Source organism: Apodemus sylvaticus, chromosome 2, assembly GCF_947179515.1.
Source record: "Apodemus sylvaticus chromosome 2, mApoSyl1.1, whole genome shotgun sequence".
Lineage (NCBI taxonomy): Eukaryota > Metazoa > Chordata > Mammalia > Rodentia > Muridae > Apodemus > Apodemus sylvaticus.
The window spans coordinates 159,344,137-159,474,900 of NC_067473.1; the positions used below are offsets into that span (position 1 = coordinate 159,344,137).

The following is a 130,764-nucleotide window of genomic DNA, read 5'->3' on the forward strand; positions in this document are numbered from 1 at the left end:
CAAATTAACAAAATTAGAAATGAAAAAGGAGATATAACAACAGAAACTGAGGAAATCCAAAAAATCATCAGATCCTACTACAAAAGCCTGTACTCAACACAACAGGAAAATCTGGAGGAAATGAACAATTTCCTTGACAGATACCAAATACCAAAATTAAATCAGGACCAACTAGACCATCTAAACAGTCCCATAACCCCTAAAGAAATAGAAGGGGTCATAGAAAGCCTCCCAACCAAAAAAAGCACAGGACCAGATGGTTTCAGTGCAGAATTCTATCAGACCTTCAAATAGACCTAACACCAATACTCTTCAAACTATTCCACAAAATAGAAACAGAAGGAACACTACCCAACTCCTTCTATGAAGCCACAATTATGCTGATACCAAAACCACACAAAGATCCAACAAAGAAAGAGAACTTCAGACCAATTTCCCTTATAAACATTAATGCAAAAATACTCAATAAAATTCTTGCCAACCGAATCCAAGAACACATCATAACGTTCATCCACCATGATCAAGTAGGCTTTATCCCAGGGATGCAGGGTTGGTTCAATATACGGAAATCCATCAATGCAATCCACTACATAAACAAATTCAAAGAAAAAAACACATGGTCATTTCATTGGATGCTGAAAAAGCATTTGACAAAATTCAGCATCCTTTCATGCTTAAAGTCTTGGAAAGAACAGGAATTCAAGGCCCATAACTAAACATACTAAAAGCAATATACAGCAAAACGGTAGCCAGCATCGAACTAAATGGAGAGAAACTTGAAGCAATCCCACTAAAATCAGAGACTAGACAGGGCTGCCCACTTTCTCCTTATCTTTTCAATATTGTACTTGAGGTGCTAGCTCAGGCAATTAGACAACATAAGGAGGTCAAAGGGATACAAATTGGAAAGGAAGAAGTCAAACTATCATTATTTGCAGATGCTATGATAGTCTACCTCAGTGACCCAAATAACTCCACTAGAGAACTCCTACAGCTGATAAACAACTTCAGCAAAGTGGCAGGTTATAAAATCAACTCAAGCAAATCAGTAGCCTTCCTATACTCAAAGGATAAGCAGGCTGAGAAAGAAATTAGGGAAATGAAACCCTTCACAATAGCCACAAACAGTACAAAGTACCTTGGGTTGACTCTTACCAAACATGTGAAAGATCTGTATGACAAGAACTTCAAGACTCTGAAGAAGGAAATGGAAGAAGACCTCAAAAAATGGAAAAACCTCCCATGCTCATGGATCGGCAGGATTAATATAGTTAAAATGGCCATTTTGCCAAAAGCAATATACAGATTCAACACAATACCCATCAAAATTCCAACTCAATTCTTCACAGAGTTAGAAAGAGCAATTCTCAAATTCATCTGGAATAATAAAAAACCCAGAATAGCTAAAGTTTTGTGATAGTTTGTGATCTTAGCCACTATGATGAGTGTGAGGTAAGAGATATTTAGGAGTAGTGATTGTTGCTTCTTGTTACTTTTTGCTGTTGTTCTTAGACATGGAATTATATTTGTGTGGCTGTCTTCTTTTGGGTTTCTTTAAATAAGATTTCTTTCATGCTTTATTTAGGGTATAGTTTCCCTTCTTGTGTTACAGTGTTCTATTCACTTCCTTTGTAAGGCTGGATTTGTGGAAAGATAATGTATATATTTGTTCTGTGACAGAGTATCTTGTTTTCCCCATCTATAGTAATTGAGAGTTTTGCTGGGTATTGTAGCCTGGGATAGCATTTGTTTCCACTTTGGGTCTGTATGACATGTGCTCAGGGTCACCTTTTTATAGTCTCTTTTTGAAATGTTTGATATAACTCTGATAGGTCTGCCTTTATATGTTACTTGACATTTTTCCCTTTCTGATTTTAATATTCTTTGTTTTGTGCACTTGATGTTTTGACCAGTATGTGATGAGAGGTATTTCTTTTCTAGTTCAGTCTATTTGTAGTTCTGTAGGATTCTATGTTTATGGGCATCTCTTTCCTTAGGTTAGGAATATTTTCTTCTATAATTTTGTTGAAGATATCTACTGGCCCTTTAAGTTGGGAAATCTTTGTTCTCTTCTATACTTATTATCCTTAGCTTTGGTCTTCACATTGTGTCCTGGATCCTGCATGTTTTGGCTTAGGATTTTTTGTATTTTGCATATTCCTTTATTGTTGTATCAGTGTTTTCTCTGGTATCTCGGGCACCTGAGATTCTCTTTTCTATCTCTTGTATTCTGTTCATCTGTGGCTCCTGATGTCTTACCTAGATTTTCAAACTCTAGAATTTTCTCACTTTGTGATTTCATTATTGTTTCTATTTCCATTTTTAGAACTTTTTTGTTTTAATTAATTCATTCACCTGTTTGGATGTGTTTTCCTATAATTATTTAAGGGATTTTTTGTGTATCTTCTTTAAGAGCTTCTACATGTCTACCTGTGTTCTCCTGTAATTTTTTTAATGGAGTATTTCTGTCCTTCTTAAACTCCTCTATCATCATTATGAGGTGTGGTTTTAAATTAGAGTCTTTCTTTTCCAGTATTTTGGGGTATCTATGATTTGTTGTGGTGGGAGAACTGGGTTCTGATGATGCAAAGTAGACTTTTTTCTGTAGCTCATGTTGTTACCCTTGCCATTGCCATCCGGTTAACTCTGGTGTTAGCTCGTCTTATGACTCTGACAGTAACTTGTCCCTCCAGTAATTCTGTGTGTCACCCTTCCTGGGAGACATGTTCTTTCTGGGAGGAATTTGGGTATGGAGATCTGGGGCACATGATCAGCTCTGGGGCACAGAAGGAAACCATATGGATCCTGACCCTGCCTGTTCTTAAAGCTTAGGAATTGATGCATAGAGGAATCAGAAAGATTGTGAAAGCTGAAGGTAAGGGATGGTTCTGAGTAAAAAAAAAAATGTGCTTTCCACTGAACTCAGGCACACAAATAAACTCACTGTGCCAACATGTACAAAACCATTATAGGTTAAAGCCAGCAAAGACCTAGCATGGAGGGGAGGAAGTGAACACTCAGTTCTACCCCATAATTGAGACGACATTTGCAATTGATGCCTGTAGGCCAAGGGAAAGTCAGTTTTTTTCAATTAAAAATCAGAAGCTACAGAGCTCAATAAGGGTACAGGTGGTGCTTCGGTATTATGTGACCTTCTGATAGGCAACACATCTAGATCTGAGGCTGACTGTGACTCCGGCTGAGTCTGCTGGCTTTGGTTCCTAGTGTCCTGTGCTTTAAAGTGGGGTGTACTGACAGGCAGATCGGTCAGTACAGCCTTCCTGGAAATCCTGCCAAGGGGCAAGCCTTCTGAATAGATAATGTCCTGTGTCTGTCTGTTCTCCTATTCTGAGATAAAAGGAGAACACAGATTCACATCACCTAACTTTTTCTGATACACTTTACTCACGATATTCCACTATAGAGCCTATAGTCCTTAGTGACCACCTATGACAAGAATAGTTAACAACCAAAACAGCTGTAGAATACGACTACAGTCTCACTTCCCACCTAACAAAGCTGTGAAAAGAGCCTGGAAAGATTCTGTGATAGGTTGGTGACTGAGAGTTTGCCTAGCTTGCCCAGGGCCTGGATCCTATCTATAGTGATGAAAACACAAAATAAAACACAAATTACTTTACTGTCTAAAAAGGCATTTAACTTCCTTTTCACCCTGCTCAGAATATTCTGTACTATACAGAACAAAAATTGCCTCTTGGTAGGTGATAAAATAAAATAAACATCCAAGGATTTGGTAAGGACACAGTTGTGCAGGGACAGAGATGGAACAGAGATGATGGTAATGGCCAACCACTGACTGCCCCAAGCTGAGACACATCTCCTGGGAAAGAACCAATCCTTGACACTATTAATGGTAGTCCTTTAGAACTGCAGACAGGAACCTAACATGACTGTCTTCTCAGAGGCTTCATCCAGCAAACACTTGAAAGAGATTCCGAAACAGCATAACATAAAGTGGATCTCTGGGAATCTTATGGAAGACTTGGGAGAAAGATAGATGAACCCAAATAGGATAGGTCTCCAGAGGAAGAACAAGAGAGTAATTAACCTGGAGCATTGGAGAGCCACCAGCCTGAGTCACCAAACAGAGGGAGCATTGGCTGGACCAAGGTTCCCTGTACATATGTAGCAGATGAGCAACTTGGTCTTCAACACCTGAAGTAGGACTGTCCCTGAGTCTGTTACCTTCCTTCCTGCCTGTGGATCCTATGCCCCTAATGTGTACTTATTTTTACCTTAATGAGAAAATATGTGCCTAGTTCCAGAGTGAAGTCAGGGGACTTCTGGGGGATGTATTGACACACAAAGGGTGACTTAACATTATCAAAGGAGAAGGACAAAATTGAAAGGGGAAAGGACTTGTGTGAGGCAGAACTGGGAGGACAAGAGGGCCTGATATTGGGATGTAAAGTGAATAAATAAATACATTTAATAAATATCATCTTAACTAGTTATATGCTTTATACATATACATACATATATACCTATATACTTATCTACTACTTAACAGAAATATCAGAATTAATTTCTGTCATTTATATAAATCTCTTAGAATCTATTAATCAACTTACAGAGATGTTATGTTCTGAGATCTTCTTGACTTCGTGCATGTGAACCCACTGAAAGAGATGATGGAGATCCGCCAGGGGGTAACGCACTGTCTTCAAGTCATTATCAACACTCAAACCAGGTCTGCACCCGTGCATGTGTGCAGTAGACCTGCATATATCAATATCTTCCTCAAATATCTTATCTTTCATATCAGTTTATCCCCAGAATACTTCCAGTCCCTCCATAAGAATGTTACCTACATTAATACTTGTTAGTGAATAAAAAATGTTTAGTATTTATCACATCTCACAATTTTCATATAGATTTCAGGTCGACATTAGGAAGGAGAGGCTAAGTATACACACACACACACACACACACACACACACACACACACACACACACCATTTTCCTTGTTTCTCACTTTGTAGCAATTATGCCCTTCCATCCTCCTCTTTAAACTTATTCAGCATCATATAGCACCATTTTACTTTTCTGGGTGTTGTAGTGACTCCAGGTTATAAACTCACAACTACAGATTCAGAGCTAATATGCACAAGGAAGAGAGAGAAATCTTGTTGCTTTGGCCTCTTGACTCTTGATTTCCTTGCTCAATATAATGTTTTTTAGTTCCATACATTTATTGGCATTTGTTTTCATTCTATTGTCTCTCAACTATGCCAATTCCTCTCTGAAGTCCAGTATTTTCTGTAGAGTTCTTTTGGTGGATATTAATTTTTCCCCTGATTCTACTGTGGAAAGTTTTTTATTTCTTTCTCCTTCAACTATGGCAGACAGTTCGTTGGGTATTTTAATCTAATTTGGCATGCATAGTTCCTTTATTCAAAAACTTTAGATATTCTCCCCCCATGCAATACTTCCTGACCACAGCTTCAGCTAACTCTATTCCTCCCAGTACCCCTCTCACCTCCCTTCTCTCCTGATATACTCCCTGCTGTGTGTCTCCTAACAGCAGGCCTTCTAGGGCATCAACTCAGTCCAACAAAAGAAGATAGAATAAGACATAAATCCTCACATCAAGTCTGGAAGAGGCAATGCAGTAGGAGAAAAAGGATCCCAAGAGCAGGCAACAGATACAGACACCCCATCTTCCATTGTCAGGAGTCTCACAAAAACAAGAAACCAACAACCATAACATATATGTAGAGGATCTAGCACAAACCCATGCATGCTCTGTGATTGCTGCTTTAGTCTTTGAAATCTCCAGTGAGCCCTGCTTAGTTGATTCTAGAGGCATGTTCTGGTGTTCTCAAATTCCAAGGGGAGAGATCCAAATGGAGACTTCTAACCTGGGCTCTCTCTCCTCCTAATGTCTGGAAGTGGATTTCTGCATCTGCTCCTGTCAACTGCTGGAAGCAGCCTGTCTAATGAAGGCTGGGCTAGGCACTGACCTATGAGTATAGCAGAACATCAGAGCATTTGAAGTATTTTGTTCCAGGCTCTTCTGGTATTTAAATTTTTCATTGAGAAATCGGCTGATGTTCTGTTGGCTTTTCTTTTACATGTTTTTTCTATGGGTATTTGTTGTTGTTGTTGGTCTTATAAGTACCCTCTCTTTGTTCGCCATGTTTGATGTTAAGATTTAATATGCTTTGTGTAAGTTCTTCTCTGGTCCTGACAGTGCCTGTGCTGCCACAGTACCAAGTTATGGGCGTAGGCCTAAGGGATTGACAGAAAACACTGACTCGGGTCCTTCAGAAAGGAGAATTCCAAAGCTTTATTGAGGGACCAGCAGTATATACTAGAGGCCAGGAAAAACAACAGGAAAAAACAATTTTAGCCATAGATCAGGCACCTGGGAAATCCATACCAATTTTCTGGGAAGCAGGGAATTAGGAATCAAATTAAGCCACAGGATGTTCTGCAGGATTTTTCCTGTGCAAACAGCACAGCTGGGGTCATTGACCTAAGCTCACCAAAGCCCAACAGGTCCTATCTGATCAGTGTTCCTCTCAGACCTGAAATTTTGCATTTCTCTATTTGGGAAAGCCTTCTTCTATTATCTTGTTAAATATCTGGTCTATGCTAGTGAATGGGGATTATTCTTCCTCTATTCCTATATTTCAAAGATTTAGTCTTTTGATGGTGTCTCAAGTTTCATATTTGTGTTTGTGTGTGTGTGTGTGTGTGTGTGTGTGTGTGTGTATTCTCAATTTTTGTCTTGAGTGGTCCCATTCTTCTACCTTACCTACAAGTCCTGATGTTCTGTCTTCATCTTTATCAATTTGACTTGTAAGGCTTTACGCCCAGTTTACTAAATGAAATGTTGTTTCCAATTCCATTTTTTGTTTAATCATGAATATTCTTCAATAAGTCTATCACTTTTCATAATTCTGTTTTCAAATCTGGAATTTAGTTTGTCATTTGATTCAGCTGCATATTGTGTGTCCTTGAATATAACAAGGCTATTACATTCCTACTGCCTTGCTTTTTGTTCATTTCTTCTTTAAGTTCCCTGCATTATTTGGTATTTGAATTTCTTTGAATTCTGCTTCCTAAATTTCAGTGACATTTTATTTCAGCGTACTTCTACAAGACTAGTGGTTTCGTGAGGGCACATATTGCCTTGGTCATTCACATTGTGTGTGTGTGTGTGTGTGTGTGTGTGTGTGTGTGTGTGTGTGTGTGTGTGTGTGTGTTTTGTGACACAACCTAAGCATGTATTTCTGTGCCTGTGTTTTTGTCTGGTGTTGTATTCTATATAGTCTCAGGCTGGACTTGTATAGGGGTTTTACAACCAGGTAAAGTTTTGTCATGTAAAGCTTGGTTCTGGCTTTGTGTGAAAGCCAAGCTTCCTGGTGCTTCAGTTGGGAGTACAGGGATGCCGTAGTGTGTTTGGGGTATTGACTATGCTAAGTCTTTGAGTTACCTTTGCTTCCATAGCTCAGCGTATTTTTATTTTTAAATATGAATACATGCATTTGTGTATGACTATGTGCACTCAAGTGTAGTTTTCAAAGGAGCCCAGAAGTGGTGGATGCCAAGAAGCTGGAGTGTAGGCAGTTGTGAGCTCCTCAGTGTGGGTGCTCAGAACTAAATTAAGATCCTTTGCAAGTGCTGTATGAATTCTTAATTTGAAGTCATTTTTCCATTTCTATTACATTATTATATATTTCTAAATATTGTACTGTACAGAACTATATGTCATATATACTTCATATGGTTATATATTTGTGAATATTTTAACTGAAGGTCACATGAATAAGACATAACTATGTTAAAAGACACAAGGGTGGTTGAATAGTTTGAATTTCTTGATTGTGGTGCTTTGACATTTTGTAGATCTAAAGCCAAATATTAATAGAATATCTTCAATCTTAACAGCTATGAATGGCTTATCTCTGAGTTTGAGTGCAGAAATTAGCATTTCAACAATCAGGTAAAATCATTTTTTTTAGATTTTTTTATTCGATATATTTTTATTTACATTTCAAAGGATTTCCCCTTTTCTAGACCCCCACTTCCTGAAAGTCCCATCAGTCCCCTTCCCTCCCCCTGTTTTCCCACCCAACCATTCCCACTTCCCTGTTCTGGTTTTGCCCTATAATGCTTCACTGAGTCTTTCCAGAACAAAAGGCCACTCCTCTGTTCTTTTTGTACCTCCTTTGATGTGTGGATTATGTTTGGGATATTCCAGTTTTCTAGGTTAATATATACTTATTAGTGAGTGCATACCATGATTCATCTTTTGAGTCTGGGTTACCTCACTTAGTATGATGTTCTCCAGCTCCATCCATTTGCCTAAGAATTTCATGAATTCATTGTTTCTAGTGGCTGAATAGTACTCCATTGTGTATATATACCACATTTTTTGGTATCCACTCTTCTGTTGAGGGATACCTGGGTTGTTTCCAGCTTCTGGCAATTATAAATAGGGCTGCTATGAACATAGCGGAACATGTATCCTTATTACATGCTGGGGAATCTTCTGGGTATATGCCCAGGAGTGGTATAGCAGGATCTTCTGGAAGTGGTGTGCCCAGTTTTCTGAGGAACGGCCAGACTGATTTCCAGAGTCATTGTACCAATTTGCAACCCAACCAGCAGTGGAGGAGTGTTCCTCTTTCTCCACATCCTGGCCAACACCTGCTGTCTCCTGAATTTTTAATCTTAGCCATTCTGACTGGTGTATGATGAATTCTCAGGGTTGTTTGGATTTGCATTTCCCTAATGACTAATGAAGTTGAGCATTTTTTAAGATGCTTCTCCGCCATCCGAAGTTCTTCAGGTGAAAATTCTTTATTTAAATCTGTACTCCATTTTTTAATAGGGTTATTCGTTTTTCTGGAGTCTAACTTCTTGAGTTCTTTATAAATATTGGATATTAGCCCTCTATCTGATGTAGGGTTGGTGAAGATCTTTTCCCAATTTGTTGGTTGCCGATTTGTCCTTTTGATGGCATCCTTTGCCTTACAGAAACTTTGTAATTTTATGAGGTCCCATTGGTCAATTGTTGATCTTAGAGCATGCTCTATTGGGGATCTGTTCAGAAACTTTCACCCTGTACCGATGTCCTCAAGGGTCTTTCCAAGTTTCTTTTCTATTAGCTTCCAAATGTCTGGCTTTATGTGGAGGTCCTTTGTCCATTTGGAGTTAAGCTTAGTACAAGGAGACAAGGATGGAAAATTCCCATTCTTCTGCATGCTGACCTCCAGTTGAATCAGCACCATTTGTTGAAAAGGCTGTTTTTTTTTCATTGGATGTTTTCAGCCCCTTTGTCGAGGATCAAATGGCCATAGGTGTGTGGGTTCATTTCTGGATCTTCAATCCTGTTCCATTGAGCTGCCTGCCTGTCACTGTACCAATACCATGCAGTTTTTAACACTATTGCTCTGTAGTATTGCTTGAGGTCAGGGATACTGATTCCCCCAGAATTTCTTTCATTGTTGAGAATAGCTTTAGCTATCCTGGGTTTTTTATTATTCTAGATGAATTTGAGAATTGCTCTTTCTAACTCTGTGAAGAATTGAGTTGGGATTTTGATGGGTATTGCGTTGAATCTGTATATTGCTTTTGGTAAAATGGCCATTTTAACTATATTAATCCTGTCAATATAAGGAAATCCATCAATGCAATCCACTACATAAACAGACTTAATGAAAAAAACCACGTGATCATTTCATTAGACGCTGAAAAAGCATTTTACAAAATTCAGCATCCTTTCATGCTAAAAGTCTTGGAAAGGACAGGAATTCAAGGCCCATACCTAAACATAGTTAAAGCACTAGAGAGCTAACCAGTAGCCAAAATAAAACTAAATGGAGAGAAACTTGAAGCAATCCCACTAAAATCAGGGACTAGACAAGGCTGCCCCCTCTCTTCATATCTTTTCAATATAACTCTTGAAGTCCTAGCTAGTGCAATTAGACAACATAAGGAGCTCAAAGGGATACAAATTGGAAAGGAAGAAGTCAAACTATCACTATTTGCAGATGATATGATAGTATAATTAAGTGACCCAAAAAACTCTACTAGAGAACGCCTACAGCTGATAAACAACTTCAGCAAAGTGGCTGGCTACAAAATCAACTCAAGCAAATCAGTAGCCTGTATATACTCAAAGGATAAGCAGACTGAGAAAGAAATTAGGGAAATGACACCATTCACAATAGCCACAAACAGCATAAAGTATCTTGGGGTGACTTTAACCAAGCAAGTGAAAGACCTATATTACAAGAACTTCAGATCTCTGAAGAAGGAAATCGAAGAAGATCTCAGAAAATGGAAAAATCTTCCATGCTCATGGATGGGCAGGATTAATATAGTTAAAATGGCTGTCTTGCCAAAGGCAATCTACAGATTCAACGCAATCCCATCAAAATCCCAACCCAGTTATTCATAGAGCTGGAAATAGCAATGCTCAAATTCATCTGGAATAACAAATAACCCAGGATAGCTAAAACTATTCTCAACAGTAAAAGAACTTCAGGGGGATTCAGTATCCCAGACCTCAAACTTTACTACAGAGCAATAGTGATAAGAACTGCATAGTATTGATACAATAACAGGCAAGTGGATCAATGGAGTAGGATTGAACACCCAGAAAGGAACCCACACACCTATGTTCACTTGATCTTTGACAAAGGAGCTGAAAGCATCCAGTGGAAAAAAGATAGTCTTTTCAACAAATGGTGCTGGTTCAATTGGAGGTCAGCATGCAGAAGAATGCGAATAGATCCATCCTTAGCTCCTTGTACTAATCTCAACTCCAAACGGATCAAGGACCTCCACATAAAACCTGACACACTGAAAGTAATGGAAAAGAAACTGGGGAAGACCCTTGAGGACATGTGCACAGGGGAAAAGTTCCTGAATAGAACACCAATAGCTTATGCTCTAAGATCAAGAATTGACAAATGGGACCTCATAAAACTACAAAGTTTCTGTAAGGCAAAGGACACTGTCAAAAGGACAAAACATCAACCAACAGATTGGGAAAGGATCTTCACCAACCCTAAATCTGACAGAGGGCTAATATCTAATATATACAAAGAAATCAAGAAGGTAGAACCCAGAGAACCAAATAACCCCATTAAAAAGTGGGGTACCGAGGTAAACAAAGAATTTTCACATGAAGAACTTCGGATGGCTGAGAAACACTTAAGAAATGTTCAACATCATTAATCATTAGGGAAATGCAAATCAAAACAACCCTGAGATTTCATCTCACAGCAGTCAGAAAGGCTAAGTTCAAAAACTCAGGAGATAGCAGGTGCTGGCGAGGATGCAGAGAAAGAGGAATACTCTTCCACTGCTGGTGGGATTATAAGATGGTGCAACCACTTTGGAAATCAGTCTGGAGGTTCTTCAGAAAACTGGGCATGGCACTTCCAGAGGACCCTGCTATACCACTCCTGGGCATATACCCAGAGGATTCCCCAGAATGTAATAAGGACACATGCTCCACTATGTTCATAGCAGCCTTATTTGTAGTGGCCAGAAGCTGGAAAGAACCCAGGTGTCCCTCAACGGAGGAATGGATACCAAAAATGTCGTATATTTACACAATGGAGTACTATTCAGCCATTAGAAACAATGAATTCATGAAATTCGTAGACAAATGGATGGACCTGGAGAACATCATACTAAGTGAGGTAACCCAGTCTCAAAAGATCAATCATGGTATGCACTCACTGATAAGTGGATATTAACCTAGAAACCTGGAATACCCAAGAAATAATCTACATATTAAATGATGTCCAAAAAGAACGGAGAAGTGGCCCCTGGTTCTGGAAAGACTCAATGCAACAGTATAGGGGAATACCCGAACAGGGAAGTGGGAAGGAGTAGATGGAGGAACAGGGGGAGGGAAGAGGGCTTATGGAGCTTGCAGGGAGTGAGGACACAGAAAAGGGGAAATTATTTGAAATATAAATAAAGAATTCATTGAATAAAAAAAATAAATAAACAAAAATCATTTCTTTTAAAAATATTTTTATGATTTTATTTTGCAACACTTTATTATTACACCAAATTGTACCTGGAGATGTTACAACTTTACTTGGAGAGATTTTACATTAATGTTCTCTATGTCAAGGAATGGAAGCATATCATAAACTGTAGCTTTCTCCAAGTCATGTTTCTCAATATTTATTTCACATCTATCTTGAGAACATCAGAGGCTTAAATCCACTTATGGCATGCTTAAAGCTGAGTCTTAGCCAAAAAAAATGTATCTTAACACATTTTGAAAATCATTTTCTTAAAAATGTTAAAAGCCCATTGTTAAGAGAAAACCATTTCTTGGGGAAGATCTTTCTAATGAAATTATTTTATTGTTTTTTTTTAAAGTTAGCTTATGCTCTTTTAAAGTTAGAAGTAAATGCTTTTATAATTATCAGGATCCACAAAGCAAAAAAACCACCCTTTAAATCTGTAGTAGGTTTGTATGTAGAAGGCAGGCCAAATTTTAATGTCTTCATAGTTTCTACATAGCCCTATTAACCTTTCACAGATCTAAGTTTGAACTGTATTTTGAACCACATCTGTATGAATCTGTTAAAAATGTTCTCTTGGCCAGAAACTCTCTAGGTGAGGCCTGCAAGAAGAAAGCTGTATCTCTCAAGCCTCTGCTAAGGCAACTCTGAGCTTTTCATTAACTCAGATGTAAGTCTTCTCATCTGAGTCTATTATCTCTAAGGCCGGACCTACACCCACTGTTCCTGCAAGGAGTAGCCTGTAACCAGACCCCAGTGTATGAAGGTCAAATAACAAAAGGAACCTGTAATATCAAAGCATAACTACAATTTTTGAAAGCAAAACCCAGTTTTAAACAATCTTTTCTCCTTAAAATTAATAGCAAACACATTACTTTCACATTGCAAAATTTGTCCAACATCTTGTATGTTTGACTGCATGACAGTCTAACTTACTGAAGAGACATTATTTTAAATCTTGTTTTTTATAAGTCTAATTTTTAGGATAAGAACAACATAAAATGTTATGCCAATTTAGAAATATCTTAGATGTCTGTTTTTCTTGGGTTATGTCATGTCATGTGTTGCTTAAGATAGCTCTTACCCGGAATTATCATTTTGAAACTGACCTTTTGTTACTACTATTGTATTTTATAAAATATGTCCAATAACTTGTGAGCCAATACTCTATAGTCAAGATATGTAAAATTTTTATACCTTTAATACCAACTAGAAATAAAGATGAAGCGATCACAAGAATCTCATAAATTTGAACCAAATACACTTTTTCCCCAAGGGAGGAAAGCATTTTGAACCCAATCTTCACCGTTGTAGAAAAAAAATTTAGGAGAAATATCTGTTAGTCCATTTATCTCAGAACTGCTGGCCCTTAAAGAAACAGTTTTTTCCTCCAGCTGTGTTTGACTCCTAGTTAAGAATGTGAGGCACCTTAAATCAGCCCCCTCTGTTTAAACTGTGACTAGCAGGACTGCTAGCAGATAACATATTTTTTTTTTTTACCATTTTTTACTTTTCAACATAAAGCATAAAAACAGCAATCATTCAGCCAATGAAAACAATAGGCAAACATGAATTGACACACATATGGACAGGTTTTGGTGCACCAAAGACAGACAACATACAGAGAGGGAACTTGATGTCCCAAAGAGATCCAAATATCTTAACCAGAACTAAGGATATCTCCAGTAGGATTCAGAGCGGAAACAGGATGTCTCCATTTTCCTCTCCTCCCTGGGAGAGTATTGAAATAGCTTTTAACCATTTTTTCTTTTTTTCTTTTTCTTTTTTTTTTTTTTTTTTTGATACCAAGTCCTACACATGGAAAAACTGATTTTCTGAAATCTGCTTTTCTCTTGTTTAAAGTTTAACTCCTTATCTTCTTTTCCTTCTGGGAATTCTGCCAGAGAAGTGAGGGGAGGCACAGTGGCATCCAATGGTAGCTACTGATTGTTACTCCCCAGCGACCTGCTTTTTTAACCACTCTTGGGTTCATAAAAAGAAAAAGGCTTATAGAATGTGAGGAAGGGGTTGCCTAGGTGGACACACACAGACATGGTATAGAATAAAGCTGGATAAATTCCTCAGGTGTGAGCCAGCCCTTGGTGGAAGATTTTAAGTGCCAAAGTGAAAGGAGCAATCTGCCCATAGGCTGTGACTGTGGACTTTAATTTTTCTAAAATTTTAAAGTCAAGGGGCTTGTTTTGGCTTTGGCTTTTTCTAGGTATTTGTCTTTGAAATAAACCCTGAAGTTAGAGTGACCATTTGTCCCTCTAAGTCTCATAGCTCCTTTAAGAGGGCTACTTGCTCCCTGAAGCTATCATTTGGTAAAGAGAAAAATTTTTTTCAGTGGCTCTCGTGCTGGCAGCTTTCTCCTCCAAGTTGACTTCCTCCCCGGGAGATAGTGTCAGCACCTGAATTATGACTAGATTTCAGAGTTTATAAAGAAGGTCTTTTTGAGAAATTAGGGAAACCGTTTTAAATTAGGGAGACCATTTTAAATGTCCCTCCTCCATAACTATCAGAGGCAGGATGGATAAGAGAGCACTGAGACAGTGTCCAGACAAGCACTTTTTCAGAGAACTAGATCCTGGAAGCAGGAAAAAATTCTGAATAATGTCATTAATCAGAGACCAGTAGTTAAAGACAGTAATTGGAACTTTTTTCCCCGGACCAAAGTTGCATAGTAATCTCTAAAACAATTACTTACTCTAGCCCATGTTTTCTTATCTATGGCTCCTTACTCTGGGAACCAGGACAATTTGTCTGACATAATACTTAAGACCCTAAGTAATTCTCAAAGAAGTACTTAAGATCTCATTTTCTTAACCCAGTCCCTCGTGTCTTGAGCCTTAAAACAGGTTGAATAAATTCTTGTCCCATGGGGTCTCACCTTCCAAGAGACATTGTTGCCATGGAACTTTTCCCCTGGCCAAGTGCATCATCAGATCAACCATGCTTCGAACAAATCTGCTCTTGAAACTGTACTCAAAGGGCCTTCTTTCCTATGGCATCCTTCTTAACTGCTCCATAGGTACCTCACTGTTGGACACCAGATTGTACCAACCCACAAGACAGTCAACAGGGTTCCTGGAACTATCTAAGAAGAAGGCGAGGGGGCAAGACACAAGGATGGCATATTTAAAGACTTTATTGAGGACTGAATTATTCAAATACAATTTAGAAATAATTTGGTAGGAGATGACAAATTAATATTTCTTACTACAACAATGATAATAAAGTAAAATTCTAGATAATCTGTATAGGTATATACCAATAGACTAATCGAGAAATAGAATACATTTTACTTGTGATGGGAAAATGATAAAAGTTCCAATTTCTATCATGAAGAGTATCTGGTGCTTTTTGAAATATTTTTATGTACAGAGATTTACTGGTCCTCTGTGGAAAAGCCTGAATATAGCTACATTATAGATGATGACATGCGTAAACTCATAAAGCTGTCTTAAGAAAAGCTGTAAATCAGAGAATACATAAAGTATCCCATATTCAGAGAATATTTACATGAACTGAAAACTGACAATTATACAATGTATAACGTAGACATGAAAATAACTGCTTAAGGCATAACAAAGGAATCAACACAAAGCTTACACTGAGGCATCCCTCTCGAGAACTGCAAGGAAGGGAACATGCTTGAAGATGGGAAAAAGTAGACTGGAATCATTATAATATTTCTTATGGAAAGTGGTGCAAAATGATTGTTTATATAATGAAAATTCTCTAAAGAATTTATGAGATTTTTAATACATTATTCCTCCATGTACTTAAAAGTCAAACTCAAGCAGTAAATTTATATTGGTTTTAAGAAATCACTGGATGATGAGTAGTCTCCATTAACCATACAGTGATTGACACAATGTAACAATTTACAACGTATTTGAATGTCTAAAGATTTAGTTAGCAACATATATTTGATGAACAGTTACATATTCTTTCAGATAACTTCAACCAGGATGTGAGATTCCTGCCATCCACTTGGAAATGCCCCTGGGCTGTGCTTGGCTTAAAACACTATGGTACATGGCTTCAAGAGAGGAAGTGGTTCTAGGAAACAGGGATTTCTTTACACTTATGGTGTCCATATGCCTGGCAGCTTTTCAGAGTGGGATGTCTTCCTCTTTAAGTGAGTAAAACCCCATGAGTTGACAGTTTCAGACACTTTGAATCCAAGTATCTATGTCCAGCAAGTAATATCTTTGGAACAAACTTTACTATACCACTATCAAACAAGATTCCCATGGGATCTTCTGTGCTGCTTTTATTGCCAAATAAAAGCAACTCAGTCTAGTATGACATAAATTTGCCTAAGTGAAAGATAAGCAATAACTGAGAGAAAAGGTAGACTTGAAAGACCCTAAATGTTTCTTGATCTTAAGATGGTAATGTATCCAACATTACAGAGTGCAAATGCACTATTGATTTAAAAACTAAGGAAGACATAAATAAGCTTTGTTCCAAAACATAATGAAAACAACATTGGCCAAGTAGTCTTTTTCTGTGCTGGTTTTTAAGGATGGTTGAGCAATAATCCCTCCCATTGTTGCAAGGTCCAACTTTAGTTTGAACTGGGCTTGGTCTGGTAACCATGTTTAAAACAAGTCCTTTGCTAGATAAAGGAAAATACCTGAAATTTACATGGTCTAGGATATAAAATTCTATGATTCTCCAAGTCCTGCTGAATACCTGGCCTTATACCTCTTGTCCATGCCCACATTTACCATAATATAGTCTCTGCTTGTGAGCAGATTCCAAAGATTGTAAATGATATCAGCTTTCACTCTGTGAAGACAATGTGAAACTCCTAACTCTGAAAAAGAAAATCGCTTCCCATGGTGACTGTTTACTCTCTCAATAGACTCTATCCACTGATCTTTTGGATGTCCTCAGGATAAAACTCTCTGTGTTTCCCCTGGGACTCCTCCTAATCTTGCATCCATGTTATTTCAACTGAGTATAGAGAAGACCACAAAAACATCCCAAGACTGTGAAACTTACATGATAAACTGTGTGCTTTGTCAGGCCCTTCAGAAGTGAGAAACAGCAACCATGAAATTTCTGTTACAGAATTCATGATTACAATGAAATTAACCGGTATTGAATATAAAGAGTAAGGTTGCATATGACTAACAGAGAAGAATCACATTTTAAAACATCTGTTACTTTTATTCCACACAAATGATGAGCTCTCATTGTTAAAATTAACATTCCCAATCCTGTTACATTGTTTAAAAAATAAAAAAAAAAATAAAAAAATAAAAAAACAACTGTGATTTAAAGAAACATCTAGTAAGCATACCTAAAGTCACGACTAGTAGGCAACTATCTAAACTTTGATGGCTGGGTTCATTCTGTCTAGTTGGCTCCAAGGATTGCTGGGATGGGTGATTAAATTGCAGATGTCTTTCTTTGATGAAATGCATTGGTTTCACACCACTCTTTTGAATATTCTGACATTATTCATTTTACACAAATCACAATAAAGTCCTTTGTCTTAAAATATTCATTTAAAGACATTCTTCCGAAAATTGTCACCTGACCTCAGTAGGATCATATAGCATTTGGGAAGAAACATACATCCTAGTAAACCAGCACTGGAGGCCAGAATTGAAAAGATTTCCACAGCTACCATGGTTTTGCCTGTGGAACTCAGGTAAGTGGGTATAAAAGAAATCCACACACTACAGAAAACCATCATGCTGAATGTGATTGTTTTAGCCTCATTGAAGGTATCAGGTAGCCTTCTAGCCAAAAAAGCAATAAGCAAGCTGAGACTGGCCAGAAAGCCCAAGTACCCCAGAACACAATAGAAAGCAAGGGTGGAACCCTCATTACACAAGAGGATAATTTGCCCATACTCTGACTGCATGTCAACATCAGGGAAGGGAGGATATGTTCCCAGCCAGACTGCACAGATGCACACTTGAATGATGGAACCACAGCAGACTATAGCATTTGAGAGTCGGGTCACCATCCACATTTGTAAGGTGCTTCCTGGTTTGATGGTTTTGAAGGCCATGACCACAATGAATGTCTTTGCCAAGATAGCAGAAACAGCAACAGAAAATACAACCCCAAAAATCATTTGTCTCAAGACACAAGTGAGTGTTCTGGGTTGCCCAATGAATGTCAATGAGCAAAAGAAACAGAACATTAAAGAAACAAGGAGGACATAACTGAGATTTCTGTTATTTGCTCTGACAATGGGTGTGTCCCGATAGCGAATGAATAATCCTAAAATCATAACTGAAAATGCAGATAAACTAATGGCCACAGAGACCAAAACCACACCCAGAGTATCTTCATGGGATAAAAATGCTATAATTTTAGGGAGACATTGATTCTTCTGCTCATTTGGATACTGATCTTCAGGACATTTGAAGCATTGATCCATATCTGAAAATGAGGCAGATTGTTTCATTACATTCAACCCATAAATTTCCAAATGTACCTATAAGACCTATATCTTGCACAGAGAATTCGTTGAATTCTCTAGAAAATGTCTGTGGATATATTCACTAAAACATGATATACAAAAACAATTAATGAATAAGTGAAGATTGATAACTTAAAAGGGACAGTAAAAATCTTCAACAAAATTAAAGAACTCTTCCCTAATCTAAAAAAGAAAAACCCATGGGCAGACAATGAGCTTACAGAACTCAAAACAAACTGCACCAGAACAGAAATAACTCCCATCACATAAAATTCAAAACCCCAAATGTACAAAACAAAGAAAGAACATTAAAAGCAGTAAGAAAAAAAATGCCAAGTAGCATATATCAGAATTACACCAGACATCTCACCAGAGACCATGAAAACCAGAAGATCCTGGGCAGATCTCACACAGAACACAAATGCCAGCCCAGACTACTCTACCCAGCAAAACCCTCAATCACTATAGATGGTTATTCCATGATATTCCATGATATAGATAGATATTCCATGATAAAACCAAATTTACACAATATCTTTCCACAAATCCAGCCCTTAAAAAGGATAATAGATTGAAAATGCCAATTCAAGGAGGGCAACTACAGCCTAGAAAAAGCAACATAGTAATCTTCTTTCAACAAAACCTAAAGAAGATAACCACACGAACATAAAAATGACATCAAAAAAAAACCAGGAAGCAACAATCACTATTACTTAATATCTATTAAAATCAATGGACTCAATTCCCCAATAAAAAGACATAGACTAAAAGACTGGATACTTAAACAGGACCCCAAATTTTGTGCCATACAGGAAACATACCATGTTCTCAAAAAACAAAAAAACAAAACAAAACAAAAAAACCAAACAAACAAAGAAAACACTACCTCAGGGTAGAAGACTGGAAAATAATTTTCCAAGACAATGGTCCAAGGAAATAAGCTTGAGTAGCCATTCTATTACAAGATAAAATCAACTTTCAACCTAAAGTCATCATAAAAGACACAGAAGGACACTTCATACTCATCAAAGGAAAAATCTAAAAGGAAGAACTCTCAATTCTGAACATATATACTCAAAAGGGCACACTCTGTCATAAAAAAAAAACCTTACTAAAGCCCAAAGCACACATTGTACCTCACACAATGATTGTGGGTGATTTGAACACTCCACTCTCCTCAATGGAACAATCATGGAACACAAACTAATCAGAGATACAGTGAAACAAATTGATGTGTTGGGCCAAATGGTAGCAGATATCTATATAACATTTCAACCTAAATCATAAGAATATATCTTCTTCTCACCACCTTATGGTATCTTCTTCAAAATTGACCCCATAATTGGTCACAAAACAGACCTCAACAGATATGAGAAGATTGAAGTAATTCCATGACTCCTATCAGATAACTACAGATTAAGACTGGTCTTCAATAGCAACAAAAATAGCAGAAAGCCCATATAAACATGGAAGATAACCAATGCTCTATTCAATTATACCTTGGTCAAAGAAGAAATAAGGTTAGATATTAAAGACTTTTCAGAATTTAATGAAAATGAAGGCACAACATTACCAATCTTATGGGACACAATGAAAGCACTGCTAAGCGGAAAACCTATAACCCTGAGTGCCTCCAAAAAGAAACTGGAGAGAGTGTACACTAGCTTCTTAATGGCTCACCTGAAAGCTCTGGAAAAAAAAGGAAGCTAATACACTGAAGAGGAGTAGAAGGCAGGAAATCATCAAACACAGGGCTGAAATCAACCAAGTTTAAACAAAAAGAACCATACAATGAATCAACAAAACTAGGAGCTGGCTCTTTGAAAAAAATCAACAATGATAGATAAACAGTAAGCCAGACTAATCAGAAGGCATAGAGACAGTATTCAAATTAACAAAGATCTTTACCAACCTTATATCCGACAGAGGGCTAATATCCAATATATACAAAGAACTTAAGATGTTAATCCAGAGAACCAAATAACACTGGTAAAAAATGGGGTAAAAAGCTAAACAAAGAATTTTCAACTGAGGAATATTGTATGGCTGAGAAGCACCTAAATAAATGTTCAACATCCTTATTCATCAGGGAAATGAAAATCAAAACAGCACTGAGATTTCACCTCACACTGGTCAGGATGGCTAAGATCAAAAACTCAGGGGACAGCAGGTGCTGAAGAGGTTGTGGAGAAAAAGGAACACTCCTCCACTGCTTGTGGGATTGCAAGGTGGTATTACCACTCTGGAAAGTAGTTTGGTGGTTACTCAAAAAACTGGGCATAATACTACTGGAGGACCCTGCTATACCACTCCTTGTCATATACTCAGAGGATTCTACACAGTGTAATAAGAACACATGCTCCACTATGTTCATAGAAATTTTATTTATAAAAGCCAGAAGCTGGAAAGAACCAAGCTGTCCCCCAACAGAGAAATGGATACAGAAAATGTGGTATATATACACAATGGAGTGCTATTCAGCCATTAAAAATGATTATTTCATGCAATTCTTAAACAAATGGATGGAACTGGAAAATATCATCCTTAGTGATATAACCCAATCACAAAAGAACACTCATGGTATGCATTCACTGATAAATGGATATTAGCCCAGAAACTTGGAATACCTAAGACACATTTCACATATCAAATCATGCCCAAGAAGGAGGAAGAACAAAGTATGGATTTCTGGGTACTTTACAGAAAGAAGAAAACATACCCACAGAAGGAGATACAGAGACAAAGGTTTTAGCAGAGTCTGAGGAAAAGACCATCCAGAGACTACCCCACCCAGGTATCCATCCTATATACAGTTACACAATCCAGGCACTATTGTGGCTGTCCACAAGTGCTGGCTGAATGAAGCAAGATATAGCTATCTCCTGGGAGGCTCTCCTAGTGCCTGACAAATACAGAAAGGGACACTCTCAGCCAGCCATTGAATTGAGCACAGTATCCACAATGGGGGAGCAAGAGAAAGGACCTGAAGGTGTTTCTAGTGCCACAGGAGGAATAACAATAGGAGTCATTCAGTACTCCCAGAGCAACCAGGGGGAAAAACATCAACCAAAGAATACAAATGGAGTTACCCACAACTCCACATGTAGGCAGCAGTGGATGGTCTTCTTAGATACCAAAGGGAGGAGAGGCCCTTGGTCCTGGAAAGACTTAATGCAGTAATGTAGAGGAATACCAGGACAGGGAAGCAGGGGAGGGTTGATTGGGGAAGGGGACATGGTTTATAGGATTTTCAGGTGAGGGGGGAAACATGAAAGGGGACAACATTTGAAATGAAAATAAAGAATATATCTAATGAAAATTATGCATTTTAAATTTCAATGAACCTATAGTGTTAAAGACAGATAAAATATGTTGCATTTTAAAGGATACATATGTAAACAATCTATACTGTAAACTTTTTATTCAAATGGAGATTTTAATTTGTTTGTACTTTAATGAACTTTTGTAAAAAAGGACTTAGTTGAAAAAAGTTTGTACTCTATTTGCCTAGAAACAGTGCAAAACACTAGGAAAGCCAATACTACATCAAAACAGGACGTAATGTTGGGTTTGTGGATAGATATTGGGTAAACTTGGTTTTGTCATGGAATATCTTAGTTTCTCCATCTACGGTGATTGAGAGTTTTGCTGGATATAGTAGTTTTGGCTGGCATTTGTGTTCTCTTAGAGTCTGCATGAGATCAGCCCAGAATCTTCTAGCCTTCATAGTCTCAGGTGAAAAGTCTGCTGTGATTCTGATAGGTCTTCCTTTATATGTTACTTGGCCTTTTTCTCTTATTGCGTTTAGTATTCTTTCTTTGTTTAGTACATTTGGTGTTTTGATTATTATGTGATGGGAAGTATTTCTGTTCTGGTCCAGTCTGTTTGGAGTTCTGTAGGCTTCTTGTATATTCATGGGCATCTCTCTCTTTAGGTTAGGGAAGTTTTCTTCCATAATTTTATTGAAGATATTTCCTGGCCCTTTAAGCTGTAAATCTTCACTCTCATCTATGCCTATAATCCTTAGGTTTGGTCTTCTCATTGTGTCCTGGATTTCCTGGATATTTTGGGTTACAAGCTTTTGGCTTTTTGCATTTTCTTTAACTGTTGAGTCCATGGTTTCTATGGTATCTTCAGCGTCTGAGATTCTTTCTTCTATCTCTTGTATTCTGTTGTTGATATTTGCATCTCTGTCCCCTGATTTCTTCCCAAGGCTTTCTATCTCCAAAGTTGTCTCCCTTTGAGTTTTCTTAGTTGTTTCTACTTCTGATTTTAGATCCTGGATTGTTTTGTTTAGCTCCTTCACTCGCTTGCTTGTGCTTTCCTGTAATTCTTTAAGAGATTTTTGTGTTTCCTCTTTCATGACCGCAGCCTGTTGACCAAAGTTCTCCTGTATTTCTTTAAGTGTTCTTTGCATTCCCTCCTTGTTGGCTTTTGTATTCTCCTGGATTTCTTTCAATGATTTTTGTGTTTCCCTTGCAAGGGCTTCTAACTTTTGATCCATTTTCTCCTGAATTTCTTTAAGTATGTCCTTCATGTGTTCCTGTACCAGCATCATGACCAGCGATTTTAAATCCAAATCTTGTTTTACTGGTGTGATGGGGTATCCAGGACATGCTGGTAAAGGAGAATTGGGTTCAGATGTTGCCATATTGCCTTGATTTCTGTTAGTGACCTTCCTGCGTCTGCCTTTTGCCATCTAGTTCTCACTGGTGTTAGTTGGTGTTGTCAATGCTGGACTCACCAGTGCAAGCTGCCCCATCCCAGGTGGCCTCTGGTGCACAGCTTACCTCCTGCACTGCCTGGAGACAGGGTGTTGTTGTCCAGGTTCAACTGGAGGTCAGCATGCAGAAGAATGAGAATAGATCCATCCTTCTCTTCTTGTACTAAGCTCAAATCCGAATGGATCAAGGACCTCCACATAAAGCCAGACACTCTGAAGCTAATAGAAAAGAAACTGGGGAAGACCCTTGAGGACATCGGTACAGGGAGAAAGTTTCTGAACAGAACACCAATAGCGTATGCTCTAAGAGTAAGAATTGACAAATGGGACCTCATAAAATTGCAAAGTTTCTGTAAGGCAAAGGACACCATCAAGAGGACAAATCGGCAACCAACAAATTGGGAAAAGATCTTCATTAATCCTACATCAGATAGAGGGCTGATATCCAATATTTATAAAGAACTCAAGAAGTTAGACTCGAGAAAACCAAGCAACCCTATTAAAAAATGGGGTACAGAGTTAAACAAAGAATTCTCACCTGAAGAACATCGGATGGCGGAGAAGCATCTTAAAAAATGCTCAACTTCATTGGTCATTAGGGAAATGCAAATCAAAACAACCCTGAGATTTCACCTTACACCAGTCAGAATGGCTAAGATTAAAAAGTCCGGAGATAGCAGGTGTTGGAGAGGGTGTGGAGAAAGAGGAACACTCCTCCACTGCTGGTGGGGCTGCAAATTGGTACAACCACTCTGGAAATCAGTCTGGTGGTTTTTCTGAAAACTGGGCACCTCACTTCCAGAAGATCCTGCTATACGACTCCTGGGCATATACCCAGAGGATTCTCCACCATGTAATAAGGATACATGCTCTACTATGTTCATAGCAGCCCTAATTATAATTGCAAGATGCTGGAAAGAACCCAGGTATCCCTCAACAGAAGAGTGGATGCAAAAAATGTGGTATATCTACACAATGGAGTACTATTCAGCCATTAGAAACAATGAATTCATGAAATTTTTAGGCAAATGGATGGAGCTAGAGAACATCATACTAAGTGAGGTAACCCAGACTCAAAAGATGAATCATGGTATGCACTCACTAATAAGTGGATACTAACCTAGAAACCTGGATTACCCAAAACATAATCTACACATCAAATGAGGTACAAGAAGAAAGGAAGTGTGGCCCCTTGTTCTGGAAAGACTCAATGAAGCAGTATTCAGCAAAACCAGAATGGGGAAGTGGGAAGAGGTGGGTGGGAGGACAGGGGGAGAGAAGGGGGCTTATGGGACTTTTTGGGAGTGGGGGGGCTAGGAAAGGGGAAATCATTTGAAATGTAAATAAAAAATATACCGAATAAAATAAAAAAAAAAAAAAAACAGGAGGTAAGAACAAGATGGGAAGTAGAAAAACAGCACAGTAGAATAACTTAGAAATTATAAGTGTACTTAATGATTAAAAAGGAACTTAGAAATTGGGAAGAATTTCTTAAAGAGGGAGTTTTTGGAATAGAGAATTATTTGTAGACGAACTTGGAAATAAATGTTAAAATCACTTTTTACAGTGTCCCGTTTTCTTCCAGAAACTTTCCTTAGCAGGCTGTAAGTCTTAGCCTCCAAGTTCTGAACAGACAAGAAGGAAAGCTACTTTACATAATCCCCAACTGTTTTATTCTGAGGTACTAAATAACAGAGGCTATAGTTTCTGGCCCCTAGAAGAACTGAGATGCAGGCCAGGTACTACTGCAAAGTAACTTAGACTTAAGTCAGGTAAGTGTTTTATTATTGAAAAGCATCCATAAATTTCTCACAAGACCAAGGCTTACTCTCCATCCACCACCACTCAACGCTTTACCACCTCTGCTACCTCCAAGAGAGAACTAGACTGTCAGAGCAGGTCTCTAACAGCAACACCTAGAAACTAAAACTCTCTAACATTTTCTGACATCTATGTTTAGGAACAGTAATATTTTCTTTTGATTCTTTCATTTTGTTTTTTTATCAAAGGATGTATCATTGTTCTAGAAATAATGCTGAAGCCAATACATTTTAGGTGAATAGTTTTTCTTAGGGTGAAAAACTCTTGTTTCTGACAAGTTCCTCAATATCCTGGAGTAAAATCAGATTAGAATTTATCACTAGAAAAAATTTTATGGTGACAATGGCATGATCTGTGGATACAGTTGAATCTAGGGCTGCATATAAAGCTTTAGGTTCTACTCCTAGCACAAAAATGTGTAAAAAATATGATGATGGTAGAAATATTATTCTCAGAAATTTTAGTAAACTAGAATCTTATCACCCAATTAAAATCCTGATTTTCAGTAAATGTAAACTTGAAAATCACCCACAGCCCTCCCTGCACATCACTCACAGCCCCACACATCATTCAGAGCCCCACACATCACTCACAGCCCCACACATCATTCATCCTCAGGGATCTCTCAGTACTTGGTTAGACTGTGACCTGATGCTGGCTGACCATACCAAGGAATGCATAATAAGAGCTCCCTCAAAAATCAAAGTATTTCAAACGGAAACTTTTAGTTCATACAGGAAATACTTATTTAATTATAAGCAAATTGTTATGTAGTTTCTACAATTCCCCATAGGAAGTAAACCCTGGGTCCCAGTGTCCCAGGGTTCCAGAAAAGGACTACAGTATCTGCCATCCTTGTCACTCTGATACAGTCCTTTTAGCAGTTCCTGTCACTTGACAAGTCCGTATTTGGTCTCAACCGACTCTAGGTTTTATGACATTAGCACTTTATATGTTTTCTCAGAAGTCTAATTTCCATGTTAAAAAAATTGCTTATATTAACGCTTATTATAAGCATGACATAAGGTCATGCTCTATAACGCATCTCATACTATAGGGTATACAGGGAGCACTAGCTGTTTATACTATACACAGAGCACTAACCTTACCCATTAATACTGCCCTAGCTGTCATAGAACCAGTAGTGAAAAGCAGGGAACCAAAGAAAACAAACTTAAACTCAAAGATGTGCAGAAGACAAAGCTGGACCAGATACAGGAGAACACTCCTTTGGCCATAGTCACCCAGGAGGCTCAGCCTGGAGGATTGCAGGTACCTAGGAGTTTGAGATCAATACAAACAGCATAGCAAATAAAACAAACAGATAAATATCAGTGACAAAAATAACTGGGTTGAGATCAATGTTTTTGTTTGTTTTTGTTTTGTTTTTCTTCTTTATTTTTTTATTCGATATATTTTTATTTATATTTCAAATGATTTTCCCTTTTCTGGTCCCCCACTCCCAGAAAGTACCACAAGCCCACTTCCCTTCCCCTGTACTTCCATCCACCCCGTCCCACTTCCCTGTTCTGGTTTTGCCCTATACTGCTACACTGAGTCTTTCCAGAACCAGGGCACTCCCCTGTTCTTCTTGTACATCATTTGATGTGTGGACTATGTTTTGGGTATTCCAATTTTCTAGGCTAATATCCACTTATTAGTGAGTGCATACCATGATTAATCTTTTGAGACTAGGTTACCTCACTTAGTATGATGTTCTCCAGCTCCATCCATTTGTCTAAGAATTTCATGAATTCATTGTTTCTAATGGCTGAATAGTACTCCATTGTGTATATATACCACATTTATTGCATCCATTCCTCCGTTGAGGGATACCTGGGTTTTTGCCAGCTTCTGGCTATTATAAATAGGGCTGCTATGAACATAGTGGAGCACATAGCCTCATTACCTGCTGAGGATTCCTCTGGGAATATGCCCTGGATTGGTATAGCAGGATCCTCCAGAAGTGACTTGCCCAGTTTTCTGAGGAACCACCAGACTGATTTCCAGAGTGGCTGCACCAATTTGCAAACCCACCAGCAGTGGAGGAGTGTTCCTCTTTCTCCACATCCTTGCCAACACCTGCTTTCTCCTGAATTTTTAATCTTAGTCATTCTGACTGGTATAGGGTGAAACCTCAGGGTTGTTTTGATTTGCATTTCCCTAATGAATAATGAAGTTAAGCATTTTTTAAGATGCTTTTCAGCCATCTGAAGTTCTTCAGGTAAAAATTCTTTGTTTAGCTTTGTAACCCATTTTTAATAGGTTTATTTGGCTTTCTGGGATCTAACTTCTTGAGTTCTTTATATATATTGGATATTAGCGCTTTATCTGATGTAGGGTTGGTGAAGAACAACCCAATTTATTGGTTGCCAATTTGTCCTTTTGATGGTGTCTTTTGCCTTACAGAAACTTTGTAATTTTATGAGGTCCCACTCAGGGCTGGAATCAATAAAGTGAAAACCAAGAGAACCATACAAAGAATCAATGAATGCAGGAGCTGGTTCATTGAGAAAATCAACAAGATAGATAAATCGTTAGCCAGACTGACCAAAAGGCACAAAGAAAGTATGCAAATTAACAAAATTAGAAATGAAAAGGGAGACATAACAATAGAAACTGAGGATATTGAAAAAAATCATCAGATCCTACTACAAAAGCCTATACTCAACACAACTGGAGAATCTGAAGGAAATGGGCAATTTCCTAGACAGATACCAAATATACAGATTCAATGCAATAACCATGAAAATCCAAACTCAGTTCTTCATAGAGTTAGAAAGAGCAAATCTCAAATTCATCTGGAATAACAAAAAACCCAGGATAACTAAAACTATTCTCAACAACAAAAGAAATTCTGGGGGAATCAGTATCCCTGACATCAAGCAAGACTACAGAACAATAGTGTTAAAAACTGCATGGTATTGGTACAGTGACAGGCAGGTGGATCAATGGAATAGGATTGAAGGTCCAGAAATGAACCCACATACCTATGGCCACTTGATCCTTGAAAAAAGAGTTGAAAACATCCAGTGGAAAAAAGATAGCCTTTTCAACAAATGATGCTGGTTCAACTGGAGGTCAGCATGCAGAAGAATGCGAATTGATCTATCCCTATCTCCTTGTACTAAGCTCAACTCCAAATTGATCAAGGACCTACACATAAAGCCAGACAATCTGAAGCTAATGGAAAAGAAACTGGGGAAGACCCCTGAAGACATCAGTACAGGGGGAACATTCCTGAACAGAACACCAATGGCTTATGCTCTAAGATCAAGAATTGTTTTGTTTTTTAAGACAGGGTTTTTCTGTTCAGCCCTGGTTGTCATGGAACTCACTCTGTAGATCAAAATTGCCTTGAACTCAGATATCCACAAACTGAGAGTTGGCATTAAGAACTTTGCCACCTCCACCAAGCATTAAGTTGTTTTTAAGTATTGAGAGTCAGCTACATAAATATAATTGTGTCATCAGGTGTTGTGTTTTCACCCATAACTAGTGGTGCATCATTTCCACATTCAGAACCATTTCTAGACATTTCCACATTGAGAACCATTTTATAAATACCTGTTTCATTTGTAATCTCTCCAGCTGCACATAAGACACAATCATAACAACAGAATGCATACAGACCGTCTTGTGTTTTCCTAAATCCAAGAGGACAACTTTGTTTGCAAAGAGAAAAAGGAATCTGTATAGGAGACATGAGAGGAGCAAAGTCACTCAGCTCATGACATTCAGTATTAGCATCGAGATGGTAAATTTCAGCAGAACATCTGTGTACTATAAGAAAAAAGTACCAGGCTCAGTCCCAGAGAGTGTGAAGCCAAACTGCCTGTTTCTCCCTATCCCTAATTCTCTTTTTGAACTGTTGCTTTATTTTATTTCATTGTTTGATTGATTTTCTTGCTTTCATTTATTTCATTTTATTTATTTCATATATTTTGATCATGTCCTTCCCTTCTCCCATCTCTGTCCATGTCCTCACCTTCTCTCAACCTGCCCAAATTTGAGTTCTTTCTCAAGAAAACATACTGAAGTCCCTAAAACTCAACTAAGCATCAAAACCTTGAAAATAAAATACAACAGCACAAAAAGATAAAGAAATAAAAACAAAACTGTAACCAAATAAAATATGTGTGTATTGTGGATTCCTTTCTTGTGTTGCCCAAGTACTCCTGGATATGAGACCTGTCTTGGGCTGATTGATGTACCCAGTGTTTCCAATTGGAAAAAACTTACGAGGTCTCCTGAGGACCATAATGTTGAACATTACTACATGTCACCTATTTTTATCACATCACAGAGATTTTCATTGTGAATAGTTCCAACAATGATATGAGTGTGCATATAATTTTACATTGAAATACAGAAATACCTGTCACATGATATTTAATCACACTGTGAACCCTGAGATTATATTATTTACTGAAAAATCTATTTCTAGTTGTGGTAAGGCTCAATCGCAGAATATATACTTAATCCCAACTAAAGAAGGTAACGTAGTTTGTAGAATAAAGCATGAACATTTGAAAGTAACTTCTAATTGAGGGGCAGGCAAAGTGAAAATCAGAGAAAGATTTGAAAGAATGAGTCAGAGATAGGAAACACACAACTCTCATTAGTCAAAACAGGAAAGAAAAGCAATTTGCTTGGGTACTAGCTTCTACAATCAGGTACTGAGGTGGGACAAAGTGACAGATGAAGGGCCCTTGAGAATACTTGTATCAATTTGGGAGCTCTTTAAAATCATGATCAGCAATTAGAAAATCATCAATTCATCAAAACAGCTTTATTACATGAAAGTATATCTTCATATTGATTCTGAATGAAATGTACCCAATAAAATGAGTAAAAACACAGGAAATTAAGCTACATAATACTGTGAGGAAAGAGGAGCAATATTTAATTCAAAGTATCTGGGTACACCCAGATACTCTCAGAATGCACCCATTACAACCACTCAAAACTGTGGACTATCTCCAGAAATTTTACTCACTTGTCATAACATATCCTAGAGGGTTCTGTTAGAAACATAAAGGAATAGTGCATGAGGGTTGGTGGGGGGAATGAGCTTTACTTGCACAACTTGTACAGAGACAGGTTGTAGAGAGTACAAGCAAGACACAGGTAATGACAGAACCAGGAGAACTTAAGAAGGAGCCAAAAGATTAGAACACATTTCCAAACTTAGTATGAAACAAAGCAGAGCAAATTCAGTCAGAAACTGAAAGAAGTCAGATTGAAACAGTTAGCTTGAAGAAGCCATTGAGCCAGAATACCAGAGTTGAACCAGCCAGCCAGAACTCAGAAAGAGGTAGAGATGGGGAGGTTCTTCAGCTTTAAGTCTCAAAGGCTGTAAATGTTCTAGAACTAGAATAGACTATAGGAGTCTAGAAGCATCCTGAAGTAGAATTAGGATAGCAGGTGGAGGCAGTAAGCCTCAGAGATGACAATTAACTTCATAAAATCAAAGTTATATTTATAAGTCCTTATTTGGGGAGACAGGTTTCATCCAAATGTGTTTAATTTATTTATTTACTGAAGGCAGTTACTTCCACTAAAGCCTTGACCACTATGATCCATCCAAATAGCTGTCCAAGATGTTGTTTCTTTTTTTCTTTTTTCTTTCTAGGTAAGCCATGGATGTATCTCATCATAGTAAGAATGAAACCATTTGAAGAATTAATCCAAAATGAATCAGTAATTCTTACAGTGATTTGTAGGCAGAAAGTTCTGGCATTCAGCATTATAAAGGACAAAATAAGGGTACTGTCAGCCTGATGGCACTCAACATTCCCTTAACCCTGTTCTCTGAGGAATTCCATTCTGAGCACAGCACACAGTGCTTGTGGGACCATGGTGTGTGTTGCTTGGTTGGGCAAGGAGATTCAACTCCATAATCCTGTGGCCATCAGTCACATGTGACATGCTCCACTCCCTAGTGTTCTGGCTGGACTCCACCTCTGCAGTCACCTGGCTATAGGCAGGCTTTCCCTGCCCCTCGGTTACCTGGCAATACCAGGAGTGGTATCCATTACTATAAATGGATACTTCCTGCCCCTCCTATTTCTCTTTTATCCTTCACCTCTCTCTCTTTCTCTCTCTCTCTCTCCCTCTCTCTCTCTCTCTCTCTCTCTCTCTCTCTCTCTCTCTCTCTCTCTCTCTCTCTCTCTCTCTCTCTCTCTCTCCTCTCATTCTCTCTTTCAAGTGGTCATGGTCATTCCTCATCTCTCTATCTTCTCTTTCTCCTTTTCTCATTTTAGTCTTTTAATAATAAAACATAAAACTATGAACTGTCTCTTTTATTAAACCTGCACTATAAAAGCACAGAGAAAGCCTCAGAATTTCCAGTGGACTTGGGAAAGGATCCATGCCAGACTCCACACAGCCTGCTGAGCCCCCTCACAGCTAAACAGCTTCACCTATAATAGGTGTGCCAATGGCCCTGCCCACTAGCCCTGCAGCTCACTTCCTGTGGGCCTTCAGTATGTTTTGTCTTGCTGGTGTACCTATCCCCTCAGGATCTGCATGCCAGAGCTCTCCTATGAAGGACCTCCTGCCACCGTCACCTGCACAGTCTCCTCCTTTTTTTTTCTCCACAAGTGCTGACTTTAAAGATACTCACCTGACTGTTGTATACACCCAAATTTATGAGTTTGTCATTTAGGGAAAGATAGTGAACGCTGTTAGATTCAAACAGAAACTCGCCAACTTTCACTTGAGCTTTGGTACCACTCTGTAGAGGATGGTAATTAAAGATGTCAAGCTTGGTTGCTGAATCTTCCTGGTTCACAATGTTCTCCTCATTGATGTTTCTTCCAAGTTTGCCCTTTTGTAAGAATGGATGGAGCTTAAAGAAAAAATAACTGTCAGAAATTGCAGTATAACTCACTGGGATGCAAATAAACCAGGTTACTATAATTGCACTCTCTTTCACAAACTGTATGTTCCTGTGGCTTTAATTTTTGTTTAATTTATCAAATATTTATCATAAGGCTAATACGTGTAGGACTATATGAAGATATTAACATAGTTATATGCTTTTCACCAAATCTATCACCACTATTCAGGTTTTATTTCCAAACTTTTCTCAGTCACTCAGTGATGAGTGGCAGATTTTGAAATTTACAATTTGAAAAATTATGAAAAATAACAATGATGTGAATGAGGTTGTTTAAAAATTTGCATAAGAGTTATTCAGAAAAGCTATAATTTTTCACCACTATACATAACTCAAGAAATATCAAATAAAATAAAATTTTCAGATTTTAAAATATGAAATTTGTAAATAAGGAAGGAGGCAAAAGAAGAACAACTGTGGTACAGAAATGTATAGGAACATGTGATGGAGACCTGCAAAGGTGGATCCAGTCAGAGAGCATAGTATAGGGTAAGTTAAAAAAACCTGAAGATTACGAAGAAGTCATATATAGCTACAACTTTAAGCTAGTTACAAAGAAAAATGCAATTAAAAAGAATTTAAACAGAGGTATTACAGTTTATTATATATAAAATATCCTTGGGGCAGATAAGAAGCCCCCAAAAGACCCCAAGACAATGCAGGTTATGATCATTGCCTTTGGTTACACATACAAACCAGATGGTGAGACCCTACTGCTGAAGACACGACACACTTTGCTGCAGGACGTGGCAGTGTGGCCAGAACTAATATGGAAATTTTCTCTCTGTTGTCTATTCTGCTTGTCTGTCGGTCTGGCACTTTTCACACTGGTAGAAGCTAAACTACAAGCTGCAGAGGAAGTAAAGTCTGCAGAGGCTTTTCCCAACTGTAGACCTTGCATTCTATAATACCCACTTTCCAGACATGATATGCATACTCGAGAAATACTGGCACAACTGTTATGGGAATAAACAACTTCTTGCTCATGGTATTTGACAATGTCCTTACAAGAGAGACTCATGCCTGCTACTACAAACATATTTTAGATCAATGTCTTGGGAGATCAGTAGTTCTATGGGTGTGCCTACTACTTCTGTTTGGCTAAGAATACATTTTATTGAATTTCCTCCTGAATATTTATATACATAGAATCCTGCTATTGTCAGATTATATCAGGGAATTTCTCTATGTCATGAATATTTATTGTTCATATTTAAATAGGACAGCCATGAAAGGATTCCCAAATCATAGAAACCATTGGGAAAGAGGGGATTAAGAGAATGAACAAATCAGATGCTGGTTAGAAGGTCCATGAAATACTTTTAGTTATGACATGGTCATGTCACTCAGAAGCTTATGGTAGCTAAGTCTGCCTGTATAGAAACAGAAGAAGATTGATCCCATAAAAATGTTTAACTTCAGATAAGGAAGGAAATTTATGGTGTTGAGCCCATCACATAAGCAATGTAAGAATTTAAAAGATTCTAAAGGAGAGGAAGTCATTGTCATTAGAAATACCAACATTTTTTAATTCCTTCTGCATCATTGGATAACTGCATATCCATGCCCATAGGGAAGGCCCTGTAGGTCATAAATCTGGTGGGTCATGAAAGAAAAAACAAATCAAAAGACATTAATATAGAATAGGGAGATAGTGGGAGACTGGAGGATCTGTGAGTATGCAGAGAACTAAGAGACTTAGAGAAATGGATGTGAAGAAAAGCATTTTCTATTTGTATGCTTGTTGTACCTGTCAAATAATAAATTATTTTAATAGACTATATACAGTATACATACAAAAAAACTATATCTGACCTTATAATTTAAACTAAAAACAAACAAAAAAACCTAATTCTTTGAAGAATTAAGTGGAAAATATCCCTTCCTTAGAGAGGAGGATATTTTACTTTTAAGGTTGAATCAGCAAAATTCTCTCCTCTTAAAGTGAAGGGAAAATGAATATGATCACATTTAAAAATACTCGGGAGTAAAAATTTATACATGTTTCCGCCTTGTAGAAAAGTTAAAAGAAACTCTCACAGAAAAGGAAAATTTTGTTATCTTGGAAATGAAACCGACATATAGTCAAGAACAGCAAAGAAGCAGAATAACACAGTTAAATTGAGCATTGTATCTTCTTTATCTTTTTGCTAGGCTATAATCTGCTCAAAAGCACAAAATGAATGCAACACCACCTGGGTATATCTTTAGATGAATGAACCACTTGACAACACTGCTACAACAGATAGAAAAAAGAGAGAATAAGAATCCCAAATATGTCAGCATTACTGATAAGCAGTACTTCCTAATGTGTCTTGAACATGTTTGAAAACCACCAGAATATTTTAAGTATAACTGATATTCTTAGAGAAAAAGTCAAATGGAACATATTCAATTGAATCTAAAGAAGTCAGATAAAAAGATAAACTAAAGGAATCAACTGCTCCATATAGAAAATTATCACATGATAGACATTATTAGAAAGATTAATAGTGGCGTTAAGGTGAATACACTAAATGCATGAATTTGAAACAGCACCTCATCTCCAGGCCTTGCAAGAGGCCAGCTGTGCACCTGGAGGCCAGCTGGGAAGAAGCAGTGTTCTCTGGTGAGTCTGGCCCTGCACAGCTGAGGATCCATTCCTGAGGCCACTGGTGGGAGCCTTCTGGTCTCTGCTTCAGGATCAGAAACAGCCTGGGCCACAGGATCCAGTCCTGAGGCCTCGGGCAGGAGCCTTCATGTCTCTGCCTTGTAACGGAACAGCCTGGGCCACAGAACCCTGTCACCAGGCCGTGCAAGAAGCCAGCTGTGCACCCAGAGGCTGACTAGGAGGAAGCAGCGTGCTCTGGTGAGTCCGGCATTGCAGAGCAGAGGAGCCAGTCCTGAAGCCTCTTGAAGTAAACTTCCTGTCTCCACCTCAGAATCTGGAACAGCCTGAGCCACAGCACCCCATCTCCAGGCATCGCAGTAGGCCAGCTTTGCACCCAGATGCCAGCTGGGAAGAAGAAGCTTGCACTGGTGAGTCCAGCATTGACAACAAGTCCAACTAACACCAGTGAGAACTAGATGGCAAAAGGCAAATATAGGAACATTGCTAACACAAATCAAGGCAATATGGCAGCATCTGGAACCAATTCTCCATTAACAGCATGTCTTGGATACCCCAACACACTAGAAAAACAAGATTTGAATTTAAAATCACTGGTCATGACGCTGTTACAGAATCACATGAAGGACAAAAATAAATCTCTTAAAGAAATTCAGGAAAAAATAGATCAAAGGTTAGAAGTCCCTAAAAGGGAAACACAAAAATCATTGAAAGAAATTCAGGAGAATACAGAAGCCAAAAAGGAGGAAATGCAAAAATCACTTAAAGAAATACAGGAGAACTTTGGTCAACAGGCTGAGGTCATGAAAGAGGAAACACAAAAATCTCTTAAAGAATAACAGGAAAACACAAACAAGCAAGTGAAGGAGCTGTGCAAAACCATCCAGGATCTAAAAACAGAAGTAGAAACAACTAAGAAATCTCAAAAGGAGAAAACCTTGGATATAGAAAACCTTGGGAAGAAATCAGGGGCCATAGACACAAATATCAACAACAGAATACAAGAGATAGAAGAAAGAATCTCGGATGCTGAAGATACCATAGAAACCATTGAATCAACAGTTAAAGAAAATGCAAAATGCAAAAATTTGGTAAGCCAAAACATCCAGGAAATCCAGGACATAATGAGAAGACAAAACCTAAAGATTATAGGCATAGAAGAGAGTAAAGATTTACAACTTAAAAGGCCAGCAAATATCTTCAACAAAATTATGGAAGAAAACTTCCCTAACCTAAAGAGAGAGATGCCCATGAATATACAAGAAGCCTACAGAACTCCAAACAGACTGGACCCAAACAGAAATACCTCCCATCACATCATAATCAAAACCCCAAATGTACTAAACAAAGAAAGAATACTAAAGACAGTTAAGAAAAAAGGTCAAGTAACATATAAAGGAAGACCTATCTGAATTACAGCAGACTAATCACCAGAGACTATGAAAGCTAGAATATCCTGGGCAGATCTCATGCAGACTCTAAGAGAACACAAATGCCAGCCAAGACTACTAAACCCAGCAAAACTCTCAATCACCATAGATTGAGAAACTAAGATATTCCATGACAAAACCAAGTTTACCCAATATCTTTCCACAAACCCACCCCTACAAAGGATAATAGGAGGAAAACACCAATACAAGGAGGGAAAACTCACCCTGGAAAAACAAGATAGTAACCTTCTTTCATCAAACACAAAAGAAGATAACCAATCAAATGTAAAAAATAACATCAAAAATGACAGGTAGTAAAAATCACTATTCCTTAATGGAACATCAATGGACTCAGTTTCCCAATAAAAAGACATAGAATAACAGAATGGATATGTAAACATGACCCTACACTTTGCTGCATACAGGAAGCACACTTCAGTGTCAAAGATAAACACTACCTTAGAGTAAAATGTTGGAAGACAATTTTACAAGCAAATGGTCTCAGGAAACAAACCAGAGTAGACATTCTAATATCAGATAAAAGTGACTTTCCACCCTAAGTCATCCAAAGAGACTCTGAGGGACTCTTCTTGCTGGTCAAAGGAAAAATACACCAAGAAGAACTCTCAATCCTGATCATCTTTGCTCCAAATGCAATGGCACCCTCCTTCATAAAAGAAACTTTACTAAAGCTCAAAGCATACATTGCACTTAACACAATAATTCTGGGTGACTTCAATACTGTCTTTTCCAATTAGGAAAACAGAAACTGGACAGGGACACAATGAAACTAATTGAAGCTTTGGACCAATTAGACTTTATATATATATAAACATTTTATCCTAAAGCAAAAAAAATATACCTTTTTCTCAGCACCTCAGGGTACCTTCTCCAAAATCGATCATATAACTGGTCACAAGACAGACCTCAACAAATATAAAAAGATCAAAATAATGCCATGCCTCCTATCAGCTCACTATAGAGCAAAAGTGGTCTTCAATAGCAATAAAAACAACAGAAAGCCCACATACAGATGGAAACTGAACAATATTCTACTCAATGATACCTTGGTGAAGGAAGAAATAAAGAAAGAAATCAAAGACTTTTTAGAATTTAATGAAAATGAAGACACAACATGCCCAAAATATGGGACACAATGAAAATAGTGCAAAGAGGAAAACGCATAGCCCTGAGTGCCTCAAAAAAAAAAAAATGGAGAGAACATACACTAGAAGCTTAAAGGCACACTGGAAAGCCCTGGAACAAAAAGAAGCTCTTTCACCCAGGAGGAGTAGAAAGCAGGAAATCATGAAATTCAGGGCTGCAATCAATCAAGTAGAAACAAAGAGAACCATACAAAGAATCAACAAAACCAAGAGCTGGTTCTTTGCGAAAATCAACAAGATAGTTAAACGCTTAGCCAGACTAACCAAAGGGCACAGAGACAGTATCCAGATCAACAAAATTAGAAATAAAAAAGGAGATATAACAACAGAAACTGAGGAAATTCAAAAAATCATCAGATCTTACTACCAAAGCCTATACTCAACACAACTGGAGAATCTGGAGGAAATGGACAGTTTCCTAGACAGATATCAGACAACAAAATTAAATCAGGATCTAATAGATATTCTAAGCAGTCCCATAACCACTAAAGAAGTGAAAGGGATCATAGAAAGTCTCCCAAACGAAAAGAAGCATGGACCACATGGCTTCAGTGCAGAATTCTATCAGACATTCATAGAAGACCTAACCCCAATACTCTTCAAACTATTCCACAAAATAGAAACAGAAGGAACCCTAAACAATTCGTTCCATGAAGTCACAATTATGCTGATACCAAAACTACACAAAGATCCAACAAAGAAAGAGAACTTCAGGCCAATTTCCCTTATGAATATCGATGCAAAAATACTTAATGAAATTGTTGCAAACTGAATGCAAGAACACATCAAAACTATCATCCACCATGATCAAGTAGGCTTCATCCCAGGGATGCAGGGATGTTTCAATATATGGAAATCCTTCAATGCAATATACTACATGTACAAACTCAAAGGAAAAAACAAAATGATCATTTCATTAGATGCTGAAAAAGCATTTGACAAAATTCAGCATCCTTTCATGCTAAAAGTCTTGGAAAGAACAGGACTTCAATCCCATAACTAAACATAGTTAAAGCAATAGACAGCAAACCGGTAGCCAACATCAAACTAAATGGAGAGAAGCTTGAGTCAATCCTACTAAAATCAGGGTGTCCTCTCTCTCCATATCTTTTCAATATAGTACTTGAAATTCTAGCTAGGGCAATTAGACAACATAAGGAGGTTAAAGGGATACAAATTGGAAAGGAAGAAGTCAAACTATCACTATTTGCAGATGATATGATAGTCTACCTAAGTGACTCAAAAAACTCCACTAGAGAACTCCTAAGCAGATAAACAACTTCAGCAAAGTGGCTGGTTACAAAATCAACTCAAGCAAATCAGTAACCTTGCTATACTCAAAGGATAAGCAGACTGAGAAAGAAATTAGGGAAATGACACCCTTTACAATAGCCACAAACAGCATAACATATCTTGGGGTCAGTCTAATCAAACAAGTTAAAAACCTATATGACAAGAACTTCAGACCTCTGAACAAGGAAATAGAAGAAGAACTCAGAAAATGGAAAAATCTTCCATGCTAGTGGACTGCCAGAATTAATATAGTTAAATTGGCCATCTTGCCAAAAGCAATCTACAGGTTCAATGCAATCCCCATCAAAATCCCAACTCATATCTTCAAAGAGCTAGAAAGAGCAATTCTCAAATTCATCTGGAATAACAAAAAACCCAGGATAACTAAAACTATTCTCAACACTAAAAGAACTTCTGGAGGAATTAGTATCCCAGACTTCAAACATAACTACAGAGCAATAATGATAAAAACTGCATGGTATTGGTACAATGTCAGGCAAGCAGAACAATGGAATAGGGTTGAAGAGCCAGAAATGAACCCACACACCTATGGTCGCTTGATCTTTGACAAAGGAGCTGAAAGCATCTAGTGGAAAAAAGATAGCCTTTTCAACAAATGGTGCTGGTTCAATTAGAGGTCATCATGCAGAAGAATGCAAAACGATCCATTCTCATCTCCTTGTATGAAGCTCAACTCCAAGTGGATCAAGGACCTCCACATAAAACATGACACACTGAAACTAAGGGAAAATAAACTGGGGAAGACCCTTGAGGACACGGGCACAGGGTAAAAGTTCCTGAACAGAACACCAATAGCTTATGCTCTAAGATCAAGAATTAACAAATGGGACCTCATAAAACTACAAAGTTTCTGTAAGGGAAAGGACACTCTCAAAAGGACAAAACATCAATCAACAGTTTGGGAAAGGGTCTTCAACAACCCTAAATCTGACAGAGGGCTAATATCTAATATATACAAAGAACTCAAAAAGGTAGAACCCAGAGAGCCAAATAACCCTATTAAAAAGTGGGGTACAGAGCTAAACAAAGAATTTTCACATGAAGAACTTCAGATGGCTGAGAAGCAACTTAACAAATGTTCAACATCATTAATTATTAGGGAAATGCAAATCAAAACAACCCTGAGATTTCACCTCACACCAGACAGAATGGCTAAGGTCAAAAACTCAGGAGACAGCAGGTGTTGGTGAAGATGTGGAGAAAGAGGAACACTCCTCCACTGCTGGTAAGATTGCAAGATGGTGCAACTACTTAAGAAATCAGTCTGGCGGCTCCTCAGAAACCTGGGCATGACACTTCCAGAGAACCCTGCTATGCCACTCCTGGGCATATACGAGAGGATTCCCCAGCATGCAATAATGACACATGCTCCACTATGTTCATAGCAGCCCTATTTGTAGTAGCCAGAAGCTGGAAAGAACCCAGGTGGAAAGAACGGAGGAACGGATACAAAAAAATGTGGTATATTTACACAATGGAGTACTATTCAGCCATTAGAAACAATGAATTCATGAAATTCTTAGACAAATGGATGGAGCTGGAGAACATCATACTAAGTGAGGTAACCCATTCTCAAAACATAAATCATGGTATGCACTCACTGATAAGTTTATGTTAGCCTAGGAACGTTGAAAACCCAAGACATAATCCTCTTATTTAATGATATCCAAGAAGAACAGAGGAGTGGCCCCTGGTTCTGGAAAGACTCAGTGCAGCAGAATAGGGGAATACCCGAATAGGGAAGTGGGACGGGGTAGAGGAGGAAACAGGGGGAGGGAAGAAGGCTTATGGGACCTTCTGGGAGTGGGGAGCCAGAAAAGGGGAAATCATTTGAAATGCAAATAAAGAATATATTGAATAAAAAAACAAAAACAAAAATAAAAAAGTTAAAATGGCCACCTTGCCGAAACCAATCTATAGATTCAACACAATCCCCATCAAAATCCCAACTCAGTTCTTCACAGAGTTAGAAAAAGCAATTCTCAAATTCATCTGGCATAACAAAAAACCCAGAATAGCTAAAACTATTCTCAAAAGTAAAAGGACTTCTGGAGGAATCAGTATCCCAGACCTCAAGAAATACTGTTAAAAACTGCATGGTATTGGCACAGTGACAGGCAAGTGAACAAATGGAATAGAATTGAAGACCCAGAAATGAATCCACACATCTATGGTCACTTGATCCATTCTTATCTCCTTGTACTAAACTCAACTCCAAGAGGATCAACGACCTTCACATAAGGCCAGACACATTGAAACTAATAGAAAAAAACTGGGAAAGCCCTTGAGGAAATGGGCACAGGGGGAAAGTTCCTGAACAGAACTCCAATAGCTTATGCTCTAAGATCAAGAATTGACAAATGGGACCTCATAAAATTACAAAGTTTCTGTAAGGTAAAGGACACTGTCCGAAGGACAAAATGGCAAACAACTGGGAAAAAATCTTCACCCACCCTACATCTGATAGAGGTGTAATATCGAATATATTCAAAGAACTCAAGAAGTTAGACCCCAGGGAATCAAATAACCCTATTAAAAATGGGGTACAGATCTAAACAAAGAATTTTCACCTGAAGAAATCTGGATGGCTGAGAAGCACCTTAAGAAATGGCCAACATCATTAGTCATTAGGGAAATGCAAATCAAAACAACCCTGAGATTTCACGTCATGCCAGTCAGCATGGCATAGGTTAAAGACTCAGGACACAGCAGGTGTTGGCGAGGATGTGGAGAAAGAGGAATACTCCTACACTGCTGGTAGGATTATAAGCTGGTACATCCACTTTGGAAATCAGTCTGGCAGTTCCTCAGAAAACTGGACATGACAGTTCTGGAGGACCCTGCTATACCTCTCCTGGGCATATTCCAAAAGGATTCCCCAGCATGTAATAAAGACACATACTCCATTATGTTCATAGCAGCCTTATGTATAATAGCCAGAAGCTGGAAAGAACCCAGATGTCCCTCAATGGAGGAATGGATACAGAAAATGTGGTATATTTACACAATGGAATACTACACAGCAATTAAAAACAATGAATTCATGAAATTTTTAGGCAATTGGTTGAAACTGGAAAATATCATCCTGAGTGAGGTAACCCAAACACAAAAGAATACACATGGAATGCAATCTCTGATAAGAGGATATTAAATAGTCCAGAAGCTTTGAATACACAAGGCACAATTATCATATCAAATGAGTCCCATGAAGAAGTAAGGAGAGGGCCCTGATCCTGGAAAGGCTTGATCTAGCATTGGAGGGGAGTAGAAGGACAGAGAATAAGGAGAGAGGTGATTGGAGAATGGGTGGAGAGAAGAAGGTTTAAGGGACATATGGGGAGGGGAGAACTGGGAAAGGGAAAATCATTTGAAATGTAAACAAAAAATATAGAAAATAAAAATATATAATAAAAAAAATCCTACAACAAATAAAAAATAAAGCAGAAACAAATTAGAGTAAAATACTACACTCAACCAGACAAACAAAAAGCTATCAAGACTTGACTGTATGCTAGAAATGAAATCCACAGAAAGAGTCAGTGTCCCTGACACAAAACATGCAGGAAATATGGGGCTAACAGAACGGATCTGAAAACAAGATCCAACCTTTCAAAGCAAATATGAAACACATCACAAAATCAGCATAGTAGTTACATCAGATTAAAGGGTTGGGGAAAGGATTTTAAGCAAATGGACCTAAAAGTCAATGTACGATAGATATTTTACCATCTGATGAAAGAAATTTAAAAGACTTTAAAAGAAATTTGCTCAAAAGAGATGGGAAAGAACATTTGTACTCTTCAAAGGACAAATCAACCAATATGACATCCCAATTCTCAACAACTATACCACAAACATCTAAACCCAAGTCTGTTAAAGGAACACCAGGAAATCTCAAATCACACATCAATCTCACATATTGGTAGTGGGAGACTATAATACCCCACCCACTATTGCCAATGCATGAGTCAACCTGATAAAAGCTCAATAAATCCTGTAGCTAAGAGATGTTTTTAAATTGGACCTTACATAGTAAGTTAGCCGAAGAAGATCAAAGGATGCAGACAAGAAAATAAAAATTCAAGACATCAAGATAATGTGATAGTATATATAAGCAAACCCCAAAATTCTACAGGGAACTTGTATGGCAGAGATCACTTTCAGCAGTGTACCTGGACACAAGATTAACTCAAAAAATAATTAGTAGCCTTCCTATATACAAATGACAGACTGAGAAATATATCAGGGAAACAACACTCTCCACAATAACCACAAAATATAAAGTACTCTGGGGTAGCCAAATCAAGGAAGCAAAAGACTAGTATGAAAAAAGTTTGAGTCTTGGAAGGAAAACAAGGTACATATAAGAAGAAAAAATGAACTCCCGCCCTCATGGATCAGGAGAATAACATAATAAACAGTAAAAGAACTTCCAGAGGTAACACCATCCCTAATTTTAAAGTGTATCACTGTGCTATAGTAATGAAATACCACAAAGTAGTCTCATAAAAACAGACATAGTGCGCAATAGAATGGAATTGTAAACCCAGAAATAAATCCACACATGTATGGACACCTTATTTTTTATAAAGGATCCATAAACACACAATAGAAAAAAGATAGAATATTCAAAAATGCTGCTGATCTAACTGGTTATCTTCCTGTTGAAGAATACTCCTAAATCCATATTAGCCCTGTATAAAAATCAAGGTGAACTGATGATCACAACATTAAAACACACTTGATGGAACACTGAACTTTATGGAAGATAAATAGGGATTAGCATTGAAAATATTTATATATTCTTATAATATTAATGGCAATTGTGTTCCCTAAAAAAACCTCTTTAAATGAGAAAATCTACATGCACATAGCTACTGGAAACCACCTTTTGATAGAAGAAAAAGTATTGAAAATGATAACTCTGGATTATCAGAGTGAGGTGGATTAGTCAAATGGACGTTAGCAAGTGCCCCAACCATTGAGCTGTTTAAAGCATATTAAACTATAAAGACTGAGTGTGTGTTTTTTCATTTGAGAACCCAGACCTTTAGGGAAGATAGTGTGGAATGTGCTGCCAAAATGTATTTAATTCTACACATCCTAGCACAGGAGAAACTTTCTAAACAGAACACAGATAGAAGAACCTCATGACAGCAAAAAGTTTCTGAGAGGCAAAGGGCATTAATAGGAAAAATGGCAGTCAACAGAATGGAAAAGGATGTTTTTTACCAACTCTAAATCTGACAGAAATAATACACAAAATATATAAAGAACTGAAAACACAAGGCATCAACAAACCACAAATCTAATTTTTACAATTAGGTATGGAGTTAAAGAGAGAATTCTTAATAGAGAAATCTCAAACGATGAGAATCATATAAAAATAATATTCAACATCCTTATCCATTAGGGAAATTCAAACCAAAACTATTTTGAGCTTCTCTTGTACACATGTCACTATGGCTAAATCAATGTTAAAAGTTACAGCTCATAATGGCAAGGAAAGGGAGCAAGGGGAACACAATTACATGGACGAAGGGAGTGCAAATTTTTACAGTGACTATAGAAATAATTATGAAGGGTCCTCAGAAAAACCTATCTACCACATGACCCATCTATACCGCTCTTGATCATATAACCAAAGGACACTACATCTTACCACAAGGACACATGCTCAATTAGTTCATAGTGTCTTTGTTTAAAATATCAGGAAACTAGAAGCAAAGTAGATGTTTCTCAATGGAAGAATGGATAAAGATAATGTGGTACATTTACGTAATTGAATACTACTGTGGAGAGTGTAAGTAACAAGGTGAGTTCTTGGGGTTGGGAGTAGAGTGGTCAAATGAATATCCCTGGGAATGCAAAAGATTTGTTGGGTAGACTAGAGGGTATGTGGAGATAGGAACAAGAATGGAAAAAAATATGAAGGACAGAACACAGGGAGAGGGAATGGTCAGAGAGACACAGAAAGAGATGGAATACTAGGGCATTTGGAGTAGATGTCATACCTAGTGAATTGGAACTTCCTGAAACCTATGAAAGTCACCTTAGTGAGAACTTAGTAATGGAGGATATAGAACCTGAACTGGCCATCTTCTATAAGCAGGCAAGGCTTCCATTGGTACATATCAGACACCAACCCATTCATCAAAACTTGGACTCACACTCTGTACTGACTATAAGATGTACTGGGACAATGGTGGCTCAGAATGTGTGGGACTGATCAACCAATGAATGACTGGTTTAATTTAAGGCTCAGGACATGAGAGAAAAGACACAGCCTGGATTACAAGGAATATGAGTTTGTGTGGTGAGGAGAACTAAGGTAGAACCAAGTAGAATAGACCACAACAACAGCAACAAGTCAAAGAAGTATGCTGGAGAACAGCCATGGATGATAATGTGTATTCTCATAAAAGCTGTCTTCTTCTAGGGTGTGTTTATCAAAACAAAACAAACATTTAGCATCAAATGTACCTAAAATCCTTAAAACATGTCACATTTATACTTGTACAAGTCTCCTCTGTTGTGTATTATCATTACTTCACAGAACATTAAAAGGAGTAATAAAAGATGTGAAAATGAAATAATTTAAATATTATTGTTTTAATTTGCTTAAACTCGGAATGTCATTTTCTCAACAGCATGCACATATTGTTTTCTGATAGAAATGTTAGCTCAACTTTAAACACTATGACATGTTTTTCTAACTATTTTTATGCTAATTTATGATCCTGAATAAACATGAATACTTTGAGAAGGAGATAGTAACATAAAGAAGCATGCTAGCATAAGAAATGTTTTTCTAACATTAACCATGCCAGATCATGAATCAAAATGCAGAAAGTAAAAGGCAGGGCCCAATACTCTAGGAAAGCATAAACATAGCTATTGTTACCTTCCATGGGAGAGGAGCCTGGAGTCCACCTTTATCAAATGAGTCTCCATTTGCTCTGAGTGACAGCTCCTCATGGAGTGCCTGGGCAATGGCATACACAGCTGCATGGACTTTGTAACTCAAGGGTGAGGTATTCATATCCCAAACATTCAGAGATCGTGTGCTCAGGCTTCCATTTTGCTCACATTGACTTAGTTTCTTGACTCCATGCTCATAGAAATGTGAACATTCAAATAAATTTGACCACACACTCTGGATAAAGATATCATGAGGGTATTTTCTAAGGTGAACACTTCTTTGAAAATCCTTGAATTCCAGAATTTCATCCTTGTGAACTGAAAATGATAATGCTCCAACAAAAGATGAATAAATTAGATTTTGTTTAAAGGGTAATGTACAAGTATACCAATTAGAAGTTGTGATCCAGATATTACGAAAAATAGCACCAGAATTGATGAGAGAGACAAGTGTCAGAAAATCATGAGTGTCACCAAATGCAATGACAACACGAGTCAATGTGAGACATGCCATTAATTGGTACCAGCCTTTGTCACCAAAAGAAGGAAATACTGGACCCTTTTCTGCAAATGCAACACAAATTCCATGGTTCATCATCTCCTCTGTGATTTCCTTAATGAAGAGTTCTCCCCTCACATCAGCTGGAACCACCAGACCAACCCAGACCCAAGTGAAGTAGAGCAGCAGTTGAATAATTCCCTGGTACAGAGCTGCAGTGTGTACAGGAAACTGATAAGGAGAATGGAGCTGGACCCTGGTCCCAAGACTTGTGTCAAAAGGAGCATAGCTGATCTGAACAGAAAGTTACTATATAAGTCGTGAAAATTAGATTTATTTTCAAATGATTTGGTTTACCTTTTCTGTTTATGCACTCTAGGAGAAATTGAACAGTTAAATAACTTTACTAAGTAATGCCAATTTGTTACCTATGTCATTTACTCTTCACTGCATATACAAAATGTACCTTTTCATTTGTCCTTTTATAGAACATATGAAAAAAAGGCCACAGAGTGTCTATCTCCTGATCTCCACTCAGGTAATACCAGTCAATCACAACCATTTGCAAATATGTCACTTCAAAACTTTATTCTTCCTGATAATAGAAGTGGAGAAACATTAACACTAAAAGCCTGTTTACTTAATGTCACAAATCCAAAACAAAAACAAAACAAAACAAAACAAACAAACAAAAACCAGAATCTATGGAGTATCATAAAAGAGAATGTGGAGTGACAGCACCTCACAGAGTCTGGAGGAAAGTGAACAGGACTGGATGAGATTGCCTCAAAGTACTGGTCAAAATGGAAGGTCACAATGGCAAGAAACTGAATAGTTATGTAAGAAGAGGTTTGGCTCAGGTAGTTTATGGAGGGAAGATTTAGTTTACTGTTTTGGTGTCTAGAAGCTAAACTCAACATCAAATTATAACTGTTGAGTCCAGTAGGTCAAAGCTATGACTAAGGAGACTGAAGAACAATGTATAATGCTATACATGCATGAAGATGTTATGACAAATACATTATATTGTATGATATTATACACACACACAGAGAGAGAGAGAGAGAGAGAGAGAGAGAGAGAGAGAGAGAGAGAGAGAATCATGACACTGAAAAGTGGATCGGCTTGCTGGGTTTGAAGTACTTGCTTTACAAGCAGAAGGGCCTGCAGTAGAATCTTCAGAATCCCCACAACAAGTCAGACATGGCTGTGTGTGCTTATACCCTAAAATAGCAGGTTGGAGCCAGGTAAATCCCTAGAGCTTTCTGGCCAATCAGCTCAAAATCTCAAGCTTCTGATTCAGTACTCTGATTTCAAACAACAGTGGAGAAAGTGATGAAGAAAGAATATCAGTTGTCCTGATATGCCTACCTACACAATACTGACATACATCATATATGAGACACGTAGCACACAAACACACATACAATCATGCACACACACACATGCACACATACACACAAACACACACACATACACACATACATGTACATGGTCAAAAACAAGCAAACACTCATGTACACATAGACAAAAACACAGGCAAAAACACTGAAAAAGAGAGACAGGGACAGAAAGGGGGAGAGGGAGACTCAGAGACAGAACAAACAACTATGGTACCTCCATCAGGTCATGATTCCTCAGTATTAGAAATCAAAGAAGATAAGAAAAATGGCATGAGTTACATATGCTGCATAGAGTAACAAATATTAACAAAAATCATAAATAATGAGCACATAAGCAGGTACATGCAAAAAGAGAATCAATTCTGAATCTAAATAGAACTTAGCAAACAGGCATTAGGTGGAGAAATTTTAAAATGTGGAGGAAAAAACTGAAAGTAAAAACAGATAACTAAATAAACCTGCTGAGAATTACTATCTGGGTAAGTCAAATGAAAACCCACCACAGAACAATCTTTGTAAATTTTTTTCAACTCAAGAATGTGCTCTGAAAATGTGAAAATTAATCAAGAAAGAAAGATGTAAGACTCAGCATACAGAGGACCTAACACACAGAACTAGTTGAGAACAGACATAGAACACTTAGGCTGGAGAAGACAAGAAATTGAAAGAAGGGATTATCCGTCACAGTAAATTGTAAAGTTGGAATGATTTATATATACTAGTGATTCATTTATGTACACTAGAGATGGGGTACTTATTCTACACTGAAAAATGCTAACAAAAAATGTCAACATGATAAAACCAAAGAAACATGAATAGAATATGGTCTACAATACAGCACTGCCAGCTCCACAGTTCATGCTTAAGAAGTGTGAGGGGATTACTAAAAGAAATGATAAAAATGTCTCAGGACATTGTGAGGATATTGAACTTGTGTTAGGCCATGTGTGTAAGTTTCAGTAGCCACAGGCACCCAGTTAGCCATAGGTGAAAGAGAGAAATTTAAATTTCAACTATTTAAAAGGAGGATAGTATGAATTTTACAAGAAGAATTATAGAACCACAAAATATCACCCTGTTGAGGTAACCCAGACACAAGAGGACATGCTCAGAAGGTATATACTCAGTGATAAGTAGATATTAGCCAAAAAGTACAGAATTCCTTTGAATTAGAATCAGCTAAAGAGACAGGGCCCCAAGTAGAGGGATGGTATCACTGAACTACCCTCAAGCTAGTACAGCTGTCCTCTGATAGGTTCTGCCAGCACCTAGAGAAGACAGAGGCAGAAAAATCACTGTGAAACATTGGATTGAACCTGGGGACCCCAGTGGAAGAGTTAGGGGATGGACTGAAGGAGCTGAAAGTGATGGCAACACCTATGAAGAACAATATCAACTAACTGGACACGTCAGAGATCCCCTGGACAGAGTTACATGCATAGGTGGTTCCATGGCTCCTACTACATATGTATCAGAGGAATGCCTTATCTGGCACCAAAGACAGGGCAGGCATTTGGTCCTGTGGAGGCTTGTTGTAAGGGAGGATGCTAGAGGAGTGAGGCCAAAGTGGGTGGGTGGTTGCAGAATTACCCTCTTAGAGTCAAAGGGGAAGGGGGAGAGGATGGATGGTTTGGGGAGGTTAGACTGAGAAAGGAGAAAACATTTAAAATGTAAATAAATAAAAAGACAAATATTTAAAAAAAACTCATAGAATCTTGTAGAATAAAAATCTAGTCAAGCATGATGGAGTATGATTAAAATCCCAGCCCTGGGCAAGCAAAGGCATGAGGATCTCCCTAATACTATCTTGGGCTGCAAAGGAAGTTCAAGACTGGGCAAATTTGCATAGTGAGAATGTGTCTAAAAGTAAACAAATAGGTAAAAATTGATAATAAAAATGAAACAGCATGGCAGCCTCATTCATTTTACTTGAAGATTTAAGTTACTTCACTGAGGATAGAAGGAAACATTAAACACTGGATCACTGTTATTTGCAAACCTTTCCAAGTTTGTAACTAATTAAGATGCAGTTGTCTTATAAATGCTACCTCTCTAGCATTGTTTATAAGAAATAATTACTGATCAACAGAAAGATTTTTAAACAAAGACAAAAGTAAACACTTTCCTATCAACAGGAGAAAATTACAAAGAGTCCAAATGTCCAGCCCGAGTAAGGCTGACCCATGCTTCTTAGTATAAATGAATATTATATGGCAATCTGAGCTGATACCACAGTAAAATAATCAGACATATGTTCATAGTAGTTACTGTGTACGTATATGCATAGAATTATTATAGACTTCATGCTTTGTGATGCTCTAAAACTGGGTACAAAAGAAAGACAGTATTAAAAATGGTAAATAGCAAAAGAAATTTTCTTGGAGTGGAAAGAATACAGGTTGTCATTACTTTTACTTATATTTTTTTCAGTTTTAAAGGTTTGAAATTAAATTGATTTTACTAACATTATTTCATGTTAAGAAATATTTATATGTCAGAATTAAAATTGATAACAAAACAGTAAATTATTAAGTAAATAATTAAGTAAATTATTATTCCATACCTCATCAAATAAGAAATAACTGGATTAATTAGTATTTATTATTATCTTACTATCTTTAACCTAGGAAGCAGGATGCTTTGTGTACCTGTGGGACATTGTAGAGACTTAGAACTCGGGAGATCTGAGTTGATATTCCTGTTGAAATGCCTCCTATTACTGCAACCAGCTTATCAGTCTTCTCAGGCCTGCAGCTGTAGTTAGGAATTGGGGGGCTTGCTCCTGAGAGCAAAGCCATAGAACTTTCCATTACCTTTGTTTCAAAAAAGTCAACATTGAAGATATAGAATCCCAGGGACATATTGAATAGAATATTTGGGTCCTTGTTGATTTTTTCTATAGCAAAAACCATTGCCAGCATGTGCTGATAATTTTTGGTGAGATTCCTGGGAGGAAAAATTGGAAAGATCATTTTTTCTTTTCTGTCAGTTTCATTAGGAGGTTTGCTAGTAGCTTGCATAGACTCTAGATAATGCCCTATACTCCTGCAGTACTGGCATGTCTAAATGAAATGAATACATTAAAATTGGAGAGAGACTGAGAGAAAGAAAGACAGACAGACACAGAGAACACATAAAGTTGAAGGCAGGAGACATTGCAAGAGAAACAGCAGAGTACAGTCAGATCAATGTGTCTTATTTATATGTATGAAATCCTGAAACTCTATTTTTTTAAAGAGAAAAGTCAAACAAACACTTACACAATAACAACTTCTGGTATAGCCATTGTATCATTAAAGCCAAATTTAATTATTTTGTCTCTAGCAGTCACTCTGAGGGAAAAGAGTTCTCCAATAACAAAATGCCCATCTTGATAGTAGCCAGGAGAAGCAGGTATACTTAAGGAGAAACAAGAAATTTGTTCCTGGACTTCAATGAACACAATCAGGAGAGAGAAAGCACTGAGTAATTCCATAACATTGATAAATAATTGATAAAACCCAGATATCTGTTCAGTTGATAATCTTTGACTATTCATCCCTGGGAGCACATCAACAAACTGGTAAAAGATGTCTGGTTGATCCATGTGGATCAAGGTTATGAAGCATTGTTTTGTCCTGGTCCAGGCCCACCAGTATCCAAACACTCCCTCAGTTCCCTGGAGTCCAATCTGCTTTATACCTTTTTAGCCCTAGATTATGTCCCCTTCACAGAGTCACTGTGAGTCTCCAAGGGCTCAGGAACCTCTCACTTGGCACCTGGGAATCCTATTTCTCAGCAGGAAAACTCACAATTAAGAAAAAGTGTGAAGTCCACTAAAACACCTGTGGGGTGTGTACAATCACTGAGCTGAGACTAACCAGTGGAAAAAAAATTCAGTCATGAAGAGTCATCTGAAGGAGGCATCAAAGGGCTCAGTGTTTGTTAGGCAAGAACTAGACTGAATTATTTAACATCAATATCATTTTAGAGTATTTCTGTAAGAAAAAGAAATAGTGTTACATTAGAATATATTATTTCTGTTTATTATATTGGGTCAAATATCAACTCCTATATTTATTGGATATTTTATGTATTTGTAAATACATAAATTCAAATGTTATCCCCTGTCCCGGATTCCTCTCTAGATCTGTCCTATCCTATCCCCTCACCTCATACTTCTATGAGTGTGCTACTCCACCCACCCACCTACCCCCACCTCACTGACCTGTCATTCTTCTACACTGTGCAACCAAGCATTCATTGGACCAAAGGCCTTTTCCCCCATTGATGCCAGACAATGCCATCATCTGCTACATATGCAGCTGGAGCAATGAGTCCCTCCGCATGTATTCTTTGCTGGATGGTTTTGTCCCTGAGAGCTCTGGTAAGTCTGCTTGGTTTTTATTGTTGTTCTTCCTAAGGGGTTGGGAACACCTTCAGCTCCTTCAGTCCTTTCTCTAACTCCTCCATTAGGGACCCCATGATCAGTTCAATGGATGGCTGTGAGTATCTACCTTGGTACATGCCAGGCTCTGGCAGAGACTATCAGGAAACAGCTATATCAGGATCCTGTCAGCATGAACTTAATGGCATCCACATAGTGTGTGCATTTGGTGACTGATTGTTAATTCTTGTTTTGATGTATGTGGTGATAGTGTGTAGGTTTCTGTATGGGGTGTGTGTTTGTGTCTGTGATGTGTGTGTTTCTGTGTGTGTGTGTGTGTGTGTGTGTGTGTGTGTGTGCACTTTCATGATTTTTTGGCTTTGCTAGCATGCAATGTTTTCTTTCCTGCATTTCTGTGCATGTAGTTAATGTCCTTGGATTAGAATTTTTGTTCTTGTATCCCGTGTAAGGATGGATTTGTGGATGGATGTTTAGTTTTAGATTTCTCATGAAATATTTTCTTTGCTCCATCTATGGTGATTTACAGTTATGCTGGGTATAGGAGTCTTAACTATCGTCTGTGGTCTCTTAGAGTCTCAATGACATTTGTCCAAGCCATTCTGTCTTTTAGAGTCTCTGTAAAGATGAAAAGTATAATTCTAATAGGTTGGAATTTACAAGTTATATGATCATTTTTCTTTGTAGCTTTTAATATTGTTTCTTCTGTATAATTAATATTTTCATTATTAAGTGATAGAGAGATTTTAATTTCTGGCTCAAACTATTTGGTGTTCTGTAAACTTATTTTAACTTTTTAGACAACTCTTTCTTTAGGTAAGCTGAATTTTCTTCCATGATTTTATTGTAAATATTTTCTGAACATTTTATCTGTGAATCTTTCCATGTTCTGTTCCTATTATTCTTAGGTTTTGTCTTTTCATTCTGTCCCAGATTTCCTGGAGGTTTTGTGTCAGAAATATTTTATGTTCAACATTTCCTTTGAAAAACGTACCAATTTTTTTTATCATATCTTCCATACTTCAGATTCTCGCTTCGGTTTGTTGAGTTCTATTGGTGATTAATGCATCTGTAATTCCTGTGTGCTTATAATATTTTCCATTTCAATGATTCTTCCACTGTGTGAGGTTTTTTAAATTGTCTTTATATCCATTTTCAGGTTTTGAAGAGTCTTAATTTCCTTCACCTATTAGTATTTTATGGATATATTAAATGTATTTAACAATTTTCTGTTTAAGGGGAATAAAAAAGACCATATCTTAGGAGGGGAGAGAGAGAGAGAGAGAGAGAGAGAGAGAGAGAGAGAGAGAGAGAGAGAGAGAGAGAGAGAGAGAGAAAGTAAAAATGATGGGAGTGGTATCTCTGAGACAAGCAAGAAATCAAGAGCAGTAGAAAATCCCAGGATTCAATGAGGGTGACCCTGACTAAGTCTCCTAGCAAGGGAGATATGAAGCTTAAATTGGACATCTCCTGTAACCATACAAGCTTTCCATAGGAGGGATTAGAACACCAACACAGTCACGTGCATTTCAAACTACAATTTATCCTGCCTAAAAGATGAGCTGGGATAATGGTGGCAGAGAAATTATATAGATAGATAAAAATTAGATAGATAGATAGATAGATAGATAGATAGATAGATAGATAGATGTACATCTAAGTTGTTATGGGAGAGGTTTTACCTTGCAACTAATGGAAACACATGCAGAGATCCACATACAATGCCTATAAGGAGCTTGGTGAATCCTGCAGAAGATGTGAAGGAAAGGTGGCAAGTTAGAGGGAACAAGTATACCATAATAAAAAACTCAAAAAATAAACTAAAATAGGCTCACAAAGACTGATCAAATAACTAAGCAACCTGCATAGAACTGACCTAGGCTCTGTGCATATGTACCATTTGTGTAGCTTCATCATCCATGGACTGCTAACATTGGGAGCAGAAGATGTCTCAGACTCTGTTCCCTACAAATAGGACCCTTTCCCCATACTGAATTGTCTTGTGTAGTCATAGGAAAAAAAAAGGAGGTATCTATTCTTACTGTACTTCATATGACATGGCTTGTTAATAACCGTGGAGGGCCTGCCATTTTCTAATAAAAAATAAAGGAGGAGAGGTGTGAGGTAGTGGTTTGAGTAAATTGGGAGGAGAAAAGAAATGAGAAATTGATGTAGAATATTTAATAAATTGATTAAACACAAAATCTACAATTTTTTGTTCCTTTTAGTGCCTTTATAACAAAAATTTTGGCATATTTATTTTGAAACAATTTTGAGAAAACTTGTTTTCCTTACTTCTCTCTCAAATATGCTTATAACTGACAAGGTACTGATATGGATTCTGACTTAAGACCTAAATGGGTTATCAGATTTTAGAGGCTTTCTTTCTTTGTTTCTTTGTTTATTTGCTAGTTTTTGTGGGTCTTTTTCATATGAGGTAAAACCATCTGCAAATAAAGATAGTTTATTTTTTCTTCCTAATGCTAGGGCTTTTCCTTTTTCTTCAGCTCTATAACTCTCATTGAAAAGCATTGCAAACTGCCACTAGATGATGAAAGACAGCCCAAAAAGCCCTATCCAGATGCAAAAAATCCAATGCAAAAGCACCAGTAAGGTGAGAATGATTTAGACAAAATTTTAGACCAGGAATTCTAAGGAATAATTATAAGTGTGCCCAAAGAAATTAATAAGGGCAACAATAGGAAGCTGAAATAAATAATTAAATGAGTACAGAACATGAAATGGAATACAATAAAGATAACTAGATGGAAAGGACATGGAATGTACCAGAATCTATAAGATACAATGAACATAATTTTGAAGAAGGTATAGTGACTGGGAATTGACCAGAGACCATCTCAGGCAAAGACTCAGGTGAATATTTCCACAATTCAAAGAGAATTTAGTGCTGATGCAGGATAGATGAGTCACGTGAGGGTACCACCACAGTATGAGGCAGAAGCCATGGCCTCAAGTAAGGAAAGGGTGCTGACCTGAGGTAAAGGGAAGAGGTGTCAGAGTTGGGGGATTCAGTAACACATGGCAGTAGTTACAAACCTAGGGAGGAGAAGCAAACTAAGCCAGAGTAAGGCATCTAGGTATGATGAGTTCGAAATTGATAGAGAAGACAATGGACCCAGAGGATAATGAGTAGTTCAAGTGTGAGTACTTCAGAGGTATGGGAAGGTCTACAATTCACACTTGAGTGCAGAAGCAGGGAGGAAAGTGAGGCTTACTCAGAGAAGTACATATAGGGCTGTGGAGTTCTATAACATAAGCATAAATTGTGGACACAAGGAGAAAAGAGAAATTGAGCCAGGTATAGGCACACAGATACATGGTGATTCACAAATGAGAGCAGAAGCTGTGGACAATGGGGAAGATGAGAGCTGAAACATCGGAGATACACAAACATGACGACACCCATAATTAATGCCACAAACTATAAACCAGGGGTGAGGGTAGAACTGACACAAGACAGTAGCTGACTTCAGAGAGAAATTAGGGATAAAGTTTGGATCCTTAAATACAATTCCCAGGGAGGAAAAGGAAATCTCAGTTTTAACTGAACTCTCTGAACTTCCTGAACATTGTAAATGCCTGACTGAAAAATAAAAATATGGTTTAAAGAATCACCAACAAAAATATACTAGAGAAACTGCTCCCAATGAGAATGATTTGAAAGAATATAAGCTAATATTTACAAGAATTATTAAAACTATGGGAGCATGTGGGACAATAAATCATGCCAGAAGTTTGGTAAGGTAAAGAGATTGGGACTGGGAGACTCAGTGGGCACGCACCTGAGACTTAGGTGACTCCCAGCCTCTGCCAGACTCCTGGCTTGTAACATGTGACATGGTTCTCACATAGAAAAAAAGTGGCCTATGGTCAGATAGGCTCAAGATAGTGCTCTCCATGCTAATGAGGTACCTAGAGGCACAGAAGGCTTAGCCAATAAGTTTCCACTACCAGATATTCCTCCCTGCAACAAGTATTTAATCTCAGGCCCAACTTGAATAGTCAGATATGGTTTTATAAATGCATTTTCCACAAGAAAATAAACTGATTAGAATCAGGAATTGTCTCTTTTCACCAACATCTGCTGTGGGAGACATGAAGACCTTTGCCTACAGATCAGCAGCCTAATCTCCATTAGAAGGCCTCTCTGCACTTCTAGCCACAAATAGCCACCAAGCCTGCCTCTGCAAAGGTAAAAACAAAGCCTTCTACTAGGAATGAGAGCTCCCTTTTCCCCCCCGACAATGGACTAGACATTTTCCCCAGCTCTCAGTCCCCAGTCCCACACCACACCATTGCACTCCCATTTTTATACTAATATAGAAAGAGGATAGCTTTGTAACACAATTAAACCATCCAATGTGTATGTTTTAGGTGCAAAGAAGGAGAACAATACCAAAACAAAAGCGTAGCAATAATTATCAATAAGGTAATAGTTGAAAATTCCCCAAATCTATAGCAGGAGATGTTCAGTTACATAGAAGAGGTTTACAGAATACAGACAGAACCAGAAAAGAAGCTTCACATGACATACTATATCTAAAATACTTGAAATATAAAATAAAGGGCATTAAAAAGCTGTAACAGTTACAAGTAAAGTCACTTATAAAGACATGTCCATCTGAAAAACAACAGAGTATACATTAAGTATACTTAAAGCAGAAGGGTCTGGAAGATGAATTCCAAATTCTGAAAGATCACAACTGCCAACCTAAGTATTTTACATAGTAAAGCTATGCCTTATATTTGAAGGAAATATACAAACATTCCATGATAAAAAATACCCAAAAATGTATGTTACCTAAATATCTCTATACAGGATTCTAGAAGTAAAGCTTAAATCTGAAGAGAATGATTAGCATGCATAATAGGCCTCCAAAGATAAATGAAAACTATCAGGAGAGTTACCAAGAAAAGGTCCAAGAATACAATATAAAATCAAAAAATGACAGAAACATAAACTACTATTGACTACTATCACTAAAAGTTAAACAGTCTCAAATGTCCAACTAAAAAAAATGAAGACTAGCAGGATGACTTAGAAAACAGAATTTATTGGGATTGCTTCAAGTTTCTTTCCATTTAGTTTGATGCTGGCTACCGGTTTGCTGTATATTGCTTTTACTATGCTTAGGTATGGGGCTTGAATTCCTCTTCTTTCAAAGACTTTAAGCATGAAAGGATGCTGAATTTTGTCAAATGCTTTTTCAGCATCCAATGAAATGACCATGTGTTTTTTTTTCTTTGAGTTTGTTTATGTAGTGGATTGTATTGATGGATTTCCACATATTGAACCAACCCTGCATCCCTGGGACAAAGCCTACTTGATCATGGTGGATGATCGTTTTGATGTGTTCTTGGATTTGGATGTCAAGAATTTTGAGTATTTTTGCATTGATGTTCATAAGGGAAATTGGTCTGAAGTTCTCTTTCTTTGTTGGATCTTTGTGTGGTTTTGGTATCAGTGTAAATGTGGCTTTGTAGAAGGAATTGGGTAGTGTTTCTTCTGTTTCTATTTTGTGGAATAGTTTGAAGAGTATTGGTGCTAGGTCTTCTTTGAAGGTCTGATAGAATTCTGCACTGAAACCATCTGGTCCTGTGCTTTTTTTGGTTGGAAGACTTTCTATGACCCCTTCTATTTCTTTAGGGGTTATGAGACTGTTTAGATGATGTACTTGGTCCTGATTTAATTTTGGTATTTGGTATCTGGCTAGGAAATTGTCCATTTTCTCCAGATTCTCCAGTTGTGTTGAGTATAGGCTTTTGTAGTAGGATCTGATGCTTTATTGAATTTCCTCAGGTTCGGTTGTTATATCCACCTTTTCATTTCTAATTTTGTTAATTTGGATACTTAATCTGTGCCCCTTGGTCAGTCTGGCTAAGGGTTTATCTATCTTGTTGATTTTTTCAAAGAACCAGCTCCTGGATTTGTTGATTCTTTGTATGGTTCTCTTTGATTCCACTGGATTGATTTCAGTCCTAAGTTTGATGATTTCCTGCTGCTAGTGTATATTCTCTCCAGTTTCTTTTTAGCAGCACTCAGGACTATGAGTATTTCTCTTTGCACTGCTTTCATTATGTCACTTAAGTTTGGGTATGTTGTTCATTTATTTTCATTAAATTCTAGAAAGTATTTCATTTCTTTCCTTATTTCTTCTTTGATCAATTGATCATTGAGTAGAGCATTGTTCAGCTTCCATGTATATGGGCTTTCTGTTATTTTTGTTGCTATTGTAGCCCAGCCTTAATCTGAAGTTATCTGGTAGAAGCTATGGAACTATTTCAATCTTCTCATATCTGTTGAGGTCTGTAATGTGCCCAATTATATGGTCAGTTTTGGAGAAGTTACCATGAGGTCCTGAGAAAAAGGCATATAATTTCGATTTACATTGAAATGTTCTGTAAATATATGTTAAATCCATTTGGTCCATAACTTCTATTAGTTTCACTGTGTCTCCGTTCATTTTGCACTCCCCTGATATGACTATTGATGAAAGTTGAGTGTTGAAAGTCCTTACAGTTATCATGTGAAGTGGAATATGCTTTGAGCTTTAGTAAAGTTTTTTTTTAATGAATGTGGGAGCCCTTGCATATGGAGCATAGCTGTTCAGATTTGAGAGTTATTCTTCGTAGATTTCTCCTTTGATTAGTATGAAGTTTACTTCCTTGTCTTTTTTGATGACATTAGATTGAAAGTCGATTTTATCCAATATTAGAATGACTACTCCAAATTGTTGCTTGCGACCATTGCTTGGAAAATTGTTTTCCAGACCTTTACTCTGAGGTAGTGTGTCCTGACACGCAGGACAGTCAACAGGGTTCCTGGAACTACCTAAGAAGTAGGCAAGGGGGCAAGAGACAGGAGACAACGGACAGCAAATCTGATTCTGATCAAGTTGTCAAATTTTTATTTCACACAAGTCAATATAAAGGACCACTTATAAGGTTTGGGAGGGGTAAAGGTGTAATAAGCTCAAGGGGTTGGAATCATGTCTAAGAAACAAATTCTCATAATTTCTGGGTAAAGCTTGTAAATGCTGCTGGAATTTTGACATGAAAAAGGGAGTCATGAGGATGTAAAGTGGAGGGGTTGCTATAGTAATCAATCCATAGATGAACTTCAAAAGTAGGGGGTTTTGAGATCTATGTAAGAATGGTTCCTGGCATAGAGATATAAGTGAGAATGACTCCTGGTATTGAGAACTCCTGGAACTGAGATCTAGGTGAAGATGGCTCCTGGTATGGAGATTTCTTGGCATTGAGTTGTAAGTAAGGATGGCTCCTGGCATCTCTTCCTTCTCTGTATAGTAGAGAGCAGAGGTCAGATAGCCATTGATGGAAAGAAGATGAGGTACAAAGATAATGGGACAGTGCCTGTCTTAGGAATCAACCCGGTCATCCATAGTCACATTCATGTTTGGACATCTCTGCCAGCCTTCAGAAATTTTTTTCTTTGGTGGGAGTGGGCCTGGGAAGGTGCCTATCATTGGCTAACTGCCCAACAAGTTAATTGTTATTGATGGCTTTAGCTGTGGGGCTCCTTCTGGAGTCCCGACTGGAATGACTGTGACAAAAATGCACTCTCTGTTAAGGCACCAGACTGTGCTGTTTGGGCTCTTTTGTCCTGGGGGTTAGGAAGCCATCTCTCAATCCTCCATAGCCAAACAATGGTGATGTACCTAAATAGGCTTGGCTGCCAAGTCATCTGCCTGCTTCTTAATTAGGGCAGTGAGGCATTTAAAAGCCTATGGTCCAAAAGAACATAACAACAACAGACCTACAAAGGGTTCTAGGATACTGGGTAAAAGTGTAATGAGCCATGGAGAGGAGGAAAACCAACTTTCATACCAACTTTCTTTCTGTTCTCTTTCCCTGTTAAGTTTTTCTAGACCTTGTCTGACTCTTTTCATGCTATCTTTTACAACTCCTGTCTTGCTAGCATAAAAACAGCACTCTTTTTTTTAAAGCTGCACAAAGTCTACCCTGTTGGATGAACAGGAGATCAAGTCCTTGCCTATTTTGGACGACAACCTCAGCTAGGGAGTCAATGGAGTCTGAGAGATCAATTATCCCCTACTGAAGGTGCTGGATGTCTTGATCGATGGTGGCACTTAGTTCTGTGCACCTAGAGTTGGAAAGAACAAGGGAAGAAATGCCTATCCCCTCTCAAACAGCTCCAAGGCCAAGTAGGACAGAGATAATAACAGCAGAGATAGGTTCTCTGTGAGGGCGGCTCAAAGAAGTGGAGTCCCCAGTGGATGTGGATTGATCCCACAAGTGAAAAAATTATTCAGAGAGATAATAAACTAAATGAGGAATCATCTTTATACGGATGCAAAACTCAGGGCTCTCCCCATTCTTTTCATTTTGAAAAACTGAGGTGGAGAGGAAAGGTGTAAGGCCATCAAGGCATGCCCACAAGGTTCCCTCTGGGGGGAGAATAGAATAAATGCCAGGAGGGGAATAATAGGTTTCGTTACACAAGTGAGTATAAACTGAGGGGACATTTGTTCCACTAGAGATCACTCCAAGTCCCAGTCCAGATATTTAAATTAATGAAAGACCTGACCAAGTGCCCTTTTGCCAATGGCAGCACAGTGGATCATCAGCATGGGGGGGGGGGGTGGGAGGAAATCACCAAGAATGGCAATTCGTTCATAAAAGCATGGTTGGGAATGATAGCACAAACAGCGATCTTCAACAAGTTCAGGTGAAGTTTCATTTAAGGTGAGAAAAGTCTGATTAAGTAAAGAAAGTATAAGATTTTTAGTGGAAGCTGACTATACAGGCTGACAGCTTAGGTGGTAGCTGGAGGGGAAATACAAAAGGTAGCAAGGTGCCTTTAAGAGAAGGAGCACAGGTGGTGCCCTGGTCAATTCCTTTAGGAGGAACAGGACGAGGTACCTACACAGAATTAGGTCCCATTGGGACTGACTGGGCATGATATAAAGGCTCTTTAATGAATTTAATAGAGAAAATAATACCTGCATCAAAGCCAAGTACATAGAGGCAAAGATCCCACTCATAGCATATTTGCCAATGTAGATTGGGAGATTTTGCATAGATCATAAACTTAATTTGTAAAGGTGTGCACCCTCCCTTTGTAGAGGGATTGGAGGCTTTGCAGTACTCATCATCTGTTAGAAAACTAGCTGGGTATATAACATTGTGTTTTATTTAGATGTGATCCCACAAGGAGAAGTCCAGAGGCTCTCCCACGGGTCCCAAACAACCAAAGTAAATCCTGTGGATGTCTTAAAGAAAACAAAAGGCAGACCACATTCTATCTGGTCTACACTTGAAATCTGTAAAATTTAAATGTATGGCCTTTTGACACCCTGAGGGGGGCAATCAGCAGTAGCCAATATCTCCCCTTTAATCTGTTTATAATTTGTCCAATTTTTAACTGAATTAAATTGCCATGCAAAGAGGGATGTTGAATCTGTAGAGATCCGTGGTGTCAGCCTTAGAAGGAGGCATCCAAAGGTGTTGAGGATTGTGCCCATTTTCAATAATTATAATCAGCATCATTCTTTGTCTCAGCATTAGCATACTCTGGCAGCTAGAATGTTCCTTTGGCATCCTGCAGAAAAAACACAATATGCCCTCTTCTCCATACCCAGAGAGTTCCCTGGCATTAAAATTTCAAATTTTTTTTTTGTGACATAGAGATGTGATTTCCCCTCTTTTATTTATAAAAATATTGTTGTAAAGTTTTATGGGCATGTTCCACAATATCGTTTTGAGAATTATGTGGAATCTCAGTAATATGACTAATATCAAATTGTTAATAAAACATCTCAAATGACTGACTATAATAATGACAATAATAATCAGTTATAATATTTGTTTTAATCTGATTTGGAACATTCAGTAATGAAAAATAACATATGTAATGACTATTTTTATTTTATTTTTTGTTTCTTATGTTAAAACAGTTATAACTAGAAAGCTTGAAAAGCTGTTAATAATTATATGCATATTTTAATTAACCTTTTAAAATTTTATTTGTATAAATAATTGTAAAATTTAAGAATTAGTAGAATTTAGAAAAGGAAAATTTTTATCCCCCAATCTAATTCTTTTTTGGACAAGGTAAAACATAGATTCCCATTTCTTTATTTCTGAATAACTTTGTATCTTATGAAACTAAATGCATTTGTGCATGCCTTTCTCTTAAATCTATTCCCCTTTTTATACATGAATTCAATTTGTCCTCAGATAATCGATTACTTCCTACATGGAAGTAATTAAATGAAAATTAGTACATCAAAGAGAAAAACACCAAACCTTCAATCAAATCAAGGCATTTTAAAATACATCAGTAGGAAAACAATGTAATCTGTTACAGCAAACGGGGAAATCCTGGGATAGGTTTCAAGTGTTTTATGATGACACTCTTAGCTTCACAGGACAGCAATATGTCCTCACAGATTCATGGGATTTATATCTAGTGGTGAAAATACAGTTTCCCTCACTGAAAACTTGAAGCATTAGATATAAAGGATTAGGAAATAAAAACTCTAAAGAATATTGCCTGGGTCCAAAAATATGAACACACACCTTGAACAGCAGCCTATATCTGGGAATTCAACTTAGTTTCTCCTGTAGTAATGTGCAAGTGTCAGGTCTTATGTTGTGGTCTCTGATCCATTTGGAATTGATTTTTGCAGATTGAAAGCTTATTTCTTCTACACATGGATATTCTGTTTTCTTCAAACCAGTTGATAGACAACTGCATTTTTGCCAGTAAGTACTGTTTATATATCTGGCAGATATATACTTATAGTTCTCTCTGCCCATATTTGGATCTTCTATTATGTTCCATTGATTTCCACACCTATTTTTATGCCAGGGTCATACTGCTTTTGGGACTACAGCTCTATAATATATCTTTTATATTAGAAAAAGTCTTTATTTATATTTCAGATGTTGTTCCCCTTCACTGTTCGCCCTCCCCCAAAATATTATCTCTTAACACATCCCCTCTCCCCTGAACAGCAATCATCCCAGACTGCTTCTCTATTCTGGTATTCTCCTATACTCTGGCGTCTAGCATTCTCAGGAACAAGGGCCTCTCCTCCCTTTGATGTTCAACAAAGCTGTACTTTGCTGCATATGCATCTGGATCAATAGGCCCCACTATATGTACTATTTTGTTGGTAGTTTAGTCCCTGGGAGCTCTGGGGGGTACAGGGTGTTTCAAATAGTTGCTCCTCCTATGGTGCTGCAAACTCCTTTCAGCTCCTTGGGTCCTTTCTCTAGCTCTTCAATTGAGGATCCTCTGCTCAGTTCAATGGTTGACTGAGAGTGTCCCCCTCTGTATTTGTCGTGCACTGGCAGAGCCTCCCAGATGATATCCATTTCAGCCTCCTGTCAGCACGCACTTGTTGGCATACACAATGGTATCTGGGCATTGTAACTGTATATGAAATGGATCCCTGTGAAGAGCAGTCTCTGGATGGTCTTTTGCTCAGGCTCTCCTCCATACTTTGTCTCTATATCTCCTCTTGAGGGTATTCTATTCCCACTTCTAGGAGGATCAGAGTATCCATACTTTCTTCTTCCTTCTTCTTGAGCTTCATTTTGGTCAGTGAATTATATCACGGGTATTCCAGGCTTCTTGAAAAATATCCACTTATCCATGAGTGCATATCAGGTGTGTTCTTTTGTGGCTGGGTTATCTCACTCAGGATGATATTTTCTAGTCCCATACATTTGCTTAAGAATTTCATGAATTTGTTGTTTTTAATAGCTCAGCAGTATTCCATTATGTATATGTATCAAAATTTCTGTATTCATTCATATGTCGAGTAACATCTGGGTTCTTTGCAGCTTCTGGCTATTATAAATAAGGCTGCTATGAGCATAGGTGAGCATGTGTCCTTATTACATGGAGAAAATTCTCAATATAAGCCCAGGACTAGTATTGCTGGGTCCTCTGATAGCATTATCCCCAATTTTCTGAGAATCTGACAAACCGATTTCCAGAATGGCGAAGGTCTGACAGAATTCTGCATTATAACCATCTGGTCCTGTGATTTTTTTTTTATTCGATATATTTTTTATTTACATTTCAAATGATTTCCCCTTTTCTAACCCCCCACTCCCAAAAGTCCCGTAAGCCCCCTTCTCTCCCCCTGCCCTCCCACCCACCCCTTCCCACTTCCCCATTCTGGTTTTGCCGAATACTGCTTCACTGAGTCATTCCAGAACAAGGGGCCACTCCTCCTTTGGTTTCTTTTTCAGTGAATGCTTCTATTTCTTTAGGAGTTATGAGAGAGTTTAGATGGTCTATGTGATCATGATTTAACTTTAGTGTTTGGTATCTCTCTAAAAAATTACCCATTTTATACAGATTTTGTTGTTGTGTTGAGTATAGACTTTTGTAGCAGGATCTGCTGATTTTTTTTTTAATTTCCTCAGTTTCTGTTGTTAATTTCACTTTTAATTTCTGATTTTGTTAATTTGGATACTGTCTCTATGCCCTCTGGTTAGTATGGCTAAGGGTTTAACTATCTTGTTGATTTTCTCAAAGAACAAGTTCCTGGTTCTGTAGATTCTTTTCATAGTTCTTTTGGTTTCCACTTGATTGATTTCTGCCCTGAGTTTGATGATTTCCTGCCTTCTACTCCTCCTGGGTGAATTAGCTTCTTTTTGTTCCAGAGATTTCAGGTGTGCAGTTAAGCTGCTAGTGTATGCTCTCTCCAGTTTCATTTTGGAGGCACTCAGGGCTATGAGATTCCCTCTTTGCACCACTTTCATTGTGTCCCTTAAATTTGGGTATGTTGTTCATTTATTTTCATTAAATTCTAAAAAGTATTTGATTTCTTTCCTTATTTCTTCTTTGACGAATTTATCATTGAGTAGAGCATTGTTCAGCTTCCATGTATATGGGCTTTCTGTTATTTTTGTTGCTATTGAAGTCCAGCCTTAATCTCTAGTTATCTGATAGAAGCCATGGAATTATCTCAATCTTCTCATATCTGTTGAGGTCTGTAATGTGCCCAACTATATGATCAGTTTTGGAGAAGTTACCATGAGGTGCTGAGAAAAAGCATATAATTTTGACTTATATCGAAATGTTCTGTAAATATCTGTTAAATCCATTTGGTCCATAACTTCTATTAGTTTCACTGTGTCTCTGTTCAGTTTGTATTCCCCTGATCTAACTATTGATGAAAGTTGAGTGTTGAAAGACCCCACAATTATTGTGTAAAGTGCAATATGCTTTGAGCTTTAGTAAAGTTTCTTTAATGAATGTGGTGGCCCTTGCATTTGGAGTATAGTTGTTCAGAATTGAGAGTTATTCTTCGTAGTTTTCTCCTTTGATTAGTATGAAGTTTCCTTCCTTGTCTTTTTTGATGAAATTAGATTGAAAGTCGATTTTATCCAATATTAGAATGGCTACTCCAACTTTTTGCTTGTGACCATTTGCTTGGAAAATTGTTTTCCAGCCCTTTACTCTGAGGTAGTGTGTCCTGACCAGCAGGACAGTCAACAGGGTTCCTGGAACTACCTAAGAAGAAGGCGAGGTGGCAAGAGACAGGAGACAATGGACAGCAAGTCTGTTTCTGATCAAGTTGTCAAATTTTTATTTTACACAAGTCAATATAAAGGGAAGCTTATAAGGTTTGGGAAGGGAAAAGGGGAAACAAGCTCAAGGGGTTGGCATCATGTCTAAGAAACTATTTCTCATAATTTCTGGGTAAACCTTGTTATTGCTGCAGGAATTTTGACATGATATAAGTGAGTCATGAGGATGTAAAGTGGAGGGGTTGCTATAGTAATCAATCCACAGATGAACTTCAAAAGGAGGGGGTTTTGAGATCTATGTAAGAATGGTTCCTGGCATAGAGATATAAGTGAGAATGACTCCTGGTATCGAGATCTCCTGGCACTGAGATCTAGGTGGAGATGGCTCCTGGTACGGAGAGTTCTTGGCACTGAGTCGTAAGTGAGGATGATTCCTGGCATCTCTCCCTTCTCTGTATAGTAGAGAGCAGAGGTCAGACAGCCATTGATGAAAGCAGATGAGGTACCAAGATAATGGGACAGCGCCTGTCTTAGGAATCGACCTAGTCAACCATAGTCACATTCCCGTTTGGACATCTCTGCCAGCCTTCAGAAACTCCTGTCTTAAGTGGGAGTGCCCCTGGGAAGTTGCCCGTCATTGGCTAAATGCCCATCAAATTAATTGTTATTGATGCCTTCAGCTTGTGTGGCTCCTTCTGGAGTCCCGGCTGGAATGGCTGTGACAAGAGTGCTCTCTCTGTTAAGGCACTAGACTGTGCTGTTTGGGCTGTTTTGCCCTGGGGGTTTAGGTAGCCATCTCTCAATCCTCCATAGCCAAAGGATGGTAATGTACCTGAATAGGCTTGGCTGCCAATTCATCTGATTGCTTCTTAATTAGGGCACTGGGGCATTTAAAAGCCTATGGTCCAAAAGAATATAACAATAACAGACCTACAAAGGGTCCTAGAATACTGGGTAAAAGTGTAGTGAGCCATGGAGAGGTAGAAAAGTAATTTTTATACGAACTTTCTTTCTGTTCTCTTTCTCTCTTAAGTTTTTCTAGTCCTTGTCTGACTCTTTTCATGCTATCTTTTACAACTCCTGTCTTGCTAGCATAAAAACAGCACTCTTCTTTTAAAGCTGCACAAAGTCTACCTTGTTGGAAGAACAGGAGATCACGTCCTTGCCTATTTTGGACGACAACCTCAGCTAGGAAGTCAATGGAGTGTGAGAAATCAATTAGCCCCTGCTGAAGGTGTTGGACATCTTGATTGATGGTGGCACTTAGCTCTGTGTACCTAGAGTTGGAAAGAACAAGGGAAGAAATGCCTGTCCTTGCTCTAACAGTTCCAAGGTGAAGTAGGACAGAGATACTAACAGCAGAGATAAGTTCTCTGCGAGGGCGGCTCAAAGAAGTGGCATCCCCAGTGGATTTGGATTGATCCCACAAGTGAAAAAATTATTCAGAGCGATAATAAACTAAAGGAGGGGTCATCTTTATAAGGATGCAAAACTCAGGGCTCTACCCATTCTTTCGATTTTAAAAAACTGAGGCAGAGAGCCAAGGTATAAGACCATCAAGGCACGCCCACCAAGTTCCCTCTGGGGGGAGAATAAAGTAATTTCCAGGAGGGGAAAAATAGGTTTCATTACACAAGTGAGCATAAACTCAGGGGACATTTGTTCCACTAGAGATCACACAAAGTCCCAGGCCAGATATTTGGGTTAATTAAAGTCCTGGCCAAGTGCACTTTTGCCAACAGCTGCACTGTGGATCACGAGCATGGGGGAGGATCACCAAGAATTGCAATTCGTTCATAAAAGGGTGGTTGGGAATGGTAGCACAGTCAGCAATCTTCAACAAGTTCTTGGAAAGTTTCATTTAAGGTGAGAAAAGTCTGATTAACTAAAGAAATTACAAGATTTTTACTGGGAGCTGGATGTACAGGCTGTGTAGTGGCTGATGGCTTAACTGGTGGCTGGAGGGGAAATACAAAAGGTAGAAAGGTGCCCTTAAGAGAAGGAGCACAGGTGGTGCCCTGGTCAATTCCGTTAGGAGGAACAGGACAAGGCACCTACACAGGATTAGGTCCCGTTGGGACTGGCTGGGCATTATATAAAGGCTCTTTAAGGAGCTTAATAGAGAAAATAATACCTGCATCAAAGCCAAGTACATAGAGGTGACGACCCCACTCATAGCATATTTGCCAATGTAGATTAGGTTATTTTGCATAGATGGAATTTGTAAAGGTGTGCACCATCCCTTAGTAGAGGGATTAGAGGCTTTGCAGGACTCATCATCTGTTAGAAAACTAGCTGGGGGTGTAACATTGTGTTTTACTTAGATGTAATCCCACAAGGAAAAGTCCAGAGGCTTTCCCAAGGGTCCCAAACATCCAAAGTAAATCCTATGGATGTCTTAAAGAAGACAAATGGCAGGCCACATTCTATCTGGTCTACACTTGAAATCTGTAAAATTTAAATATATGGCCTTTTGACACCCTGAAGGGGGGCAATCAGCAGAGGCCAATATCTCCCCTTTAATCTGTTTATAATTTGTCCAATTTTTAGCTAAATCAAATTGCCATGCAAAGAGGGATGTTGAGTATATAGATGTCCGTGGTATCAGCATTAGTAGGAGGCATCCAAAGGTATTGAGGACTGTGGCCATTTTCAACAATTATAATCAGCATCATACTTTGTCTCAGCATTAGCATACTCTGGCAGCTAGCATGTTCCTTCAGCATCCTGTAGAAAAAAAAAAAAACAAAAAAAAAAAACATGCCCTCGTCTCCACACTCAGAGAGTTCCCTGGCATTAAAATTTTTAATTTTTTTTTGTGATATAGAGATGTGATTTTCCACTCTTTTATTTATAAAAATATTGTTGTAAAGTTTTATGGGCCTGTTCCACAATATCTTGTCTTTGAGAATTATGAGGAATCTCAGTAATATGACTAATATCAAATTGTTAATAAAACATCTCAAATAACTTACCATAATAATGACTATAATAATCAGTTATAATATTTGTCTTAATATGATTTGGACCATTCAGTAAAGAAAAACAACATATGTAATGATTAATTTTATTTTAATTTTTTGTTTCTTATGTTAAAACAGTTATAACTAGAAAGCTTGAAAACCTGTTAATAGTCATATGCATATTTGTAATGAATTTTATTAAACATTTTTGTATAAACAATTGTAAAATTTAAGAATTAGAATTTAGAAAAAAAATAAGCAATTGTAAGATATAAGATATATATATATATATATATATATATATAAATGAAAAGTTTGATTTTTAACATTTTAAAAAGAGCGGGTGCATGTATAAATCAATAAAAAATATAAAAACCTGTATGGAGGCAAATTTTTAACAATTTATCTTTCAGATAACAATTATTAATCTTGTCAAAAAAGGCTTGTCATGTAGTTAATTAACCATTAACAATAACTAATTTAACTGGAGCTTGAAACAAGGAACAAACGTTTCATCAGGCTCTTAAAACACTCCTTTTAAAAATATTTTTATTATTTTATTTTGCAACACTTTATTATTACACCAAATCATTATTGGAGATGATAAAACTTTATTTGTAGAGGTTTTACATTAATGTTCTCTTTGTCAAGGAATGGGAGTATAACATAAACTGTTGACAAATACTTACGGTAGCTTTCTCCAAGTTATGTCTCTCAATATTTATTTTGCATCTATCTTGAGAACATCAGAGGCTTAAATCCTCTTATGGCAAGCTTAAAGCAGTGTCTTAGCCAAAATATTCATCTTAACACTTTTGAAAATCATTTTCTTAAAAATTTTAAAAGCCCATTGTTAAGAGAAAGCCATTTCTTGAGGAAGAACTTTCTAATGAAATTATTTTATTGGATTTTAAAGTTAGCTTATGCTCTTTTAAAGTTAGAAGTAAATGCTTTTATAATTATCAGGATCCACAAAGCAAAAAACAACCCTTTAAATCTATAATAGCTTTGTATGTAGTAGGAAGGCAAAATTTTAATGCCTTCATAATTTCTACATAGCCTTATTAACCTTTCACAGATTTAAGTTTGAACTGTATTTTGAACCACATCTGTATGAATCTGTTAAAAATGTTCTCTTGGCCAGAAACTCTCTAGGTGAGGCCTGCAAGAAGAAAGCTGTATCTCTCAAATCTCTGCTGAGGCAACTCTGAGCTTTGCATTAACTCAGATGTAAGTCTTCTCATCTGAGTCTATTATCTCTAAGACCGGACCTACACCCACTGTTCCTGCAAGGAGTAGTCTGTAACCAGACCCCATTGTATGAAGGTCAAATAACAAAAGGAACCTGTAATATTAAAACATAACTACAATTTTTAAATGCAAAACCCAGTTTTAAACAATTTTTTCTTCTAACAGTAATGGCAAACACATTACTTTCACATTGCAAAGTTTGTCCAACATCTTGTATGTTTGAATGCATGACAGTGTAACTTAATGAAAAGACATTATTTTAAATCGTATTTTTATAAGTCTAATTTTTAGGATAAGAACAACATAAAGCATTATGCCAATTTAGAAATATCTTAGATGTCTGTTTTTCTTGGGTTGGGTCATGTCACGTGCTGCTTAAGATAGCTCTAACTCTGAATTATCAGTTTGAAATTTACCTTTTGTTACCATCATTATACTTTTTTAAATCATGTCCAATGACTTGCGAGCCAATACTCTATAGTCAAGACATGTAAAACATTTATACCTTTAAGACCAATTAGAAATAAAGATAAAGTGATCACACGAATCTCATAAATTTAAAACAAATATATTTCCCCCAATGGAAGAAAGTATTTTGAACCCAATCTTCACCATTGTAGAAAAAAAATTTAGGAGAAATATCTGTTAGTCCATTTACCTCAGAACTGCTGGCCCTTTAAGAAGCAGTTTTTTTTTTTTCTCCAGCTGTGTTTGACTCCTAGTTAAGAATGTGAGGCACCGAGCTCAGCTTAGGAGTCCCCCTGGAGGAGAGGGCGGCGGCGGCGGCGGCAGCAGCAGCGGCAGCAGTGGCTGCTCCAGCTGAAGGGCCATCAGCAGTGGAACCAAGGCGTCACAGGGACCAGTTAGGCCCTGCGCCCATGACCACTGACCTTCGCTGACCAGCCGGGCAGCAAGCAGCTGCAGTTGTGCAGCGCCTTTCCTGCACGGAGGCCACTTCAGAACTCGGCCTCCCACCAGTCAGGAGAGGTGCATCCATCTTGGTTCCATACTCCAGGGATCGGACTGAGGTACACAAACATAATCCTAGGCCAACACCGCGGTGGTCTGAGCCCGACGGGCGTTGGCCTGCACCCAGGCCCTGGGCGGGTCGGGGGGCCATCGGGGTGCCAACCCAGGCAAGAGGTTTTTTGCCCAGGCCTGCGAGCGCGCCGCCGCCATTTTGCCTGCAGGACGACAGAGAGCTCAGGCGGGCAGACCTGTAACAGGCATAGCCTAAGGCTAACAAAGCGGGGGTCCAGGCCCCAAAAGGCACAGGACTGACCCCAAGAACTGGGCGGCTTGGTGGGCCATCTGTGAGTCAACCCGCCCAGGTGATCGTTAGCAAAGCAGACTCTCCCGGCGCTTTCAGGGAGCACTGCGCGCACGCCCGCCATCCTAGTCACCTGGCAGACCCAATTAACAGTCATAGCCCTAGGGGAACTTTGCTCGGACCTTGGCCTCCCAGGCTTTTGCCTGGACTCAGGGACTGGGCGGCCAGGCTAACCTTGTGTGCCACAGCCCGGTTGGCGGATCGGCTGCCCAGCGGAGTGAGCGGAACACAGGGGAGGTCACAGTAGCATACACCGTCAGCACTCCCTGGGAGTGCACACAGGCTCCATCTGCTCCACAGACACAATCTGGGGCAAGGCCTCAGGCAGAAGCCCTTAGCTCTACTCTCTCCGCTTCTGGATCCAGATCAGTCTGGGCGGCAGCATTACATCTCCAAGTCCTGCAAGTGGCTAGCTGGGCTTCCGGGCGGCCAGCTGGGAGAAGTCAGTGAGCTCCAGTGAATCCAGCGGGCCCCAGCGGGAGCCTTCGGGTGCCTGCTTTGGGATCAGAACAGCCTGGGCAGCAGCACACTGTCTACAAGCAGTGCAGGAGGTAAGCTGTGCACCAGAGGCCAACTGGGAAGGGGCAGCTTGCACTGGTGAGTCCAGCACTGACAAGATAAACTAACACCAGTGAGAACTAGATGGCAAAAGGCAAACGCAGGAACGTCACTAACGGAAATCAAAGCAATATGGCAATATCTGAACCCAATTCTCCTCTACCAACATGTCCTGGATACCCCAGCACACCAGTAAAACAAGATTTGGATTTAAAATCACTGGTCATGATGCTGGTACAGGAACACATGAAGGTCATACATAAAGAAATTCAGGAGAAAATGGATCAAAAGTTAGAAGCCCTTGCAAGGGAAACACAAAAATCATTGAAAGAAATCCAGGAGAATACAAAAGCCAACAAGGAGGAAATGCAAAAAACACTTAAAGAAATACGGGAGAACTTTGGTCAACAGGCTGAGGTCATGAAAGACGAAACACAAAAATCTCTTAAAGAAATACAGAAGAACTTTGGTCAACAGGCTGAGGTCATGAAAGAGGAAACACAAAAATCTCTTAAAGAATTACAGGAAAACACAAACATGCAAGTGAAGGAGCTAAGCAAAACCATCCAGGATCTAAAATCAGAAGTAGAAACAACTAAGAAAACTCAAAGGGAGACAACTTTGGAGATAGAAAGCCTTGGGAAGAAATCAGGGGACAGAGATGCAAATATCAACAACAGAATACAAGAGATAGAAGAAAGAATCTCAGATGCTGAAGATTCCATAGAAACCATGGACTCAACAGTTAAAGAAAATGCAAAATGCAAAAAGCTTGTAACCCAAAATATCCAGGAAATCCAGGACACAATGAGAAGACCAAACCTAAGGATTATAGGCATAGATGAGAGTGAAGATTTACAACTTAAAGGGCCAGCAAACATCTTCAATAAAATTATGGAAGAAAACTTCCCTAACCTAAAGAGAGAGATGCCCATGAATATACAAGAAGCCTACAGAACTCCAAACAGACTGTACCAGAACAGAAATACTTCCCGTCACATAATAATCAAAACACCAAATGTTCTAAACAAAGAAAGAATACTAAAGGCAGTAAGAGAAAAAGGCCAAGTAACATATAAAGGAAGACCTATCAGAATCACAGCAGACTTTTCACCTGAGACTATGAAGGCTAGAAGGTCCTGGGCAGATCTCATGCAGACTCTAAGAGAACACAAATGCCAACCAAAACTACTATATCCAGCAAAACTCTCAATCACCATAGATGGAGAAACTAAGATATTTCATGACAAAACCAAGTTTACCCAATATCTATCCACAAACCCGGCCCTAAAAAGGATAATAGGAGGACAACACCAATACAAGGAGGGAAACTTCACCCTGGAAAAGGCAAGATAGTAACCTTTCATCAAACCCAAAAGAAGTTAAGCATTAAAATTTAAAAAATAACGTCAAAAATGATAGGAAGTAACAATCACTATTCCTTAATATCTCTTAACATCAATGGACTTAATGCCCCAATAAAAAGACACAGACTAACTGAATGGATACGTAAACAGGACCCTACATTTTGCTGCTTACAGGAAACACACCTCAGGGTCAAAGACAAACACTACCTTAGAGTAAAAGGCTGGAAGACAATTTTACAAGCAAATGGTCTCAGGAAACAAGCTGGAGTAGCCATTTTAATATCAGATAAAATTGACTTTCAACCCAAAGTCATCAAAAGAGACCCTGAGGGACACTTCTTGCTGGTCAAAGGAAAAATACAAAAAGAAGAACTGTCAATCCTGAAATCTATGCACCAAATGCAAGGGCACCCTCTTTCGTAAAAGAAACTATATTAAAACTAAAAGCACACATTGCACCTAACACAATAATTGTGGGTGACTTCAACACTGCACTTTCCTCAATGGACCGATCAGGAAAACAGAAACTAAACAGGGACACAATGAAACTAATTGAAGCTTTGGACCAATTAGATTTAACAGATATATATAGAACATTCTATCCTAAAACAAAAGAATATACCTTTTTCTCAGCACCTCATGGTACCTTCTCCAAAATCAACCATATAATTGGTCACAAGACAGACCTCAACAAATATAAGAAGATCGAACTAATCCCATGCCTCCTATCAGATCACTATGGAGTAAAAGTGGTCTTCAATAGCAACAGAAACAACAGAAAGCCCACATACACGTGGAAACTGAACAATACTCTACTCAATGATACCTTGGTCAAGGAAGAAATAAAGAAAGAAATTAAAGACTTTTTAGAACACAATGAAAATGAAAACACAATATACCCAAATCTATGGGACACAATGAAAGCAGTGCTAAGAGGAAAACTCATAGCCCTGAGTGCCTCCAAAAAGAAAATGGAGAGAGCATACATTACCAGCTTAATGACACACCTGAAAGCCTTAGAACAAAAAGAAGCTATTTCGCCCAGGAGGAGTAGAAGGCAGGAAATCATCAAACTCAGGGCCGAAATCAATCAAGTAGAAACAAAGAGAACCATACAAAAAAATCAACAATACCAGGAGCTGGTTCTTTGAGAAAATCAACAAGATAGATAAACCCTTAGCCAGAATGACCAAAGGGCACAGAGAAAGTATCCAAATTAACAAACTGAGAAATGAAAAGGGAGATATAACAACGGAAAATGAGGAAATCCAAAAAATCATCAGATCCTACTACAAGAGCCTATACTCAACACAACTGGAGAATCTGGAGGAAATGGACAATTTCCTTGACAGATACCAAATACCAAAATTAAATCAGGACCAACTAGACCATCTAAACAGTCCCATAATGCCTAAAGAAATAGAAGGAGTCATAGAAAGTCTTCCAACCAAAAAAAGCACAGGACCAGATGGCTTCAGTGCAGAATTCTACCAGACCTTCAAAGAAGAGTTAACACCAATACTCTTCAAACTATTCCACAAAATAGAAACAGAAGGAACACTATCCAATTCTTTCTACGAAGCCACAATTATGCTGGTACCAAAGCCACACAAAGATCCAACAAAGAAAGAGAACTTCAGACCAATTTCCCTTATGAACATCGATGCAAAAATACTCAATAAAATTCTTGCCAACCGAATCCAAGAACACATCAAAACGATCATCTACCATGATCAAGTAGGCTTTATCCCGGGAATGCAGGGTTGGTTCAATATACGGAAATCCATCAATACAATCCACTACATAAACAAACTCAAAGAACAAAACCACATGGTCATTTCATTGGATGCTGAAAAAGCATTTGACAAAATTCAGCATCGCTTCATGCTTAAAGTCTTGGAGAGAACAGGAATTCAAGGCCCGTACCTAAACATAGTAAAAGCAATATACAGCAAACCGGTAGCCAGCATCAAACTAAATGGAGAGAAACTTGAAGCAATCCCACTGAAATCAGAGACCAGACAAGGCTGCCCCCTTTCTCCTTATCTTTTCAATATTGTACTTGAGGTACTAGCTCGGGCAATTCGACAACGTAAGGAGGTCAAAGGGATACAAATTGGAAAAGAAGAAGTCAAACTATCATTATTTGCAGACGACATGATCGTCTACCTAAGTGACCCAAAGAACTCCACTAGAGAGCTCCTACAGCTGATAAACAACTTCAGCAAATTGGCAGGTTATAAAATCAACTCAAGCATATCAGTGGCCTTCCTATACTCAAAGGATAAGCAGGCTGAGAAAGAAATTAGGGAAATGACCCCCTTCACAATAGCCACAAACAGTATAAAGTATCTTGGGGTGACTCTTACCAAACATGTGAAAGAGCTGTATGACAAGAACTTCAAGACTCTGAAGAAGGAAATGGAAGAAGACCTCAAAAAATGGGAAAACCTCCCATGCTCATGGATCGGTAGAATCAATATAGTTAAAATGGCCATTTTGCCTAAAGCAATATACAGATTCAATGCAATACCCATCAAAATCCCAACTCAATTCTTCACAGAGTTAGAAAGAGCAATTATCAAATTCATCTGGAACAACAAAAAACCCAGGATAGCTAAAACTATTCTCAGCAACAAAAGAAAATCTGGGGGAATCAGTATCCCTGACCTCAAGCAATACTACAGAGCAATAGTGTTAAAACCTGCATGGTATTGGTACAGTGACAGGCAGGCAGATCAATGGAACAGGATTGAAGATCCAGAAATGAACCCACATACCTATGGCCACTTGATCCTCGACAAAGAGGCTGAAAACATCCAATGGAAAAAAGATAGCCTTTTCAACAAATGGTGCTGGTTCAACTGGAGGTCAGCATGCAGAAGAATGCGAATTGATCCATCCTTGTCTCCTTGTACTAAGCTCAAATCCAAATGGATCAAGGACCTCCACATAAAGCCAGACACTCTGAAGCTAATAGAAAAGAAATTGGGGAAGACCCTTGAGGACATCGGTACAGGGAGAAAGTTTCTGAACAGAACACCAATAGCGTATGCTCTAAGAGCAAGAATTGACAAATGGGACCTCATAAAATTACAAAGTTTCTGTAAGGCAAAGGACACCATCAAGAGTACAAATCGGCAACCAACAAATTGGGAAAAGATCTTCACCAATCCTACATCAGATAGAGGGCTAATATCCAATATATATAAAGAACTCAAGAAGTTAGACTCCAGAAAACCAAACAACCCTATTAAAAAATGGGGTACAGAGTTAAACAAAGAATTCTCACCTGAAGAACTTTGGATGGCGGAGAAACATCTTAAAAAATGCTCAACTTCATTAGTCATTAGGGAAATGCAAATCAAAACAACACTAAGATTTCATCTTACACCAGTCAGAATGGCTAAGATTAAAAATTCAGGAGACAGCAGGTGTTGGAGAGGGTGTGGAGAAAGAGGAACACTCCTCCACTGCTGGTGGGGTTGCAAATTGGTACAACCACTCTGGAAATCAGTCTGGCGGTTCCTCCGAAAACTGGGCACCTTACTTCCAGAAGATCCTGCTATACCACTCCTGGGCATATACCCAGAAGACTCCCCACCATGTAATAAGGATACATGTTCTACTATGTTCATAGCAGCCCTATTTGTAATTGCCAGATGCTGGAAAGAACCCAGGTATCCCTCAACAGAAGAGTGGATGCAAAAAATGTGGTATATCTACACAATGGAGTACTATTCAGCCATTAGAAACAATGAATTCATGAAATTCTTAGGCAAATGGATGGAGCTAGAGAATATCATACTAAGTGAGGTAACCCAGACTCAAAAGGTGAATCATGGTATGCACTCACTAATAAGTGGATATTAACCTAGAAAACTGGAATACCCAAAACATAATCCACACATCAAATGAGGTACAAGAAGAAAGGAGGAGTGGCCCCTGGTTCTGGAAAGACTCAGTGAAAGAGTATTCAGCAAAACCAGAACGGGGAAGTGGGAAGGGGTGGGTGGGAGGACAGGGGAAGAGAAGGGGGTTTGCGGGACTTTCGGGGAGTGGGGGCCTAGAAAAGGGGAAATCATTTGAAATGTAAATAAATTATATCGAATAAAAAAAAAAAAAGAATGTGAGGCACCTAAAATCAGCCACCTCTGTGTAAACTGCAACTGGCAGGACAGCCAGCAGATAACAATTTTTTACCATTTTTTTCTTTTCAACATGAAACATAAAAACAACAATCATTCAGCCAATGACAACAATAGGCAAACATAAATTGACACACATATGGACAGGTTTTGGTGCACCAAAGGTGGACAACAAACAGAGAGGGAATGTGATGTCTCAAAGAGATCCAAATATCTTAAACAGAATTAAGGATATCTCCAGTAAGATTTAGAGAGGAAACAGGAAGTCTCCAATTTTCCTCTCCTCCCCGGGAAAGTTTTGGAATAGCTTTTAACAATTTTTTCTTTTTTTGATACCAAGTCCTGCACATGGAAAAATTGCTTTTCTGAAATCTGTTTTTTATCTTCTTTAAGGTTTAACTCCTTTTCTTCTTTTTCTTCTGGGAATTCTGCCAGAGAATTGAGGGGAGGCACAGTGGCATCCACTGGTAGTTCCTGATAGTTACACCTCAGTGACCTGCTTTTTTAACCACAGTTGGGTTCATAAAAAGAGAAATGTTTAGAGAATGTGAGGAAGGGGTTGCCTAGGGTACCACACAGGCATGGTATAGAATAAAGCTGCATAAATTCGTCTGGTGTGAGTCAGCCCTTTGTGGAAGATTTTAAGTGCCAAAGTGAAGGGAGCAGTCTGCCCATAGGCTGTGACTGTGGACTTTACTTTTTCTAAAATTTTAAAGGCAAGGGGCTTGTTTTGGCTCTGGCTTTTTCTAGGTATTTGTCTTTGAAATAAATCCTGAAGTTAGAGTGTCCATTTGTCCCGCTAAGTCTCATAGCTCCTTTAAGAGGGCTACTTTCTCCCTGCAGCAATCATTTGGCAAAGAGAAGAAATTTTTTCAGTGGCTCTCGTGCTGGCAGCTTTCTCCTCCAAGTTGGCTTCCTCCCCAGGAGATAGTGTCAGCACCTGATTATGACTAGATTTCAGAGTTTGTAAAGAAGGATAGACTTTGGTCTTTTTGAGAAATTAGGGAAACGAGCAGATATAGACAGAGACCATTTTTAATATCCCTACTCCATAACTATCAGAGGCAGGATGGATAAGAGAGCACAGAGACAGTGTCCAGATAAACACTTTTTCAGAGATAAACACTAGATCCTGGAAGTGGGAAAAATTCTGAATAATGTCATTAATCAGAGACCAGTAGTTAAAGACAGTAATTGGAACTTCCCCCCTCCCCTCCCCGGACCAAAAGTTGCATAGTAATCAATAAAACAATTACTTACTGTAGACCATGTTTTCTTATCTATGGTTCCTTCCTCTGGGAACCAGGACAATTTATCCAACATAATACTTAAGACCCTAAGTACTTCTCAGAGAAGTATATAAGATCTCCTTTTCTTAACCCTGTCCCTTGTGTCTTGAGCCTTAAAACAGGCTGAATAAATTCTTGTCCCATGGGGTCTCACCTTTCTAGAGACATTGTTGCCATGGAGATTTTCCCCTGGCCAAGCACATCAACAGGTCAACCATGCTCTGACCAAATCTGCTCCAGGAACTGTATGCAAACGGCCCTCCTTTCCTATGGCATCCTTCAACAGGGTTACTAGAAGTACCTAAGAAGAAGGCGAGGGGGCAAGATACACGAGACAATGGACAGCAAGTCTGGTTCCCATCAAGCTGTCAAATTTTTATTTTATACAAGTCAATATAAAGAGAAGCTTACAAGGTTTGGGAAAGTAAAGGGGGAACAAGCTCAAGGGGTTGGCATCATGTCTAAGGAACAGTTTCTCATAATTTCTGGGTAAAGCTGGCTATTGCTGCTGGAATTTTGACATGATAAAAGGGTGTCATGAGGAGGTGAAGTGGAAAGGAGTTGCTATTGTAATCTATCCATAGATGAACTTCAAAAGGACGGGGTTTTGAGATCTACATAAGAATGGTTCCTGGCAAGAAGATATAACTGAGAATGACTCCTCATATAAAGATCTCCTGGCATTGAGATCTAGGTGAGGATGGCTACTGGTATGGAGAGTTCTTGGCACTGAGATCTAAGTGAGGATGCCTCCTGGCAGTAGTGTTTGTCTTTAACACTGAGGGTCTTTTCCTGCAGGCAAAAAATGGTGGAATCTGTTTATGTATCCAGTCTATGTTAGTCTATGACTTTTGTGTTAGTCTATGACTTTTTATTGGGGGACTGATTCCGTTGATGTTAAGAGACATTAAGGAATAGTGATTTTTGCCTCTTGTTCGTTTAGAGCACTGTTATTTGGTTTTGTTTTTCTTTATTCCCCTGGGCCATCTAGTCTCAGAAATTTGGTCACAGAAGCAGTGTTAGGTATGGATTTCATCTTGGAGTGGAGACCTTAAATCAAATCTTTCTTAGTTAGTCACACCAACAAGTTTTGTGCCAATATTGCCCTTACATATCTTACATGTAAGACACCACTGAAGAGTAAATGGGTTTGTGGCAAGTTTGGTTTCCCTTTTGAGAATTCGCCAAATAAGGTACTGCTTTCTGTAGGCACCTGATTATCTTCTCTGTGCTCAATGAGTTGTGTGAGTGTGGTATGCTGTCAATGTTTGTGGAGAGCAACCTACTGTCTGGGAAATAACAAAGGTTGTTTGGGAATTTGAGCTGCACCCTACATTGTAAACATGAAATGTTCTGTAACAAACACTCCAGAAAATATTCCTTAATTGCTTATTAAAATACTAACTGCCTGGTCTTGCTTCTGTAAGTGGACTTACATGAAAGGATCTCCAACGATGTGGTATTGCCCAATATAAGGGGAATAGAAAATGGCTCAAGGTTGGTCTCATGAATCGTTCCTTGGGAGAGACAGCTCTGATGTGTACACAAATATTCTTTTTATTACCTATTTTATTTATTTACATTGCAAATATTGTCCCCCTTCATAGTTTCTCCCATTCATGAGCCCTACCACCTTATCCCTTGTACATTTTGCCTCAAAGAGGATGTTTCCCCACCCACAATCCTATCTCATCCCTCTACCATTCATTTCTCTGGAGGCATCAATCCTCTACAGGACTAATTGTATCCCCTCCCAGTGAGGCCTTACAAGTCAGTCCTCTGTTACATATGCTTCTGGGACCACAGACCTGACCAGGTATAATACTTGGTTGGTGGCTTAGTCCCTGCCAGCTCTCAGCGGTCCAATTAGTTGACACTGCTGTTCTTCCTATACAATTGCAATCCCATTCAACCCCTTCAGTCCCTCCCCTAACTCATCTATTGGAATAATTAGGTTCAGTCCAATGGTTGGCTGTAAGTATCTGCTTGTGTCTTAGGCAGCTGCTGTTAGAGCCCCTCACAGGACAGAAATGCCAGGCTCAGACTGCAAGCACATTTTGGCATCAGCAATAGTGTCTGTGCTGGGATGGAACAGTGTCTTTTCCAGGGGAGAGTTGTGTCTGGTTGGTCTTTCCTTGGTCTCTCCTCCATTTCTTGCCCCTGCATTTCACTTAGAAAAAGAACAATTCTGGGTTAAAAATCTTGAAGATGAGTGGGTAGCCCCATCCCTCAACTGGTAGCCATGCCTATCTATTGGAAGTGGTTTTTACAGGTACTATTTCTGCTGTTGGGCATTTTGGCTAAGGAAATCTCTATTGGGTCCTAGGAGACTCCCTCATTCCTGGTGCCTGGTGTGTTCTAGTAGTTTCTTTCATTCCTCAGTCCATAATCCTACATATTTCTATTCAATCTCATGGTGGTCTGGGACTCTCTACTGTCCCCCAACACACTCCATACCTGATCTGTCCTGTTCTGTTGCTTCTTCCTCTCCCTCCCACTAAGGTCCTTCCCTCCCTCTTCCTCTTGTGATTCCCCCTTGAAAAATGGCATTGAAGCATCCAGACTTGTGTCTTCCTTCCTGTCAAGTTTCATGTGGTCTTTCATTTGTATCATGGGTATTCTGTACTTTTTGCCTAATACCCACTTATCAGAAAGTACATACCATGTATGTTCTATAAGCTATGGGTTACCTTACTCAGGTCTATTTTTTATAGTTCCACCTATCGGCCTGCAAATTTTGTGATGTCCTGTTTTTAAATAGCCGATTTGTATTTCATTGTGTCAATGTATCATATTTTCTGTATCCCATCTTCTTTTGAGGAACATCTGGGTTGTGTCTAGCTTCTGCCTATTATAAATATTGCTAAGAATATAGAGGACCATGTGTCCTTGTCATATGTTATAGCACCTTTTGGGTATAAGCTCAGGTGTTATATTCCTAGGTCTTCAGGTTGAACTATTTTTAACTTTCTGAGAAACTGTCAGATTGATTTACAAAATGGTTCTACCAGGTTTCAAAACTACCAGAATAGGAAGAGTGTTTCTCTTGATCCACATACTCACTAGCATGAGTTTTTGATCTTAGAAATTATGATTGGTGTAAAATTGGATCTCAGTCTTGTTTTGATTTGAATTTACCTGATGACTAAAGGATGTTGAACGTTGCTTTAGATGCTACTCAGCCATTTGCAATTCATCAGTAGAGATTTTTCTGTTTAGCTCTGTACCCCATTTGTAATTGGGTTATTTGGTTTTCTGAAGTCTAACATTTGAGTTCTTGTATATTTTGGATATTACCCCTCTATCAGATGTAGGGTTAGTAAAGATCTTTGTCCAATCTGTAGTTAGCCTTTTGGTCCTATTGACAGTGTCCTTTGCCTTAGAGATGCTTTTCAGATTCAAGAGGTCCCCTTTGTCATTTGTTGATCTTAGAGTCTGAGCCATTGGTGTTCTGTTCAGGAAAATTTCCCCTGTGGCTGTGTTTTTGAGGCTCTTACCCATTTTTTTCTATTAGTTTCAGTATATTTGTTTTTATGTGGAGGCCCTTGAGCTTTCTACAAGGGTATAAAACTGGATCAATTTCCATTCCTTTTACATGAATACTGCCAGTTACACCAGCACTGTACACAGAAGAGGGGAAGGGTAGAGGTAGAAGAGGGGAAGGGTAGCAGTAGAAGAAGGAGGGAGGGAAAAAAGGATGGTGGGAAGGAGGGAGAGTGGGAGGGAAGAAGGAGGAATGAAGAGTGAGAAACAGACAATTTTCTTAGACACTAATGACCCACAATTTAGGAAGCCATGTCTCTTAGAGGATAGCCTTGCTAGACTCTTCCCTGCATGCAGAAAAGTGTTTCATTAACAATGTCAGGGATTAGTCTTTGCCCATGAGTTAGGTGTAAAGATGGAATGATTAATGTTTGGTCCTTCCCTCAGTCTTTGCTTCATTCCCCATGCCTGAATTTAATGTAGACAGGCTAAATTAAAGGTTGAAAATTTTGTGGATGGTTGGTGTCTTTATTGTTTCATTGTAAATCCTGCCTGGCTACAATAGGTAGCCGCTTCAGTTTCCATATCCTCAGTGTTGTTAATCAAGGCCAACTTCACTACCATTGATTCTTGGGCACCTTTCTTATACCAGTTCTATGTCTCCACCAGGAAATTTCCACCACCACCTCATCCATATCAGTCACATATTTTTACACAGTTTTGAGGCCATCTAACCTTCTCTCCTGTCACTCCCCATACCTGTTCCTAAACTTTCTCATTGTCCACCACATCCTGCTCATTCCCATACTCCTTGATGATCTGTCTCTCATGACTATATTATTCACATTTCTAAATAAGACTCATGCATCTTTTCTTGTACCTTCTTATCATTTTAGCTTCTTCGGGTCTATGAAATATTTTTAGTTGGAACACCAGGCCAGCACAATTCCCATTCTTTAATAAAAGGGAGAAGCAAAGAAGAGTAAAAAGAGAGCAAGTCTCTGTGTTTTATCTGGGCTGTGACATAGATGCCAGGTATAGGTGCAGACTACCATGCACACGTGATGGGGGTGAATAGTGCCCAGGAAATGTGTGGCAGTTGCCATGGTAACAGACACAAGCTGGTCATTGTCAACCGATTCTGAAGCTAACTGTAAATAGCTTCTGATGCCAACAAGTAAAGCATGGTACCTGCATTTTATAGCTAATATCTACTTATAACTGAATACACACTGTGCATGTCTCAACCCATGGGTATTTGTTCCCCCTCTAAGAAGGACCAAAGTATCCATAATTTGTTCTTCCTTCTTCTTGAGCCTCATTTGATCTGTGATTTGTACCTTGGGAATTCTGAACTCCTGGGCTAATGTCCACTTATAAGTGAGTGTATACCATGTGTGCTATTTTTTGATTGGGGTATCTCACTCAGGATGATATTTCTATTTCCATCCATATGCCTAAGAATATCATGGATTCAATGTTTTTAATAAGTGAGTAGTATTTCATTGTGAATTCACTGTTTTTAATAGCTGAGTAGTTTTCCATTGTGTAAATGGACTACAGTTTCTGTATCTATTTCTCTGTTTAGGGACATCTGGGTTCTTTCCAGCTTCTGATTATTATAAATAAAGCTGCTATGAACATAGAAATTGGCGAAGAGCTTTGAACACATGGGAGCAGGGGAAAATTTCTTGAACAGAATACCAATAGCCTGTGCTCTAAAATCAAGAACTAACAAATGGGACCTCAAAAAAATCACAAAGCTTCTGTAAGGCAAATGACACTGTCAATAGGGAAAAACAGCAACCAACATATCAGGAAAAGATCTGTACCAATGCTACCTCGGACCAAGGCCTAATATTCAGTATATATAAAGAATCCAAGAAGTTAGATTCCAGAGAACAAACTTACCCTATTAAAAATGGGGTAAGAAGCATAACAAAGAATCCTCAACTGAGAAATTAGGAATGGCTAAAAAGTACCTAATGAAATGTTTAACATCATCTGGGAAATGCAAATCAAAACAACCCTGATATTCTAACTCACACCAGTCAGAATGACTAAGATCAAAAACTCAGGTGAAAGCAAGTGCTGGTAAGAATGTGGACAAAGAGGAACACTCCTCCATTGCTGGTGGGATTGCAAGCTGGAAAAACTGCTCTGGAAATCAGTTAGGTAATTCCCCCCAAAATTAAACAAAGAACTACCCAAACACCCAACTACACCACTTCTGGGCATATACCCAGAATACACTGCAATGGGTAATAAGGACACATGTTACACTATGTTCATAGCAATCTTCTTTATAATACTCATTTGGTGACCCTAGAGCGAGAGCCATTAGTGTTCTACTCAGAAAATTGTCTACTGTACCATTGCTTTAAGGGTATGTCACTTCTCTTGAATTTCATTTACCCAGTTTTATGTAAAGATCCTTCATTCACTTGGACTTGAGTTTTCTGAAGCATGATAAACCTGGATCTATTTTCATCATCAACATGGAAACATCAAGTTAGAGCATTTGTTGAAGATGCTTTTTTTTCCATTGTATGGTTTTGACTTTTTTTTTTTTATCAAAACTCATGTGTCCATATTTGTGTGGGTTTATTTCTTTTTTATTTTTATTTATTTTTATTATAATTTTTTATTTTCTATATTCTATGTTCCAAATGATTTTCCCTTTCCTGGTTCCCCCCTCCCAATAAGTTCCCAAAGCCCTCTTCCTTTCCCCAATTCTCCCATCAACCCCCTCCTACTTCTCTGTCCTGGTACTCCCCTACAATGCTGGAACAAGCCTTTTCATGATATGGGACTTCTCCTTCCTTCTTCTTGGGCATCATTTGATACATGAATTGTGTCTTGGATATTCAGAGATTCTGAGATAATATCCACTTATCCGTGACTGTATTCAATGTGTGTTCTTTTCTGATTGGGTTACCTCACTTAAGATGATTTTTTCCAGATCCAACCATTTGCCTAAGAATTTCATGAATTCATTGTGTTTTATTGCTGAGTAGTAATCCATTGTGTAAATATACCACATTTTCTGAATCCATACCTCCAGTGAGGGACATCTGGGTTCATTCCAGCTTCTGGATAATATAATCAGGGCTGCTATAAACATAGTGGAGCATGTGTACTTATTGCATGCCAGGGAATCCACTGGGTATATGCCCAGGAGTGGTATTGCAGGGTCCTCAGGAGGTGTTATGCCACGTTTTCTGAGGAACAGCCAGACTGATTTCCAGAGTGGTTGTACCAATTTGCAACCCCACAAGCAGTGGAGGAGTGTTCCTCTTTCTCCACACCCTCTCCAACACCTGCTGTCTCTTGAATTTTTAATCTTAGCCATTCTGATTGGTGTAAGATGAAATCTTAGGGTTGTTTTTTTTTTATTCGATATAATTTATTTACATTTCAAATGATTTCCCCTTTTCTAGCCCCCCCCCCCCACTCCCCGAAAGTCCGGTAAGCCCCCTTCTCTTCCCCTGTCCTCCCACCCACCCCTTCCCACTTCCCCGTTCTGGTTTTGCTGAATACTGTTTCACTGAGTCTTTCCAGAACCAGGGGCCACTCCTCCTTTCTTCTTGTACCTCATTTGATGTGTGGATTATGTTTTGGGTATTCCAGTTTTCTAGGTTAATATCCACTTATTAGTGAGTGCATACCATGATTCACCTTTTGAGTCTGGGTTACCTCACTGAGTATGATATTCTCTAGCTCCATCCATTTGCCTAAGAATTTCATGAATTCGTTGTTTCTAATGGCTGAATAGTACTCCATTGTGTAGATATACCACATTTTTTGCATCCACTCTTCTGTTGAGGGATACCTGGGTTCTTTACAACATCTGGCAATTATAAATAGGGCTGCTATGAACATAGTAGAACATGTATCCTTATTACATGGTGGGGAGTCTTCTGGGTATATGCCCAGGAGTGGTATAACAGGATCTTCTGGAAGTGAGGTGCCCAGTTTTCGGAGGAACCGCCAGACTGATTTCCAGAGTCGTTGTACCAATTTGCAACCCCACCAGCAGTGGAGGAGTGTTCCTCTTTCTCCACACCCTCTCCAACACCTGCTGTCTCCTGAATTTTTAATCTTAGCCATTCTGACTGGTGTAAGATAAAATCTTAGTGTTGTTTTGATTTGCATTTCCCTAATGATTAAGGAAGTTGAGCATTTTTTAAGATGCTTCTCCGCCATCCGAATTTCTTCAGGTGAGAATTCCTTGTTTAACACTGTACCCCATTTTTTAATAGGATTGTTCGGTTTTCTGGAGTCTAACTTCTTGAGTTCTTTATATATATTGGATATTAGCCCTCTATCTGATGTAGGATTGGTGAAGATCTTTTCCCAATTTGTTGGTTGCTGATTTGTCCACTTGATGGTGGCCTTTGCCTTACAGAAACTTTGTAATTATATGAGGTCCCATTTGTCAATTCTTGCTCTTAGAGCATATGCTATTGGTGTTCTGTTCAGAAACTTTCTCCCTGTACCGATGTCCTCAAGGGTCTTCCCCAGTTTCTTTTCTATTAGCTTCAGAGTGTCTGGCTTTATGTGGAGGTCCTTGATCCATTTGGATTTGAGCTTAGTACAAGGAGACAAGGAAAGATCAATTCGCATTCTTCTGCATGCTGACCTCCAGTTGAACCAGCACCATTTGTTGAAAAGGCTATCATATTTCCATTGGATGTTTTCAGCCCCGTGTCGAGGATCAAGTGGCCATAGGTATGTGGGTTCATTTCTGGATCTTCAGTCCTGTTCCATTGATCCTCCTGCCTGTCACTGTACCAATACCATGCAGTTTTTAACACTATTGCTCTGTAGTATTGCTTGAGGTCAGGGATACTGATTCCCCCAGATTTTCTTTTGTTGCTGAGAATAGTTTTAGCTATCCTGGTTTTTTTGTTGTTCCAGATGAATTTGATAATTGCTCTTTCTAACTCTGTGAAGAATTGAGTTGGGATTTTGATGGGTATTGCATTGAATCTGTATATTGCTTTTGGCAAAATGGCCATTTTAACTATATTGATTCTACCGATCCATGAGCATGGGAGGTTTTCCCATTTTTTGAGGTCTTCTTCCATTTCCTTCTTCAGAGTCTTGAAGTTCTTGTCATACAGATCTTTCACATGTTTGGTAAGAGTCACCCCAAGATACTTTATACTGTTTGTGGCTATTGTGAAGGGAGTCATTTCCCTAATTTCTTTCTCAGCCTGCTTATCCTTTGAGTATAGGAAGGCCACTGATTTGCTTGAGTTGATTTTATAACCTGCAACTTTGCTGAAGTTGTTTATCAGCTGAAGGAGCTCTCTAGTGGAATTTTTTGGGTCACTTAGGTAGACTATCATGTCGTCTGCAAATAATGATAGTTTGACTTCTTCCTTTCCAATTTGTATCCCTTTGACCTCCTTATGTTGTCGAATTGCCCGAGCTAGTACCTCAAGTACAATATTGAAAAGATAAGGAGAAAGGGGGCAGCCTTGTCTGGTCCCTGATTTCAGTGGGATTGCTTCAAGTTTCTCTCCATTTAGTTTGATACTGGCTACCGGTTTGCTGTATATTGCTTTTACTATGTTTAGGTATGGGCCTTGAATTCCTGTTCTCTCCAAGACTTTAAGCATGAAAGGATGCTGAATTTTGTCAAATGCTTTTTCAGCATCCAATGAAATGACCATGTGGTTTTGTTCTTTGAGTTTGTTTATGTAGTGGATTGTATTGATGGATTTCCGTATATTGGACCAACCCTGCATTCCCGGGATAAAGCCTACTTGATCATGGTGGATGATCGTTTTGATGTGTTCTTGGATTCGGTTGGCAAGAATTTTATTGAGTATTTTTGCATCGATGTTCATAAGGGAAATTGGTCTGAAGTTCTCTTTCTTTGTTGGATCTTTGTGTGGCTTTGGTATCAGCGTAATTGTGGCTTCGTAGAAGGAATTGGGTAGTGTTCCTTCTGTTTCTATTTTGTGGAATAGTTTGAAGAGTATTGGTGTTAACTCTTCTTTGAAGGTCTGATAGAATTCTGCACTGAAACCATCTGGTCCTGTGCTTTTTTTTGGTTGGAAGACTTTCTATGACTCCTTCTATTTCTTTAGGCATTATGGGAATGGTACTGTTTAGATGGTCTAGTTGGTCCTGATTCAATTTTGGTATTTGGTATCTGTCAAGGAAATTGTCCATTTTCTCCAGATTCTCCAGTTGTGTTGAGTACAGGCTCTTGTAGTAGGATCTGATGATTTTTTTGGATTTCCTCAGTTTCCGTTGTTATATCTCCCTTTTCATTTCTAAGTTTGTTAATTTGGATACTTTCTCTGTGCCCTTTGGTCAGTCTGGCTAAGGGTTTATCTATCTTGTTGATTTTCTCAAAGAACCAGCTCCTGGTTTTGTTGATTTTTTGTATGGTTCTCTTTGTTTCTACTTGATTGATTTCGGCCCTGAGTTTGATGATTTCCTGCATTCTACTCCTCCTGGGTAAAATAGCTTCTTTTTGTTCCAGGGCTTTCAGGTGTGTCATTATGCTGGTAATGTATGCTCTCTCCATTTTCTTTTTGGAGGCACTCAGGGATATGAGTTTTCCTCTTAGCACTGCTTTCCGTGTGTCCCATAGATTTGGGTATGCTGTGTTTTCATTTTCATTGTGTTCTGAAAAGTCTTTAATTTCTTTCTTTATTTCTTCCTTGACCAATGTATCATTGAGTAGAGTATTGTTCAGTTTCCACATGTATGTGGGTTTTCTGTTGTTTCTGTTGCTATTGAAGACCACTTTTACTCCATAGTGATCAGATAGGATGCATGGGATTAGTTTGATCTTCTTATATTTGTTGAGGTCTGTCTTGTGACCAATTATAAGGTCGATTTTGGAGAAGGTACCATGAGGTGCTGAGAAAAAGGTATATTCTTTTGTTTTAGGATAGAATGTTATATATATATATATATATATATATACATCTGTTAAATCTAATTGGTCCAAAGCTTCAATTAGTTTCATTGTGTCCCTGTTTAGTTTCTGTTTTCCTGATCGGTCCATTGAGGAAAGTGCAGTGTTGAAGTCACCCACAATTATTGTGTTAGGTGCAATGTGTGCTTTGAGCTTTAATAAAGTTTCTTTTACGAAAGAGGGTGCCCTTGCATTTGGAGCATAGATGTTCAGGATTGAGAGTTCTTCTTGTTGTATTTTTGCTTTGACCAGCAAGAAGTGTCCCTCAGAGACTCTTTTGATGACTTTGGGTTGAAAGTCAATTTTATCTGATATTAAAATAGCTACTCCAGCTTGTTTCCTGAGACCATTTGCTTGTAAAATTGTCTTCCAGCCTTTTACTCTAAGGTAGTGTTTGTCTTTGACCCTGAGGTGTGTTTCCTGTAAGCAGCAAAATGTAGGGTCCTGTTTACGTATCCATTCAGTTAGTCTGTGTCTTTTTATTGGGGCATTAAGTCCATTGATGATAAGAGATATTAAGGAATAGTGATTGTTACTTCCTATCATTTTTGACGTTATTTTTTAAATTTGATTGCTTAACTTCTTTTGTGTTTGATGAAAGGTTACTATCTTGCTTTTTCCAGGGTGAAGTTTCCCTCCTTGTATTGGTGTTGTCCTCCTATTATCCTTTGTAGGGCTGGGTTTGTGGATAGATATTGGGTAAACTTGGTTTTGTCATGAAATATCTTAGTTTCTCCATCTACGGTGATTGAGAGTTTTGCTGGATATAGTAGTTTTGGTTGGCATTTGTGTTCTCTTAGAGTCTGCATGAGATCTGCCCAGGACCTTCTAGCCTTCATAGTCTCAGGTGAAAAGTCTGCTGTGATTCTGATAGGTCTTCCTTTATATATTACTTGGCCTTTTTCTCTTACTGCCTTTAATATTCTTTCTTTGTTTAGAACATTTGGTGTTTTGATTATTATGTGACGGGAAGTATTTCTGTTCTGGTCCAGTCTGTTTGGAGTTCTGTAGGCTTCTTGTATATTCATGGGCATCTCTCTCTTTAGGTTAGGGAAGTTTTCTTCCATAATTTTATTGAAGATATTTGCTGGCCCTTTAAGTTGTAAATCTTCACTCTCATCTATGCCTATAATCCTTAGGTTTGGTCTTCTTATTGTGTCCTGGATTTCCTGGATATTTTGGGTTACAAGCTTTTTGCATTTTGCATTTTCTTTAACTGTTGAGTCCATGGTTTCTATGGAATCTTCAGCATCTGAGATTCTTTCTTCTATCTCTTGTATTCTGTTGTTGATATTTGCATCTCTGTCCCCTGATTTCTTCCCAAGGCTTTCTATCTCCAAAGTTGTCTCCCTTTGTGTTTTCTTAGTTGTTTCTACTTCTGATTTTAGATCCTAGATGGTTTTGCTTAGCTCCTTCACTTGCTTGTTTGGGCTTTCCTATAATTCTTTAAGAGATTTTTGTGTTTCCTCTTTCATGACCTCAGCCTGTTGACCAAAGTTCTCCCGTATTTCTTTAAGTGTTTTTTGCATTTCCTCATTGTTGGCTTTTGTATTCTCCTGGATTTCTTTCAATGATTTTTGTGTTTCCCTTGCAAGGGCTTCTAACTTTTGATCCATTTTCTCCTGAATTTCTTTAAGTATGTCCTTCATGTGTTCCTGTACCAGCATCATGACCAGTGATTTTAAATCCAAATCTTGTTTTACTGGTGTGTTGGGGTATCCAGGACATGCTGGTACAGGAGAATTGGGTTCAGATGTTGCCATATTGCCTTGATTTCTGTTAGAGATGTTCCTGCGTTTGCCTTTTGCCATCTAGTTCTCACTGGTGTTACTTGGTCTTGTCAGTGCTGGACTCACCAGTGCAAGCTGCCCCTTCCCAGTTGGCCTCTGGTGCACAGCTTACCCCCTGCACTGCCTGTAGACAGGGTGCTGTTGCCCAGGCTGTTCAGATCCCGAAGCAGGCACCCGAAGGCTCCCGCTGGGGCCCGCTGGATTCACTGGAGCACACTGACTTCTCCCAGCTGGCCGCTTGGACCTGGCGATGTGGTGCTGCTGCCCAGCCTGATCTGGATCCGGAAGCAGAGAGAGTTGAGCTGAGGGCTCCGGCCTGAGGCCTTGCCCCAGAATGTGTCTGTGGACCAGATGGAGCCCGTGTGCACCCCCAGGGAGCGCCGACGGTGTATGCTGCCGGGACCTCCCCTGTGTTCCGATCACTCTGCTGGGCAGCCGATCCCCCAGCCGGGCTGGCACACACAAGGTTAGCCTGGCTGCCCAGGCCCTAAGTCCAGGCAAAAGCCTGGGAGGCCAAGGTCCGAGCCAAGTTCCCCTAGGGCTATGACTGTTAATTGGGTCCGCCAGGTGACCAGGATGGAGGGCGTGTGCGCTCGTGCTCCCCGAAAGTGCCGGGAGAGTCTGCTGTGCTAACAACCTCCTGGGCGGATTGACTCACAGATGACCCACCAAGCCGCCCAGATCTTGGGGTCAGTCCTGTGCCTTTTGGGGCCTAGACCCCCGCTTTGTTAGCCTCAGGCTATGCCCGTTATGGCTCAGCCCGCCAGAGCTCTCTGTTGTCCTGCAGGCAAAATGGTGGCGAGCGTGCAGGCCCGGGCAAAAAACCTCCTGGCTGGGTTGGCGCCCCGATGGCCCCCCCGAACAGCCAAGGGCCTGGGTGCAGGCCAACACCCGTCGGGCTCAGAACCCCCGCGGTGTTGGCCTCGGATTATGTTTGTGTACCTCAGACTGTCTGATGTCACTGGATTTCGAAATCAAGATGGAGAGGCCGAGTTCTGAAGTGGCTTCCGTGCACCGAAAGGCGCTGCATAACCGCAGCTGTTTGCAGCCCGGCTGGTCAGTGAAGGTCAGTGGTTGTGGGCACAGGGCTTAACTGGACCCTGTGTCGCCTTGGTTCCACTGCTGATGGCCCTTCAGCTGGACCAGCCACTGCTGTACTGCTGCCACCGCCGCCGCCCAGCTGTCTCCTGAATTTTTAATCTTAGCCATTCTAACTGGTGTAAGGTGAAATCTCTGGGTTGTTTTGATTTGCATTTCCCTAATGACTAATGATGTTGAACATTTTTTAAGGTACTTCTCATCCATTTGAAGTTCTTCATGTGAAAATTCTTTGTTTAGCTCTGTACCCCATATTTAATAGGGTTATTTGGTTCTCTGGCATCTAACTTCTTCAGTTCTTTGTACATATTGGATATTAGCCCTCTGTCAGATGTAGGGTTGGTGATTATCCTTTCCCAATTTGTTGGTTGCCGATTTGTCTACTTGACAGTGTTATTCACCTTACAGAAACTTTGTAATTTTATGAGGTCCCATTTGTCAATTCTTAATCTTAGAGCATAACTCTTGGTGTTCTATTCAGGAACTTTCCCCCTGTGCCCATGTCCCCGAGGGTCTTCCCCAGTTTCTTTTCTATTAGTTTCAGTATATCTTATTTTATGTGGAGGTCCTTGATCCACTTGGAGTTTAGCTTAGTACAAGGAGATAAGAATGGATCAATTTGCATTCTTCTGCAAGCTGACATCCAATTGAGCCAGCACCATCTGTTGAAAAGGCTATCTTTTTTCCACTGGAAAGTTTCAGGTCCTTTGTCAAAGATCAAGTGACCATAGGTGTGTGGGTTCATTTCTGGGTCTTCAATTCTATGCCAATGATCTACCGGCCTGTCACTGTACCAATACCATACAGTTTTTAACAATATTGCTCTATAGTACTGCTTGAGGTCCTGTATCCTGATTCCCTGGGAAGTTCTTGTATTGTTGAGAATAGTTTTTGCTATCCTTGGTTTTTTGTTATTCCAGATGAATTTGGGAATTGCTCTTTTTAACTTGATGAAGAAATTAGTTGGGATTTTGATGGGGATGCATTGAATCTGTAGATCTGTAGATTGGCAAAAAAAAAAAAGATGGCCATTTTTACTATATTAATCCTGCCAATCTCCTGCCACGAGAGTGGAAGATTTGTCCATTTTCTGGGTCTTCAATTTCCATCTTCACAGACATGAAGATCATTCCGATCTTTCACTTGCTTTGTTAGAGTCACCCCAAAATACTTTATATTGTTTGTGGCTATTGTGAAGGGTGTCATTTCCCTAATTTCTTTCTTAGCCTGCTTATCCTTTGAGTATAGGAAGGCTACTTATTTGCTTGACTTGATTTTATAACCAGCCACTTTGCTGAACTTATCAACTGTAGGAGTTCTCTGGTGCAGTTTTTTGGGTTGCGTAAGTATACTATCATATCATCTGCAAATAGTGATGGTTTGACTTCTTCCTTTCCAATTTGTATCCCTTTAAGCTCCTTATGTTGTCAAATTGCTGTAGCTAGAACTTCAAATACTCTATTAAAAAGATATGGAAAGAGGGGGCAGCCTTGTCTAGTCCCTGATTTTAGTGGGATTGCTTCAAGTTTCTCTCCATTTAGTTTGATGTTGGCTACCTGTTTGCTGTATATTGCTTTTACTATGTTTAGATATGGGCCTTGAATTTCTGTCCTTTCCAAGACTTTTAGCATGAAAGGATGCTGAATTTTGTCAAATGCTTTTTCAGCATCTAATGAACTGACCATGTATTTTTTTCTTTGAGTTTGTTTATGTAGTGGATCACATTGATGGATTTCCATATATTGAACCATCCCTGCATCCCTGGGATGAAGCCTACTTGCTCATAGTGAATAACCGTTTTGATGTGTTCTTGGATTTGAATGGCAAGAATTTTATTGAGTATTTTTGCATTGATATTCATAAGGGATATTGGCCTGTAGTTTTCCTTCTTTGTTGGATCTTTGTGTGGTTTTGAGATGAACTTAATTGTGGCTTCATAGAACAAGTTGGGTAATGTTCTTTCTGTTTCTATTTTGTGGAATAATTTGAAGAGTATTGGTGCAATATCTTCTTTGAAGGTCTGATAGAATTCTGCACATAAAACCCTCTTATTTCTTTAGGGGTTATGGAACTGCTTTTAGTTGATCTATTTGATCCTGATTTAATTTTGGTATTTGGTATCTGTCTAGGAAATTAAGTATTTCCTCCATATTTACCAGTTGTGTTGAGTATATACTTTTGAGGTAGGATCTGATGCTTTTTTTAATTTCCTCATTTTCTGTTGTTATTATCTTCCTTTTAATTTCTAATTTTATTAATTTGGATGCTGTCTTTGTGCCCTTTGGTTAGTCTGGCTAAGGGTTTATCTATCTTGTTGATTTTCTCAATGAACCAGCTCCTGGTTTTGTTGATTCTTTGTATGGTTCTTTTTGCTTCCACTTGATTGATTTCAGCCCTGAGTTTGATGATTTCCTGTCTTCTACTCCTCCTGGGTGAACTAGCTTCTTTTTGTTCCAGGGCTGCTACTGTATGCTCTCTCCGGTTTTTTTTTTTTTTTTTTTTTTGTAGGCACTCAGAGCTATAAGTTTTCCTCTTAGCACTGCTTTCATTGTGTCCAATAAATTTGGTTATGTTGTACCTTCATTTTCATTAAATTCTAAAAAGTTTTTGATTTATTTCTTTATTTCTTCTTTGGTCAAGTTATCATTAAGTACAGTGTTGGTCAGCCTCCATGGGTATGTGGGCTTTCTGATGTTTTTGTTGCTATTGAAGACTACTCTTATTCCATAGTGAATCTGATAGGAGACATGGGATTATTTTGATCCTTTTATATTTGTTGAGGTATGTCTTGTGACCAATTATATGGTCGATTTTGGGGAAGGTACCATGAGGTGCTGAGAAAAAGGTATATTCTTTTGCTTTAGGTTGAAATTATATATATATATATATATATATGTTAAAGCCAATTGGTCCAATGCTTCAATTAGTTTCACTGTGTCCCTGTTTAGTTTCTCTTTTCTTGATCTGTCCTTTGGAGAGAGTGGAGCATTGAAGTCACCCACAATTATTGTGGTAGAAGCAATGTGTGCTTTGAGCTTTAGTAAAGTTCCTTTGACAAATGAGGGTACCCTTGCATTTGGATCATAGATGTTCAGAATGGGAGTTCTTCTTGGTGGATTTTTCCTTTGACCAGTAGGAAATGTCCTTCCCTGTCTCTTTTGATGACGTTAGGTTGAAAGTCAATTTTATCTAATATTAGAATGACTACTCTGGCTTGTTTCCTGAGACCATTGGCTTGTAAAATTGTTTTCCAGCCTTTTACTCTGAGGTAGTGTTTGTCTTTGGCCCTGAGGTGTGTTTCATGTAAGCAGCAAAATGTAGGGTTCTGTTTATGTGTCCAGTCTGTTAGTCTACGTCTTTTTTGGGGGGGAATTGAGTTCAATGATGTTAAGAGATATTAAAATATAGTGATAATTACTTCCTGTTCTTCTATGTTCTTTTTATATTTGAGTGGTCATCTTCTTTTGGCTTGATGAAAGTTTACTATCTTGCTTTTTCCAGAGTGTAGTTTTCCTCCTTGTATTGGTGTTCTCCAACTTTTATCCTTTGGAGGACTGGGTTTTTGGAAAGATGTTGTGTAAATTTGGTTTTATCATGGAATATCTTGTTTTCTTTATTTATGGTGATTGAGAGTTTTGCTGGGTATAGTAATCTTGGCTGGTATTTGTGTTCTCTTAGAGTCTGCATGAGATCTGCCCAGGATCTTCTAGCTTTCATGGTCTCTGGTGAGAAGTCTGGTATAATTCCAATCAATCTTACTTTATGTGTTACTTGGCCTTTTTATCTTACTTCTCTTCATATTCTTTCTTTGTTTAGTACATTTGGGGTTTTGATTATTATGTGACAGGAGGCATTTCTGTTGTCTGTTCTGGTCCATGCTGTTTGGAGTTATGTAGGCTTCATTTTTTATTTACATTACAAATAATTTCCCCTTTTCTGGGTCCCCACTCCCCACAAGTCCCATCCCCCTATTCTTCCATCCACCCCTTCCCACTTCCCTGTTGTGGAATTCCCCTATACTCTTGCACTGAGTCTTTCCAGAACCAGGGGGCACTCCTCCGTTCTTTTTGGACATCATTTAATTTGTGGATTATGTCCTGGGTATTCAAAGTTTCTAGGCTAATATCCACTTATCAGTGAGTGCATACCATGATTGATCTTTTGAGACTGGGTTACCTCACTTAGTATGATGTTCTCCAGCTCCATCCATTTGTCTAGGAATTTCATGAATTCATTTGTTTCTAATGTCTGAATAGTACTCCATTGTGTAAATATACCACATTTTTTGTATCCATTCCTCCGTCGAAGGACACCTACGTTCTTTCCATCTTCTGGCTAATACAAATAGGGCTCTTATGAACATAGTTGAGCATGTGTCCTTATTGCATGCTGAAGAATCCTCTGGATATATGCCCAGTAGTGGTATAACAGGGTCCTCAGGAAGTGACATGCCCAGTTTTCTGAGGAACCGCCAGACTGATTTCCAAAGTGGTTGCACCATCTTACAATCCCACCAGCAGTGGAGGACTGTTCTTCTTTCTCCACATCCTAGCCAACACCTGCTGTCTCCTGAGTTTATGACCTTAGCCATTCTGACTGGTGTGAAGTGAAATCTCAGGGTTGTTTTGATTTGCATTTCCCTAATGATTAATGATGTTGAACATTTCTTAAGGTGTTTCTCAGCTCTCCGAAGTTCTTCATGGGAAAATTCTTTGTTTAGCTCCGTACCCCACTTTTTAATGGGGTTATTTGGTTCTCTGGGTTCTACTTTCTTGAGTTCTTTGTATATATTAGATATTAGCCCTCTGTCAGATTTAGGGTTGGTGAAGATCCTTTCCCAGTCTGTTGGTTGACATTTTGTCCTTTTGACAGTGTCCTTTGCCTTACAGAAACTTTGTAGTTTTATGAGGTCCCATTTGTCAATTCTTGATCTTAGAGCATAAGCTATTGGTGTTCTATACAGGAACTTTTCCCGTCTGCCCATGTCCTCCAGGGTCTTCCCCAGTTTCTTCTCAATTAGTTTCAGTGTGTCAGGTTTTATGTGGAGGTCCTTGATCCATTGGGAGTTGAGCTTGGTACAAGGAGATAAGAATGGATTGATGCGCATTCTTCTGCATGCTGACCTCCTATTGAACCAGCACCATTTGTTCAAAAGACTATCTTTTTTCCACTGAATGCTTTCAGCTCTTTTGTCGAAGACCAAGTGACCATAAGTGTGTTGGTTCATTTCTGGGTCTTCAATCCTATTCGGCTGATCTGCTTGCCTGATATTGTACCAATACCATGCAGTTTTTATCACTATTGCTCTGTAGTAGAGTTTAAAGTCTGGGATATTGAATCCTCCTGAAGTTCTTTAACTGTTGAGAATAGTTTTAGCTATCCTGGGTTTTTTGTTATTCCAGATGAATGTGAGAATTGCTCTTTCTAGCTCTATGAAGAACTGGGTTGGGATTTTTATGGGAATAGCATCGAATCTGTAGATTGCCTTTGGCAAGATGGCCATTTTTACTATATTAATCCTGCCAATCCACGAGCATGGAAGATGTTTCCATTTTCTGAGATCTTCTTCGATTTCCTTTTTCAGAGATCTGAAGTTCTTGTCATATAGGTCTTTCACTTGTTTGGTTAGAGTCACCCCAAGATACTTTATGCTGTTTGTAGCTATTGTGAAGGGGGTCATTTCCCTAATTTCTTTCTCAGTCTGCTTATCCTTTGAATATATAAAGGCTACTGATTTTCTTGCACTGATTTTGTAGCCAGCCACTTTGCTGAAGTTGTTTATCAGCTGTAGGAGTTCTCTAGTAGAGTTTTTAGGGTCACTTAAGTATACGAGCATATCATCTTCAAATAGTGATAGTTTGACTTCTTCCTTTCAAATTTATATCCCTTTGACTTCCTTCTGTTGTCTAATTGCTCTAGCTAGGACTTCAAGAACTATATTGAAAAGATATGGAGAGAGGGGGCAGCCTTGTCTAGTCCCTGATTTTAGTGGGATTGCTTCAAGTTTCTCTCCATTTAGTTTGATGCTGGGTACCGTTTTGCTGTATATTGCTTTTACTATGTTTAGGTATGGGCCTTGAATTCCTGTCCTTTCCAAGACTTTTTGCATGAAAGGATGCTGAATTTTGTCAAATGCTTTTTCAGCATCTAATGAAATGATCATGTGGTTTTTTTTCTTTGAGTTTGTTTATGTAGTGGATAGCATTTATGGATTTCCTTATATTGAACCATCCCTGCATCCCTGGGATTAAGCCTACTTGATCATGGTGGATGATCGTTTTGATGTGTTCTTGGATTCGGTGGACAAGAATTTTATTTAGTATTTTTACATCGATATTCATAAGGGAAATTGGCCTGAAATTCTCTTTCTTAGTTGGATCTTTGTGTGGTTTTGGTATCAGCGTAATAGTGGCTTCGAAGAAGGGGTTAGGTAGTGTTCCTTCTGTTTCTATTTGGTGGAAAAGTTTGAAGAGTATTGGTGTTAAGTCTTCTTTGAAGGTCTGATAGAATTCTGCACTGAAACCATCTGGTCCTGTGCTTTTTTTGGTTGGAAGCGTATCTATGACCCCTTCTATTTTTTTAGTGGTTATGGGTCTGTTTAGATGGTCTATTTGATCCTGGTTTAATTTTGGTAATTAGTATCTGTCTAAGAAAATGTCCATTTCCTCCAGATTCTCCAGTTGTGTTGAGTACAGTTTTTTTGTAGTAGGATCTGTTGATTTTTTGAATTTCCTTGGTTTCTGTTGTAATATCTCCGTTTTCATTCCTAATTTTGTTAATTTGGATACTTTCTCTGTGCCCTTTTGTTAGTCTGGCTAAGGGTTTATCTATCTTGTTGATTTTTTCAAAGAACCAGCTTTTTGACTTGTTGATTCTTTGTATGGTTCTATTGGTTTCTACTTGATTGATTTCAGCCCTGAGCTTGATGATTTCCTGTCTTCTCCTCCTCCTGGGTGAATTAGCTTCTTCTTGTTCCAGGGTTTTCAGTTGTTCCATTAATCTTCTAGTCTGTAAGCTACTTATATGTTCATGGGCAACTCTCTCTTTAGGTTGGGGAAGTTTTCTTCCATAATTTTGTTCAGGATAGTTGCTGGCCCTATTATTTGTAAATCTTCACTCTCATCTATACCTATAATCCTTATGTTTAGCCTTCTCACTGTGTCCTGGATTTTCTGGAATGTTTTGGGTTACAAGCTTTTTGCTTTTTGTATTTTCTTTCACAGTTGACTCAGTGGTTTCTATGGTATCTTCCACATCTGAGATTTTTCCATCTCTTGTATTCTGTTGTTAATATTTGTGTCTATGGCCCCTGATTTCTTCCCAAGGTTTTCTATCTCCAAAGTTGTCTCCCTTTGTGATTTCTTAGTTGTTTTGACTTCTGTTTTTAGATCCTGCATAGTTTTGCTCAGTTCCTTCATTTGTTTGTGTTTCCCTGTAATTCTTAATATATTTTAGTGTTTCCCCTTTCATGAAAGGGGAAAACTGCCTGTTGACTCAATTTCTCCTGAATTTCTTTAAGTGACTTTTGCATTTCCTCTATATTGGCTTCTGGCTGTTGACCCATATTTTTCTGAATTTCCTTAAGTGATTTTTGTGTTTCCATTGTAAGGGCTTCTAACTTATTCATGTTCCTCTGTATTTTTTAAGAGATTTATTTATGTTCTCCTTGTGTTCCTCTAACATCATCATGATGAGTGATTTTAAATCCAAATCTTGTTTTTCTGGTGTGTTGGGGTATCTAGGACTTGCTGTTGTTGAAGAATTGGGTTCAGATGCTACCATATTGTCTTGATTTCTGTTAGTAACATTTTTGCATTTGCCTTTTGCCATCTGGTTATTTCTGGTGTTAGTCTTGTTGTCACTGGCTGGTGTTTGAACCTCCTGTGGGTCTGGTTGTGCTGCCTGCACCAAGATGGTAGCTGGAGACCACAGAATGCAGGGCTCTGTCTAACCACAGGAGTCTCTGCAGGTCAGGTGCTTCCCTGCCTGAGATCCTGGAGCCAAGATGGTGGCTAGTGTCCTTGGACCACAGGGCTCCATCTAACCACAGGACTTCCTGCAGGTCAGATGCTCCCTGCAGGATATGTGCCCAGGCAGCTGTAGAGCTGCCCTGCTCCCTGGTGGGGAAGCAACCCAAGCAGGATGTGTCCTGGGCAATCCTTCACTCTGGTGCCATCTGCATACCTGATTGAGCTGTCTGTGCCAAGATGGTAGCTGGCAACTTCAGAACAGGAGGGCTCCTTCTAACCTCAGGACTCCCTGCAGGTCAGGAGCTTCCCTGGCTGAGCTCCTGTAGCCAAGATGGTGGCAGGCGACCTGTGGGTTTATTTCTTGAACTTTTATTCAATTCTATTGATCAAGGTGTATTTTTCCATAACAATACCACTGTGGTTCTGTAGTACAACTTGAGATGACAGTTTGTAATTTCTCGTGAAAATTTTTTCTTCCTCAGGATTGCTTCATATTTAGTGAGTTTTTGTTTTTTTTTTCTTTGTCTCTTTCCTTGCATTGCTTTTGCATAAGAAATTGAGGATTCCTCCTTAAAGTTCTATAGAAAATTGTATTGGAATTTTAATAGGAGTTGTACTGAACCATTAGATGGCTTTGGTAAGATTGTCATTTCCACTATGTTATCCAACCTATACAGATGCACAAGAGATCTTTCTACTGATATATTCTCTGATTTTTTTCTGAAGGTTTTGGAAGTTCTTGTCATACATATTTTTCACTTGCTTGGTTAGAGTTACAGAAGATATTTTATGTTATTTTTGACTATTACAAATTGTGTTGTATTCCAGATTTATTCTCAACCAATTTATCATTTGTATATATATATATATATATATATAAAAAGGCCAGCTATTTCTTAGACCTAACTTTTTTCCACCCACTTTGCTGGAACTGTTTATCTGTTCCCTCAGAGAATATTTGAAGACCCCATCTTATGCTATCATAACATGTGGAAATAGTGATATTTGACTTCTTTTACAATTTGCATCCCATTGTTGATTTTCTTATTACAGTTTATATCGGATTTTCCAGATGAATATTTATAAAATTTAATAACAGACATAATTCTGTATCTTCTTTCATAATTTTAGGTATTTTTATGATATTTTCATTTTATTCTTTGTATTAGATATTTAAAGCAGTATTTAAAGTTTCTAGGCATTTTCTTTCTTCATAATAAATGCTTTCAATCCCAACACTTGGCAGGCAGAGGCAGGAAGGTATCTGTGAGTTTAAGGCCAGCTTGGTCTACATAGTGAGTTCCAGGCTAGACGAAGATACTCACTAAAATGTTTTTTCTCCTTTTAAAACTACACTGATGAGCTTTAAAGCAAGCAGTCTCCACACTGGCATTGTTTGCTATGTAGCAGGGAATAAACTGAGAAAAATCTATGAAGAAAATGTAGATGATTTCCAAATATTACACATTGACTCCTATGAAGCTTTGGCTGTCCTAGAACTCACTATGTAGACTAGGCTGGATACATATTTATAGAGATCCATGTATATCTTCTTCCCAAGTGCTGGGGAAAAACATATGTATCACTATGCCTTGATATTTTTTTCTTGATCTTAATTCAGTGTGTGTCTGTGTGTGTGTGTGTGTGTGTGTGTGTGTGTGTGTGTGTTTGTGTGTGTGTGTATGTGTGCGCACGCGCATATGTTTTGCCTATCCCTTGTCCAGTCCCCACAGAGTTGAAAAGAGGGTGTCTGATCCCAAGGAACTGGAGTAAATGAACTCAAGCACAGAAATCCCACAATCAAATAATTAGATGAAAAAGGTTCTGATAAAAATACAACATTCTTCAAACTAAAACATCTGAAGACACTCAAAAAAGAAGGAAAAATTCTCAACAAAGAAAAGCGAAGAATAATGAACCCAAAGCTAATCATCTATACATCATACTGAATGGGGGGAACTTCAAGCATTTCTTATAAAATCAAGAATAAAAAAAAGGGTGTCTGTCTTCTCTATTCCCACTGAATACAGAGCTTCATGAATAAGACAAGAGAAAGCAATAAAAAAAAAATACAGATACATAGTCTTTACTATAAGCTGGCATGATTATCTTAATGCCAGATCCTAAAACTCTACCTCATAAATATTTTCGAAAAAGTCTAGGAAAATAGAAGCAGAAAGAACACTAACCAACTCATTGAAGCCACAAGCACGCTGATACCAAAATCACCGAAATAGCCATCAACAAAAGAGAACTCCAATTTCCCTCATGAATATTGATGCAAAAATACTCAATAAAATTCTTGCCAACTGAATTCAAGAACACATTAAAATGATCATTCACCATGATCAAGTAGGCTTCATCCCAGGGATGCAGGGATGGTTCAATATATGGAAACCCATCAATGCAATCTACTACATAAAAAAATTCAAAGAAAAAAACCACATGGTCATTTCATTAGATGCTGAAAAGGCTTTTGACAAAATTCAGCATCCTTTCATGCTAAAGGTCTTGGAAAGAACAGGAACTTAAGGCCCATATCTAAACATAGTAGTAGCAATATACAGCAAAGCAGTAACCAACATCAAACTAAATGAAGAGAAGGTTGAAACTATCCCACTAAAATCAGGGACTAGACAAGGCTTCCCCTGTCTCCATATCTTTTCAATAAATTACTTCAAGTTCTAGCTAGAGCAATTAGACAACATAAGGAGGTCAAAGGGATACAAATTGGAAAGGAAGAAGTGAAACTATCACTGAGAAAGGAGGCAATATTTGAAATGTAAGTAAATAAAATGACAAATATTTTTAAAAAATTAGTCATAAAATCTTATAAAAATAAAAATTTAGTCAAGCATGATTGAGTATGATTAAAATCCCAGTCCTGGGCAAGCAAAGGCATGAAGATCTCCCTAATATTATCTTGGGCTGCAGAGGAATTTCAAGACTGCACAAATTTGCATAGTGAGAATGTGTGTTAAAATAAACCCCTGGTTCTGGAAAGACTCAGTGTAGCAGTATAAGGCAAAACCAGAACAGGGAAGTGGATAGGGGTGGGTGGGAGAACAGGGGGAGGGAAGAGGGTGTATGGGATTTTCGGGGAGTGGGGGGGGCAGAAAAGGGGAAATCATTTGAAATTTAAATAAAAAAATATGTTGAATAAAAAAATATGTTCAAAAAACAAATAGGTAAAAATTGATAATAAATATGAAACAGCATGGCAGCCTCATTCATTTTACTAAGATTTAAGTTACTTCACTGAGGATAGAAGGAAACATTAAATACTGGATCCCTGTTATTTGCAAACTTTCTAAGTAAACCTTTCCAAGTTTATGACTAATTAAGATGTAATTGTCTTATAAATGCTACCTCTCTAGCATTGTTAATAAGAAATAATTACTGATCAATGGAAAGACTTTTAAACAAAGACAAAAATAAACACTTTCTTATCAACAGGAGAAAATTACAAACAGCCCAAATGTCCACCCAGAGTAAGTCTGACCCAGTAAGTATAAATGAATGTTATATGGCAATCTGAGCTGATACTACAGTAAAATAATCAGAAATATATTCATAGTAGTTACTGTGTACGTATGTGCATAGAATTATTATAGCCCTCATGATTTGTGATGCTCTAAACTTGGATACAAAAGAAAGACAGTATTAAAAATGGTAAATAGCAAAAGAAATTTTCTTGGAGTGGAAAGAATTCAGGTTGTCATTACTTTTACTTATATTTTTTAATGTTAAAGATTTTCAAATTAAATTTATTTTACTAACATTTTATGTTAAGAAAATATTACACTTAAGAGGTAAAATTGATAACAAAATAGTAAATTATTAAGCAGTCCCATACCTCATCTATAATCAATAACTTAATTAATTAGCATTTATTACTATCTTACTATCTTTAACCTAGGAAGCAAGATGCTTTGTGTACCTGTGGGACATTGTAGAGACTTAGAACTTGGGAGATCTGAGTTGATATTCCTATTGAAATGCCTCCTATCACTGCAACCAGCTTATCAGTCTTCTCAGGCCTGCAGCTGTAGTTAGGAATTGGGGGGCTCTCTCCTGAGAGCAAAGCCATAGAACTTTCCATGGCCTTTGTTTCAGAAAAGTCAACATTGAAGAGATAGAATCCCAGGGACATATTGAATAGAATATTTGGGTCCTTGTTGATTTTTTCTATAGCAAAAACCATTGCCAACATGTGCTGATAATTTTTGGTGAGTTTCCTGGGAGGAAAAATTGGAAAGATCATTTTTTTGTGTTATTTTTATATTATTAATAATATATATTAATTATTTTAAATAATTGTGTTTTATACTAATTTATAAAATACAATTATTTATATGAATTTAGATATTTAATATAATAAATAAAATATAATTACATTCTTTACCTCCCTCTCTTTTCTCTATGTAGCTCCTCCCATTCAACCACTCAAATTCTGCATTTTTATTTATAAGAACTTAATTCATATAAAAATTGTACATGATATTCCAAGAAACAGGCAGTCTACTCAATATTAGAGTAGTACAACTTGTTATTAACTCAATTATTTTGGTTTTGAATTTTTTTGAGACAGCATCTCCCTTATTCAACCAAAGTTTAATTTAAACTCCTTATGTAGTCTAAGTTAAACTCAGGCTAACAAAGATCCACTCCTTCTGCTTCTCAAGTTTTGGGATTAAAGTTTTGCACCACCACATACTATCAAATGTACATTTTTCAATATTTATTGTACAATTTGTGTCTGAGAAATATAATGGAAGAGTAAAGCATGTGGGAAATAGCAAATATTAAAACTTAGTTTTCATGCAGTCTTCGAAGAATAAGATAAACCTCAGGAAAATACACAGTGCTTGATCACCAATAGCAACTGAAAAAAATAATGTTAAGTGTGAATTTAAACAGGAAAACTAAAATCTTCACAATACACTACACTACATAACTAAAAGGACAGATTGGTTTTGACAGCCAAGTGTTTTCAAAATCTTCTTACATATTGAAGAGAATTCAGCATGTGTATGGGAGAGACACACAGAGTCATGGCTGAGTAGCCATTGGCAGTTGGTGGCTACTGAGGAAGGGACAGTCAGTTTCATTAGGAGGTTTGTCTAGTAGCTTGCCTAGACTCTAGATTCTGCCCTATACTCCTGCAGTACTGGCATGCCTAAATGGACTCAATACATTAAAACTAGAGAGAGACTGAAAGAAAGACAGACAGACAGACAGAGAGTACCCAAAAAGTTGAAGGCAGGAGACATTGCAAGTGAAACAGCAGAGTACAGTCAGATCAATATATCTTGTTTATATGTATGAAATCCTGAAACTCTATTTTTTTTTAAAGAGAGAAGTCAAACACTTACACTATGACAGCTTCTGGTATAGCCATTGTATCATTAAAGCCAAATTTAATTCTATTGTCTCTAGCAGTCACTCTGAGGACAAAAGAGTCCTCCAACAACAAAATCCCCATCTTGATAGTAGCCAGGAGAAGCAGGTATACTTAAGGAGAAACAAGAAATTTGTTCCTGGAACTCAATGAGGACAATCAGGAGAGAGAAAGCAATGAATAATTTCATAACATTGATACATAATTGATAAAACCCAGATATCTGTTCAGTTGAGAATCTTGGACTATTCATCCCTGGGAGCACATCAACAAACTGGTAAAGATGTCTGGTTGATCCATGTGGATCAAGGTTATGAAGCACTGTTTTGTCCTGGTTCAGGCCCACCAGTATCCAAACATTCCCTCAGTTCCCTGGAGTCCAATCTGCTTTATACCTTTTTAGCCCTAGATTATATCCCCTTCACAGAGTCACTGTGAGTCTCTAAGGGCTCAGAAATCTCTCACTTGGCACCTGAAAATCCTGATTCTCAGTAGGAAAACACACAATTAAGAAAAAGTGTGAAGTCCACTAAAGCATCTGTGGGGTGTATACACTCACTAAGCTGAGACTAACAAGTGGAAAAAAACATTAAGTCATGAAGAGTCATTTGAAGGAGGCATCAAAGGGCTCAGTGTTTCTTAGGCAAGAAATAGACTCTGAATTATTTAACATCAATATAATTTTAGAGTATTTCTGAAAGGAAAAGAAATAGTGTTACACTAGAAAATATTATTTCTGGTTACTATATTGGGTCAAATATCAACGCCTATTTTTTATTGGATATTTTATGTATTTAACATTTCAAATGTTACCCCCTTTCCTGGATTCCTCTCCATATCTGTCCTATGCTATTTCCTCACCCCATACTTCTATGAGTGTGCTACCCCACCCACCCACCTACTCCCACCTCACTGACCTGTCATTTTCCTACACTGGGCAATCAAGCATTCATTGGACCAAGGGCCTTTTCCCTCATTGATGCCAGACAATGTCATCATCTGCTACATATGCAGCTGGAGCAGTGAGTCCCTCCACATATATTCTTTGCTGGATGGTTTTGTCCCTGAATGCTCTGGTGAGTATGCTTGGTTTTTATTGTTGTTCTTCCTAAGGGGTTGCAAACCCCTTCAGCTCCTTCAGTCCTTTCTCTAACTCCTCTATTAGGGACCCCATGATCTGTTCAATGGATGGCTGTGAGTATCCACCTCTGTACATACCAGGCTCTAGCAGAGACTATCAAGAAACAGCTATATCAGGATCCTGTCAGCATGAACTTAATGGCATCCACAATAGTGTCTGCATTTGGTGACCAATTGTTAATACTTGTTTTGATATATGTGGTGATAGTGTGTAGGTTTGTGTATGGGGTGTGTGTGTTTCTGTGTGTGTGTGTGTGTGTGTGTGTGTGTGTGTGTGTGTACTTTCATGATTTTTTTGGCTTTGCTACTATGCAATGTTTTATTTCCTGCATTTCTGTGCATGTAGTTAATGTCCTTGGATTAGAGTTTTTGTTCTTGTACACTGTGTAAGGATGGATTTGTGGAAGGAGTTTTATTTTTATATTTCTCATGAAATATTTTCTTTTCTCCATCTATGTTGATTGAAAGTTATGCTGGGTATAGGAGCCTTGACTACCATCTGTGGTCTCTTAGAAACTCAATGACATTTGTCCAGGCCATTCTGTGTTTTAGAGTCTCTGTAAAGATGAAAAGTATAATTCTAATAGGTTGGAATTTATAAGTTACATGATCATTTTCCTTTGTAGCTTTTAATATTGATTCTTTTGTATATTTAATATTTTCATTATTAAGTGATAGGGAGATTTTAATTTCTGGCTCAAACTATTTGGTGTTCTGTAAGCTTCTTTTACCTTTTTAGACAACTCTTTCTTTAGGTAAGCTGAATTTTCTTCCATGATTTTATTGTAAATATTTTCTGAACATTTTATCTGTGAATCTTTCCATGTTCTCTTCCTATTATTCTTAGGTTTTGTCTTTTCATTCTGTCCCAGATTTCCTGGAAGTTTTGTGCGAGAAACATTTTATGCTCAACATTTTCTTTGACCAATGTACCATTTTTTTTATCATATCTTCTATACTTAAGATTCTCTCTTTGGTTTGTTGAATTCTATTGGTGAGAATTGCATCTGTAATTCCTGTTTGCTTATAATATTTTTCATTTCAAGGATTCTTTCACTGCATGAGTTTTTATTGTTTTTATATCCATTTTCAGGTTTTGAAAAGTCTTATTAATTTCCTTCACCTATTAGTATTTTACTGGATATATTAAATGGATTTAATAATTTGCTCTTTAAGGTGTATAAGAAGACCATATGTTAGGAGGGCAGAGAGAGAGAGAGTAAAATAGAAAGTAAAAATGATGGGAGGGGTATCTCTGAAACAAGCAAGAAATCAAGAGCAGTGGAAAATCCCAGGAATCAATAAGGGTGACCCTGGCTAAGTCTCCTAGCAAGGGAGATATGAAGCCTAAACTGGACATCTCCTGTAACCAGGCAAGCCTTCCAAAGGAGGTATTGGAACATCAGCACCGTCACATGCATTTTGAACAACAATTTATCCTGCCTAAAAGATGGGTTGGGATAAGGGTAGCAGAGAAACTATGGGAGGGATCAACCAATGACTGGTCCAGGTTAAGACCTATGCCAAGAGAGGGAGCCCATTCCCGACATGTCTTAGAGAGACAGAATCTAGAGACTATAGAACCCAGAGACAAAAATAAAAACAAATATAAATGACAAAAAAAAACCCAACAACAAATCCAATAAATAAAAGAAACCCAAAGACAATTATATGATTCCTAATGATAACTCACTATATATGTATATGGGTAGATAGATAGATAGATACATAGATAGATAGATAGATAGATAGATAGATAGATAGATAGATAGATAGATAGATAGATGTACATCTCGGTTGTTATGGGAGAGGCTTTACCTTGCAACTAATGGAAACACATGCAGAGATCTACATCCCATGCCTAAAAGGAGCTGGGTGAATCCTGCAGAAGATGGGAAGGAAAGGTGGCAAGTTAGAGGGAACAAAAATACCATAATAAAAAACTCACAGAATAAACTAACATAGGCTCACAGATACTGAAAATTAACTAAGCAACCTGCATATGTTCCATTTCTGTGGCTTCATTATCCATGGACTCCTAACATTGGGAGCAGGAGATGTCTCAGACTCTACAAATACGACCCTTTCCCCCTACTGAATTGTCTTGTGTAGCCTTAGTAAAAAAGGAGGTATCTATCCTTACTGTACATCATATGACATGACTTGTTAATAACCAGGGAAGGCCTGCCATTTAATAATAAAAATGAAGGAGTGGAGTCAGTTAGTGGTTGGAATAAACTCAAAGGAGACAAGAGATGAGAAATTGATGTAGAATATTTAATAAATTGATTAAACACAAAATCTACAGTTTTTTATTGCTTCTAGTGCCTTTATAAGAAAAATTTTAGCATGTTTATTTTTAAACAATTATGAGTAAATTTGTTTTCCTTACTTCTCTCTCAAATATGCTTATAACTGACAAGGTACTGATATAGATGTTGACTTAAGACCTTAATGGGTTATCAGATCTTAAAGGCTTTATTTCTTTGTTTCTTTGTTTGTTTGCTAGTTTCTGTGGAAACTTAGGGTCTTTTTGATATGAGATAAAGCCATCTGCAAATAAAGATAGTTTGATTATTCTTCCTAATGCTAGGGCTTTCCTTTTGTCTTCAGCTCTATAACTCTCATTGAAAAGCATTGCAAACTGCCACTAGATGATAAAAGATGGCTAAAAAGGCCCTATCCAGATGCAAAAATCCCAATGCAAAAGCACCAGTAAGGTGAGAATGACTTAGACAAAATTTTATACCAGGAATTCTAAGAAACGATTATAAGTGTGCCCAAAGAAATTAATAAGGGCAACAATAGGAAGCTGAAATTAAATAGTTAAATGAGTACAGAACATGAAATGGAATACAATAAAGATAACTAGATGGAAAGAACATGGAATGTACCAGAATCTATAAGATACAATGAACAAATTTTTGGAAAAATTATAGTGACTGGGAATTGACCAGAGACCATCTAGGGCAAAGACTCAAGTGAGTATGTTCCACTACTCAATGAGAATTCAGTGATGATGCAGGATAGATAAGCCATGTGAGGGAACCTCGACAGTATGACACAGAAGCCATGGTCTCCAGTAAGGAAAGGGTGCTGACCTGAGGTAAGGGAAGAGGTGTCAGAGTTGGGGGATTCAATAACAAATGGCAGTAGTTACAAACCTAGGGAGGAGAAGCAAACTAAGCCAGAGTAAGGCATCTAGGTATGATGAGTTTGGAATTGAAAGAGAAAGCAATGGACCCAGAGGATAATGAGTAGATCAAGTGTGGGTACTTCAGAGGTATGGGAAGGTCTACAAGTCACAGTTGAGTGCAGAACCAGGGAGGAAAATAAGGTTGACTCTGAGAAGTACATACAGGGCTGTGGAGTTCTATAACATACAGCACAAATTGTGGTCCCAAGGAGAAAAGAGAAATTGACCCAGGTATAGGCACACAGATTCATGGTGATTCACAAATCAGAGCAGAAGCTGTGGACAATGGGGAAGTTGAGAGTTGAAATAGCAGAGATACGCAGGCATGAGGACACCCATAATTAATGCCACAAACTATGAACCAGAGGTACGGGTAGAACTGACACAAGACAGTAGCTGACTTCAGAGAGAAACTAGGGGTAGAGTTTGGATCCTTAAATACAATTCTCAGGGAGGAAAAGGAAATCTCAGTCTTAACTAAACTCTCTGAACTTCCTGAACATTGGAAATGCCTGACTGAAAAATAAAAATGTGGTTTAAAGAATCACCAACAAAAATATTCTAGAGAAACTGCTCCCAATGAGAATGGTTTGAAAGACTATAAGTTAATATTTAGCCATTAGAAACAATGAATTCATGAAATTCTTAAGCAAATGGATGGAGCTAGAGAACATCATACTAAGTGAGGTAACCCAGACACAAAAGGTGAATCATGGTATGCACTCACTAATAAGTGGATATTAACCTAGAAAACTGGAATACCCAAAACATAATCCACACATCAAATGAGGTACAAGAAGAAAGGAGGAGTGGCCCCTGGTTCTGGAAAGACTCAGTGAAGCTGTACTCGGCAAAACCAGAACGGGGAAGTGGGAAGGGGTGGGTGGGAGGACAGGGGAAGAGAGGGGGGCTTACGGGACTTTCGGGGAGTGGGGGGCTAGAAAAGGGGAAATCATTTGAAATGTAAATAAATTATATCGAGTAAAAAAATTTAAAAAAAATAATTATTAAAGCTATGGGAGCATGTGGGACAATAAATCATGCCAGAAGTTTGTTAAGGTAGAGGAAATGGGAACTGGGAGACTCAGTGGGCACACACCTGAGACTTAGGTGAGTCCCAGCCCCTGCCAGATTCCTGGCTTGTAACATGTGACATGGTTCTCACATAAAAAAAGTGACCTATGGTCAGGTAGGCTCAAGATAGTGTTCTCCATGCTAATGAGGTACCTAGTGGCACAGAGGGCTTAGCCAATAAGTTTCCCTTACCAGATATTCCTCCCTGAAACACGTATTTAATCTCGGGCCCACCTTGAAAAGTCAGGTATGGTTTTACAGATGCATTTTCCACATGAGAATAAACTGATTAGAATCAGGAATTGTCTCTTTTCACCAAGATCTGCTGTGGGAGACATGAAGACCTATGCCTATAGATCAGCAGCCTAATCTCCATTATAAAGCCAATCTGCACTTCTAGCCACAAATAGCCACCAAGCCTGCCTCTGCAAAGGTAAAAACGAAGCCTTCTACTAGGAATGAGAGCTCCCTTTTCCCCCTGACAAAGGACTAGACATTTTCCCCAGCTCTCAGTCCCCAGTTGCACACACCACACCACTGCACTCCCATTTCTATACTAATATAGAAAGATGAGAGCTTTGTAACACAATTAAAACACCCAATCTGTATATTTTATATGCAAAGAAAAAGAACAATACCAAAACAAAAGCATAGCAATAAATATCAATAATGTAATAGTTGAAAATCCCCCAAATCTACAGAAGGAGATGTTCAATTAAGTAGAAGAGGCTTACAGAAAACAGACAGGACCAAAAAAGAAACTTCACATGACATACTATAGCTAAAATACTTGAAATATAAAATAAAGGGCATTAAAAAGCTATAACAGTTACAAGTAAAATCACTTATAAAGACATGTCCATCTGAAAAACAACAGAGTATACATTAAGTAGAAACACTTAAAGCAGAAGAGTCTGGAAGATGAATTCCAAATTCTGAAAGATCACAACTGCCAACCTGAGTATTTTGCATAGTAAGGCTATGCCTTATATTTGAAGGAAAAATACGAGCATTCCATGATAAAAATACCCAAGAATTTATGATACCTAAATATCTCTATACAGGATTCCTGAAGTAAAGCTTAAATCTGAAGAGAATGATTAGCATATACAATGGGCCTCCAAAGATAAATGAACAATATCAGGAGAGTTACTAAGAAAAAAAACAAGAAAACAATACAAAATCAAAAATAACAGGAACATAAACTACTATCGACTATTATCACTAAAAGTTAAATGGTCTCAAATTTCCAACATAAAAAAAAAAAATGGAGACTAGCGGGATGGCTTAGAAAACAGAATTTAGTAGGATTGCTTCAAGTTTCTCTCCATTTAGTTTGATGCTGGCTACCGGTTTGCTGTATATTGCTTTTACTATGTTTAGGTATGGGCCTTGAATTCCTGTACTTTCCAAGACTTTAAGCATGAAAGGGTGCTGACTTTTGTCAAACGCTTTTTCAGCATCCAATGAAATGACCATGTGGTTTTTTTTTTTTTTCGAGTTTGTTTATGAAGTGGATTGCATTGATGGATTGACATATATTGAACCAACCCGCATCCCTGCCATAAAGCCCACTTGATCATGGTAGATGATCGTTTTTACGTGTTCTTGGATTCAGTTGGCAAGAATTTTATTGAGTATTTTGGCATCGATGTTCATAAGGGAAATTTGTCTGAAGTTCTCTTTCTTTGTTGGATCATTGTGTGGTTTTGGTATCAGTGCAATTGTGGCTTTGTAGTAGGAATTGGGTAGTGTTCCTTCTGTTTCTATTTTGTGGAATAGTTTGAAGAGTATTAGTGTTAGGTCTTCTTTGAAGGTCTGATAGAATTCTGCACTGAATCTATCTGGTCCTGTGCTGTTTTTTGGTTAGAAGACTTTCTATGACCCATTCTAATTTTTTTAGGGGTTATGCGACTGTTGAGATGATCTATTTGGTCCTGATTTAATTTTGGTATTTGATATCTGTCTAGGAAATTGTCCATTTCCTCCAGATTCTCCAGTTGTGTTGAGTATAGGCTTTTGTAGTAGGATCTGACGTGTTTTTTTTTTTTTAATTTCCTCAGTTTCTGTTGTTATATCCCCATTTTCATTTCTAATTTTGTTAATTTGGATACTTTCTCAGTGCCCTTTGATCAGTCTGGCTAAGGGTTTATCTATCTTGTTGATTTTCTCAAAGAACCAGCTCCTGGATTTCTTTTTTTTTTTTTTTTAATGTTTGTTTTAGATATATTCTTTTTTTTCGATATATTTTTTATTTACATTTCAAATAATTTCCCCCTTTCTAGCACTCCACTCCCTGAAAGTCCCATAAGCCCCCTTCTCTCCCCCTGTCCTCCCACCCACCCATTCCCACTTCCCCATTCTGGTTTTGCCAAATACTGTTTCACTGAGTCTCTCAAGAACCAGGGGCCACTCCTCCCTTCTTCTTGTACCTCATTTGATGTGTGGATTATGTTTTGGGTATTCCAGTTTTCTAGGTTAATATCCACTTATTAGTGAGTGCATACCATGATTCACCTTTTGAGTCTGGGTTACCTCACTTAGTATGATATTCTCTAGCTCCATCCATTTGCCTAAGAATTTCATGAATTCATTGTTTCTAATGGCTGAATAGTACTCCATTGTGTAGATACACCACATTTTTTGCATCCACTCTTCTGTTGAGGGATACCTGGGTTCTTTCCAGCATCTGGCAATTATCAATAGGGCTGCTATGAACATAGTGGAGCATATATCCTTGTTACATGCTGGGGAAGCCTCTGGGTATATGCCCAGGAGTGGTATAACAGGATCTTCTGGAAGTGAGGTGCCCAGTTTTCGGAGGAACCGCCAGACTGACTTCCATAGTGGTTGTACCAATTTGCAACCCCACCAGCGGTGGAGGAGTGTTCCTCCTTCTCCACATCCTCGCCAAAACCTGCTGTCTCCTGAATTTTTAATCTTAGCCATTCTGACCTGTGTAAGGTGAAATCTCAGGGTTGTTTTGATTTGCATTTCCCTAATGACTAATGAAGTTGAGCATTTTTTAAGATGCTTCTCCACATCTTCTGTTGAGGTCTGTTATATGCCCAATTATATGGTCAGTTTTGGAGAAGTTACCATGAGGTACTCATAAAAAGGCATATCATTTTGATTTATATTGAAATGTTCTGTAAATATCTGTTAAATCCATTTGGTCCATAACTTCTATTAGTTTCACTGTGTCTCTGTTCAGTTTGTATTCCCCTGATCTGACTATTGATGAAAGTTGATTGTTGAAAGACCTCACAATTAATGTGTGAAGTGCAATATGCTTTGAGCTGTAGTAAAGTTTCTTTCATGAATGTGGGGGCCCTTGCATTTGGAGCATAGTTGTTCAGAATTGAGAGTTATTCTTCGTAGATTTCTCCTTTGATTAGTATGAAGTGTCCTTCCTTGTCTTTTTTGATGACATTAGATTGAAAGTTGATATTATCCAATATTAGAATGGCTACTCCAACTTCTTTCTTGTGACCATTTGCTTGGAAAATTGTTTTCCAGCCCTTTACTCTGAGGTAGTGTGTCCTGACCCACAGGACAGTAGGGTTCCTGGAAGTACCTAAGAAGAAGGCGTGGGGGCAAGAGACAGGAGACAGTGGACAGCAAGTCTGATTCTGATCAAGTTGTCAAATTTTTATTTTACACAAGTCAATATAAAGGGAAGCTTATAAGGTTTGGTAGGGGTAAAGGGAAACAAGTTAAAGAGGTTGGCATCATGTGTAAGAAACACTTTCTCATAATTTCTGGGTAAAACTTCTTATTGCTCCTGGAATTTTGGCATGATAAAAGGGAGTCATGAGCAGGTGAAGTGGAGGGGTTGCTATAGTAATCAATCCACAGATGAGCTTCAAAAGGAGGGGGTTTTGAGATCTATGTAAGAATGGTTCCTGGCATATAAGTGAGAATGACTCCTGATATCGAGATCTCCTTGCATTGAGAACTAGGTGGGGATGGCTCCTGGTATGGAGAGTTCTTGGCATTGAGATGTAAGTGAGGATGGCTGCTGGCATCTCTCCCTTCTCTGTATAGTAGAGAGCAGAGGTCAGACAGTCGTTGATGGAAAGAAGATGAGGTACCAAGATAATGGGACAGCTCCTGTCTTAGGAATCGACCTGGTCATCTATCATCACATTCCTTCAGAAACTCCTGTCTTAGGTGGGAGTGGCTCTGGGAAGTTGCCTGTCATTGACTAACTGCCCAGAAAGTTAATTGTCATTGATGCCTTCAGGTTGTGGGGCTCCTTCTAGAGTCCCGGCTGGAATGGCTGTGACAAGAATGCTCTCTCTGTTAAGGCACTAGACTGTGATGTTTGGGCTGTTTTGCCCTGGGGGTTTAGGTAGCCATCTCTCAATCCTCCATACTCAAATGATGGTAATGTACCTGAATAGTCTTGGCTGCCAAGGCATCTACCTGCTTCTTAATTAGGGCAGTGAGGAGTTTAAAAGCCCATGGTCCAAAAGAACATAACAATAACAGACCTACAAAGGGTCCTAGGATACTGGGTAAAAGTGTAGTGAGCCATGGAGAGGTGGAAACCCAATTTTCATTCCAACTTTCTTTCTGTTCCCGTTCTCTCTTAAGTTTTTCTAGTCCTTGTCTGAATCTTTTCATGCTATCTTTTACAACTCTTGTCTTGCTAGCATAAAAACAGCACTCTTTTTTTAAAGCTGCACAAAGTCTACCCTGTTGAAAGAACAGGAGATCAAGTCCTAGACTATTTTGGAGGACAACCTCAGCTAGGGAGTCAACGGAATCTGAGAGATCAATTATTCCCTGCTGAAGGCGTTGGACGTCTTGATCGATGGTGGCACTTAGTTCTGTGTACCTAGAGTTGGAAAGAAAAAGGGAAGAAATGACTATCCCTGGTTCCACAGCTCCAACGCCAAGTAGGACAGAGATAATAATAGCAGAGATAGGTTCTCTGTGAGGGCGGCTCAAAGAAGTGGAGTCCCCAGTGGATGTGGATTGATCCCACAAGTGAAAAAATTCTTCAGAGTGATAATAAACTAAACGAGGAATCATCTTTATAAGGATGCTCAGGGATCTCCCCATTCTTTCCATTTTGAAAAACTGAGGTGGAGAGGCAAGGTGTAAGGCCATCAAGGCATGCCCACCAGGTTCCCCTCTGGGGGGGAAAATAGAATAAATGCCAGGAAGGGAATAATAGGTTTCATTACACAAGTGAGCATAAACTGAGGGGACATTTGTTCCTCTAGAGATCACACAAAGTACCAGGTCAGATATTTGGGTTAATGAAAGACCTGGCCAAGCGCCCTTTTGCCAGGGGCAGCACCGTGGATCATCAGCATGGGACGGGGTGGGGAGATTACCAAGAAAGGCAATTCATTCATAAAAGGGTGGTTGGGAATGATAGCACAGCCAGCAATCTTCAACAAGTTCAGGGGAAGTTTAAGGTGAGAAAAGTCTGATTAAGTAAAGAAAGTACAGGATTTTTTCTGGGAGCTGGATATACAGGCTGATGGCTTAGCTGGCTGCTGGAGGGGAAATACAAAAGGTAGTAAGGTGCCTTTAAGAGAAGGAGCACAGGTGGTGCCCTGGTTGCTTTAGGAGGAACAGGACGAGGTACCTACACAGGATTAGGTCCCATTGGAACTTGCTGGACATGATATAAAGGCTCTTTAATGAACTTAATAGAGAAAATAATACCTGCATCAAAACCAAGTACATAGAGGCAAAGATCCCACTCATAGTGTATTTGCCAATGTAGATTAGGAGATTTTGCATAGATGGTAAACTTAATTTGTAAAGGTGTACACCATCCCTTTGTAGAGGGATTGGAGGCTTTGCAGGACTCATCATCTGTGAGAAAGCTAGCTGGGGGTGTAACATTGTGTTTTACTTAGATGTGATGCCACAAAAAGAAGTCCAGAGGCTCTCCCAAGGGTACCAAAAAAACAACGTAAATCCTGTGGATGTCTTAAAGAAGACAAAAGTCAGACCACATTCTATCTGGTCTATACTTGAAAACTGTAAAATTTAAATACATGGCCTTTTGTCACCCTGAAGGGGGGCAATCAGCAGTGGCCAATATCTCCCCTTTAATCTGTTTGGAATTTGTCCAATTTTTAACTAAATCAAATTGCCATGCAAAGAGGGATGTTGAGTCTGTAGATGTCCGTGGTGTCAGCATTAGTAGGAGGCATCCAAAGGTGTTGAGGATTGTGGCCATTTTCAATAATTATAATCAGCATCATTCTATGTCTCAGCATTAGCATACTCTGGCAGCTAGCATGTTCCTTTGGCATCCTGCAGAAAAAAAAAACATGCCCTCTTCTCCACATTCATAGAGTTCCCTGGCATTAAAATTTCAAATTGTTTTTGTGATATAGAGATATGATTTCTCCCTCTTTTATGTATAAAAATATTTTTGTAAAGTTTTATAGGCCTGCTCCACAATATCAACTTTTGAGAATTATGAGGAATCTCAGTAATATGACTAATATCAAATTGTTAATTAAACATCTCAAATGACTGACTATAGTAATGAGGATAATAATCAGTTATATTATTTGTTTTAATCTGATTTGGAACATTCAGTAATGAAAAATAACATATGTAATGACTATTTTTATTTTATTTTTGTTTCTTATGTTAAAACAGTTATAACTAGAAAGATCAAAAAGCTGTTAATAGTTATATGCATATTTTCTTAATAGTTTTATTTTCTATATTCTTTGTTTACATTCCAAATGATTTCCCCTTTCCCGGATTCCCCCTCCCCATATGTCCCATAAACCTTCTTCTCTCCATCCCTTCTCCAATCACCTCCCTCCTTTTTCACTGTCCTTATAATCCCTTCCCATGCTAGATCAATCCTTTCCAGGACCAGGACCCTCTCCATACTTCTTCATGGGAGTCATTTGTTATGCAATTTGTGCATTGGGTATTCAGGGCTTCTGGTATATGCATATTTTTAATTAACCTTTTAAAATTGTATTTGTAAAAATGATTATAAAATTTAAGAATTAGTAGAATTTAGAAAAGAAAAAATTTTAAGCAATTGTAAGCCATGATATATATATATGAAAAATTTTTATTTTTAACATTTTAAAAAGAGCAGCTACAGCACCCAATTCAATTATCTGTGCTGAAGCAAGGGGACACTCAAAAGAATAAACATGTGATCTAATTATATGAGCTTTACTCCCACAGTAGATGCATTTTTATAGGATGCATGTATAAATCTATAAAAAATATAAAATCATGCATGGAGGCAAATTTTTAGCAATTTATCTTTTAGATAACAAGTATTAATCTTGTCAAAAAAGGCTTGTCATGTAATAAATTATCCATTAACAATAACTAATTTAACTGCCACTTGAAACAAGGAACAAACATTTCATCAGGCTCTTAAAACATTCCTTTTAAAAATATGTTTATTATTTTATATTGCAACACTTTATTATTACACCAAATTGTTATTGGAGATGTTAAAACTTTATTTGAAGAGATTTTACATTAATGTTCTCTTTGTCAAGGAATGGAAGTGTATCATAAACTGTTGACAAATAATTACAGTAGCTTTCTCCAAATTATGTCTCTCAATATTTATTTTTCATCTATCTTGAGAACATCAGAGGCTTAAATCCTATTATGGCAAGCTTAAAGCAGCTTCTCAGCCAAAAAATTTATCTTAACACCTTTTGAAAATCATTTTCTTAAAAATGTTAAAAGCCCATTGTTAAGAGCAAGCCATTTATTGAGGAGAAGTTTCTAATGAAATTATTTTATTGTTTTTTTAAAGTTAGCTTATGCTCTTTTAAAGTTAGAAGTAAATGCTTTTATAATTATCAGGATCCACAAAGCAAAAAACAACCCTTTAAATCTATAATAGTTTTGTATGTAGTAGGCAGGCCAAATTTTAATGCCTTCATAATTTCTACATTGCCTTATTAACCTTTACCAGATCTAAGTTTGAACTGTATTTTGAACCACATCTGTATGAATCTGTCAAAAATGTTCTCTTGGCCAGAAACTCTCTAGGTGAGGACTGCAATAAGAAAGCTGTATCTCTCAAGGCTCTGCTGAGGCAACTCTGAGCTTTGCATTAACTCAGATGTAAATCTTCTGATTTGAGTCTATTATCTCTAAGGGCAGACCTACACCTACTGGTCCTGCAAGGAGTACCCTGTAGCCAGACCACATTGTATGAAGGTCAAATAACAAAAGGAACCTGTAATATCAAAGCATAACTACAATTTTTGAAAGCAAAACTCAGTTTTAAACAATCTTTTCTTCTTAAAAGTAATAGCAAACACATTACTTTTACATTGCAAAATTTGTCCATCATCTTGTATGTTTGAATGTATGACAGTGTAACTTATCGAAGAGACATTATTTGAAATGTTATTTTTTATAAGTCTAATTTTTAGGATAAGAACCACATAAAACGTTATGCCAATTTAGAAATATCTTAGAGGTCTTTTTTTCTTGGGTTGTGTCATAGCACATGCTGCTTAAGATAATTCTAACCCTGAATTATCAGTTTGAAACTTACCTTTTGTTACCATCATTATATTTTTTTTAAATCATGTCCAATAACTTACAAGCCAATACTCTATAGTCAAGACAAATAAAACATTAATACCTTTAAGACCAATTAGAAATAAAGATGAAGCGATTACACAAATCTCACAAATTTAACCAAATACATTTTTCCTCAAGGGAGAAAAGCATTTTTGAACCCAATCCTCACCATTGTAGTTTTTTTTTTTGTTTTGTTTTGTTTTTGTTTGTTTTTTTTTTTTTTTTAGGAGAAATATCTGTTAGTCCATTTATACCAAAACTGCTGGCCCTTTAAGAAGCAATTTTTCCCCCAGCTGTGTTTGACTCCTAGTTAATAATGTGAGGCACCTTAAATCAGCCCCCTCTGTGTAAACTGTGACTGGCAGGACTGCCAGCAGATAACATTTTTTTTTTACCATTTTTTCTTTTCAACATAAAAAATAAAAACAACAATCACTCAGCCAATGAAAACAATAGGCAAATATAAATTGACACACATATGGACCGGTTTTGGTGCACCAAAGATGGACAACAGACAGAGAGGGAACATGATGTCCCAAAGAGATCCAAATATCTTAACCAGAACTAAGGATATCTCCAGTAGGATTCAGAGAGGAAACAGGAAGTCTCCCATTTTCCTCTCCTCCCCGGGAAAGTTTTGGAATAGCTTTTAATCATTTTTTTCTTTTTTTGATACCAAGTCCTGTACATGGAGAAACTGCTTTTCTGAAACCTGTTTTTTCTCTTGCTTAAGATTTAACTCCTTATCTTCTTTTTCTTCTGGAATTCTGACAGAGAAGGGAGGGGAGGCACATTGGCATCCACTGATAGGTACTGATAGTTGCTCCCCAGTGACCTGCTTTTTTTAACCACTGTTGGGTTCATAAAAGAGAAAGGTTTAGAGAATGTGAGGAAGGGGTTTCATAGGTGGACACACACAGGCATGGTATAGAATAACGCTGGATAAATTCCGCTAGTGTAAGCCAGCCTTCAGTGGAAGATTTTAAGTGCCAAATGAAGGGAGCAGTCTACCCATAGGCTGTGACTATAGACTTTAATTTTTCTAAACTTTTAAAGGCAAGGGGCTTGTTTTGGCTCTGGATTTTTCTAGGTATTTGTCTTTGAAATAAATCTTGAAGTTAGAGTGACCATTTGTCCCTCTACATCTCATAGCTCCTTTAAGAGGGCTACTTGCTCCCTGCAGCTATCATTTGACGAAGAGAAGAAATTTTTCAGTGGCTCTCCTGCTGGCAGCTTTCTCCTCCAAGTTGGCTTGCTCCCGGGGAGATAGAGTGTCAGCACCTGAATTATGACTAGATTTGAGAATTTGTAAAGAAGGATAGACTTTGGTCTTTTTGAGAAATTAGGGAAACTAGTAGACATAGACAAAAACCACTTTAAATGTCTCTCCTCCATATATATCAGAGTCGGGAGGAATAAGAGAGCACAGAAACAGTGTCTGGACAAGCGGTTTTCAGAGAACTAGATCCTGAAAGCAGGAAAAATTCTGAATAATGTCATTAATCAGAGACCAGTAGTTAAAAACAGTAACTGGAACTTTTAGGACCAAAAGTTGCACAGTAATCTCCAAAACAATTACTTACTCTAGCCCATGTTTTCTTATGTATGGTTCCTTCCTCTGGAAACCAGGACAATTTATCCAACATAATACTTAAGACCCTAAGTACTTCTCAAAGAAGTATGTAATATCTCCTTTTCTTAACCCAGTCCCTCGTGTCCTGAGCGTTAAACAGGCTGAATAAATTCTTGTCTCATGGGGTCTCACATTCTGAGAGACATTATTGCCATGGAGATTTTTCGCTGGCCAAGCACATCAGCAGGACAACCATGCTTCGACCAAATCTGCTCCGGGAGCTGTATGCGATGGGCCCTCCTTCTTTCCTACGGCACCCTTCTTCATCACTCCACAGGTACCTCACTGTTGGGCACCAGAGTGTCCCGAACAGCAGAACAGTCAAAAGGGTTCCCGGAACTACCTAAGAAGAAGGCGAGAGGGCAAGAGACAAGAGACAATGGACAGCAAGTCTGATTCTAATCAAGCTGTCAAATTTTTATTTTACACAAGTCAATATAAAGTGAAGCTTATAAGCGTTGGGAAGTATAAAGGGGGAACATGGTCAAGAGGTTGCCATCATGTCTAAGAAACAGTTTCTCATAATTTCTGGGTAAAGGTAGTTATTGCTGTTGAAATTTTGACATGATAAAAGCAAGTCATGAGGAGGTGAAGTAGAAAGGCGTTGCTATAGTAATCTATCCACAGAGGAGCTTCAAAAAGAGGGGGTTTTGAGATCTTTGTTAAAATGGTTCCTGGCAAGAAGATATAAGTGAGAATGACTCCTGATATCAAGATCTCCTGGCATTGAGATCTAGGTGGGGGTGGCTCCTGGTATGGAGAGTTCTTGGCATTGAGACCTAAGTGAGGATGGTTCCTGGCGATAGTGTTTGTCTTTAACACTGAGGGACTTTTCCTGTATGCAGGAAAATAGTGAAACCTGTTTTTGTATCTAGTCTATGTTAGTCTATGACTTTTATTGTTAGTCTATGACTTTTATTGGGGAACTGATTCCATGGATGATAAGAGACATTAAGGAATGGTCATTTTTGCCTCCTTTTCATTTAGAGCACTGTTAATTGGTTTTGTATTTCTTTACTCTGCTGGGCCATCTGGTCTCAGGAACCTGGTCACACAAACAGTGTTAGGTATGGAATTCATCTTGGAGAGGAGACCTTAAATCAAATCTTTATTAGTTAGTCACACCAACAAGTTTTGTGCCAGTATTGCCCTTACATATCTTACATGTAAGAGACCACTGTAGAGCAAATGGGTTAGTGGTGAGTTTGGTTTCCCTTTTGAGAATTTGACAAATAAACTACTGCTTCCTGTAGGCACCTGATTATCTTCTCTGTGTTCAATGAGTTGTGTGAGTGTGGTCTGCTGTCAATGTTTGTGGAGAGCAACCTACTGTCTGGGCAATAACTAAGGTTGTTTCAGAATCTGAGCTGCACCCTACACTGTACACATGAAATGTTCTGTAACAAACACTCCAGAAATATTCCTTAACTGCTTTGTAAAACCTCACTGTCTGGTCTTGCTTTGTAAGCAGACTTACATGAAAGGATCTCCAGTGTTGTGGTATTGCCCAATATAAAGGGAATAGAAAATGGCTCAATGTTGGTCTCATGAATCATTCCTTGGGAGATCCAGCTCTGATGTGTACACATATAAAGATTCTTTTTTATTATATATTTTATTTATTTACATTGCAAATTTTGTCCCCCTTCCAGTTCCCCCCATTCATGAGCCCTACCACCTGATCCCTGGTACTTTTTGTCTCAAAGAGGATGTTTCCCCACCCACAATCCTACCTCATCCCTCTACCATTCAACTTCTCTGGAGGCATCAAGCCTCTACAGGACTAGGTGTATCCACTCCCAGTGAGGCCTTACAAGTCAGTCCTCTGTTATACATGCTTCTGGGACCATAGACCTGACCAGGTATAATACTTGGTTGGTGGCTTAGTCCATGCCAATTCTCAGGGGTCCAATTAGTTTATACTGTTGTTCTTCCTACACAATTGCAATCCCATTTCAGCCCTTCAGTCCTTCCCCTAACTTGTTTATTAGAATAACTGGGTTCAGTCCAATGGTTGACTGTATCTACTTGTGTCTTAGGCAGCTGCTGTTAGGGCCCCTCACAGGACAGCCATGCCAGGCTCAGTCTGCAAGAATGTTTTGAGATCAGCAATAGTGTCTGGGTTCGGTGTCTGTGCTGGGATGGAACCCAGGGTAGAGTTGTGTCTGGTTTGCCTTTCCTCGGTCTCTCCTCCATTTTTTGTCCCTGCATTTCACTAAAAAAAAGAACAATTCTGGGCTAAAATTCTTGAAGATGGGTGGGTAGCACCATCCCTCAACTGTTAGCCAAGTTTCTCTTCATTTAGTTTGATGTTGGCTACCAGTTTCCTATATATTGCTTTTACTGTGTTTAACTGTGGGCCTTGAATTCCTGTTCTTTACAAGACGTTTAACATGAAAGGATGCTGAATTTTGTCAAATGCTTTTCCAGCATCTAATGAAATGACCATGTGTTTTTTTTTCTTTGTGTTTGTTTATGTAGAGGATCACATTGATGGATTTCCATATATTGAAATAGCTCTGCATCCCGGGGATGAAGTCTATTTGATCATAGTGAATAATCATTTTGTTGTGTTCTTTGATTTGATTGGCAAGAATTTTATTGAGTATTTTTGCATCGATATTCATAAGGGATATTGGCCTGCAGTTCTCCTTCTTTGTTGGATCTTTGTGTGGGTTTGGGATCAGCTTAATTGTGGCTTCATAGAACAAGTTAGGTAATGTTCTTTCTGTTTCTATTTTGTGGAATAATTTGAAGAGTATTGGTGCTACATCTTCTTTGAAGGTCTGATAGAATTCTGCACTAAAACCATCAGGTCCTGTGCTTTTTTTGGTTGGAAGACTTTCTATGACCCCTTCTTTTTCTTTAGGGGTTATGGAAGTGTTTTTAGTTGATCTATTTGATCCTGATTTAATTTTGATATTTGGTATCTGTCTAGGAAATTGTCTATTTCCTCCAGATTTACCAATTGTTTTGAGTATGGACTTTTGTAGTAGGATCTGATGATTTTTTTCAATTTCCTCAGTTTCTGTTGTTATATCTACCTTTTCATTTCTAATTTTGTTAATTTGGATACTGTCTCTGTGTCCTTTGGTTTATCTATCTTGTTGATTTTCTCAATGAACCAGCTCCTGGTTTTGTTGATTCTTTGTATGGTTCTTTTTGTTTCCACTTGATTGGTTTCAGCCCTGAATTTGATGATTTCCTGTCTTCTACTCCTCCTGGGTGAACTAGCTTCTTTTTGTTCCAGGGCTTTCAGGAGTGCTGTTAAGCTTCTAGTGTATGCTCTTTCCAGTTTCTTTTTACAGGCACTCAGAGCTATAAGTTTTCCTCTTAGCACTGCTTTCATTGTGTCCCATAAATTTGGGTATATTGTACCTTCATTTCCATTAAATTCTAAAAATTCTTTGATTTCTTTATTTCTTCTTTGGTCATGGTATCATTGAGTACAGTGTTGTTCATCCTCTATGTGTATGTGGGCTTTCTGATGTTTTTGTTCCTATTGAAGACCACTCCTATTCCATAGTGATCTGATAGGAGGCATGGAATTATTTTGATCTTCTTATATTTGTTGAGGTCTGTCTTGTGACCAATTATATGGTCGATTTTGTAGAAGGTACCATGAGGTGATGAGAAAAAGGTATATTCTTTTGCTTTAGCATGAAATATTATATATATATAAAATATTTATATATGTTATAAATATTATATATGTTAAATCCAATTGGTCCAATGCTTCAATTAGTTTCACTGTGTCCCTGTTTAGTTTCTGCTTTCTTGATCTGTCCTTTGGGGGAGTGGAGCATTGAAGTCACCCACAATTATTGTGTTAGGAGCAATATGTGCTTTGAGCTTTACTAAAGTTCCTTTTACGAATTAGAGTACCCTTGCATTTGGAGCATAGATGTTCAGAACGGAGAGTTCTTCTTGGTGGATTTTTCCTTTGACCAGTAAGAAGTGTCCTTCTTTGTCTCTTTTGATGACTTTAGGTTGAAAGTCAATTTAATCTAATATTAGAATGGTCATTCCGGCTTGTTTCCTGAAACCATTTGCTTGTAAATTTGTTTTCCAGCCTTTTACTCTGATGTAGTGTTTGTCTTTGGCCCTGAGGTGTGTTTCCAGTAATCAACAAAATGTAGGGTCCTATTTATGTATCCAGTCTGTTAGTCTATGTCTTTGATTGGGTAATTGAGTCCTTTGATGTTAAGAGATATTAAGGAATAGTGATTATTACTTCCTGTTATTTTTTATGTTATTTTTATATTTGAGTGGTTATCTTCTTTTGGGCTTGATGAAAGAAGTTTACTATCTTTTTTTTTTCCAAAGTGTAGTTTCCCTCCTTGTATTGGTGTTTTCTACCTTTTATCCTTTGGAGGGCTGGGTTTGTGGAACGTTATTGTGCAAATTTGGTTTTATCATGGAATATCTTGTTTTCTCCATCTATGGGGATTGAGAGTTTTGCTGGGTATAGTAATCTTGGCTGGTATTTGTGTTCTCTTAGAGTCTGCATGAGATCTGCCCAGGATCTTCTAGCTTTGATGGTCTCTGGTGAGAAGTCTGGTATGATTCCATTCAATCTTACATTATATGTTACTTGGCCTTTTTCTTTTACTTCTCTTCATATTCTTTATTTGTTTAGTACATTTGGGGTTTTGATTATTATGTGACAGGAGGTATGTCTGTTCTGGTCCATTTTGTTTGGAATTCTGTAGGCTTCTTGTATGTTCATGGGCAACTCTCTCTTTAGGTTAGGGAAGTTTTCTTCCATAATTTTGTTGAGGATAGTTGCTGGGCCTATTATTTGTAAATCTTCACCCTCATCTATACCTATAATCCTTAGGTTCAGACTTCTCATTGTGTCTTGGTTTCCTGGATGTTTTGGGTTACAAGCTTTTTGGTTTTTGCATTTTCTTTCACTGTTGACTCAATGGTTTCTATGGTATCTTCCACATCTGAGATTCTTCCATCTCTTGTATTCTGTTGTTGATATTTGCATATATGGCCCCTGATTTCTTCTCAAGGTTTTCTATCTCCAACGTTGCCTCCCTTTGTGATTTCTTAGTTGTTTCTACTTCTGTTTTTAGATCCTGCATGGTTTTGCTCAGTTCCTTCACTTGTTTGTGTTTTCCTGTAATCCTTTAATATATTTTAGTGTTTCCCCTTTCATGACTTCTGCCTGTTGACTCAATTTCTCCTGAATTTCTTTAAGTGATTTTTGCATTTCCTCTATATTGGCTTCTGTCTATTGACCCATGTTCTCCTGAATTTCCTTAAGTGATTTTTGTGTTTCCATTGTAAGGGCTTCTAACTTATTCATGTTCCCCTGTATTTCTTCAAGAGATTTATTTATGTTCTTCTTGTGTTCCTCTAACATCGTCATGATGAGTGATTTTAAATCCAAATCTTGTTTTTCTGGTGTGTTGGGGTATCTAGTACTTGCTGTTGTTGGAGAATTGGGTTCAGATGCTACCATATTGCTTTAATTTCTGTTAGTAACATTCCTGCATTTGCCTTTTGCCATCTGGTTATCTCTGGTGTTAGTCCTGTTGTCCCTGTCTGGTGTTTGAACCTCCAGTGGGCCTGTTTTTGCTGCCTGCACCAAGATGGTAGCTGGAGACCTCAGAATGCAGGCCTCCATCTAACCGAAGTAGTCCCTGCAGGTCAGATGCTTCCCTGGCTGAGCTCCTGGAGCCAAGATTGTGGCTAGTGTTCTTGGACCATGGGGCTCCATCTAACCACAGGACTTCCTGCAGGTCAGATGCTCCCTACAGGATATGTGCCCAGGTAGCTGTAGAGCTGCCCTGCTCCCTGGTGGGGAAGCAAACCAAGCAGGATGTGTCCTGGGCAATCCTTCACTCTGGTGCCATCTGCATACCTGGTTGAGCTGTCTGTGCCAAGATGGTGGCTGGCAACTTCAGACCAGGAGGGCTCCTTCTAACCTTGGGACTCCCTGCAGGCCAGGTGCTTCCCTGGCTGAGCTCCCGAAGCCAAGATGGTAGTAGGCAACCTGTGGGTTTATTTCTTGAACTTTCATTCAATTCTATTGATCAAGGTGTCTTTTTATATACCAATACCATGCAGTTTTTGCCACTATTGTTCTATAGTACAGCTTGAGATGACAGTTTGTAATTTCTCCTAGAATTATTTTCTTCCTCAGGATTGCTTCAGATTTAGTGAATTTTTGTTTGTTTCTTCTTTCTCTCTTTCTTTGTATTGCTTCTGCATAAGAAATTGAGAATTCCTCCTTAAAGTTCTATAAAAAAATGTATTGGAATTTTAATGGGAGTTGTACTGAATCATTGGATGGCTTTGGTAAGATGGTCATTTCCACTATGTTATCCAACCTATACAGATGCACAAGAGATCTTTCCATCTTCTGATATATTTTCTGCTTTCTTTCTGAAGGAATTGGAAGTTCTTGTCATACATGTCTTTCACTTGCTTGGTTAAAGTTATAGAAGATATTTTATGTTATTTTTGACTGTTACAAATTGTGTTGTATTCCATATTTTTTCTCAACCAATTTATCATTTGTATAAAAAAAAAAGGCCAGCTATTTCTTAGACTTAACTTTTTTTCCACCCACTTTGCTGGAACTGTTTATCAGCTATATCTGCTCTCTCAGAGAATATTTGAAGACCCAATTTTATGCTATCATATCATGTGGAAATAGAGATAGTTGACTTCTTTTACAATTTGTATCAGATTGGTGATTTTCTCTTTTTTAAATATTTTTATTTTCTATATTCTTTGTTTACATTCCAAATGATATCCCCTTTCCAGATCACCCCTCTCCATATGGTCCATGAAACTTCTTCTCTCCATCCATTCTCCAGTCACCTCCGTTCTTTTTTTCTCTGTCCTAATATTCCCCTCCAATGCTAGATCAATCCTTTCCAGAATCAGGACCTTCGCCATGCTTCTTCATGGGAGTCATTTGTCATGCGATTTGTGCCTTGGGTATTCAGGGCTTCTGGGCTAATTAATATTCACTTATCAGAGATTGCATTCCATGTGTATTCTTTTGTGATTGGGTTACCTCACTTAGGATGATATTTTCCAGATCAAACCATTTGCCTAAAAGTTTTGTGAATTCATTGTTTCTAATTGCTGAGTAGTATTCCATTGTGTAAATATACCACATTTTCTGTATCCATTCCTCCTTTGAGGGACATCTGGGTTCTTTCCAGGTTCTGGCTATTATAAATAAGGCTGCTATGAATATAATGGAGCATGTGTCTTTATTGCATGCCGGGGAATCATTTGGGTATATGCCTAGGAGAGGTATAGCAGGGTCCTCCGGAATTGTCATGTCCAGTTTTCTGAAGAATGGCCAGAATGATTTCCAAACTGGCTGTACCATCTTACAACACCACCAGCAGTGGAGGAGTGTTCCTCTTTCTCCACATCCTTGCCAGCACCTGCTGTCTCCTGAGTTTTTGAGCTTAGCCATTCTGACTTGTGTAAGGTGAAATCTCAGGGTTGTTTTGATTTGCATTTCCCTAATGACTAATGATGTTGGGCATTTCGTAAGGTGCCTCTCGGCCATACAAATTTCTTCAGGTGAAAATTCTTTGTTTAGATCTGTACCCTATTTTTAATAGGGTTATTTGGTTCCCTGGGTTCTAACATCTTGAGTTCTTTGTATATATTAAATATTAGCCTTCTATCAAATATAGGGTTGGTGAATATCCTTTCCCAATTTGATGGTTGACATTTTGTCCTTTTAGCAGTGTCCTTTGCCTTACAGAAACTGTAATTTTATGAGGTCCCACTTGTCAATTCTTGATCTTAGAGCATAAGCTATTGGTGATCTGTTCAGGAACTATTCCCCCGTGCCCATGTCCTCTAGGGTCTTCCCCAGCTTCTTTTCTATTAGTTTCAGTGTGTCTGGTTTTACATGGAGGTCCTTGATCCACTTGGAGGGAAGTTTAGTACATAGAGATAAGAATGGATCAATTCGCATTCTTCTGCATGCTGACCTTCAATTGAACCAGCATCATTTGTTGAAAAGGCTATCTTTTTTTTCCACTGGATGTTTTTGGCTCCTTTGTCGAAGAACAAGTGACCATAGGTGTGTGGGTTCATTTCTGGATCTTCAATTCTATTCCATTGGCCCATTTGTCTGTCACTGTGCCGATACCATGCAGTTCTTAATACTAGTGCTCTGTAGTATTGCTTGAAGTCCGGGATACTGATTCCCACAGAATTTCTTTTGTTGTTGAGAATAGTTTTAGCTATTCTGGGTTTTTTGTTATTCCAGATGAATTTGAGAATTGCTTTTCCTAACTCAGTGAAGAACTGAGGTGGGATTTTGATGGGGATTGCACTGAATTTGCAGATTGCTTTTGGCAAGAAGGCCATTTTAACTATATTAATCATGCTGATCCACAAGCATGGCAGATTTTCAAAATCAAAGGAAAAACCATATGATCATATTATTAGATGCAGAAAAATCATTTGACAAAATTCAGCATCCTCTCATGCTAAAAGTCTTGGAAAGAACATGAATTCAAGGCCCATATATAAACATCGTTAAAGCAATATACAGCAAAACGGTAGCCAACATCAAACTAAACGGAGAGAAACTTGAAGCAATCCCACTAAAATCAGGGACTAGACAAGACTGTCCTCTCTCTCCATATCTTTTCAATATAGTAATTGAAGTTCTAGCTAAAGCAATTAGACAACATAAGGAGGTCAAGGGGATACAAATTGGAAAGGAAGAAGTCAAATTATCACTATTTGCAGAAGACATGATAGTCTACTTAAGTGACCCGAAAACCTCCACCAGAGAATCCTACAGCTGATAAACAACTTCAGCAAAGTGGCAGGTTATAAAATCAACTCAAGCAAATCAGTTGCCTTCCTAGACTCAAAGGATAAAAAGGCTGAGAAAGAAGTTAGGGAAATGACACCCTTCACAATAGCCACAAACAATATAAAGTATCTTGGTGTGACTCTAACCAAACAAGTGAAAGATCTATATGACTAGAACTTCAGGTCTCTGAAGAAGGAAAAAAAGGAAGGAGGTGATTGGAGAATGGATGGAGAGAAGAAAGTTTATGGGACATATGGGGAGGGAGAATGTGAAAGAGGAAATCATTTGGAATGTAAACAAAGAATAAAGAAAAAAATATATATATATATATAAAAGAAATGTTCAACATCATTAGTCATTAGAAAAATGCAAATCAAAACAAACCTGAGATTTCACCTCACATAAGTCAGAATGGCTAAGATTACAAACTCAAGAGACTGCAGGTGTTGGAGAGGATGTAGTAAAAGAGGAAAACTCCTCCACTACTGGTGGGATTGCAAGCTGGTACAACCACTCTGGAAATCAGTCTCATGGTTCCTCAGAAAACTGGGCATAACACTTCTGGAGGACCCTGTTATATCACTCCTGGGCATATACTCATCAGAATCCCTGGCATGCAATAAGGACATATGCTCCACTATGTTTGTAGCAACCTTATTTATAATAGCCAGAAGCTGGAAAGAAAACAGATGACCCTCAATGCAGCAAAGGATATAGAAAATGTGGTATATTTACACAATGGAATACTACTTAACAATTTAAAACAATGAATTCATGAAATTTTTAGGCAAATGGTTTGAACTGGAAAATATTATCCTAAGTGAGGTAACCCAATCACAAAAGAATACACATGGAATGCAGTCACTGATAAGTGGGTATTAGTTAGTCCAGAAGATCTAAATACTCAAGACACTATTAATATATCAAATGATTCCCACGAAGAAGGAAGGAGAAGGCCCTGGTCCTGGAAAGGCTTGATGTAGCATTTATGGGAGTACCAGGACAGAGAAATGTGAGGGGGTGACTGGGGAATGGACAGAGGGAAGAGGGCTTATGGGACTTATGAGGGTGCGGTAGGGGACCAGGAAAGGGGAAATCATTTGGAATGTAAACAAAGAATATAGAAAAATAAGTCTAGAAAAGTGTCAAGATACAAACCTAATATTATAAAAATTGGTATCACCTATAACCAATAACAAATATACTAAAATGTAAATCAGGAAAACATTCCTTAAAAATAAACTCCTAAAAACACATTTCTTGGACTGTACCTAGCCAAGAAAGTGGAAGAGTTCAATAATAAATACTTTAATGCATTGAAAGAAATGAAATTAAAGAAGGCACCAGAATATGCAAAGACCTCTTATACTCATGTATTCAAGGAAATACTGTTGTAAAAAATTATTGTAGCAAAAGCAATCTACAGGCTCAGTGTAACCCCATACAAATTCCAGTGGCATCCTGCTTACCATTAGAATAAACAACATTAAAATTAAAGTAATATTAAAATACAGAAATTAGTATTGCATAT

General features: G+C 38.3%; 1 pseudogene; it reads right to left on the reverse strand.

Moving 5' to 3' along the window:
* Positions 1-17,550: 17,550 nt before the first annotated feature.
* On the reverse strand, positions 17,551-104,994 carry LOC127678106 (vomeronasal type-2 receptor 26-like; annotated as a pseudogene).
* Positions 104,995-130,764: the final 25,770 nt, after the last annotated feature.